This window comes from Brachypodium distachyon, chromosome 3, assembly GCF_000005505.3.
Source record: "Brachypodium distachyon strain Bd21 chromosome 3, Brachypodium_distachyon_v3.0, whole genome shotgun sequence".
Classification (NCBI taxonomy): domain Eukaryota; kingdom Viridiplantae; phylum Streptophyta; class Magnoliopsida; order Poales; family Poaceae; genus Brachypodium; species Brachypodium distachyon.
This window is the reverse complement of record NC_016133.3, coordinates 48479721-48607081: the sequence shown is the minus strand read 5'-3', so window position 1 is coordinate 48607081 and position 127361 is coordinate 48479721. Positions and strand designations below refer to the sequence as shown.

General features: G+C 45.0%; 13 protein-coding genes and 1 non-coding gene across 22 annotated transcripts; 4 read left to right on the top strand and 10 right to left on the bottom strand.

The window, feature by feature from the left end:
• Positions 1 to 6904: 6904 nt before the first annotated feature.
• LOC100844192 (phenylalanine ammonia-lyase) lies at positions 6905 to 9347 on the bottom strand. The gene has a single exon (XM_003575192.4). It carries the CDS (start codon positions 9234 to 9236, stop codon positions 7086 to 7088), a length of 2151 nt encoding a protein of 716 aa, XP_003575240.2. The 5' UTR covers positions 9237 to 9347; the 3' UTR covers positions 6905 to 7085.
• Positions 9348 to 25269: 15922 nt separating this feature from the next.
• LOC100843583 (phenylalanine ammonia-lyase) lies at positions 25270 to 27756 on the bottom strand. The gene has a single exon (XM_003575190.4). The coding sequence runs from the start codon at positions 27553 to 27555 to the stop codon at positions 25423 to 25425; it is 2133 nt and encodes a 710-aa protein (XP_003575238.1). The 5' UTR covers positions 27556 to 27756; the 3' UTR covers positions 25270 to 25422.
• A 4823-nt stretch (positions 27757 to 32579) lies between these two features.
• LOC112271992 lies at positions 32580 to 36626 on the bottom strand. 2 transcript variants are annotated; one of them, XM_024462365.1, is made up of 4 exons: positions 36267 to 36626; positions 33359 to 33640; positions 33130 to 33267; positions 32580 to 33059 (listed from the first exon to the last, which is right to left on the bottom strand). In XM_024462365.1, exons 2-4 carry the CDS (start codon positions 33419 to 33421, stop codon positions 32616 to 32618), a joined length of 645 nt encoding a protein of 214 aa, XP_024318133.1. In that variant the 5' UTR covers positions 33422 to 33640; positions 36267 to 36626; the 3' UTR covers positions 32580 to 32615. The 2 variants fall into 2 exon arrangements, with proteins under 2 accessions (XP_024318133.1, XP_024318134.1); XM_024462366.1 differs by lacking the exons at positions 33130 to 33267; positions 33359 to 33640 and having other exon boundaries at positions 36292 to 36626.
• Positions 36627 to 39608: 2982 nt separating this feature from the next.
• On the bottom strand, positions 39609 to 41436 carry LOC100843894. 2 transcript variants are annotated; one of them, XM_024462364.1, is made up of 3 exons: positions 41293 to 41436; positions 40225 to 40310; positions 39609 to 40114 (listed from the first exon to the last, which is right to left on the bottom strand). In XM_024462364.1, exons 1-3 carry the CDS (start codon positions 41400 to 41402, stop codon positions 39867 to 39869), a joined length of 444 nt encoding a protein of 147 aa, XP_024318132.1. In that variant the 5' UTR covers positions 41403 to 41436; the 3' UTR covers positions 39609 to 39866. The 2 variants fall into 2 exon arrangements, with proteins under 2 accessions (XP_024318132.1, XP_003575239.1); XM_003575191.4 differs by having other exon boundaries at positions 40225 to 40384; positions 41293 to 41430.
• On the bottom strand, positions 41022 to 56366 carry LOC100843372 (protein PHYLLO, chloroplastic). 6 transcript variants are annotated; one of them, XM_010237301.3, is made up of 27 exons: positions 55923 to 56362; positions 55479 to 55675; positions 55287 to 55404; positions 54119 to 54235; positions 53884 to 53985; positions 53314 to 53370; positions 52697 to 52765; positions 52363 to 52473; positions 52106 to 52300; positions 51792 to 51890; positions 50755 to 51321; positions 50416 to 50640; positions 49728 to 50030; positions 49071 to 49138; positions 48455 to 48613; positions 48025 to 48150; positions 47812 to 47949; positions 47633 to 47741; positions 44569 to 44721; positions 44231 to 44494; positions 43929 to 44096; positions 43615 to 43758; positions 43031 to 43492; positions 42598 to 42894; positions 42364 to 42521; positions 42107 to 42214; positions 41022 to 41900 (listed from the first exon to the last, which is right to left on the bottom strand). In XM_010237301.3, exons 1-27 carry the CDS (start codon positions 56286 to 56288, stop codon positions 41645 to 41647), a joined length of 5136 nt encoding a protein of 1711 aa, XP_010235603.1. In that variant the 5' UTR covers positions 56289 to 56362; the 3' UTR covers positions 41022 to 41644. The 6 variants fall into 6 exon arrangements, 5 of the variants coding, with proteins under 5 accessions (XP_010235603.1, XP_024318129.1, XP_024318130.1 ...); XM_024462360.1 differs by having other exon boundaries at positions 41049 to 41900; positions 53314 to 53386; positions 53834 to 53985; positions 55923 to 56363; XM_024462361.1 differs by lacking the exon at positions 55923 to 56362 and having other exon boundaries at positions 53314 to 53386; positions 53834 to 53985; positions 54119 to 54295; positions 55479 to 55499.
• Positions 56367 to 57883: 1517 nt separating this feature from the next.
• LOC100843071 (ASC1-like protein 1) lies at positions 57884 to 61575 on the top strand. Its single transcript, XM_003572609.4, has 6 exons — positions 57884 to 58239; positions 59825 to 60054; positions 60146 to 60301; positions 60410 to 60595; positions 60810 to 60991; positions 61176 to 61575. The coding sequence occupies exons 1-6, from the start codon at positions 58084 to 58086 to the stop codon at positions 61205 to 61207; spliced, it is 942 nt and encodes a 313-aa protein (XP_003572657.1). The 5' UTR covers positions 57884 to 58083; the 3' UTR covers positions 61208 to 61575.
• A 4835-nt stretch (positions 61576 to 66410) lies between these two features.
• LOC100843281 lies at positions 66411 to 67204 on the bottom strand. Its single transcript, XM_003575189.4, has one exon. The coding sequence runs from the start codon at positions 66967 to 66969 to the stop codon at positions 66715 to 66717; it is 255 nt and encodes an 84-aa protein (XP_003575237.1). The 5' UTR covers positions 66970 to 67204; the 3' UTR covers positions 66411 to 66714.
• Positions 67205 to 71208: 4004 nt separating this feature from the next.
• On the bottom strand, positions 71209 to 71940 carry LOC100842975 (photosystem II 5 kDa protein, chloroplastic). The gene has a single exon (XM_003575188.4). The coding sequence runs from the start codon at positions 71853 to 71855 to the stop codon at positions 71520 to 71522; it is 336 nt and encodes a 111-aa protein (XP_003575236.1). The 5' UTR covers positions 71856 to 71940; the 3' UTR covers positions 71209 to 71519.
• Positions 71941 to 72291: 351 nt separating this feature from the next.
• On the bottom strand, positions 72292 to 84852 carry LOC100842770 (GPI ethanolamine phosphate transferase 1). The gene is made up of 18 exons (XM_003572608.4): positions 84557 to 84852; positions 84279 to 84470; positions 83235 to 83390; positions 82449 to 82742; positions 81886 to 82103; positions 81707 to 81781; positions 81537 to 81603; positions 80865 to 81187; positions 80287 to 80520; positions 80020 to 80207; positions 79271 to 79406; positions 79074 to 79182; positions 76741 to 76843; positions 76454 to 76640; positions 75135 to 75233; positions 74990 to 75048; positions 74287 to 74392; positions 72292 to 72840 (listed from the first exon to the last, which is right to left on the bottom strand). The coding sequence occupies exons 1-18, from the start codon at positions 84765 to 84767 to the stop codon at positions 72676 to 72678; spliced, it is 2922 nt and encodes a 973-aa protein (XP_003572656.1). The 5' UTR covers positions 84768 to 84852; the 3' UTR covers positions 72292 to 72675.
• Positions 84853 to 87361: 2509 nt separating this feature from the next.
• On the bottom strand, positions 87362 to 92031 carry LOC100842667 (reactive oxygen species modulator 1). 2 transcript variants are annotated; one of them, XM_003575187.2, is made up of 3 exons: positions 91956 to 92031; positions 89271 to 89308; positions 87367 to 87791 (listed from the first exon to the last, which is right to left on the bottom strand). In XM_003575187.2, exons 1-3 carry the CDS (start codon positions 92029 to 92031, stop codon positions 87678 to 87680), a joined length of 228 nt encoding a protein of 75 aa, XP_003575235.1. In that variant the 3' UTR covers positions 87367 to 87677. The 2 variants fall into 2 exon arrangements, with proteins under 2 accessions (XP_014755748.1, XP_003575235.1); XM_014900262.2 differs by lacking the exons at positions 89271 to 89308; positions 91956 to 92031 and adding an exon at positions 88211 to 88942 and having other exon boundaries at positions 87362 to 87791.
• An 8287-nt stretch (positions 92032 to 100318) lies between these two features.
• LOC112271698 lies at positions 100319 to 110265 on the bottom strand. Its single transcript, XM_024461463.1, has 4 exons — positions 110093 to 110265; positions 109878 to 109942; positions 101847 to 102188; positions 100319 to 100578 (listed from the first exon to the last, which is right to left on the bottom strand). Exons 1-4 carry the CDS (start codon positions 110227 to 110229, stop codon positions 100319 to 100321), a joined length of 804 nt encoding a protein of 267 aa, XP_024317231.1. The 5' UTR covers positions 110230 to 110265.
• On the top strand, positions 108253 to 108498 carry MIR5281B (microRNA MIR5281b). Its single transcript, NR_127131.1, has one exon. It is a non-coding gene; the product is annotated as a microRNA MIR5281b (primary transcript).
• Positions 110266 to 110288: 23 nt separating the features above from the next.
• On the top strand, positions 110289 to 114043 carry LOC100842363 (protein NRT1/ PTR FAMILY 6.4). Its single transcript, XM_003575186.4, has 4 exons — positions 110289 to 110495; positions 110585 to 110911; positions 110990 to 111540; positions 112969 to 114043. Exons 1-4 carry the CDS (start codon positions 110493 to 110495, stop codon positions 113882 to 113884), a joined length of 1797 nt encoding a protein of 598 aa, XP_003575234.1. The 5' UTR covers positions 110289 to 110492; the 3' UTR covers positions 113885 to 114043.
• Positions 114044 to 117389: 3346 nt separating this feature from the next.
• LOC100842055 (cellulose synthase-like protein D2) lies at positions 117390 to 119318 on the top strand. The gene is made up of 3 exons (XM_003575185.4): positions 117390 to 117633; positions 117733 to 117799; positions 118158 to 119318. The coding sequence occupies exons 1-3, from the start codon at positions 117556 to 117558 to the stop codon at positions 119078 to 119080; spliced, it is 1068 nt and encodes a 355-aa protein (XP_003575233.1). The 5' UTR covers positions 117390 to 117555; the 3' UTR covers positions 119081 to 119318.
• Positions 119319 to 127361: the final 8043 nt, after the last annotated feature.

Sequence of the window (127361 nt, the reverse complement as noted above, 5' to 3'; positions counted from 1 at the left end):
GGCCGGCGACGAGGAGGAGGAGGAGTACAAGGAGTACTGCTTGGGGGACAGCGACTCCTCGGACAGGGGCACGGACGACGAGCGCCCGGACTGCATGGATGTGTTCATGCCCTACGTACAACTGGAACACTACAACAACCTTGCCTATGCCTATGTCCACCCTCCTGCCGCCTCTCCTGCCTTTTTCATCCATCGTACCTTGCTATCCAGCCAATTCCACCTTGCTGTGTCCATGCGTCCTTCCACCCAAGGTGCCGCTCTCGTTTGCTTTGGCTCCCACTATGAGCGTGAGTATGCCGTGCGCAATGGCCCCTTTGCTGGTCGCGAACACACCGTCTACTTTGTGCGCCACGACGAAACCGAAAATAGGTTCCTCTTCGATCACCACAACCTTGCTGCCTTGTCCATCGACGACTACCCTCTTGAGCACTGGTTCCCAGCACACTTCCTCACGTCCACAGCTCCGTTCGCCAATCCCTACGAAATCGACCCAATCTAAATTTCAGGCGTGGACTACTCAACGGTCCTCGTCACTGTCAAAACACGCTCCCTCACCAATATTGCTAGAACCCTAGCTGTCAACGGGTTCTCCGGTGACGGCTCTATCGCGACAATCTCCATCATCCACTCCCAACAGCTTCAACCCATCCACGATAACCCGTTCCCTCCTCGCTCCCCTCGCGGTTCCGATTCCGACGGCTACAACAGCAACGGTGGGGACGGTGACTTCCCCGTCTTCATGGACGCTGAGCTGGTTCCGCCTCCACCTCCTCCGGTCGCTCCTTCAGCCGGGACAGGCTACGACGGCCGCATCGCTGAACTCCCTGGTCGTCCTCCGATGATGGCCACCCCTGCCCCCTTTGTCCAGGCTTCTCCTCTGGACGCGAAGTCAAAAGACGTTCAGATCAAACTTTTCCCGGGGTTTTATGAACTTCTCGTCACTGGCCAGAAGGGGGAACGGGGCTTCTACCGCCTACCCATGCAGGTGGCGGGATCCTGGGGCCTGCTGGTGGCCAACCCGGCGACTTGCTCCATCGGGTTCCTGCAGAAGATCTCTTTTGTCGGCCCCTCCCGCGCTCTCATGATGTCGGTGGACGTCCTTTGCCGCGACACTGCATCCATCCGGCTCTCCTCCGAACTTCCAGTCTCTCTGGACGACGCCAACAAGATGCTGATTTCGGGGGGCCCCACCTTCTCCACAGTCACTGCTCCTCGCCGCAGCTCATGCCCGGCTGCCATCGAGCCACCGACTTACACCACCATCCTTGAGAAAGCTCCCGAGCGCAAGAAGAAGAAGATGGAAGGAGGTGCAGGGCCGAGTCGTCTTCGCAATGGGGAGCTGCCGGCGTTCAAACTCATGGAGCTGGCCGACGAAGGTAGCGGACCGCTCCCTCGTAAGGACCTCGTACGGCTCGCGGCGGCTGGCGGGGTCGGGCCGGAGGAACTGCACGTGGTGTCCGACGTGGCTTGATGTTGTGTCTCAGTTGGCACGTGTATCTTTTTGCTTATCCTTGTACTTTTCTTCTTATCGATGTCTTCTATCCGTCGTCTAGTCTTTTCGGGTCAAGTAGCGAGCCTGCTTTTAAGTCGTCTTATTCTAAGATAGGGTGGTCGGTTCAGTTAGTTTCAGAACTCCCTACGGGGTCCAGTCTTTATCTATTTCTTTTGTACGAGACTTGGTGCTTCAAGCGCTCCCATGATTAGAAAGTTTCCTATTACCTCTTGGAATGTGCGGGGTCTTGGGCGCCCCAAAAAATGTATCGATGTCCGAGCGGCCCTGGTCTCTGCTTCGATTAGCTGCCTCCAGGAAACAAAATTCACAGAAATCCCTGTCTTTAAGGCGGCTTCCTTTCTTCCTCCTGCTTGTCGTTCCTTTTTTTTTCTCTCCTTCAGACGGATCTTCGGGTGGCCTGCTAACGGCCTGGAATGATGATGACTGGGCCTGCTCAGTTTTGGCCCGTCTCCCTTTCTCCCTCTCCTGTTGTTTCTCTTCACGGGCCTTCGATTTTTCCTTCACCCTAACTAACGTGTATGGGCCGTGCGATCCCGAGGACAAGCAGGCCTTTTTAGATGAACTTGTTTCTATCAGTCAACGGATTGCCGCGCATGGGCTCTTATCGGTGACTTCAACCAGATCCTGCGGTCGGACGATCGTTCAAATCAAAACTTCAACGCTTCAGAAGCGGCGCGGTTCTCTGCTTGTCTCAACTCGCTCCACCTCATTGAGATCCCTCTTCTCGGCCGGAAATTCACTTGGACCAACCAACAGTCCTCTCCGATCCTGGTTAGGTTGGACCGCACCTTTGTTAACTTGCAGTGGAACAATCTCCTTCCTAATTCAACTCTTTCCTTCCTCCCGCGTTCGACGTCGGACCACGTTCCTATTGTCCTCTCCGTTTCCTCGGACATCCCTATTTTGTCAATCTTTCGGTTTGACAACCAGCTCCTTTGCAATTGTGCGTTCAGTCAATTGGTCCAGAGGGTTTGGCACAGTTTCGGGCCTTCTCACGCCTTTCGTGGCCAACCGAGGCTTCTTTGTCGACGGCTCAAGCGAATCAGGGAGGAAACCAAGAAGTGGTGTCGGTTCACCAGGTCGCCGGCAACGCTTGCCTTAAATTGTCAAACGGTTATTTCCTTCCTTGACAAGGTAGAAGAATCAAGGTCCCTCTCTTCCGGCGAGCTATCACTCCGCACGGCGGTCAAGCTATCCCTGCACAGGCACAATGCGCTAAAGGCTAGCTATTGGAGGCAACGCGCAAAGATCAAAGATTGCGAGCTCGGGGATGAGAATTCAGCCTACTTCCATACCTGCGCTTCCATCCGGCTACGGAAAAATCAGATCAATTCTCTTGACATCCAGGAGGAAGTCGTCTCCTCTCACGATGGTAAACAAGCTATTCTCAAAGACAATTTCTCCTCCATTTTGGGGGTCTCGGGCTCATCAGACTTCCGGTTCGACCTTCCTAATCTACTTGGTTCCTCTAGCCTCAATCTTTCGCAAGCCCAATCTTTCGTTGCTCCTTTTTCTGCTCAGGAGATTAAGGATTGCCTGCTTTCCATGGACGATCATTCCAGCCCTGGCCCCGATGGCTTCGGCCCGGCTTTTTTTTTTTTAAATTTGGCCCTTAGTCAATTCAGACCTACAATTCTTTCCTGCTTCTTCTCGCGATCGGTAGACTTAAGATGTATTAACAAGGCCTATATTGTTCTAATCCCTAAGAAGCAGGGAGCCGCATCCCTTGAAAACTTCCGTCCTGTCTCCCTACAAAATTGCTGTCTTAAAATTGCGTCCAAATGTCTAGCCATCCGGTTACGCCCCCTCATCCCCTCTCTCATTCATCTTGATAAAACCGCGTTTATCCAAAGGCGAAGCATTTCCGAAAATTTTATTTACGCTGCGGATATCGTTCAATCTTGCCACAAAAGGAAACTCCCTTCGATTGTACTCAAGTTAGACTTCCAAAAAGCGTTTGATTCTGTTTCTTGGGTAGCCCTTCAAAAATTCTTCACGCAAAGGGTTTCCCTAAAAAATGGTGCTCTTGGATAGATGACCTCAACGCTTTAAGCCAATCTGCAGTTCTTCTGAATGGGACTCCCGGGCCTTGGATTCAATGTCGGAGGGGCTTACGCCAAGGAGACCCCCTCTCCCCTTTCCTTTTCATCCTTGTCGCCGATGTTTTGCAGCGTCTCCTTCCTGCGGCCTCTGCCGATGGCCTTATCTCCCACCCCATCGACGATTCCTTACCTTGTCCGGTGCTTCAATATGCCGACGATATGTTGATTATTCTTCAGGCCTCGATCAACTTTCTCATCTTCGTGGGGTCCTAGACGATTTTTCTGCGGCCACTGGCCTGCTCATCAACTTCCACAAAAGCACCTTTGCACCTATTCATGTCGATCCGCAGGTGGCGCGATCAATGGCAGATATCTTTGGATGCCAGATCTCTAACTTCCCTCAAACTTATCTAGGGCTCCCTTTGTCTACTCACAAACTACGTCTTTCGGCCTTCCGCCCTCTCATCGATAAGGTGGACCGCCGGCTGGCTGGGTGGAAAGGGAAAATTTTGTCCATTGGGGTAGGGCAACCCTGGTTAAATCGGTGCTTAGATCCTTGCCTACCTACATGATGGGGGCCACTCTGCTTCCAATGGGCACGATCCCGGAAATCGACAAACGTTGTAGGGGCCTTCTTTTGGACCGGGGAGGAAAATGCTAACGGGAGAAACTGCAAGGTCGCTTGGGACGAAGTTTGTGCTCCAACCGACAAGGGTGGGTTAGGCTTCAGGTGCCTTCGCACCCATAATATTTGCCTTCTTCTTAAGCATCTAGAAAAAATAGGAGCGCCACCCTGGGAACAACGTTTCGCGTCGTCTTACGGTTGGTCCACTGGCCGAGATTTGGGAGATCCAAACAACCTTGATTCCTATGTTTGGAAGGACCTTGTCGCGAGTCTTGAGCTTTTTCGAAATCTTACTAAGGTTAATATCGGCAACGGACTCTCCACCTCCTTCTGGCTTGATTTGTGGTTAGGTGATGACACGCTGGCCTCCCACTTCCCTTCGCTGTTCTCACACTCTCTTCGCCCCAACATCTCAGTGGCCGTGGCTTTGCTCTCTTTTGACGGCCTCACGACTTTCCAACCATGACTTTCCCAGGCCGCGCTACGCGAATATGGCGACTTGCAAATTTTGTTGTCGACCGTGGTTTTGAATTTACAGGACAAGGACACACGTCTGGGCAGACTGGACGGCAAACCCCTCTCCACGAAATCTGCATACTCGGCTTGCTTTGAGGATAAAAGTTGCGACCCGGCGGCCTCCGCTGTCTGGGCTAACTTTGCTCCCAACCGTTGCCGGATCTTCATGTGGCTGGCTTGCAAGAACCGCCTCTACACCAATGATCGGCGTTTTCGACGGGGTTTGACCGGCTCTGACAAATGCAACTTCTGCGACCTACCAGAAACTACGGAACACATGCTCCTCTCTTGCAGCTTTATTCGACATATTTGGACGGAACTACAATCTCTTCACCCGGACGCCTCAAACTGCCATAACTTGGTCACTCTGGCCACCGATCGACGGCCTCCCGACAAGATCCACGGCACCGTTCTGTTGGCTGTTCTCTGGAATATTTGGAAACGACGGAATGCCTTGGTTTTCAATGATGTACTCGAAGATCCTTCCTTAGTCATCTCCCGGTGTGCTTCGGATGTCTCCCTTTGGTCTCACAGATGTCTTCGGAAAAAAATCTTATGAACGACTGGGCTACTATGTTGTCTCACCTTGCTACAAGGTTGTAACTCTCCATCTCCCCTTGTAAATCCCCCTTCTTTTTGTAAAGTCAGTTTTGGTTTAATAAAAGTTGTGCAGGCCGGCTAACGCCGGCTGTAGTTCGGGTCAAAAAAGATCCTATTAATGCTATCTTCTCTATGTGTCATTGGTTATCATTCTGGGGTGGACTTCAGAAGCGTGGTGACAGAGGAAAGCTGAAGTTTTCTCGAACACGCCGCCATTAAGAAGAAGACGCAAGAAGTGCAAGTACAAACAGGCAACAAAGGAGCCCCAAGGGGACTCAAAAAGAAAAAGAAAGAAAAGAACAAGGAACAAAACTATAGGGGGGGGGGGGCAAAAGAGGCAAAGTCAGGGGGGCGGGCGTGAAGAGGGAGGTGGTCAAGATGGCGCGCCCGTGGCCCGCCACAGGTCTGCCTTCACAAAATCTCCTCGACAAGACGAGCCGCACACGGAGAGGCGTCCTCGAAGATGCAAGCGTTCCGCAGCTTCCAGATTCGCCAAAGAGAGAGGTTGAAAAGTGACCGAACAGCAGGCCTCTTGACCCATTGAAAGCTGAAGTTGGTGGTTGATAAGCTTGCAATGGGTAGCTGTAGAAGTATTCCATGCTTGGTTTGGTTGGAGTCCGATGACCAAACGTCTCGGAGACGGATGAGTCGTATAACTCTGGATGTTTCAGAAGACTTTATGTTGAGCTGGGGTTGCTCTTTGAGACTGTAATAGCTAAGTAGATGTTTTTAGATCACCGCGGTTGTCAGTTGATGGAGGACTGTATTTTCTTTTCTGCTAAAAACATCTATGTTACAACTCTGGTTTCCTTAATGAAACCAGGAGCAATGCTCCTTTCATCGATTCGGGCCCGTTCGGCAGCCCTCCGGCTCCGAACTCCCCGTGCAGATCTGGTGGAGCTAGGCCGAACGGAAAAACTCCGTGGAATCGTTGTGCGGAGCGCGGTTGTCTGTAGTTCATTTTCTCGGAGCGACTGTTTTGCGGTTCCGGCTCTTGCAAAAGAAAGAGTTTGGGCTTATTTACGCGCCATTTGCCACTACGAGCGCCGAACCGTTTTTCTCTCCTATCCCCATCGTGCTGCTTCCTCCTCACCACGATGCCTCCATCTCCCACCTTGCAGCCTCCATCCCGCCCCGCCGCTAATCTGCACGAGACCTGCCAGACGCCGCCGGTATCCCGTCCGCCTCAGGCGAGGTCCTTCTCTATTCCTTCCAGGGAGTCTGCGGTCTGGGAGTCCTTAAGGAGATCGAGCAGCAGTTGGTCGACGGCGAGGTGCGCAGGCCTCAGCCACACGCCGCCGCTATCCCGCCTCCCTCCGGCTAGATCCCTCTCTATTCCGGCCAGTCATGCTCCCCGTTCCTCCACATCTCTCTTTCTTTTTTCTTCCCGCCGACGAGCAGATCCAGAGATTTGAGACCAGAGGTGGCGGCAGCTTTGAGAAACTGGAGTGGAGCAGAGAGCCGAACAAAATTGCGGAATCCAGTTTTTGATTGAGGAGTACGGAATTGAGATTTGGGAACGGATTTTTCGGATTTGAGGATCTGGAGGGTTGCCGAACGGGCGAAACACTGGAAAATCAGTTACAGAAAAAAAAAGATCCATTATGATACTTGGAAACTACAGATTGGAGCTTACTTCAGCTGCCTGATAGACAGACAGGCCATGCTCAGGAATACATAGAACTAATTTAAGAGCCTTAACATTACAAAAAAAAAAACTGATCATCTCTGTGCTTTCTAATTGATCTGATGATCTCCTCCTTAATTGTTTGGTACTAGTACTATAAGCTTAGCAAATGGGCAGGGGCTCGCCGTTCCACTCCTTGAGGCACTCGAGCAGCGGGTCGATGTGCTTGCCTTGGTTGATGGCCACCAACACCTTGTTCAGCTCCTCCCCTGGCGACCTTGTCTTCTCGCCGGTCAGATACACGGTGCCGAGCTCCTGGCGCACGAACCGGTACAGAGGGTACGAGCGGCATTCGGCGATCCTGTTGGGCGCTTCAGCCGTGCCGCTCTCCACCGCGGCACGCGCCGCCTCGACCGCCACGGGCAATGCCGCACGCAGCTCCTCCTCGAACCTGGCCACCTTGGCGAACACGGAGGTCTCCGCGTCAAATTCCGCCACGCCATTGGCCAGCGCGCGCTCCACGAGCACGCCGCGCAGCTTCTTCATCAGCGGGTAGTTGGGGTTGCACGGGTCATCGGCGTACGCGAAGACCGCCTCTCGGTCGATCTCCTGGATCAGATCCTTCTCGGAGAAGCGGGCCACGTGGAGCCCCCCAGCGGAGTTAGTGCTCAGGGTCTTCTTGGCCACCGCCCGGACGCAGCTTGTCACGGCGCTCTTGACGTTCTCCTCGATGTGTCGCAGGTCAATGGCCTGGCATAGGGCCACCAGGAACGTGGAGGTCATGAGCTTCAGGATCTCGATGGCCTCGGCGGTCTTCCTGGCGGAGATGAGGCCCAACGAGTTCACGTCCTGGTTGTGCTGCTCCGCGCTCTGGACGTGGTTGGTCACCGGGTTCCCCAGGAACTGCAGCTCAGAGCAGTAGGAGGCCATGGCGATCTCGGCGCCCTTGAAGCCGTAGTCCAAGCTCGGGTTGCGCCCGCCGGACAGGTTGGACGGCAGGCCGTTGTTGTAGAAATCATTCACGAGCTCCGAGAATTGGGCGAACATGAGCTTGCCGATGGCGGCGAGTGCCAGGCGGGTGTTGTCCATGGACACGCCGATGGGCGTACCTTGGAAGTTTCCGCCGTGGATTGCCTTGCCGCGGGAGACGTCGATGAGCGGGTTGTCGTTGACGGAGTTGATCTCGCGCTCGATGGACTTGGTGGCGGCACGGATGACCTCGATCTGGGGCCCGAGCCACTGCGGGGACGTGCGGAGCGCGTACCGGTCCTGCTTTGGCTTCATCAGTGGGTCGAGGTCGCCGAGCTTCTTTGCAAGCTTCATGTAGGAGCTTCCCTCCAGGATGTGCTCCATGATGGCGGCAGCCTCTATCTGTCCTGGATGGTGCTTCAGCTTGTGGGTCAGGTGGTCGGTGAACTCCGGCTTGCCGTTCATGACCTCACAGAACACGGCTGAGATAACCTCAGCCATGACCGCAAGAACATTTGCGTCAAAGAGGACAGTCGACGCAAGGCCAGAACCCACGGCCGTGCCGTTTACCATTGCAAGACCTTCCTTGGGCTGCAGCTCGAAGAAGCCACCATGGATGCCGGCTATCTTGAACGCCTCAGCGGCATTCACCTTGCTGCCATCAGGTGCGACCGCCACGGAGTTCTCGCGGCCGGTGACGAGGCCAGCAATGTAGGATAGCGGGACCAGGTCCCCGGATGCGGTGATCGTGCCCCGGAGCGGCAAGCACGGGGTGACATTGGCGTTGAGCAGCTTGGCGATGGCCTCGAGGATCTCGAAGCGGATCCCAGAGTATCCTTGCAGGAGGGTGTTGATGCGGACGAGCATGGCCGCACGCGTGGCACCTGCGGGCAGAACGTGGCCGTCAGAGCCGGTGCCGAATGCGCCGGCGTTGAGGAACCTGATGAGCTCCCTCTGGAGAGCGCCGCCTTCCTTGGTCCTCCGGTGGGAGGTGGCCCCGAAGCCGGTGGTGACGCCGTAGCTGTCGACGCCGTTGGCCATGCTGTCCATGACCCAGTCGCTGCTGGCCTTGACGCGCTCGCGGGCCGACTCGTCGAGCTGCACCTGCGCCTCGCCGGCCGCGGCCACCGCGGCGACCTTGGCGATGCTCAGGCTGGCGCCCTCGATCGTCACCACGGGCTGCCGGTACTCCGCCACCATCCTCTTCACCTCCTCCAGGTGGCTCCCCGTCAGCGCCTCCGCAGCCTTCCCCCAGTTAAGCGGGTCGGCGTGCTGGGACGTCGCGGGGCACAGGATGAGATAGCCGTCGGCAGAAACATGGACATTCTTGGACGCCATTGTCATCGGTGAGAAGGAGGCGCTAATTTGCTAAGCTGAAGGAGATTTGAGCACTGTGTGTGTGACGGCTTGTTAGCAGTAGCTAAGCTAGTGAAGATCGACGAGGTAGAGTGTTGCTTGCTGGAAGATTTTGGAGTGAAATGGGAGGACAGTGTGGTTTAAATAGGCAGTGCGAGCTCAAGCACTTGTGAGCTGGTCAAAGGAAATGCGACCCACGGCTGTTTCCACGTTCCGCAGAGGCACTTGTGTCGTGTGCAAATCGACGAACAACACGTTCAGACGCGTTCTCGGTTGTATATTTTTTGTGCGTAGAAAGAAATGCTGGTTGGTGCGAGCGTGCCATGGGGTTGGTGAAGACCGAGGAATGCCATTCCTCAGACTGACCATCCTGTGCTTGCTCACTCTCTTTTCATTCCTTTTTGCCAGGGCTCTTAGCCTCTTACCCTCGTTTGTGTTCTTTTTTGGTTGCCTCGCGCTTTGCAGCTTGGTAGATTACCATGATGGAAAAAATACGGTTTGATGCCACGGAGCCTATTGTTCTTCGATGAGGTCTCAATTATGTTTTGAAAACAGTTTTTATTTGCAAGATTTTTTTTCCGATAATTTTTGTAGGCCTATTTATCATTTTAGTAGAATCTTACTAACTCTCCCCTATTCCCACCGTACCATAAGACATATGAATTTCGTTAAGATAAGTTTTTGACAAAAAAAAATACTATGTAGTTTATATGACATAAAGTTTGTTTCCTAGATCAAAAGTACCTGCATATAGCTGTGATTTCATATCTTAAAAGCCACGTACTAATAGAGTAATTCTTGGTCAAAGACTTGTATATTTTTAAGCCTATGAATTAACATCCAACCATCATCATCTCATAGCGAAACAATTTTTTCAAAAAGGTGAAAAGATCCCCGGTCTCTGCATCAATCGATGCACACAGCGAAACAATGATGAATAGACAACCCAAACTCCAACCTATTCTTACTTCTTGGATGATTAGTGCAAGCGTATGTACCGCAAATTGAATAACTTGCATGTACCACAGCCATGAATCGTGGACTTGGAATTTCAAGCTCAATGTACCTTCTGAGAATAGAAAAAGGGAGGGGGTGGGGGGTGTGTATGGGAATTTTAGCTTCTCAACTGGTTGACGCTGGAGAAAAAAAATCGACACTTAACTTTCGATGGCAAATTTCCACAATCAACAAAAGATAAAAACCAGGATTGTCAGTATTAAGAAAATTAAGAAAATATTCAAATTATGGGAAAGAAAAATAAAATAAAATTAACTAGGACAAATATTAAAAAAGTCCAAAATTTAAATATAAAAATAAATTAAATATCCCCACGGTCTTGTAAAAAAATGTCGTTTTGGACAATGGCCTGTTCGCCAAGATATAACTTTGACCATTAGTTACTATTAGAATATATGAATTACCTTCATAAAAAAGCATAGGGTAATTTTAGATAAATTCACATATACAAATTTGATTATTCAATCTAAATATCTATAAACAATAGTCCAAATTTCAGAAAACAAATGGCTCTACTGTTGTCTAAAGCGATAGCCTTTGGAGGACTGTAAGGAGCATGAAAAGGATAAATAAAATAGAAGTATGATTTTTTTAATGTTTTTAGTCATGTGTGGGTTTCTTTAATTTACCCCCCACCCCACGTAAATCTTTCTAAATTTCAATTCGAAATTTCCTTTTCTTTATTTTAGAAATTTCCATATATTTCAATTTATGTTTATATAAAAATTCTTATTTCCTTGACTTTATCCCTTTTTAAAAAAGATGCTGGTTTTGTTTTCAGTTTCTCGAACTCGTTAGTTCCCCAGTTTGTTCAAAGGCATAGTCATGTTTGATATTAAAAGTCAAAGACTAAGCTTATCTAAATTAAATTCTTCGGATTCAGAAGGAAACATAATCAATTTTGCTGAACATAAACTTTTTTCATAAAACATGACTATCTCTGAATAGAGAAAAAAAAATCTAACGGTGGATGGTCTCAAAACTTTATCAGGAAGTACCCTTTCGTCCACTATCATAGACTCGATAATCTATCCGCATGGCACCTTCCAACTCAAGTACTCAACAACCGGGCCTATTGACTTTTGACCGGGCACAAAAAAAATGCTTCTTGTATCCTGCTAGCTCCGTCACAAAAATCGTGCTCCTTCAGAAGCAGTCTCTGCACTCTATTAAAAAACAGAGCATATAATTTCCTTCTCAGTTGTCGACACCTGGTGGTGTGCATGGGATCATTCAAATCATCAAATATTGCCCAATTGGCTGATCAACACAATGATTTGGTCTATGTGCTCAAATCGACTTATTACAGCACGCATGAAACCTTATATTGCATGGCATGTTCTCACTTGCTTGGTGTGAAAACATGCACAGTACTCTGTCCTCTCAGTTTCCTATCACTGTTCGGTGCTCGACTTGCTACACAGAGCACGAAACAGTCCAACGACTTAAGGGGTGATGACCATGGCCTGCGAGCCATTACGGGCTTTGGTCCTTCTACACCCGACCTTCCCTTCCTACACTTGAGCAGTCATATTTTTTGAGATGATAGACCGAGAGTTGTAACATTAAAAAAAAAGGAGACCATGTAGAAGAATGAAGGTTAGAAAAGCCATCTATCATTACTTGCGAGCTGTGACAACATTAGGAAGTCATGAAAACTTCTACTGATATATATTTGGTCGTAGAAAAGCAATCATAGGTTTTGAAGTTTTCTTTCCTTTAAGCCAACAATAGGACATATATATAGGAACATTTTCAGTCAAAATATGCAATGACCTCGAAACATGCTTACCTAAATTTTTAGTATGATGTAGAAAAATCATTGTTTTGGCTTGTTTGGTGGGTTATAGCCCGCTTTTTTTTAGGTTTCGAGCCAATTTTTAGATATCACGACACCTGGTAAACTCTTTTGGGCCGTTTTGGCGATGCAGAAAAACCAACGTTTTGGCTGTTTTCTTGGGCTATGGTCCACATCTTTCGGTTTTCGGTCGATTTTTTGATATCATGACCCCAGTTCACCCCGCGCAAAACCGAACCGGAAACCGAAAAAATCCTGAAAGGGTTTTCCCGGTCTTCTCTTTCATGTGTGGTTTTAGGAAAGAGGAACCATTTGATTTTCTATTTTTCAGTGAAGGAACTGGGAGTCAAACTCCCGACCTCTACATCTCTGCTGCACCGACGAGCCAGTTGGGCTGAACAATATTTGTTGCTCTACTAAGGAAAACAGGTTTTTAACTAGTTCATCGTCGGGTTTCCAGGCTTGGGCATATTTTCCCTTGGGCTGTTGGTATTGGGACGAGTATGCTAGTAGTAATACGTGCACTATGTTCAATTGGCAGAGTATGCTAGCCAGTAGCATTATACATGCTCATGACAACATATTGTATATTGGTGTTTGAATTTACGTGTGACCAACCGTTATTTGTTGCTCAAAAATTCGCGTCAAATTTGGTTATTACCGAAACCGAACCGTATTTTTATATGTAACCAGATTAACCGAAGTATAAAAATGGTATTAACCTAAAAACCATATAAACCAAATCGAACCGAACCGGAAAACCTAACGCACACCTTGAACCCCAATTACACGGTTTCGGTCCATTTTGGCAAAAAAAAATCGTCGTTTTTATTGATTATTGCTAATGTTATTTTTTTGTTTTGATTTTCTGATATTGTGACACTCTCTAATGGTGGCCGTTTGGGCGGATGCAGAAAAACCAAAGTTTTGACCGTTTTTATGGACAATAGCTCATTCGGCCGATTTTCCAATGTCATGACCCAGGTACACTTCATGGCTGGGGCGGGGACACACCCACTGCAAGGCACACTGTGAAATCACAGCTTCGTAAATGAATTGACATGAAAAAAGACCAAAAATGTCGTGGTGGTGTCACGGCAGATGTCATAGGATGGCTTAACTTGGTGCCGATGGACGACGGAGGATCCGGAGGAGGTAGGACGTGAAGAGAAACACGCACAAGTTGCACAATCACACATGGATTTACCCAGGTTCGGGGCCCTCTTGCCGAGGTAAGACTACTACTCCTGCTTTGTTGTATTAGGCGAGATAGAGATGCTTTGCAATGGCGCTCCTTGAGTTATATTCTTGAAGAATAAGAAGAAGAAGGAGGAGGAGGAGAAACCCTAGATGTCTAAGTGCACCCTCTCTTTCTACAGAGGGGTAAGGTTCTATTTATAGGCCGCCCATGTCACACTGACATGTGGGCCGAGTCTAACGTCATCTTCTTTGGGCCCTGTCGGGCACGCGGCTTGGTTCCCTCCGAGTGGCACCGTAGCGGACAAGACAACTTTACTTTTCCCTGGCACCCTGCAGAAAATACCGCTATCCTCTGCCGGCTTCCGTCAGAGATTCTCTTTCGGTGCTTCCTCTCAGCAGTCGCCTGGCATCGGTACGTAGGCGATGACCGCTTTTCCTGATTTGATGATGGCGCTGTTTTACTTTGCACCGCGTGGTCAAGATAAGACCGTTGAGAGATCTCGGCTATCGCCAAGATCAAGGTGCTCGTCCTTATCCTGCAAACTCATAAGACAAAATAGCCATGCCGGCTTAGTGTTAGTTTGACTTTACGATGCCGGCATATATAACTATGCCGGCCTTGCCTCCGTCACCAACTCCAGAGGCTGGTGAGCGCGTTGTCTTTCTTGCTCACTTTGAGCGCGGTTTTGCTCTTCCTGCTAGTGATTTTCTTAGGAATTTCCTAGATTTCTTTGGCCTCCAGCCGCACCACCTTCCGACGAATGCCGTTCTTACTCTCTCGGCATTCGTCACTTGCTGCGAAGGGTATCTCGGCCTTTGGCCCTCCATCGACCTGTGGTCCCGGTACTTCATGTTCCGGCCACAGGTTCTTCCTGATAAGGACAATCCCGGTGCCGCGAAACCGATGATCCAATGGCGGCGCCGCCACTGTCATTCCTCGTCGGGGTTCCGCCTTCCCCCGGATTCAGGGTCTTGAGTCATGTAAAAAATGGCTCAGGACCTTTTTCTATATTAAAAATTCCTCTGAAGCCGACAAGATCAATCTACCGGGATTTGAAGTCGGCCCCCCGGAGGAGAAGAGAAACTGGTCTTACGACCCGAAGGAGGGCCTCCCGGAGGTCAACGAGATCCACGCCGCCATCCTCGAGCTCAAGGACAACGGGATGACGGCTGACGATCTGTTGGCCACCTTTGTGTACCGGCGGCTGTGTCCACTCCAGCGCCGGGTACACAAGATGTGTTTCTATGGCGGCCAATTCGACCCGGACAGGGTGTCGACCTTCAAGCTCACCCACGCTGAAGTCCGGCACCGGGTCAAGGCGATCGCCAAGACGAACATGTCTGAGAAATGGACATGGGGTATGCCGGCATACAGCCGGGATCGCCGCGCTCCTCCGGTAAGTTTTAATTTTTACTTATCGCCTGTTCATATCCGACATATGGTTATGCCGGCCCTTATCTGACGAATACCTTTCTCGGCTCAATTTGACTTCTTTGTGCAGAGGTTCTCTCTTCAGCGACGCGAAGACGGGAATTCCCCGGACAAACGTTTCGCAGCCCCGCGCAGGTCTGTCGATGCTGAAGATCCGGATTCAAAGGACTTCATGCCGATCGCCCATGCCGGCCCTCGACGTACCGAGAGTAAGGGTCTCCGACATCCCCTTGTAATCCTTACCATACTTGTTAGCAAAGTATTTACTCTTGCTTTATCCCGTAAATAGCCGACTCGGGCGAGCCTGCTGCCGAGGCATCGGATGCAGGCGCCGCTGCGGCACCGGTCCGGGAGAGGCACGCAGTCTTGAAGCGCGCCGCCGAGAAAGATCTTCTGCAGAATGTGAAGCGGAAGAAAACTGTGGCACGTGGCCCCAAGCCTAAACCCTGACCGCCGGGTAAGGCCAATATTACCTCAACCTCTGATGTCGGTTTTCGTCTTTTCTTGTCAAGCAAGCAACTAACTTTTATTTCTGCAGGGAGGCTCTGACGGCCACGCAATCTCAGACGTGCATTGCGTCTGAGATCTCGGCGGCTCCGTTTTCCCGTGCCGAGGCTTCAAACTCAGCCACGGGTGCGACCGAAACCGCCGCGAATCCGACATCCCCCGCCCGGGACATCGGCCCGAGCGTCCATGCCACGGTCATCGGCCAGACAGAGACTCCTGCGGCCGGAGCCTCGGCAACCGAGGCCGCTCCTTCCTCGGCTGCAGTCGAGACGTCGACGGAGTCGCAAGCCTCGGAGACGCCACGGCAGCCGGCAACGGGTCCCTAGGAACCCCAAGGACCCCAGCCGACTTCGATGCTGCCTCCGTCTCCATCACAGCCGGAAGCCACCCAAGTTGTTGCCGCGCGGGCCAAGAAGGCTAAAGGCCCCGCTGCTGCGGCAGGATCGGCAGCTCCGGGTTCCACTGGTCCGCAGCCTTCCGGCAGGCATCAAGGGGTTCCCTCCGGACGACCAGCGGGCACAGCTAGCGATCACTGGGCCAGTTTGTAATGGACTGGAACAGCGCCGACAGTTACGAGGTGACCTCCAGCACCCTCCAGGCGGCTCGGCAAAGCCCGCTGGTGGGACCTCCACCCGCGGCGACTCCAGAATCGGTGGCCACCCAGATGTACCAAGCAAGGGTGGCCTTGTTTGAGGCCAACCGATCTGCCGAGGTATGAAGAATTCCTTAAAATATTTTTCTTTCAATTCCAGTATAGTACCCATACTCCTAGTCCCCGAGGTTTAGGGCGAGTAAGAATTAGTCGGCCTGATGCTTATCCCCTTAAAATTTCAAACACTCTGCAACACTTAGAAATGTCAAACACTTATTCCCCGAGACTCAGGCCGGGTTTAGAATAGTTGGCCTGAAGCTTTAGAAGCTTCAAACACTTATTCCTCGAGATTTAGGCCGGGTTTAGAATAATCGGCCTAACGCTTTAAAAGCTTTAAACACTTATTCCCCGGGATTCAGGCCGGGTTTAGAATAGTCGGCCTGAAGCTTTAGAAGCTTCAAACACTTATTCCCCGAGATTCAGGCCGGGTTTAGAATGGTCGGCCTGAAGCTTTAGAAGCTTCAAACACTTATTCCTCGAGATTCGGGCTAGGTTTAGAATAGTCGGCCTGAACCTTTAGAAGCTTTAAACACTTATTCTCCGAGATTCAGGCCGGGTTTAGAATAGTCAGCCTGAAGCTTGTAATTGCCAACTTCTTTACTGTACCAAACTTACCAGCGAATTGTTACTTTGTAGTCCTGCATGAACAAACGCACCGCTACCTTCAAGACTTTTCTTGCAAAGTACAAGAAGCTGGAGGCGGAGCACGAGGCTTTGAAGGCTGACCGCAAGAGCCAAAGTAAGTATATTTTATCGGAATAAGATCTTTGTCCGAGTATCAAGGTTCTGCAAAGACTAACACTTGTTCTTGTTCATAGCCGGGGACACCGCTCAACTGGCGGAGCTACTGAAGCGCGTTGCCGAGGTCCAAGGTAACACTTCATCCCTATTTCGGGTTTCATCCATATTAGATGTCAGCCTCTGTAATATATGTCTGCTAAACAGATGAGAAGACTCGGCTGGCCGAGCAGCATCGGTAGGAAATAACCCGGCTGCAGGCGCAGATTGCGGCGCAGGCCGAGGCGCACCAAACCGAGGTGGGTCAACTCACCTCGGCCCTCTCTTCCCAGGCCGATGAAAAGATCCGCTTGGAAAGTGAGGTGAAAAAGTGCAAGGGTCTAGTTGCCCAACTCGATACCCACGCCACTGCCACCGAGTTGGAAGATGCCGAGAAGACCCAGCTGTTCAAGGTCGTCCAGCATGAACTCATCAAAATTGAGAACATGCTGACAAGTAAGTCGCCTTGGTGCATATCTCCTCATCTGATCATTTGTCCGAGTAATAGCGATAGGGTGCCGAAACTCACTACTATTTGCCTGTCTTTGCCAGAATTCTTCCCTCAGTCCCTCGAGGGTGCCCAAGAGGCTGTGAGGACGGCACGCCGAAAGAGGGATCCGGCAGCAGCAGCAGGGGTGCCGTACGAGTATGACTTGGTGGACTACCTGGTGAGCATTGCGAGCCGGGTCAAGCCACTCAAGTCATTCGGCGTCAACATGCTGAATGCCGGCATCCGGGCCTTTCGCACGCTGTGGCCGGGAGAAGAAGCTCCGACGGACATCCCGGAGTTGGCCAAGCGCTTGCTGGAGGTCGAGTCTCGGCTGAGTGACTGGCGGGAGTCGGCCGTGCGCATCGGCGCCGACGAGGCACTGTCGTTCATACTGTCCTGGTACGACGGCATCAACCTCGACGTGCTGCAGTCGATGCGTGTCGGCTCCCCCTATCTCACTGATCCCGACTTGGTCGCCAAGCGCAAGGAGAGGGCTTACTCCTTCATCCAGTATGCCGATGTGCATACGTTTGTGGAAGGCCCGCCATCCGATGCTGAAACCAAGATGACCGACGGGGGCGAAGAAGCAGCGGACGAGGAAGCTGCTGTGGAGTCGGCCTCCACCGCGACGGATGCGCCGAGTTCCGGCGCCAACAACCCCTCCGTCTCTTCTTAGCTGAGTTAGAAAAAACTTTAGAAATATCAGATCCCCGGAATGCCGGGTGCAAATGTAGTCGGAATACTTTTGTTTGTAAGACATCTTGTTTTTAAATTAATTAAGTCTTTTGCTTATCGAATTCCCGATCGAGTCCCCGAGTTCATTTTTTCTCTTAGTGAAATTTTATGACTTCGGTTCTTTTGTCTGCCTTGCCGGCGTTCGACGTATGAATCGCAAAGTGATAAAACCACCCTTTCGAAAAAAGTGACTTTACAAATTCGCTCGGCAATAACCGAGTTAAGAAAGAAATGCCGAGTTAAGATAATGTGCATCTCGGATCACTTCATTGCTTGTTTCCGCAGTCGCTTTTCATGTGTTCGGTTATTCTGTACCCGTCTCTAGCTTGCCATGTAGCCGGGTTGCGGACAGCTGCGAAGTCATAGAGGGGATTTTCAACACCAATACACTACTAGACCGACATAAGATTACGCAACTAAGCCACGCCGACATACGAAAGATAAATGCAATTCAGCACTTAAATGATATGGAAGTCCCCGAGTTTCTTTTAAGAACTCGGTGGATAATTTCATTGTCTTAAAACATTCAGCATAAGGAAAAAAACGATACAAATACTCAGCTCTCAAGTATAGAACGGACGAAGCAAAGCTACGTTCCATGGCCTCTTGGTCTCCTCGCCTAACCGGTCCATCCTGTTCGCCTTGGGGTCTTGTGCATCTATAAGATAATAGGAATCATTGTGGAGCGCTTTGCTCAAAATGAAGGGTCATTCCCATGGAGGTGATAGTTTGTGCATGCCGGCTGTGCGTTGCACAAGTCGAAGGACAAGATCTCCTTCCCGGAAAACTCGCGGGCTGACCTTTCGGCTATGATAACGCCTTAGGTGTTGTTGATAGATGGCCGACCGAGATAAAGCCAATTCCCGTGCTTCTTCGAGCAAGTCGACATCATTTTCTTGGGCCTCTTTTACCTCGGCTTCCGTATACATGGTTACTCATGGAGAGTCATGTTCAATGTCGGCTGGTAGGACAGCTTCCGCCCCGTATACAAGGAAGAAGGGCGTGTAGCCTGTAGAGCGATTGGGAGTCGTCCTGAGACTCCATTGAACGGCCGGGAGTTCATCCAGCCAGCATCCCGGAGTACGTTCCAATGGCTCAATTAGCCGAGGTTTTATGCCGGCTAAAACCACGCGGTTTGCTCTTTCAACTTGTCCATTGGATTGAGATGTGCTACGGAAGCGACATCCAGCCGGATTTTCTTCTCCGCACAGAATCGTGCGAATGGTCCCTCCGCGAAGTTCGTTCCATTATCCGTGATGATACTGTGCGGGTACCCATATCTCAAGATGATATCCTTCAGAAATGACACCGCGGTTTTGCCGTCACACTTTTTTATCGGCTTCACCTCACTCCATTTTGTGAACTTATCGACCATAACCAGGATATGCGTCATGCCTCCTCGCGCCCGCTTGAACGGTCCCACCATATCCAAACACCAAACAGCAAACGGCCAAGTGATTGGAATAGTCTTGAGTTCGGATGCCGGCATATGAATCTTGCTGGCATATCTCTGGCAGCCGTTACATTTCCTGACTATATCTTCTGCTTCCCGCAGTGCACTCGGCCAGTAGAAACCATGTCGGAAAGCTTTGCTCACTAGCATTCTCGAAGACGCGCGATGACCACACTCCCCCGATGAATATCCCGGAGTATTTCTTGCCCTTCTTCCGGCTCGACACATCGCTGTAGGACGTTAGTGACGCTCCTCTTGTAAAGCTCGCCATTGAGGATGGTGTACGCCTTCGCCCTTCTCTGAATTCGTCTTGCTGACACTTCCTCTTCCGGGAGATTCCCATCTTTGAGGTAAGACATTATCGGTTGCGCCCAAGCCGGCACGGGACGAGTAGTGAAGATCGGCTCATCCGGTACATCTATATCCATTGGCTCAACCGCCATTGCTTCTGCCGAATTAAGGCACTCAGTCCCCGGGTTACTGGAACTGTTGCCACTGTCAATATCCATGGGGGTGCTGTCGGCCTCTGAGCTCGCCGGGATAAATATGAACTCCGATTCTGGTGATGGCTTGATGGATGGTTTGCGTAAATGCTCTAACGCCACACCAGCCGGAATAGCCTGTCGTGTGGAGCCGAGTTTCGACAATGTGTCGGCTGCCTCATTTTCCGCCCGAGGTATGTGGTGAAATTCACACGCGGGCCACTGACCTTCTGAACATGGAACCGGTATAGCGTCATGTTGGCGTCCAATGCATCCCAGCTACCGGAAGCTTGCTGGACGACCAGATCGGAATCACCAAAGCATTGAATCCGGCGGACTCCAATTTCTTTCGCCATCTTCAGTCCGTGCACAAGTGCCTCATACTCGGCAACATTGTTGGATGCTGCGAAGTGAATTTGCAATACGTACTTAAGTTGGTCGCACTTTGGAGAGGTCAGAACTATGCCCGCACCAAGCCCACTTTTCATCTGAGAGCCGCCAAAATGTATTTTCCAGTAGTTAATTTCCGGGGGCGGTGGTTCATACTCCATCTCGGCCCAATCCACCAGGAAATCCGCCAGAGCCTGAGATTTCACGGCATCCCCTCTGTCGTACTGCAACACTTCCATGATAAAGCCAGCAGCTAGAAGCCGGGATACCTCTTCCAATATGACTTTCCTTCTGTCGTCAGCGAAGCGTCGAAGGGGCTGCTTCACCGGTCTTGCGTCTGGTCTGACATGCAATGAGTGCTCAGCCAATTCCCTCGGCACACCTGACAGGTCTTGAGTTGACCATGCAAAGATATCCCGATTCTCACGGAGGAAGCTGCTGAGTTCGCCTTCCTATTTCTCTCCAAGGCCGGCACCAATGATGACGGTGCGATCCGGGAACTCGCTATCAACCTGTACATTCTTTGTCTCCTTGGCTGCCTGAAAGGCCACACTTCCATGGGGATTGGTCATAGCCGGCAGGCCAATTTGTGCCGCCTGAGCCATCGCAACAGCGTCTTGTAACTTCTTTTTCTCGCCCGCGATGACCATTGACTTGGCCAAAGCAGACCCGGCCGCTGCACATTCCATTGAGCGTTTGTAGTTGCCAGTGATAGTTATGGTACCATTTGGTCTCGGCATCTTCATCTTCAGATAACCAATGTGAGTAGTAGTCATGAACTTCGCGAGTACCGGTCTGCCAAGCAGTGCATGGTATGGACTGCTAAGGTCCACCACCTCGAACACTAAGTTTTCGGTCTGACAGTTCTCCCTGGTGCCGAATAAGACGTCCACTCGGATCTTGCCTACCGGGGCACAAGACACTCCCGGCACAATACCGTGAAAGGTAGTCCGGCTGGGCTCAAGCATGTTATCAGTAATGCCGAGCTTAAGCATCGTGTCCCGGTACAGGATATTGATGCTGCTCCCATTATCAATGAGAACCCAAGTGAACTTGACGTTAATGTCGGGCCCGATGAGTGTCGGGTCAACCACCAAGGCATATCCGTCAGGGCTGGGCATAACCTTGGGATGGTTTGCCCGGTTCCAGTTGATCTCCTACTCCGACAAATACATGAATTTTGGAACAGCCGGCATAACAGCATTGACCTCCATCTCTCGTTGCGCTGACTTTGCTTATCAGTGGGCTCAGTGATGAAAATCATGTAGCTCTGGTGTTGCTCCTTGTACTCATTTCTCCCGGCATACCCCAGGATTTCTTGTTCTTCCACCTGGTTGACTGCATTGTTTGCCTAAGGGGGTCCCTGGATCTGTGTGTTTGCGCCTGTGAGCGGCGGAGGAGGGGGTAACCGACTTGCTTCGCCCTTCTCGGCCCGCTGCATCCAGCTGCATTGCCGCGTTGTGTGGTTCGCCGGCTTATTGGGGTTAGTCGTGTGAAAACGACAAGGCTGATCTAACATCACCTCGAACGTATACTTCGGCTTATCCTGTCAAGGCTTCTTTTGTTCTCCCTTCTTGACCCATTGCTGATTTCCTGTTTTCTGACGCTGGCTGGAGCCAGCATCAAATTGATCCTGAATTGCGGCGACATGGGCTGGCCCGAACCGATAATCCGGCCTATCATCTCTTCTCTTGTTGCGATGATCTTGATGATCGCTCCTCCGGAATGTCCCGGCAAGATTGTATGTCGGCTGCTCCCTTTGTGGTTCTGCCGGCATCAGCGATGGCTGAGTCGGATCGCCAAGCGCATACATGTCAACGATTCTGATCATCTCAGATAGAGTGGCCGGCATCTCTCTTTGCAGCTTCTGCCACAGCATGCTGCCGTGTCGGTATCCTTGGGCAAACAACGCTAGGGCTTGCGATTCCACTATCCCTTCGCAGGAATTGCGGAGATTGTTCCACCTGGTCAGGTAATCCCGGTCAGTCTCGTTGTCTCTTTGCTTGCACCTGGACAACTGTTGAGGACGATTTGGCCTCTTGTAAGTGCTAGTGAAATTGCTGACAAAAGCTTCCTCGAAGTCTATCCAACAATTGATGCTACCTTCCCGCAAGTTGTTCAGCCATATCCTTGCCGGTCCTACTAGCATTTGGGGTACATAACGTACAGCCCATCTGTGGTTGCCGCCTGCCACGCTCACCGCCGTGACATAGTCTTCCAGCCAATCTTCCGGCTTAGTGCTACCGTCATACGTTCTCGTACCGCTGGGCAGCTGGAAACCCGGGGCTGGTCTCTCCCTCATGATCCGATGCGCAAAGCAACGCGGCCCCGGAGGGCCTTGCTCCTCTAGAAGCTCGGACAAATAAATTTTGTCAAGCCGATGTCGGGCATCCAGAGGTGATACTTGTCTATTCCCAACTCGGGCTCCGAGCGGGCCGAGATTGTCACGCTCTCGTCTGATATAACCCTCGTCGCCCATAGCCGAGTACCCGTCATTGTAACGATCATACCAGCGATCTTCACCTCGATAGGGGGGGTTGCGCCCGACACCTTGCTGTCCTGCAACAGTATTGGGTGCAAGACCCCGAGGTCGGTGTCCATGATCAAACGAGTAACATTCTTGCTGGTCTCGGCGATTGTCGCCGGGACGCAGGCCAATTTGGCTGTCATCAACCCTTCTGACTATCTGTTTCTCTGAGAGCCGGGTCATAACGCTCCAGCTGCTTATTCGGCCAGAGTTTACGCTTTTGTCCCATTTGCAACCAGGTGAGGACGCTTGCTTGTCAACGCGGCCACCGGCATCTGCAGTCGAGTGAATAACCTGAGACGCGTCGGGTTTGCTGTGCATTCTCATATACGCCTCATTCTGCTCGTTAGCTGTTTGGAGCAGCTCTTTCACGCGTAGCTGCTGCTGCCGAAGTGCCTCTCCCGTAAGATTCGGCAACTCCTCAGCCGCAGCCTCGGTAGCAAAACTTGCCGACGCTGCTGGTGCACCCCTGCCATCTCTTGTCATCTCGACATTCAAGTTCTTACCACGATTACGCACCTCCCCAACTCGGTTAGGGTTATTAAACGCAGTAGAACTAAGACCATGGGCTTTGTTATACTCACGGAGCGAGATGTCGAGCTGTTGTCGAGCGTGAGCGACATCGATTGCTTCCTTCAGTAGCTTCTGTCTCTCCAACTCCAACTCTGCCTGCAGCTGGGCCTGGTTAGCGTTCGACGCTACCGGTGCGGTCAGCCGTTCGATGGAGGCCTGGACCTGAGTTGGCTTGAGCGGCGATGTTCTCCGGCTTCTCCAAGGGGAGCTTCGCCGTTTTGCCGGACTTGGTTGGGACCGCGCCGCTTCTTGCAGCGTCCCTTCCTGCATCGACACCATGAGCCGTCACCATGACCTCCACACGATCAGCGGGGCAGATGGCAGGGAGATCTTCGGCCATCGCCACCTGCTCTGGGTACCTGCATGCCGAAGTTGATGAAGCGGCCTGCACAGGGAAGCGATGCGCCGTTGAAGCAGCCCGCGTTGTTGTCGATGAAGCTCAGAGAGCCGAATCTCTGGAGCAAACCGGAGACCATGCGCTCCCCGGGATGAGGAAGCTTCCCGTCCGGATGAAAACTCCAGCCAGGTTCGGAGCCCTCTTGCCGAGGTAAGACTCCTACTCCTGCTTTGTTGTATTAGGCGAGATAGAGAAGCTCTGCAATGGCGCTCCTTGAGCTGTATTCTTGAAGAAGGAGGAGAAACCCTAGATGTCTAAGTGCACCCTCTCTTTCTACAGAGGGGTAAGTTTCTATTTATAGGCCGCCCATGTCACACTGAGATGTGGGCCGAGTCTAACGTCATCTTCTTTGGACCCCGTCGGGCACGTGGTTTGGTTCCCTCCGGGTGGCACCGTAAGGAACAAGACAACTTTACTTTTCCCTGGCACCCTGCAGAAAGTACCGCTATCCTCTGCCGGCTTCCGTCAGAGATTCTCTTTCGGTGCTTCCTCTCTGCAGTCACCTGGCATCGGTACGTAGGCGCTGACCGTTTTTCCTGAGATGATGATGGCGCTGCTTTACTTTGCACCGCGTGGTCAGGATAAGACCGTTGAGAGATCTCGGCTATCGCCGAGATCAAGGTGCTCGTCCTTATCCTGCAAACTCATAAGACAAAATTGATATGTATCTCATTGATGTATCCAAGATTTATTCAGTTCGAATTAAATTTCAAATATATATCATTGATGTATCGTTTGTTTTGTTCCATACTAAGCAAATTTCAAACAAATCTTATCGACATGTCAAAGAAATTTCATAGATGCACCGTTAGAATCCAAACATATCATCTTTCATTGATACATCATTTTGAAATTTATGTGTATATTGTTGGACTTCCATTGATATATCAGTGAAATTTCCTTAGCTTAAGTCATTTAAATGATATAGTAATTAAATCATTTTTTAAATAAAAATTATAATTGACATTCAGGTGATTCGGTAAAATTATTGCCAGTGCTGTATCAATGGGATAATGTGCTTCAATGAAATAGTAGCAATGAGCACGTGGGTGAGACCTAGCTGTTAAAATATACAACGAAGCTAGTCATGGGGTGCAGCTGAACTCAATTAGGTGGCAGAGCGTGATTGGAGAACCGGGCCCGGTAGGTAGCCCGCCCGGTAAATAACACTTTGCCCTGACAGGTAGGATTATACAATTCGACGAAAGAGTACGGAGAAGATTGTTAGTTTGCCATTTTGTTAAACTTCAGGCGCGGTGCTTGGTAACAACGAGCCCTGATGGATACCAAGTCAGCCAATGTGGTGCGACCAAACTTGTTCCTCTCTCCGTCCCATACCAAGTGACTCACATTTGTTCAAATATGAATGTATCTATGCTTAAAAACGTTTAGATACATGTAATAGAAAACCAATTAATATGGAACAGAGAAAGTACTAATTTATTGGTTTCTGTTCTGTCAAGTAAGTTAAATCTGACCATTCTCCTCCTATCTAAAATGTAGTTTTTACACGTTTAACACATCTAGGCTTTGCATAACTACAACAGTGTTAATTTGCTGTCCCGAATACTGGAAAGTAAGATACAGAAAATTAAAATAAAAATTGTGAACTCTTCATGATACTTGGAAACTTACAATTGGCGGTATACATAGAACTAAGAACCTTAGCATTAGAAGAAAAAAATTGATCATCTCTTTGATTTCTAATTGATCTCCTTAATTGTTTGGTACTAGTACTATGAGCTTAGCAAATGGGCAGGGGCTCGCCGTTCCACTCCTTGAGGCACTCGAGCAGCGGGTCGATGTGCTTGCCTTGGTTGATGGCCACCAACACCTTGTTCAGCTCCTCCCCTGGCGACCTTGTCTTCTCGCCGGTCAGATACACGGTGCCGAGCTCCTGGCGCACGAACCGGTACAGAGGGTACGAGCGGCATTCGGCGATCCTGTTGGGCGCTTCAGCCGTGCCGCTCTCCACCGCGGCACGCGCCGCCTCGACCGCCACGGGCAATGCCGCACGCAGCTCCTCCTCGAACCTGGCCACCTTGGCGAACACGGAGGTCTCCGCGTCAAATTCCGCCACGCCATTGGCCAGCGCGCGCTCCACGAGCACGCCGCGCAGCTTCTTCATCAGCGGGTAGTTGGGGTTGCACGGGTCATCGGCGTACGCGAAGACCGCCTCTCGGTCGATCTCCTGGATCAGATCCTTCTCGGAGAAGCGGGCCACGTGGAGCCCCCCAGCGGAGTTAGTGCTCAGGGTCTTCTTGGCCACCGCCCGGACGCAGCTTGTCACGGCGCTCTTGACGTTCTCCTCGATGTGTCGCAGGTCAATGGCCTGGCATAGGGCCACCAGGAACGTGGAGGTCATGAGCTTCAGGATCTCGATGGCCTCGGCGGTCTTCCTGGCGGAGATGAGGCCCAACGAGTTCACGTCCTGGTTGTGCTGCTCCGCGCTCTGGACGTGGTTGGTCACCGGGTTCCCCAGGAACTGCAGCTCAGAGCAGTAGGAGGCCATGGCGATCTCGGCGCCCTTGAAGCCGTAGTCCAAGCTCGGGTTGCGCCCGCCGGACAGGTTGGACGGCAGGCCGTTGTTGTAGAAATCATTCACGAGCTCCGAGAATTGGGCGAACATGAGCTTGCCGATGGCGGCGAGTGCCAGGCGGGTGTTGTCCATGGACACGCCGATGGGCGTACCTTGGAAGTTTCCGCCGTGGATTGCCTTGCCGCGGGAGACGTCGATGAGCGGGTTGTCGTTGACGGAGTTGATCTCGCGCTCGATGGACTTGGTGGCGGCACGGATGACCTCGATCTGGGGCCCGAGCCACTGCGGGGACGTGCGGAGCGCGTACCGGTCCTGCTTTGGCTTCATCAGTGGGTCGAGGTCGCCGAGCTTCTTTGCAAGCTTCATGTAGGAGCTTCCCTCCAGGATGTGCTCCATGATGGCGGCAGCCTCTATCTGTCCTGGATGGTGCTTCAGCTTGTGGGTCAGGTGGTCGGTGAACTCCGGCTTGCCGTTCATGACCTCACAGAACACGGCTGAGATAACCTCAGCCATGACCGCAAGAACATTTGCGTCAAAGAGGACAGTCGACGCAAGGCCAGAACCCACGGCCGTGCCGTTTACCATTGCAAGACCTTCCTTGGGCTGCAGCTCGAAGAAGCCACCATGGATGCCGGCTATCTTGAACGCCTCAGCGGCATTCACCTTGCTGCCATCAGGTGCGACCGCCACGGAGTTCTCGCGGCCGGTGACGAGGCCAGCAATGTAGGATAGCGGGACCAGGTCCCCGGATGCGGTGATCGTGCCCCGGAGCGGCAAGCACGGGGTGACATTGGCGTTGAGCAGCTTGGCGATGGCCTCGAGGATCTCGAAGCGGATCCCAGAGTATCCTTGCAGGAGGGTGTTGATGCGGACGAGCATGGCCGCACGCGTGGCACCTGCGGGCAGAACGTGGCCGTCAGAGCCGGTGCCGAATGCGCCGGCGTTGAGGAACCTGATGAGCTCCCTCTGGAGAGCGCCGCCTTCCTTGGTCCTCCGGTGGGAGGTGGCCCCGAAGCCGGTGGTGACGCCGTAGCTGTCGACGCCGTTGGCCATGCTGTCCATGACCCAGTCGCTGCTGGCCTTGACGCGCTCGCGGGCCGACTCGTCGAGCTGCACCTGCGCCTCGCCGGCCGCGGCCACCGCGGCGACCTTGGCGATGCTCAGGCTGGCGCCCTCGATCGTCACCACGGGCTGCCGGTACTCCGCCACCATCCTCTTCACCTCCTCCAGGTGGCTCCCCGTCAGCGCCTCCGCAGCCTTCCCCCAGTTAAGCGGGTCGGCGTGCTGGATCGCCGTGCAAATGCCATTGGCGGCAACCTGGCCATTCTCGCACGCCATTGCAGCTTTGCAGGAGCAGAGAACTAATTGGCGCCTCTAATTAACCAGGCTGTGTATGTGAGATGATTAGAGAGAAGTGTGTGATGGCGCTTCTGCTAGCTGGAGTGAAGATTTGGAAATGTTGATCGCTTGTCGCTGGAAGGCTAATTAATTTGCAGTGGCTACTGGCTAGTGAAGATCGACGAGGTAGAATGGCTCGGTGGATGATCTTGGAGTGAAATGGGAGGAGAGGCGGGGTTTAAATAGGCAGGGGCAGTGCGAGCTCAAGCATGCTGGTCAAAGGCGACCGAGGGCGGTTTCCACGCTCCGCAGATGCACTTTTGTGCAAATTGACCAACAAACGAACAACACGTTCAGACGCGTTCGTGTGGTAGTGTATTAGTATTTTTTTCGTGCAGCACTCGAGGATCTTTGAAGTCATTCGGGCTGCGCGCTGTTGCCTGGTTGGTGCGAGCGCCCCACGGGGTTGGTGAAGCTGAAGACTGGGAAATGCCATGCCTCCACTGACCACCGTGCTTGCTCTTATTTACTCTCTTTCTCTTTCCTTTTTAGTGAGGACTGGTTTGTGTTCTTTTTTGGCTGCATTTCTCTTTCAAGCATGGTAGGTTACCATGACCGGAAGAATACGGTTTGATACCATGGAGTCTGAATTATGCTTGGAGCACAGTTTTAGTTGCAAGAGTTTCTTTTCGATGATTATTGTTGCTGGCTATTTATCATTTCTAAGACTTTGAATTAACCTCTAACCATCATCATCTCCAAGTCAAACAATGATGAATAGACAACCCAAATTCTTAAAACTTCCTTCAAGTAAATTTCTTTGTTTCTATGACAACTATGATACCACCTACTCCCTCCGTCCGGGTTTATAAAACCTGTACGGAATTTTATGCCGAACTTTGACTAAAAATTACATTGGTAATACGAGTTTATTTTGGCACAACAAAGATATCATTGGATTCATATTGGGAAACTCTTTCTAATGATATAACTTTCATGTACATATATCAAATATTATTCGTATAATTGTTGGTCAAAGTTCGGCACGAAATTCAATAAAGGCCTTATAAACCCGGACGGAGGTAGTATTCCTTAAAGTAAATTCCTATATTTGTCATGTGTTGCAATCAAATTACTTCGGTTACACAGTCATGTATTTTGATCCACCCTATTCTCACTTCTTGGATGATTAATGTATGCAGGTAAGTGTATATAAAGCGGATAAGTATGTGTTTTTTTTTGTGAGAAGCGAATGACTTGCATGTACCATAGCCATGAACGCGGACTTTGGATTTCATACTCAATGTACCTTCCAACATAAAAAAAGGGAGGGAAGTCTATTTGTAGCCTCGGAACTATTGGCTCAGTTTAGTTTTGATCCTTTTAAATAAAACATTGAGCATTGACGGATCTAGAGACAAAAGTATGTGGTTAAATGCCTTAGACACATCTAAAAAATTCAATTTTTGAGTTCATATGAACTCCCCCCCCCCCCCCCCCAGTCAACATAAAATTTAAAAACAATTAAGGGGGGGGGGGGCGTAAAAAAATAATTGAAAATATGAAAATAGGAGAAATGTCTTAAAATTCAAGTTTTAAAATATAAAATGACATTACTCCCCTCTGTCTTGTAAAGGTTGCCGTTTTGGACATTGGCCTGTTCTACATGATATAGCTTTCACAATTAGTTTACACAAGAATCAGTGGTAGAGATAGGAAAGAAATTTAGCTACAGTGGAGTTTACGTAAGAAGAAAACCTTGTATAATGCGTATAATGCGAGCTCACTGAAATTGTAGATATGTATTATTTTGGGTTCAACAAGTTCAGTAAAAGTCCCGGCAAAAATTATACTCTTTTCTTTTCACAAAGGTTGGTGTATTTGGTTTCGTTAACACAAGATTTTGACCAAGAATTACTCTATTCATATGTATCTGGTTGCGACTTGCTCCGGTGTGAGGTGCGGGACTTTCCGTGCACTTACTTAGGTCTACCCTTGGGCCTTCGAAAGCAAACGACTTGCCAGCTTAGGCCTTTGGTGGACAAAGTCGAGGGCTGCCTCGCCTCGTGGAACTCTCCTCTTCTCTCCAAGGGTGACAAACTTGTGCTTGTTAAGTCGACCTTAATGGCAATTCCGGTCTACTCGATGATGTCCCTTGATCTCCCTGATAAGACCATTAAGGGGATTGAGAGGATCTGTCGTGGTTTCCTTTGGCGGGGTCAGGAAGAGGCCAATGGTGGACATTGCCTTGTGGCTTGTTCTTCCAAACCCTTCGGCGGCCTCAGCATCCCCAGCATTCAACTTCTCAACATGGCTTTGAGGGTCCGCTGGAGATGGATTGAGCGCGTGGATGACGCGAAGCCTTGGCGGGGCTTTGCGCTGGAGACTCCGAAGGATGTTGGCGCCATTTTTGAGTCAGCCACATCCTCACGGTTGGGTGATGGGCAGAGTACGTTCTTCTGGACTGATCGATGGCTCCACAGTGTTCGCTTCAAGGACGCATTTCCAGCGCTTGTGGCTTGTGTTAGGCCCAAGTATGTGAAGACGCGTACGGTGCGGGAGGCGTTGGATGGCGCGTGGATTGCCTACGTGGGCCCCGATCTATGGGGTGAGGCTCTCCAGGAGTTCTTCATCCTTTGAAATTGGACGCGTGGACTCCGCCTTGACGATTCAGTGCCCGACTCCTTGACGTGGCATTGGTCCAAAGACGGCTGCTACACGGCCAAATCGGCATACCTTAACCTCTTCGTTGGGCATGCCGGTGACCCGCTGGCGAAGGAGGTGTGGGGCTTGCGGGCCCCAGAGAAGTGTCGTTTGTTTGCTTGGCTTGCGGCAAGGGACCGATGTTGGACGGTGGACCGGCTTGCGAGGCGTGGTCTTCAGCACCCCCCTAGATGCCCACTCTGTGATCAGGAGATGGAGACAATATCCCATTTGCTCTTGGGTTGTGTCGTGGCAAGACATTTGTGGACAAGCCTGCTTTCTTCTTGGGGGCATGCGGATTGGATCCCTGAGCCGGATTCGAGGCTTCGCGATTGGTGGCCTCTCTTCCCCTCCCCTGGCAGACCCGCAAGAACTTTTGGACAGCGATCATCCTTGTCCTCTGGACCATTTGGCGCCATCGGAATGATGTGGTGTTCAATGTTGTCTCTTCTTCGGTGGTGCGGATCCTGCAGTGCGTACGGGAGGAGCTTGTGCGTTGCGAACTCAATCAATTTTATGGAACATAAACTTCTTCCATAAAACAAAAATATCTATGAATGGACAAATTCTACTACCTTCTCTCTGGTATACAAGACACATCTTCTAAATCAATGTAATCAAGAAGGGCCTAATAAAGCCGTAAAAAAAAGAAGGGCCTAATAAATGAGAAAATTACTTAAAACCATCACATTTGGGGCACGTGTCTAGGAAAACCACCTTTTTTTTAAATTTTTTGCAAATTACCACCACTTTCTCCGTTAGTTGTACTCCTGCGTACTGATTCTGCCCCTGATCGTGTTTTGACACGAAAACTAACAAGAGGGCCCACATGTCAGGTCCACGTAGGCTCCACACTGGCCCAGGGCGTCCACCGTGTCCGGACCCGACTGAGCCCGAGCCGGACCGAACCCGACCGAACCCGACCTAACCCTAGCCCCTTAGAACAACCCGAGCCCGACCCTGCCCTCGGCCTGGAACCCTAGATCTCGTCCCTGTCCCCGTCCCTCTCTGGTTGGCGACGGTGGAAGCGATGGCGACCTCCAAGGTCATTGATGATGGTGGCGGAGGCGGTGACACCGGCGCCGGCGCCGGCGGCGGTGAGGGAGGCAACGAGTTCGCAGCGCTCCTGACCCAGGCAAGCGTGGCGGAGGCAAGCGGCGGAGGTGGGTCGTTGCCGTCAGTTCCGCCTGTGCCGGCGGCGTCGAGCAACAGCCCGCACTGGACCGACTACATCGACTTTACACAGTGAGTTCTTATATATTTTTCATCTCAATGTGCTTGATTTGGGGGATGGGGTTGCTTCAGTTCTAGGGTTCATCTCAATGTGCTCAATTTGGGGGATGGGGTTGCTCGATTCCATCGATGTAGGAAGTAACCTGAGTTCTTTTGCTGAGTTTTGTCGATTTTGCAATTATGTGTAGGTTGGATGACGAGATATGGCGGGTTAGAATGAAATTTGAGAGCGAGCGTACAATAGAGAGGTACATGTGTAGGTTAGATGTGACTTATCTCAATCTTGTTGGTTTGATGGAGAGTGGTGGGTTTGGAAAGGATTATTACATGCATTATGTTAAGGAGGAAGGGGTTGGTTTGGGAGGACTAGTTCTGATTGATGGAAATGACAAGGTCAATGAGATGATGAAGATTTATCAGTCCTCTAAGCTGCTCCAGCTCCTGCTCCAAGAAGGTCACCAAGGCAAGCTGCAAGGACTACTTTCTCAGCTCCAAGGCCATCAGGTGCAGAACATGAAGAGCAGGCTGGAGCAAGTAGACCCAGGAAGAAGAGAAATAGAATTATGGAATACTTCACTGCTAGTAATGGCATATGGGAGTGATTGTTGTTGATGTGATGTAAGACACAATTATTTTGTGAAGCCCACTCTGATGTGATGTACTGTGATGTGTAGTGGTGCTTGTGAACTAGTCAGTAAGCTTAATTGTCTGTAAGCTAACTAATTTGATGAACTTGTTCTGTAATGCCTGATGTAGGCTGAAACTTATGCTATAATGCTTCATGCATGTAAGCTTTAAGGCTGATGAAACTAGCTGATGTGCCTGCCTAATGTGAACTAGCAGATGTGAACAGCTATTTTGTTGAATTTAATGGTCTGTAAGATGAAGTTGTGCTGCTATTATGTGCTTTGTCCTGTATGGTCTGTAAGCTTTAATATGTTGAATTTAATGTCTCATGTAAGATTCAAACAGAAATAGATAGCATACACACCATGACATGACATTATTCACCGGTTCAAACTGAGATAAGAGCTTCAAAGCAACGACATCATTCACTAGTTCAACAGAGAGATATCTTCAACACACAACATTACTACAGGCTCTTACTACATATTCTGTCATCACTACACATAATTCTTCTCTACTACCACAGCTAGGACAAAACCTAGTAAAAGCAAGACTACACCACCAACATACATTAGGCATCGTTCCTTCTGTAGTACCAGTTGTCTCAGCCATTTAACTTTCAGTTTTGATTCAGTTTCAATGTCAGCAAGCTGGAGCTCTAGCTGCATCTTCATCTCCTCTGCCTTCTTTCTTTCTTCTTCTGCTTTTCTCAGTGCAAATTCAGCTATGTTCTTGTCTTCAACAGCTTTGAAAAACAGTTGTTCTGCCTTCATCTTCTCTTCCATTGCCTTCCTCCTTTCAGCATCCATCATACCAGCCTTCTCAATCTCTCTCTGGCAATTCTGCCCCATTTCATGATTGCTCCACAGGTGAAGCAGCCTCTTCTTCATTGGGTTTGGCCACTCCGGATCAACCCAGTGCACAAAACCACAGTCCTGAATCTACACATGAAGAATAAGAATCAATCGCTAAGCTAATCATACAGAATTCCAACTACAATCACAGGCTTACAATGTTCGAGCAACCAATGTAGCGTCTGCCTGTATGCTCGCCGCCTCTGGCCACTCGCCTTGATCCGCGAAGCCCATGATGGCAACGGATCTCTTCCTCCTCTCCAGGGAAATCGGAATCATACAACCAGTCCGGACACTAAGTCCATTCCAACGATAGAAAATAGCAAAATCAAAGAACTAAACCCCCAAATCGGCAAACCCTAACCCTAGAACTCGGGGATACTTACCACGTCTGAATAGTCACGCGGGAGCGAGTTGTCGCTTGAGGAATCTTCACTCCAGGACACCATCTTCTACGCACGTGGCTGCTTCGGCTACGGCGGCGGCGCAGTAAGAGGAACTCGTCGCTGCTCGGATGTGGCTACGGCTCGGGGTCTGATCCAGCCAAGTAAGAGCAACTCGGACTCGGTCCGGTCGAACCAGCTCGGGCTCGGTCTGGTCGAACCAGCTCAGGGGGGTCGGGTCCGGACACGGTGGACGACCTGGGCCAGCGTGGAGCCTATGTGGACCTGACGTGTGGGCCCTCTTGTCAGTTTTCGTGTCAAAACGCGATCAGGGACAAAATCAGTGCACAGGAGTACAACTAATGGAGAAAGTGGTGGTAATTTGTAAAAAATTAAAAAAAGGTGGTTTTCCTAGACACGTGCCCCAAATGTGGTGGTTTTAAGTAATTTTCTCATTTATTAGGCCCTTCTTTTTTTTACAGCTTTATTAGGCCCTTCTTGATTACATTGATTTAGAAGATGTGTCTTGTATACCAGAGAGGAGGTAGTAGAATTTGTCCATTCATAGATAGTTTTGTTTTATGGAAGAAGTTTATGTTCCATAAAATTGATTGAGTTCGCAATGCACAAGCTCCTCCCGTACGCACTGCAGGATCCGCACCACCGAAGAAGAGACAACATTGAACACCACATTATTTCGATAGCACCAAATGGTCCAGAGGACAAGGATGATCGATGTCCAAAAGTGGTGGTAATTTGTAAAAAATTAAAAAAAAGGTGGTTTTCCTAGACACGTGCCCCAAATGTGGTGGTTTTAAGTAATTTTCTCCCTAATAAATTATTGAATCATGCATTAAATCTCATGTATTGACTACCTATTTTCTTCATGCACTGGCTAGTAAAAAGTCATAGCAGTACATGTATCGTGTGGTTTGTACTTGATTTCTGGCTTCCTTTTTTTTTTCTTTTAACTCTCGAGTTTTATTTATTTTTGAATTTTTCAAGATATTTCAACATATGTTTCTATAAATAATTCTGATTTCCTTGACTTCATCCCTTTTTATTTTAAGAATCTGGTTTCGTTTTTAGTTTCTCAATAACTCATTACTCCCTCCGTCTGGGTTTATAAGGCCTACGTGAAATTTCATGCCGAACTTTGATGCAAAATTACATTAGCAATATGAGATTATTTGGCACATAAAAGATATTGTTGGATTCGTATTGAAAAACTCTTTATGATGGTATAATTTCTATATACATACATTAAATATTATTTGTATAATTGTTGGTCAAAGTTTGGCAGAGTAAATTGCACAGAACCACCATATTTCGGACAATTGTTACGGAAACCACCGTTTTTGCTAATTTTCGCGCAGAACCACTGGTTTTCAGTGAAGTTGTTGCATATAGCACTGATTCTATCGATTGCACCGAATAAGCACGTTTCTGACCGACCGGGCCCACATGTCAGGTTGACCAGCGTTAGAGGTGTCCGTTAGCGCCGCTTTGACCGTTTCATTTTCCTTTGCTTCGCTTCCTTTCACAAGTGCGGCCACCATTTCAGAACATGGGGATGGCCGCCTAAGCCGGGCAAGCCGGCAAGGCCCAGCGTCACCGGCGGTGGAGCACGGCGTGGGCGTTGGAGTCATGGGCCTTGAGGCCGAGAAGGGACAGCACGTGCACGCGCACACACACGTCTCTGTCTGCTAGGCCGCCGGACTTTGAGGAGATGGCGGCGGGTCCAGTGCTTCGGGGCACGGGGAGACAGATGGCGGCGGATTCGTGGGAGATCCGGCGCTGGAGACGCCCAGCGACGCGAGGTTGTGGCTGCCGGCGATGGTCCGCGAGGCGGGGCAGCTAGGGCTCGCAGGTCTCCAAATCAAGGGCGGGGCGCAGAGCATGGGCGGCGCGCGGGGCTGTAGGAGCCAGCGCGCGGAGCAGGGACGGCATGCGGTGCTGCAGCAGCCAGCACGTGGAGCAGGGCGGCGTGCGGGGCTGCAGGCATCAGCGCGCAGGAGCAGGGCTGCAGCGGAGGCGCTCATGGTGGTCGAGCAGCAGTGGGGCGCGGGACAGCAGGCCCCAGCACGGGCGGCGGCAGCGGAGCCGGGCACGCGCGGCAACGGAGCAGCAGCGGCGCGCCGGCCTGCGGGCGTCATCGCGGCACGCGCGGCGGCGCGCGGCCTTAGGGGCGGCGGGTGAGTTAGAAACGTGCTTATTCGTTGCAATCGACAGAATCAGTGCTATATGCAACAACTTCATTGAAAATCGGTGGTTCTACGCGAAAATTAGTAAAAGCGGTGGTTTCCGTAACAATTGTCCGAAATGTGGTGGTTCTGTGCAATTTACTCAAGTTTGGCATGAATTTCAATAGAGACCTTATAAACCCGGACGGAGGTAGTAGTTCTCACATTTGTTCGAAAGCATAGTCATTTTTGGTATTAGAAGTCAATGACCAAGCTTATCTAATTTTAATTTTCAGGACTCGAAAGCAAACTCAGCCAGTTTGAAGGAACATAAACTTTTTCCATAAAACAAAACTATCTATGAATAGATAAATTCTAGTACACCTCTTTTCTGGTATACAAAACACATCTTCAGAATCACTGTAACCAAGAAGTGCCTGATAAAGTATTGATCAAACTTTAAATCTCTTGTATTAACTACCTATTTTCTTAATGCATTGGCTAGTAAAAAAAGATAACATCATATGCATTTTGTCGTTTGAGATTAGAGTTGGTGGAAAGAGAGAATGCCCACTTTTGTTCTTTCTAGAATGCAACCAAGCATGTGCATCATCAACAAAAAGAAGGAAGTCAGAAGGCAAGTAAAACGCCGCATGGTGGCTACAACAGCATCAAGTTAGGCGGAACACTGAACACACACCATATGTTGTGGAAGGCAACCTACTCACCCTTATGGTCGACAAGAAACTCTACCTCTAAGGAGACCAGCCGGCCGTACGCTCCCATCGGATGTCCTCCTCTTGAATAACTTGAAGCACCCCCGGAGAGGAGGAGAGGCGTCATTGAAGACCACGTTGTCGTCGTGGTGTGTCCAGAGACTCCAAAAAACCAAGGTGGTGGTTGTCCAGAGGTATCTCGAAACACGGCGGGCACAGAGAGGGAGAGCCAGTGAGCCACCACTCAAGCAAAGTAGAGTCAAGATCAGGACTCCATCCACCGGAGCCTCCCACACCTGCCGAGCAACCACACACCCGAGTAGAAGGTGAGAAAGCGTCTCCTGCTTCTGATTGCATCGCAGAGCGGGCACCGGAGAGGATGCGGCAGTCCATGTCTCTGAAGCCTGTCAACCATCCAACGTTATTATTATTATTTTGCAGAAAAGGAAGATTTATGCCGTCCAAAATTATTCACCACACGCCAAGCGAATAACCAACACTTGTATATTGAGATTTTAGGATTTTTAAGATATATTTCAGATTAGAGCTTGTGGAAATAAAATAGTACGGTGGGTGGCCTCAAAACTTTATACAAGCGCCCTTTCATCCATTATCATAGACTAGATCACTAGATAGTCTATCCGCATGGCACCTCCCAGCTCAACAACCGGGCCTATTGACCTTTGACCGGCACGAAAAAAAAATGTTTATTGTATCCTGCTAGCTCCATCAAAAAAAGCGTGCTCCTTCAGAAGCAGTCTTTGCACTCTATTAAAAAAAGAGTAGTATCAGTTTACGCATATCATTTCCTTCTCAGTTCTCAACACTTGATGTGCGTGGTATCATTCAAAATTGCCTGATCAACACATTGATATGGTAGGCTGCGAGAGCAGAGAGTCTCTTTGTTTCTTTTGTGGTATTGTGGTGTGTCTCTTTCTTGTAATTGTGGTTGGCGTTTCCTCGCCCCCTTCTTAATGAAAATAGGCCTGTATTTTTGCACGGTTCCTAAAAACACACACATTGATCTGGTCCATGTCCTCAAAATATCGAGCTAGTGCAGCACGCATGAAACCGTATATATATTGCATTGTATATTCACACTCGCGTCGTGTGAAAACTCGCATCTCGGTCTCAATCCTGAGTCCTGGCCGGTTTCCTATCACTGTCAGTGTTCGACCTGCTACACTGCTGCACCCGACACAGTACAACGACTTAACGGGTAGTGATGACCATGGCCTGCGAGGCATTCTGCTCTTCGGTCACTCTACATTCGGTCTTCCCTTTTTTCAATTGGTTTTTATTCTTAATTTACAATACAAGATGCAAGAAATCAAGGTAGTTTATGTAACATTCAGAAGAAAAAAAATGCGACCAAGTATAAGAATGAAAACCGAATGAAGATTAGAAAAACCATCTACTTGTGATTATTTTACTTGTGAGAACATTAGGAAGTATAGGGAAAATGGTACTGATATAAATTGATTCGTAGAAAAGCAATCATTAGGATTTTTTATGCTCTTTTTCCTTTAAACCAAAAGGAAAATCTCAAAAGATAAAGACATCTATATAGGAAAAATTGCTAGAGATTGGATTGGTATCCTGTAATTTGTTTTCAGAAAATCTTTCAATTCGAAGAGGCCCTAAAAGGTGTCGGGGTTTGCTGGTATCAGGCCCATTTGGAGAAGTGGCCGCTAACCTAGCTAAACGTTGTGTCCAAGCTATAGAAAAAGATGTGTATTAGGCTTACGTGACAATGCTAAAGGAAAATGGGCAGGCCTTAGCCCAGTCCGTTCCTTCTCCCCGCCAGCCAAACACTGGGCTGCAGCCCATAGCTAGCCATGAGGGGAACAAAAAAAAAAACCTTTAACTGACTGCTACTTTTGCTCTCAAAAAAAAAGACTGCTACTTTTCTCTCAAAAATATAATTTGAGGGCTACTTTTGAGCTAATGGCTTTTGGTGGCATCCTGCGTATTTATTCTATACGGATGGCAACGGCTCATTATTGTTGTTTTGACGGTGACAAGGTTGCAATGGCTGCTCATCCGCCAACAAATTCCATCTCTCCCCGGCTCCCCCCTTTGTGGGGAGCTCGGATGAGTTACAGGTCCTTACAAGTAGCGAAAGCTTCTGCTTCCGTAAATCAGCCGACGCCTGAATTTTGTGTTATCGAGCTGGAGCGAGAGGCAAAGCGAGCAAGACTCATGGTGATCCGCAACTTATTTCCGCAACAACATCATATCGGGTTCTCGCATGAAGCCGTAATCCCTCCTCCCACCCCTCCAAAAAAAGTGAGCGCCACTCTCTAGAGGCTAGTCGTTCCCATCCCCAGTTCCCCACCTCCTCCTAAATTACACACCTAAAGAGATGTATACAGCAAAACAAAAATCTTGGCCGCCACGTTGCGATCTCTATTTGTTTCCTTGGTCGAATATCAAATTTATTTGGGACCGGGGTTGTAGAATCATGGATTAACCTCTGGCCTACAATTTTGTTACTACCTTCTTTCACTACTACAAAGGTCATTACTAATTGTTCTCGTTCGGCCAGCTCTGACACTTTTCGAGCTCGTCACTAATAAATTGTAACCAGTGACTCAATATATATTTCACTGAAGGGCAACGGCAGGGCAAGTCACAATTGCAGCAGTAACAAATTGATAATCTCTTCTGAGTTAGTTCACTGCTCATCGTCACACTACTGTCGGTGATCGGTAGAATTGCGATCTGAAAACCATCAGCCGAACGACATGGCAAGAGTACACACCATGTCGACAAAATAATCAGGTCACCAGAGTTTCAGATAACCATGTCAAAAAAGATAACCATGTCAAAGCCCGCTGTTCCATCTTGTTCATGAAATGAACCGTCCAACAGAGATAGCACCGTCTATCCGCGAACAGGGGGTAGTCAATGCACTACAGGTGGAGAGGTAGAATTCAAGTTGCTCCGAGCCCTCTCAGTCTCAGGTCGAACTTCAACAACCTAGCTACCATATTGGCAAGTTCAGCGCATGCCACAGTTTAGATGGCATGGCACACATGACACATCTTCTGTTCACCGTCAAGATAACAGTATCCAGACATTGGGACTGGATCGACAACTGTCAAGGTTATGGAGTGGGGCACTGTGAAAACTTAGCATTCGACAAAATGAGACTCCGAATCTGAGACACCGGAGAAATGTCAAGAATTGGAGGGGACACCGCCAACTTCTTCCGAGCTTGATTGATTCTTAGTTTCTCACGATTGGCAACACACTATGTATGAGTGAGTGAGTGAGTGAGTGAGTGAGTGAGTGAGTGAGTGAGTGAGTGAGTGATGAACTCTAAACAAGAGCACTCAAACATCAGTGCTATTCATCACGGAGAATAAAGTGTGTGCACTATATAGGAAAGTTGAAACTAATTTGTCAACAAGCAGCTATTAGCCTAATACACTATGCTCAGTGTGGAGTCTGATCTCTGTTTCCTAGCTAAATTAGTTTCACCAAGAGACTACAGAGATGGAGAGGTAGAACACAAAAAGGAAAACAAAACTACTCTAAATCAGATAATAAATACAACAAGATCAACTTAATAAGTCGCTAGCTTTGTATCTATCTATCTACTCATACTTAGTTGTGTTTTTTCGGGTGCGGCACGGGACCTCCACCACGGCGAGCAACCACGACCATCTTAGCAGACTCAACACCAGACCTCCCTCCATTGCGAAAGCTTGAACCGAAAGATGCTTGTCCCTTCGATGCCTTCACTCCCACGTTTTCAACTTGCTTGGTCTTCCCCACATCGAGCTTCCTGCTCCATTGCTGTAGTCCTTCATTCGTAGACGAGGAATCACCGGTCGGTATGGTCGACTCTTTCACTGCGAGAGTAGGCAACATATGAGATCAAACTAATACCTCGAAAAGATCAATGGCACTTCTGGTAGAACTTCAAATGTGGAATGCAAAGTGGAACAAATCAAAAACTCACCGTGGAGAGCATGAACGACGGGGTGGTCAAGTGCAAGCAGGGAGATGAACAGGGCAACTGTAAGAAGAGTTGAAGCAGTAGTGCTTCTGCAGTTCATGGTGAACTTTTAACTACGTCAACCTTGTCTACCGGACCTCTTATATCTCAGTTAATCAGCTAGCTGGTGAAGGCAAGAAGATGAAGAGAGGAGCAAGGCTGAGGCCTGTTTGGGTTCTACTCCGTATTATAGAAGGAAGGCAATGCTAGCTTCTGAATTACTTCATAGTTAAATAAATTTAAACACAGGCTTGTCAGGTATAGATCGATGACTAGCTATAGCCAGACGGTCAAAGCTCTGAGATTTCTTACAAACAGTTATATACAAGTATAAAACATCTGCCCGGGCCGTACTCCTGTTCGAGTGTTCTTTAACGAACCCTAGGTCGACCGTAAGCTTTCTTTCCTTTATTACTACAAGCTTGGTCAGAGACCTGTGAGTACACAGGCCACGCAGCGTGACCGGCACGTGTGGCTTCTGAACGTAGGAAGTGGCTGCCTTTTGGGATCTGAGCTCCCTGTTGGAAGCCGGCCACAGGCGAGAAGGTGATGACTGTGCGCGCCTTCCCACGTGCCGCGTGTGCTCCTGCACGGCGCCCAGTTTGTAAAGCCAGTTTCACATCGCTTCTGCCGGGCTACTTGATAGATTCCGTTCAAGACCAAGATCCTATGCTCCTAGGCAACTCGCAAACCTCAAAAAGGAGATTTTAAACATAATAAAGCCAGTTGATTTTGCGATCGGGCGGTTTCGAATCCCAGCGGAAAAAACAAAGGGACGGCAAATTTTGTAGCCACTGAAGTTGCAAATGTCGTGATAGGTTATTTTGATCACACAGGAGATCAGCATTCCAATTAAAAATAAGACAACTTGATGCAACCAATTCTAAATGGATGCAACTGCCCGAGTCGTTACTTTGACTAACCAGATGCCATCTTTACAGCATCTGAGAAAAAATAAATCTAACATAAGCAGAGATTTACGCGCCCCAAGAGTGCGCATTAACTCGAGATCCAGGAATTGCAGAATGTTACCTGCTCCATCCACAGTAAGTTAATCCGGAGTGACAGGATAGCACCATAGTACTCCAGTAATTCAAAAATTTCGCCTTACTTAATCCCTCCATTCTGTCTGGCTGGTACATCAAAAAGATCCAGACTCCGAGAACAACTCCATCGTAGATCTGTCATTCTGTAATCTGCCGATACTACCAAAGCCCCCTTTTGTCAGCTACTAGAGCAGCTTATAGGGCCCAGAAAGCAGAAACCCAAAAGAATAGATAGCTTCTTCCCGGCTTATTCTTTAAGCTAGCCCCAACCCACAGTTGGTTGTGAGGCAGCTTCCCGAGCTTATCGTTCAGCCCCCAAAAGAAGTTAGCTAGAGGCGTTAGAGTAGCTTCAGCAAGAACTTCCTCACGGCTCTAACTAGATAAAGAGGGTTCTCAACGTGCACGGCATGGCCACTTTCCGGAACAATGATCATTTCACATAGCTCCTGCCTGTTACCACAATCAGCTTCACATTCCTCACACATTCTGATTTCCCTGCACATTTGCCCCGCGATCTCTTTGAATTTTAGGTCCTTCTCACCTGCAACGATGAGGAGAGGCCTCTCCATGTGTTTCAGGTCTTCCCACAGGGACCTGGTACATTGAAAATTGCATGAGATAGAATTTATATCATGCAAACAGTAATGAAATGCACCTATCAAACTGCTTGCCACCTACATTATCAGTACCATGGTTTACCAATTTATTGACATCACTTGTACTGATAGACCGGATAGGACATGATTACATGAATATTGCTAAATGAAAATCTTACTGAGAAGCGCAGAAGGTAATCTTACTTTTGTATCCCTATGCTTGAGTCAGCAAGAACTTTAGATAGATCTTTGATGTTACCGTGTTTTCTTCGTGTCCTCACTAGGGAATCAAATTGTGGGTGTTCTCTTAGACTGGAAGTTTGGTCCAACCAACAGGAAAGTTCCAAAAAGGAAAAAGTAAAAAAAAAGTTAAATACATGTTATGTAAACAAATGTACAAATTCTTCATCTTGTAAAGTCAAGAAATCACAAATAATTTAATTCCGCCACCAGGTTATTACCTGGCCCACATTTTTCCGGAGTACCATGTCTCGAGAAAACATTCCAGTCCATAAGACAGCAGGAGTTGAGCTCTTGATTTATCAATAGCAGCACGGCGTCTTCTACTTACTTCATGTCTCAATCCAGGATTTCCCGATATCAAAACAGCTCCACTAACCTGTCTTGGCATGAGTATGTTAGGATCATGAAGATAAAGAATGAAACAAAGAAGCTACAACAGTTTACAAAGTTACCTTATTATTTTGATTTAGTGCCATGTGGAGCGCAATCCTTGCACCCATTGAGTAGCCAACAACAACCACCTCTCCATCAGTTATCCTGCATATCAACTTCAACAACAAATCTGCAACTGATTGAATTGTAAAAGACAATTGACTGGAATTTACACCATCATGCTGCAGAATTTGGGACCTCCCATGCCCAGGAAGATCAACAGAAATGACCCGTGCACTGGGAGAGAGCGCTTTCATCATGGGAGTCCAGTCTTCACTTGTGCCAAGAAATCCATGAAGAAAAAGAACAATCTTATCCTACATTGGTTAAATCATGGCACTTGTTACTGTAGCGGCACTATCTTATCTCCTAGGGGAAAAACCTACAACAGTATACCTTCTGCAACAAGGTGAGCAAAAAATAACATATTTTCAAACAAGCAGGAATACTTACATTTGTACAATCGCCAGCCTCTTGAAGCCTAACTACATAAGAAAAATCATCCCCATCGACTCGGATAGAATATGACCTTAGTTTTTCTTCACTATATGTTCTTTCTATCTTCTGATTGTTTATACTTAAGTGCTGGAGATAGCCATTGGCATCTTGTACAGAAGCTCTCATTCCATCACCAATCGGGGAAATGTGGATTTTTAACTTTTGTTCTGATACATCTTCTCTTAACCATTGATATGTTCCAAGCCCATGAGCCACACTTCCACATGAATCACTTTTCTTTATTCTGGAGACTAGGTCATTTTGTCTGTCGACATAGTATGCGAACTGTATATAGGTTGCCAAACCTACAGAACTCTCGTACGCACTACTGATGACAGCCATCTTATCATGCATGTGAGCCCATTTTGCTATATGAGCTGCACTCTCAAAGCCGCCAACAATACTAGGTTTTATAACCTGAGCATCAAGATGAAAACAAGGTCAAATAGAGAAATTGAGGCAGAAGCTTGAAGTTTAGAGAGCTGGTAAAAATTGATGAAGCTTGAAACTGGTTCCTGTCAAGTAAAGTTTGTACTTACAACAGCAACTATTCCTGGATGTACAAATTGATGAAGCTTATGGATTGGATCCCCCTTAAGGCCGTCAATACTCTCATCTAAGGCAACAGGTAAGCCACTGGTTTCACAGAACGCGATGAGATCATTTACAGAGCTCACTGGTTCCTGTCAAGTGAGAAACATGAAGATTCCCAAGAAAGAACAAGATGGATGTCTCTTGGGAAATGAAAGGATCTGTGACGAACAAGTAGCACTATAATAACAAGGTGCCGCAGAAGGCAAGTTTCCAGGGTTTGTAAGACATGGCAATGGCAGATGCATAAAAGGTAGATTACCTCAATATATTGCAAACAAAGGCTTTTAACCCTGGATCCAAATTCAATTGCTTGTTCATATGTCCATTTCCGATTTGCATCAGCACGAATATTGATATTGTACCCTACAACTTCTCTTATTTTTTGAATAACAGCTGCATCTTCGGTGGGACTTTCACGACGCCCAACCTTAGCAAGAGATTTTTTAGAACACTCTTCATATTGCACAATTAGCAAATATATATATATATATATATATATATATATATATATAGAAGAAAAAGAAGTTCAGATCTTAGAATTACTGACAGCAAAAGCATTACCTTCAGTTTCACTGTCGTAAAGCCTTCAGCGACAAGTTTGGCCACAGCAAGTGCTACCTCCATTGGAGTATCATTGGAGTCTAAGAGTGCACAGATTTGTATGCTTTCAGAGCTGTTCCGATTATATTCCACCAAACTTTGATCTCTTAGTAAGGGGTTCGGACCAGTAAGAATTTCAGATAATCTGCACTTCTGCCGAGACGCGAGCAAATTAAGAATGGCCATCTCCAGGCCACACTTAACACTTGGAAATACCGAAGAAGGCTGAGAAGAAAAAGAGAAGTTTAATCCCTTGAGATGTCAAGTAATTCATAATTAAGTTTTGCAAGTTATCTTACAGGAATCCCAAGGCTTTCCCATATCCAATTGGAGAAGGACCCTCTCAACAAAGGGACAATATTTAGATCGCAATCTTTCACTTTGTGAAAGAGAAACCTAAGTTGCTCCTCAACATCTATCATCTCTTCCTCATGAATTTCAATTGGTGCAACCTGTTATATGAAATGGATAAAAAAACTTGCAAAATAGTCTCAAGTAAAATAAGGCTGAAAATGCATTGTGCATGTCTAATGAAAACTAACTCAAATAACCGTATTATGTAAGATGTAAAATAGGAAGCTCTAGAATAGGAAGATGCAAAATAGAGAATGTACAAAAGCTCTGCAAATCGAGTCAAGATGCAAGAACTTAAAACATGAAATACTTTCTAACCCAAAGGAAAGAAAAAGACCCAGACAAAACTAGTAAACGCATTACTCTAAGTTAGTCCTCGGGGGGTGGGACAGTGGGAGGGGGGTCACGAAAGACTTAGGCAATGGACGCGAGGTCATGGTTTCCTCATTGGAAGACTACAATTCCTTTCATGCCAAGTGGATCAGATGAGGAGGATCAGCGTGGAGTCAAAATCCTTGTCCCGAGGCTACAAGATGTGCTTGAGCCTGGAGAGCCACCAGTCCCTGCAGGGAATCCTTTTGAGAAGAGTGTTGCTGCCATGACTAGATCAGTGAAGGACGATCAACCAACGCTTGTGGGTTCAAAGAGCAAAAGCATACATATATGTCCGGCCTTCACAGGCTCCAGGGAGCAGAGGACAAGCAAGCTGCTCAGGCAGCTGTCGAGTGCCAACGCTCAAGGTTGTTTGCCGTGCAAACTTCGACGCTAGCCACAGAAAGAGCGACAATTTACTGGAGATTTTTTCTTCGAAAGGGATTTGTGGCAAGAGAACAAGGACTTTTTTCCAAGGGAGGTAGCGTTGTAGGCCGACTGTGACAAGTAGACAAGATCCCCGAGTCCAACACCAAGAGACAGAGTCTTCCTACAGGACATCGAAAGATTTGTAGGTCCCAGAGCGAGAGATATTCCAGCAATCCTGGGGGCGGCCCTCCATATGTTCCGGAACAACTTGTTTTCACTAAGGCCCAGAGCATGAAAGCACATCTACAATCCCTAGTGGGTTTTGATTTATTAATGACAATGTGATCAAGGGATTAACTATGCTACTAAGTGTTTATGTTTGAAGTTAGTCCTAAGAAAGGATGGGGAGAATGGCTGAAGACCCCTAAAAAGATTGAAAAGGAAAGGCACAACTAATGACACTTTATAGCTTTGTGATCGTTTATCACTTTGAGTCATAGGGATGTCGTACTATAAATGGGGGAACGTGCCAATAGTTTGGGAAAAGCTTCAGGCTAAGTGCTCAACGAAAATCCATTTCCACACATCTTTCCTTCTATTGCCCTTCAGTACTACCGAGTGACCGAGGTCCCATACTCCCGAGTCGTCTAGAAAACCATCTTTGCACCAAGTGTTTGATAGGTACCACTGAGCTGAGTTGCTACCTCTGTTAGAGTTCAGTACCACCGAGCTAGTCGCATCGCAGTTAGTACTGCCGAAGCAATACCGAAGCTGGTGCTTCAAGGTTGTATGAGTCAATATTACCGAGCTGTTGTAAATTGCTACTTGCTACTACCGAAAGCTTTGCTCGAAGGACAAGCCAGTTTGGTACCAACAACTGGTGTGGAGTCAGTACCTGCAGGTTGTGGCTGTGTGTCGTTCTTTCTAGGTTCTATATTAGCGAGTGAGTTTCCCCCGGTACTATCGAAGCTAGTCGGTACAGCCGACTGCCGGTTCCAAAAGGTGCTGAGTGATTGATTTTGAAACTCAGTACCTCTCACCTGTGTGGGTTCGGTAGTAGTGAACATTACGTTTTGACAGTAACGAACAGATTCTGGAGGCCGCCTATAAATACCCCCACCCCTCCCTTGGGGCTGGGCAACTTCCACTGTGCATACTATCCATTTGAGAGCTCTCATCTTGTGTGTTCTTGGTGATTTCTTGAGAGTCTCTTGGAGATCGGATTGGATTTTCTTGGAGCATTCAAGGAAGGGATCTTCACCAAGATAAGGCCGATCTTGTTACTCATGGAGGGTGGGGGCCTTTTAGCCAGCTAGAGGCCTTGGGAGTTGGGAGTCATCAAGTTGTGAAGAAATTAAGGAGTTTGCGAGGTTTGGGGATTTCCCTAAAATCCATCTCGAGTGGCTGAGCATGGACTTCATGTCAGATAAAGAAGATGAAGGCGAGAAATTTGTGTCTGTGCATGCGTGCGCGCGTGTGTGTGGTTAGCGGCTCTAACCGAGTATATGCATATATGCATTGGTACTCATTCGGTGCAACTAGTGAAGGTTTAAGAAAAAAAGTGCTTTAAAACAAAAGGAAAGTGTTGTAAGGGAAAAAAGATTATGCCCATCCAGAGGCGGAGGTTGAGTGAAATCAAAGGAGGGACCATCAAGTGTGAAAATGGGGTCAAAGTGCAGCACTTTTGCGGTTTACTTGTAACTTAGAGCCAATATAAAAGAAACAAATTTGCTGGAGGAACCGCAACCCATACTGACCCTAGTGATCCATGTCTATCTAAATTCGCCAAACATTCTGGCAGCAGAACTAATATGTACTCGCTCCGTCCCATATTAAGTGCCGAAATATTACATTTATCTAGACGCTATTTAAGTATAGATACATCCATATTTGGGAAAATTTGAGTCACTTAATATGGGACGGAGGGAGTAAATCATATATTCCTCCATCCAACAAAGGATGTCTCAAATTTGACTAAATTTGAATGCTACACTAAGTCATGTCTAGATACATCCAATTTTTGACAAACTTGAGACATCTTTTGTTGGACGGAGGGAGTAGAACATATTCAGCTAGAAAACTTGTACTGATGGAGAACAAATGTTGAAGATCTTCCTTTATTGCAAAATTATTATTATTTCAAATATTAACAAATGTATATAGCCAACAAACATATCATTTGAGAAATACACAGTAATTCAAGAATGGCAACTTAAGGTCAGCGTAAATTAGAGAAGCCACACAAATATAGTAGTTATAAAGACAAACCTCACCAAATCCAATAATGCTGTCATCCATACATAACTTCAGAATAAAGCCTTCATGGAAAAAACTGCTATCTGAAATCCCTGAAGTACGAGGTGCAGAAAGCTGGATTCTGTGCAAAAGAAGGTTCGATGGTAATTCCTGGAATAGGAATGGAGGGCATATTAACTGGTTACACATACCTGTACAACATGTATTCCATTGCATGAATTTTGTTGATATGCATGTCATCTAAATCACTCGAAGTCCAGGAATATGGATCTCTGAGAAGATAATCCAGATAGTGGGTTGCAGTATTGTCTGCAAACATACTTATAATTCTGCAGAAAGAGAAGATACATATAAACTCTCCATGTCAACTGAAATTATTAAATAAAACAAGTTCGAATGTAAACCTATGGAAGTTGGCATTTTCATCAATGCAGTTCTCTACTTCCACCACACAATCAACATGTTCTGCACGGGTCTTCACCAAGGTATCATGAAGTTCTGCTTTTGTTTGAACTAAAAAATGGTTCACCCTGCAACATAACCGGTGAGAATGGTGGGACACAAAACTTCACAGTCCACACTAGAAAATACTTTATGATATACACAGGTGACTCCTCCATAACCAATAATGTAACAGGCAGAAGTCTTGACAGACAACATTTATCAACTTTCAGAATCAGACATGTTATATATCCTATGTAGCTTCAGGAGCAACTACTGATTCAATGTAGTTGAAAAATAAAATTTCAGTTATAAATGAGAAAAGTGCTAAAAATCCCTTTCGTTACATCCATTATGGAGTATGTAAACACAACTAAAATCACTTGATTTTACCTGTGTGCAGCACAGAGTTTGGAAATCGATATGTCATGTGAGGTGTAAAAGAATTTCTGCAAAATTTCGGGGGAAGTAGTTTTTGCAACTGGTAGAAGGCTGAAGATTGCACCACCGTGGTTGTTGATTACAATTACAGTCATGGGTTTCCTCTGGGCCCTTCAGTAATGTCAAAAGCATTGTCAAAAATAAATCTATCTTTACGCCGACCCATATTACTTGTCTCAAATTTGCCCAAATATGGATGTATCTATGTTTTAAAAGCGTCTAGATACATGTAATATTTCGACAAGTAATATGGGTCGGAGGGAGTACATAATACTCCCTCCGTTCCATAATTCTTGTTGAAATATTACATGTATCTAGACGCTTTTTATGAATTGATACATCCATTTTGGGGCAAATTTGAGACAAGAATTATGGAACGGAGGGAGTAATACATAAGTAGATCTGGCTACAGGGAGTACCAATAGTCAATAATTATCTATGATGTTGGCTAAATGATCAAGTGAATATGAATGCTGACGTGGAAAATAAATTGAGGAAATGACATTGGCTGAGCTATAAATTATGGGTTGGACACGAGCTACTGCCAAGAAGGGTTCAAAATGCAAACCTTTGGTTGAGAAGTGACAATCCATTCGTATCATGAAGAAAAGATATGTCACCAACCACACAGAATACCTGAAAATAGTGCCGCAGTAGTAAAATTAATGCGAAAAGCCTAAAATGGTATTTGGTATTTCTCTGGTAGGGTTCAGCATAAATGTATTGGCAACTTTGTTTGAGTGAATGTGAATGCTACAGTTTGCTCACAATTAGTATGATAACTGGCAAGTACTTTTAACATTTAAGCCAGGCTTATGTCAAAGTTGACTAGAATTCACAAGAAACTATTATCGGCTAATCGGAATAGTTTGCAAACTGCTGCCGAGTGCTAACTAAGTGTCTACTCCCTCCGTCCCATATTAAGTGACGAAATATTACATGTATCTAGACGCTTTTTGGGTATAGATACATTCATATTTAGGCAAATTTGAGTCACTTAATATGGGACAGAGGGAGTATTATAGGAATTTTTTTCTTCTTCTTTCTGGGATATGACTAAGAATATCATCTCTGGAGCATCAAGTTTTCATTCACTCTTCATCCCTCATCCCTAGGTTAGTACAGCAAACGCATTTCCACGTTTCATGTTTCATAGAACCAATTCCATCACATATGATGTCCATGGAGTCTCCATGCTGCTTCGTGAGCTGGACAAATGACTTACATGCTTGTTTGATCCAACAGCAAATCCAATTGCTGTGCTAAGCAAACCGTCGATACCACTTGCTCCTCTGTTCCCAGCCACCGTTGCACCAACAAAGTCTGGAAAATTATGCATCATCGCATTACCACCGTTGGTGGTGTGGTCAAGCCAGCTCTTCCCGAACATGTTCAAGTCCCGAATGACCATGCTATTCCCAATAAACATGATAGCATCACCATAAAGTGCCTCTCCGATTACATGAGCAACATATGGTTCTGTAAGTGAGAACTCTGAATGTACATGAAACATAATCTCCTGTGAAACCTGGAATAAGCAGCAATTGTCAGAACAAAAGGCAATCAGAAGTTATCAGTTATTTCAACAGAGATGGAGCTCCAGGAAAAGCTCTGCTCAATATATGCTTGCACAATTACATGTTCCTATTGTTAGGTTTCCACATGCACAAATAAAGTAATTTCAACAAGAAAATAAAGAACAAAATAAGTATCAATACTGTTTTTGAGCTGCAGTAAGTGGTGAACTCTTTACCCATTGTTATAGCCTAGATGTAAAATAACAAAGGTTGCAACAAATGATGAAGTTCTTAAAGGACTGATTCTACATACGGAGAATTTATGTTCATCCTATCCATTTAACATAATTGTTGTACTGTTTCTTCTCAAGATAGTTACCATGTTCTGGCTCATACCACTGAATTCAGGACCATCAAAATATCCTGCCATCTGCTTGTCTTCCTTTGTAAATTAAATTGGCACAAACTAGCAGCAAATTCAGCTACACTAGTCTGGATTCTATGAGTGACAACATGTGAAGGATCATGGCGGCACGGATGTGTATCAATCAAGATGTAAGAAGATGGGAAGCAAGACTCAAGGAACATTTCCACGCGCTTGCTAGTAATGCGACTTCCAATCTGGCAATTTGAACAATACCAAGCTTCAGAAAGTTACAACATAAAAGTTCACACTTATAAAGAAATACAAAGATAAGGTAAGTGATGCAGAGCATAGAATAATGAGGAACTAACCTGCAAGATAACATCTGGATTTAACCAGCTTTTGACAGAATCTGACAGTAGAATTTGGTCTATGTGATCTATAAACAAAATTCTCTTAGCAAGTCCTGGAAATGAATTTAGTACTTTCCTCATTCGCAGTCCAGAAAGAATGTCAGCGGCAACTGGCCAGGAGAGGTGCCTAGCTAGTAAAGCCACAGCCCACATGTCATCTTCTGTATGAATAGCTCCAACCAACAGAAGCCCTTGCTTTGCCTTCTTTATAATATCTAGAACCTCTACTACAGAACTAGAATAATTACCAAATGCAGAGACCATTTTCATTCCTAGGTATCTAGTATATGGTTCATCATTTCTAAACCACCTGTCCAACCCTCTTAAACAATCAAAACTCCAATTTTGACTGCTGTGGTCTAGTGGTTCTCTGAAAGCACAGTTTATATGCACTGGACCTTGTGGTGCTTGTGTTGCATTGTACGCTGCTGAATCAACTGTTGTAAGAACCATTCTGGCATAAATCTGATCACCAGGTGGAGGGAGATTAAAAAAATATCTTACAAAGTTACCAAAATGATTGACCTGCAAAATGAAGGGGGGAAGTTATGATGGGTTGTCCACAAGAATTAAGAATTACTGACGGACACAACTGTAACATGACTTTATGTGCAAACAGAATGGCCACAAAACAAAGAAAGAGAGAAAGTTAAATGAAGTTAAAATGCAACGGCAATCCCGATATCCAAGAGTCAAGATCACGCTGTGTGTGGGATATATAGGGTGCTACTTGCGTGAGATAAGACGGACCCTGTGGCAAGAACTTAAGTCCTATAATCCTCCAGAAATATAAAATGCATTGACATTACAATATTGTGAAGGAAATAGCATTACCTATCATTCTGTTATTTATAAAACTTAAGTAATTTAAGGCTTTCAAAAGGTAGCAAAAATTCCAAAGTAACCATGCAACTGCCAAGCATTTTTAAAACAGGAACAAATGTCACATGAAATTTGTATTCATAATATTAATTCAGTTATAAACTTATAAGCACCTGATTAATTGCTTGGTTGGCTCCAGCATCATGCAGCTCAGGAGGACGATCAGCCGTGAGTAATAGAATGGGTATGAAATCTTGACTTGCCTCCACCACCTGCATGTGCAACTGAATATTACAGTAGTATACTACAGATATTTTGTTTTCTCTTTGATACATGTACATGTCATCATGTATTAGTACAGACAGATAATATGTTTGGCCATCATAAGCCCATATGTACACATGCAATTCTAGCCACGAGACTTCTGAAAGCTGGCAGCAGTGCAATAAGAAAAGAACATTTTAAACAAAAGAGAATATGCACTCACCGAAGGGAGAAGATTCGATACAGCAGTTCCTGATGATGTAATTACTACTGCGGGCTTTCTAGAACCTCTCCCATAGCCAAGAGCATGAAATCCAAGTGAACGTTCGTCATAACATGATATGCAAGTTGTCAAAGGATGGCCTGTGGCAGAAAGTGCAAGTGGGGATGACCTTGACCCTGGAGCTATACAGAAGTACTAAAAAAAAGCAGATCAGAGGATGCTAGACATGACAAAACTATCTAGTTGGTTAAGCTTACCGTGAGACCAAGCCTGACACATTCTTCAACTATAAGAGATGCCCATGCTGAATTGATATTAGAGCCGCTCCTAATGAAAGATTCGGTTTTGTACATTTGTGAACGTAGGTCCTACAGGACATAACAGAGCAGTATACATCAGTTAAAGAGAGATTGAAACATTCGAACTTCTGTAGCTAAATGTCCGGTTATTTTGTTGTATATTTGTATGATTATGTTTGGTATTCTTTTTCAGAACCGGGCAGTGCTGCAAAAAGATATACTGCCCCAAAGCTATGTTTCCAAATAATACATTGTTGGTAGTTTGTCGCAAGTGAATAAGGTAGAATTGTACCACGTTTGCAGAAAATAGGAATTCTGATGAAAAGCAAATAAATGACTTCTCGGAGGTCAGAAATTTCTCCTACAAAAGTAAATGCCAGATCAGATCAGGGATATAATTCAAAGGTACAAAAATGTTTAAAAGGAAGGTAAATGTTTAAAAGGAAGGTAAATTACTAAATTGTGTTCAGGAAATAAAGGAAAATTAATTCAGAAATTATATTTGCCCTCCAACTTTGCTGTGAGATCCAACTTTAGCTGTAAATTTATCAACTTTACCTTATTGATCTGCCAGTTTAAGGAATAGGTCTAAACAAGCATTTAGAGTTACTGACTGTGGGCCAAGCTACTAATTGGTCCCACCTCAGTAACTCAAACTATATAAATTTGGCGGATCTTTTATCTGATGGCTTATTTTGAAAGCATATCCAAAGTCTAGGGAACAGAACCTAATCCCAAATTAATATTGCAAAATTGTGAGATATGTTTCCCAACAAATTTCCATAAACCACAACAAAAGAAGCATGATAATATTTTACAAGATAAAAGCTCACTTTGAAACCACAAAATTGACCCAAATGCAAAAGCAAGAAACAGTTAGCTTGAAACTTACCAAAGTTAAGAGGATACCTTTTGCATGCTAGTTTTGGCATCTACTTTGGCAAGGACTTCGGTATCCAAGTATACCTGGAAAGTTGACCAACTAAATTTAAATTTAGCACTCAGATGTTAGATAACAACATGAATATCGAGGTACTGTTGAAAACAATGACCACTGCACAAATTTGTCTTTGGCCACACTAGCAGTATCCCATATTTCAGACTGGTTTAAGATGAATAGCCAAAACTTTGCTTAGTATATGAGCGACCAATCTCCTGCCTAGATCATAGCTAATTATTGAGGCCAACCTGTTATATCTCTCGCTTAAATTGCAGAAGTTACATTTTCTAAGAAAAAATACGTGGAAAGGAAGGTACTTCTGATAATTTGTTCCAAAGAATGGATGACAGAGATGGCTTCAGACATAGAGTCTCAAAAGTGAGCACATTTGAGTAGTGAAAATATGAATGTTGGTATTTAGATTTCATAGAACTGCGGCGTAATGACAGTAGTTTTAACGTGGGAAAAAAAAAGGACAAGAGTATGTACTTGAGATGAATATCGTCACCAAAGTAGTTAAGATATGCAGAAAGATTTACCAACTGAGCATTTCCAGTCTCTAATAAATATGAGTCTCCAATGTAACTTGTCATCATATTGTCGTAACAGATGCTAGCTGAAGAATCGTAGCTACCACATACCTTACAAGGTAAAGGTCCACAAAAACATAATGAATAAGTGGCAAATTAGATACATGCAACAATATATGATTTTAACATAACGTTAAGCAACCCAGAAGATGTGTTATTAACGTAATTTATTAGTTTGACATACCTGATTAAAACAAGATTCAAATAAACAAACTGAATCCTCAAATGTATGAGATACAGAATGATCCCAAATGATTGTTGATGATAGCACAGAATAGCCATCATATTCACTCAACTCAACCTGTAAATTCAATTTTTCTGAGCATCATGAATGCTACAAGATCAAATATCTATGTGATGCCTGCACAGTAACCAAAGGAAGTACGTAAATTCTTATAGCCTGTTATATGGCTTGTTTGAGGAAAAGAAATACAGAGCAAACAGGTCAATAGATTTTACACATTCCACATCTGAGTTGGTTTCCACTTTTAGCGCTTCAGATGTACTACAAAATAAAGGGGCAAAAATTACAGGACAAGAGAATTTTGCAAGTTAAGTAATAGGATTGCTTGTTGACTTTAATACTCAGCCAGACATTCCAATCGCATCCATGGTGAGGTGACAAGCGACCAAACCACTGAGTTATGCTCCCCAAGCTCCACGCTTGGTAACCTATAGGAACATAGTTGCTCACAAACACAAAGCATGTGTTTCTTTGGTACAAACAGTATTTAGGATATTTTACATGTTTGCTTAACAAACTACTACCTCCGATCCATATTACTTGTTGAAATATTACATGTATCTAGACGCTTTTTAAACATAGATACATTCATATTTGAGCAAATTTGAGACAAGTAATATGGATCGGAGGGAGTATGTCCTTTTTTAGATGCAATTGCACTAGTCTTTGCATGTGAGAGTAGTACTACTTGAGCAAGGAACCGCCTTGCACTAACAGATTACTTTGAGGGCTAGCAAAACCCTACAGGCTGAAAAGAAAAAACCTCAAGTGTTTCAGCTTCGTGTCCCTGTAGTGATCAAGATCAAGTGAGATATTGAGGACCGCCTCTTTGTAGGGTGGTCAAGATGTGGGTGTATGAGTCAACCAACAAGGGTTCAAGGTACTCATCTTCCGCACACGTAGAGTGCACCTTAGCGAATTTGCACCTGACATATGTCAATTTTTAGGTTTGTGCTTAAGGGGACACGCTCGTGCATGAGTATGCATAACCATCTACCTTTGGATCATGGAAAAAAGATCAAGAACTGCCACATAAGTCACACATACACATAACTTGTCGAGATTCTGCTAGCTAGAGTGCATGCCACAGAAAACTAAATTTTATTACCTGAGGAATGAAAAAGTAAAATGAACCAGATTTTTCCTCTATTGACAATATTTCCTTGTCATACTTCATGCCTACTGCTCCATAAGCTCTTATCAAGTCTGAATCAAATGAAAGGTATCTGCAGCGAAATAGAGGTCCAATTTGGTTTAAAATAGCATTACTTCATGCAAGCAAGCACACAGAGAGAGGCACCTTGATATTAAATCACATCCATTTTTCACTTCAGAGGAACCATGCAAGCAAAGTGCAGAACCAACGCCACATATTTGAAGTTCAATGGGTGGATCGGAGCTCAGCTTCCTTGATAGATAGAACTGAGGGAACAATGATGATCCCCTAAACTGAGAACACAACCACTTGAGTGCCTTCGTACCAGGTGGAACAAGTACCTGCAGCACCATTGTGTGTTGAATTAATCATCTTCCGTTAGGTCTATGGCATCACGGGTTCATGGTAGTGCAAGCAAATTGATCATATTCTACAATGTTGGTAAATGTTTCTAGCGAGAATGTCACGGTCTCCCCACTGTTGCACCTTCCCTAACATCATCATCAAACGAAACGCAGCGCCTCTCTTGAGTCTTGACCGAATCAGCTAAATTTCCAAAATACAAACGCACGAACGCGTCCCGCTCACCTCGAACCGGATCACGCCGCTCCCGACAGCAGGCGGGCTGGCCTTCACCTCCTGGGCGGCCCGGCGCAGCGTGGCAATGCCGTCCGCTAGGGTGAGCGCCGGCGGGAGCCTCCGGACGAATGATATGTCCACGGGGAGGTCCCGGTCGCCGACATCGTCCACCCTGTCGACGTCGATCACGATGCCCGTGGGTCGCCTGGCGACGGCGCAGAGATGCCGGAGGGGTAGGCCGCCGCCGCGGCATTGGCGGCGCAAGCGGTGTCTGTAGAGGCAGTAGCGGCGGAGGTGGTAGGCGATAGGAGGGCGGGGGTTCGGGACGGGGAGGAATGGAAGGGGGAAGCGGGGAGAGCCGGAGACGGCGAGCATTTCGGCGACGAGGAGAAAGCGAGTAGCCGTCGCGTGGCCGTGCGACCGTGGGAGTGCGGCGTTTGAAGTTTCAGTACCCCTACGAGAAGGGGATAAGGTTATGGGCCCACTCTCGTTCGATGGGCTGGGCTAGACAGGGTAGGTGGCCCGAAGAAAAGAAGGCATGCTCCGTGTTCCTGGCAGCTGGAAACGGACAGCGGCCTTTTTACTACTCATGCAGTCACGCGGCACTCTCACATGGCATCCACGGTCTTTAGAGGTAACAGTATCTTTAAGTTGAGATCCACCTCTTGCCTCTAACCTTATCATCAAATGCTGCAGTCTTTAGAATCAATTTCATTTCTAAGATGTACCCCACGTATCAATACAAAGTACTATTATGCTCTCACATGATCTTTTTTCTTGCTTATTGTATTGGACTTCTATAGCATAGAGGCTGCCTCCAAAGAAAGAGACATTTCTCATCTCAGATTCTTAGAGGTTGGAGATTGCAATGCTTAGAGGTTGCCTCTAATGGTTAGATTCATATAGAGAGATAGAAAAGCTAAAGATTGTGGATGCTCTTATTGATATATGGAATGGAAAAACATGTGGGTCCGGGTGACGGGCTGCATGCACGGCAAGGTGGCGGAGCCGGTCAAAATGACTTCCGCGGTGGAAAAGTCGTTAAAAGTGGACCGGATATACATCGTCAAGCTAGTTATTCCAAGGTTTTGTAGATTTGTTTTGGTCTTCTTTCTAGTCAATTCGCGCCACTAACCACAATGCATTCGACGATATTATGCTTTGTTTTTCTCTCAAAATTCCAAAATAGATCAGGTTATGTTGTTTCGGAAGACAATCGTAGTAAATTTTAATTACTTTCTAATTTCACTTTGTATATCCATGATAAAAACACCTTTACATATTTTTCGACTAGATGTTTCATACTTCTTTGCCTCACGTTGTGCAAAATTTCCGAGCATTGTTTAACATCAAATTGTCTGATGATTGGCTTATGCTTATTTTAACATAAAAGTTCCTTTGTAGTATTATGCTTATTTTGAAAAGTGCTAGCTTTTCCTGAAAAACATGGCGTTTTATCTATAGTTTTCCTAAAAAGCATGAACGATTGCACGCTTTTGTAATGCGTTTTACTCATGGTATAACTGAAATTGTTCAAAAATTCAGTAAGGAACATTAAATCCAAAAGAGCGCTAATAACATGGCACGGCCTCCCAAGTTTTTCCGATAATTTCCAAGACTTTTCATAACCAAAGCTGTAAGCTCCTGATAAATTCTAAGTTATGTTTATTCGACGGAGCAAACGTGCAACACTATGCGTTTGTCCCGGTACGTTCGTTGGTCGTTGCACGGTCGCACCGTGTAGCGTACCCCCATCCCCAACGAATTATTAAGGGATGCATAATTTAGGCATCTTGGCCGCTTGCTACAAAACTCCAAACGTTTCGAAAATTTTGAGGCTACCGTACCGTGCTTTGCATGTATGCGCGCACAGGGAAATTAAAAAGGTAAAAACCAATAAAGGAGTGGTTGAGATGGCCAGATGGGAGAAAGTTTTGAGTGCAAGTCGTAAAAAACGAGGCGACGAGTTTGCGAATCGCGAGACGGCGAGAGAACCCCCGGAGTCGCGGGAGCAGTCCAAAGTCCAAACCCCACCTAGTGGTTGAGCGGGAGTCCTCTACTCCTCTCCAATCCCGTCGGCGGCGTGCTGCCTCCAACAACCAGTCAACCACACCGATCTTGAGGTTGAGGAGCTTCTCCTCGGCCTCGAGTTCTGGCCTCGGCGACGGCGATGGCGGCGGGGCTCGAGGCGGTGGCGGGGCGTCTCCTGGCGGCGGTGGACTGGGAGCGCGAGGCCTACCCGGCGTACGATGACTTCCTTGTGCTCCCCTTGTTCGCCCTCTTCTTCCCGACGGCACGCTTCCTCCTCGATCGCTTCGTCTTCGAGGTGCGTCACGTTTCAATCCTGGCATCCCAAAGGTTCGCGGCTGGCTTGGCTTGTTGGTGACGGAAGCACCGAGTTTTGGAAGTCCGCCTCTCTTGCTGGTTTGACCCAACCTCGGTTTGCGTCAAAATCCAGCTAATCCGATAACATGGGCTAACTGGAAAAAGGCACCTGTATTTTTTAGTGGCCTAATCATTTGCTTGCTGGGCTGACTTGGTATGCGGTTAATTAGCTTTTCCCTGGAATGATTGCGGGGAAGGTCGATCGCTTAGATTTTCTGCAAATATCTAAATCATACCATTGTTGTCTTGGAGTCTTCTTATCATGAGTACTAAGTACTGTAATTCGGTTGTTCTGAAGTCCAATATTTGCCATAGTGGCCACTGAAATATTCCCTTTAGTAAAAGAGAAGAAGAAATATATATGCCCTTTTCTGTTAAGTTAGAACTTAGAAGGTAAGGATTTTTTTTTTTGGCAAATTGGTGGTCCCTGAGTCCTTACTCACATCAATGCTAAATTGCTAATTTAGATAGTCCGCAGCTTCGAGAGGGAAGGTAATCACATCTAGTGATCACGAGAGCTTGCCAGAATGGGAGCTCTGCCCCTAATACTAATTGCTAATTTAGACAGTCTGCAGCTTTGAGATGAAAGGTAACTGAATCTGGTGTCGGCCAGAGCTCGCAGAATGGGAACTCTGCCCTGATGCTAATTGCTAATTTAGATAGTCTGAGGCTTCAAGATAAAAGGTAATCAAATCCAGCTTTGAAGAAAGATGCATGAGTGCATATTCCGAACGAAGTTGCCAGTTAATAGGTCAATAACTTGGCACTCCATGTGCCTGGAAGCGAAGTACTTGTCTTTCCGAGTGAATGGTGGCAGGATCAACTTACCCAGCATATAGTGTCGCAGCAATGCAAAATTTTGGTATTTGTATACAATGCAAAATTTGAGTGGTATATTTGGAACCAGGAAATTTTGAGTGGCATTTGGGCATATGGGCAAAATTTGGATGGTAAATATGGAATTCTCTCTATACTTTTCTGCCGAGCTATCCTCACAACTTTCTGGGATCAGGACAATTCATTGGATTGCAATAGTCTGTGTGCTTTCTTAAAATGCTGCTGGTATTACTTGATTAAATGGTCAGTATGTCAATGGAATTCATATTCTGATTGTTTTGTGTGATATAAATAGTGATTCGTTCAAGTCAGGAGGACATTGGATTGAGCATGGACACACGTATTAATTTCCTCATTTGGTGGAACTTGAAGACCTAAGACACAACAAGATATGCTTTTTTTTTATAAAGATCACATGCTGATGCTTATTTGTCTGCTGAGGTCTCTTCATTACTCAGAAAATTTAGCCAGTCATTATACTTTTGACTTACGTATCTGCAAAATGGTTGAGTGAACAGGTTGTCTAATGCCTTTCAACAACTAATTTGATGCTTCCATAGTTACATTGATTTCTCCAATTCTTATACTTCTTTTGTTTGGAATTTGTTTTTAAGCTCTAACCATGCTAAGTCTGCTGCTAACAGTGTAGTAAATGTTAATTTATTCCTTTCCTTATGTATTTGTCTCAGAGGGTTGCAAGGAAACTGATGTTTGGGAAGGGACATGAAAAGGCTGATCAAGAAGTAGATCAGACAAGAAAGAAGATGAGAAAATTCAAGGAGTCGGCTTGGAAGTGCATTTATTTCCTATCTGGAGAGCTTTTATCTTTATCAGTCACATGTAATGAGCCTTGGTTCACAAACACCAAGTATTTTTGGATTGGACCTGGAGAACATGTCTGGCCTGATCAAAAGATAAAGTAATCTGAATCTTTACACACTACTTTCTTATACAAATTTATTTCGGTCCTCACCCTGGTCTTAATCTAATGGACGTGCCCCTTTCCACAGATTGAAACTTAAGGCTGTCTATATGTATGCTGCTGGATTCTACACATATTCAATATTTGCACTTATGTTCTGGGAAACAAGGCGTGCAGATTTTGGCGTGTCAATGTCGCATCATGTTGCAACAGTTGTGCTGATAATTTTATCTTATGTATTCAGGTTTGTTTCCTATCTAGCATAGGCATTGGTGTTTCATGAATTTGCATTGTCGCACCACTAACTTTAGTTTTTCTGCTCATTTTGTTCACTTATTTATTAATCACACAGGTTTGCTAGAGTTGGTGCAATAGTATTGGCAATTCATGACGCGAGCGACGTGTTCTTAGAAATAGGGAAGATGTCCAAGTATAGCCATTGTGACTGGCTTGCTAATGTGGCATTTCTTCTTTTTGTTGTTTCGTGGGTTGTTCTCCGCCTCACATATTTTCCGTTCTGGATTCTCAGAAGTACGAGGTAAATTGTTCTCTACTGAGAAATTAAATCTCTCAGGCCCTTGCTTGCCGAGAAAAAAAATGTTGTCCCATGAAAATGCCAACATATTGAGTTCTGGTAAATTACCAGATCAAGTTTGTAATTTACATTAGATGCAAACGGACACAAGGTGTTTGAATGCTTTACATTTTTTCATCAGAAGCTACCTGACCTAACTAAAATCCTTTTGTTTCAGCTATGAAGTTTTGTTAACTCTGGATAAGAAGAAGCACAATTTTGAAGGGCCTATATATTACTATGTGTTCAATTCTCTTTTGTTTGCACTACTTGTTCTTCACATATATTGGTGGGTTCTAATATATCGGATGCTTGTGAGACAAATTAAGACAAGGAATGTTGGAGATGATGTTCGATCTGGTAAGCTCCGCCACTGCGAAGTTACACGCTCTGAATACGTGAGCATGAAAATCTGAAGATGCTTGGATTACTTTCCGTTCCGTTTGCCCATGGAGATAAAGTTCTACTTATTCCAACTGCTGCTTTGCACGAGAATAAAAATGTCTGAATTTTCTATCATTTGACACTTCTGCTTTGCATGCAGACTCTGAAGACGAAGACGGGCATGAAGATTGACTGTTGTAACATGTTGTTTGGATGTTGCCCTGATGATATAGGAGAACATCAACACCAACATGGCAACATCCCAGCTTAATCATGTAGTATTCTTTTTCCTGAATTGTGGGAATATGTGCAGATTGTTGGAGGATTGAGCCTCATGAGATATGTTTAGAGCCGAACGGTGATCTGTTCCGTGTTGGTAGCCCATTTGTGTCTTCATGTAACCTGCACTTCAAACCTACACTTTAGCTGACATGATCACAGAAGCTGTTCTTCGACCGCTCGGTCTGTAGATTTTAAAATGTGCAACGGAAGTGTTGTACTGTCAATTATGTAAAGAACTTTTTGAATCAGTCAAATGGAAATTTGGATCATACGGAGTACCGTAGTACTGTTGTGACCATTGCATGGATTTTTGTTCTAGTACTGTGAACCACCTAATTAACGCCCACTGTATGTTCGTCAGGCGTGCACTATGTGTCCATGTTTCATGTTTGAATCTGGTGTAGTCTGTAGATGGTTGTAAAATGTGTCCATGTGCACTATGCTGCGACAGGTGTTTACTGTATCATAGAGTTCAAATCTGAATTCGATCCACCGTATGATTATCAAACAATGTTGAATTGGCTGTGTCTAATAGGTATTTCAAACTAGGTTGTAGATTCGTACCATCACCACTTGAGCACTAAATTTGTTTTATTTTCTTTATTCCCGTTACCCGAGCTGTAGTCTGTAGATGAGATTTAAATTTCAACTTTTTGTGGCACGATTGGAAACATCGTATCTATGTGCTTAACTCTTTTAGATTTTGCAAAACGTGGGAGCACGGAGAGCATCTCGATCTCTCATGACATTAGCACGATGCTACGGCCATTTTACAACCATGAATTCATGGTGTTTGATTTGATGGAGGAACCGTATGCCCAAGGACAGCGGTTTGCCATCAGTATCAAACGGCAAGCGCATTTAGCTCCGGTTGGCGTTAGGTCGATCTAACTAAGTTCACGGAGGTTTGTTGGAGCAATTAAGCTACTACTCCATTTAGGCGGTTTTAAGAATTAGTTGGCGGCACTTTGTGTTGGGCTCACAGTTATTGATCCGCGACCCCTTTACGCTACCTACGTACGTTACCTGCATATGCGTGCCATGTCCTCTCTTCCCTTTATTCCGCGTCGTGTTGAAAGTTCGTCGACAAAGGGCCGATAGAGGACTACGAACGGTACGTGTACTGCCGTAGATTCCCTCGGGTTAATTCGGGAAGCGACCGGGCCTGGTCTCGTCACCGGCAGTTCGGCACGCATGCCTAGCAGGGATGCATGCAGCCCGGCATTTAGTCACGGAAATCCATGTGAGACCATGTGACGTCCACAGGCTCGGTCGAGAAAAATACTCGAGCTAGCCAAAGATTCGGCCGTGCCACGAATCCACCATAGATGGTTACTTATTTTATTTTATTTTACTTTCTATTCGCCTTTTGACGCTTCTTTCCGGGCTCTACGTGCAGCCGAAGCTTATTAGCCCAGAAATCGACGTTTACAGGATGCTCTACGAGATTCTTCCAGACATCAAGACATCGATTTGTTCAGTTGTTGCTTTCAGCCTTTCTTCCTTGTCCGGATCGATCCTGCAGCTCGCGAGGAAAGGAGCGGCCAAAACGGCAAAATCAATACTCCATCCGTCTCATATTATCTGACTTTTTATTATATGTATCTAAACGTATTTTAGTATATAGATACGTACATATTAAGATAAATTTGATTAATTTAATATGGGACAGAGGGGGTATAAGAAAAAGTTTTAACATGTCTGAAAGTTCAACAAAACTAACTCTATTTGAAAACCCTGGATTTTGCATGGACATTCGCTCAATATTTGGATACGCAGTTCTTAGCACAAAAGGGTCGATTTCAGGGTCACATACTTCTCTGTTTACCAACAAACCATTTGAGAGTGCTTCATTTCAGATCAAAGAAGAACACCAAAAGCAAAGAGGTTAGAGTGAGTTTTGAATCAAACCAATCAAACTTTCTTCCCTTTTTCAAGCTCTTCATCGTGCTTCTTAATCTTGGAGTTTAGGGAATCTACTACACGACGTGCCAGATGTGGAGACAATCAAATTGCCAGCAAAAAGTGACCTACGATGGCAGTTGGGGTGCCCTCAATATATTTCCCCGCGGTCCAGTTTTCCCCGCAGTTAAATTGCCTCCTTAAGTCGACTTTTGCTGGCAGTTTTGGGCCACTAAATGTGGGACGTTGTGTGGTGATCCTAGACGATTGGAATCACTCGAGAGCATCCAAACTTGTGGATCGATTTGCCGATGGAGTATGTGAAGGTCGGATTCCACCTCCAAAAGAAAAGTAATAGCTTTAGGGAATGAGGTCCCACACCTCGGAGGTGAGTGGCTTGGAAGAGACCCTAGCATCCCAAATTGATTTTATTGGTGTGCCACCTCACGAAAACGTAGAATTCCCCAAGGATTCGAACTCCAAGATCATCCTCATCTATGGCGCCCGATTTGGTTTACTCTTTCTATTCTATAATTATCGCAAGCTTACTTTGTGCTGTAAGCATCTCTGTGATTGTGGTAGTGTTACTCGTATAGGATTGTTCACCTAGCTAGTTGCTTTATAGAGAATCTTGTAATTTCACTTAACTTAAAAAAATGTCTAGCTTGGTTTAAAATTTGTAGGCAACCTATTCACCCCCTTTAGGTTGGCTTCTTCCTTTTAAGTGGCACGTCACGTCGTCACCAAAAACGACTATGCTAACTTCCACCCACCCCATCAGCCAACTAAAACCATTTGGCCACTCACCGACCTTGCTGAACACTCAAACCCCACCAGGCCCCAAACACTGTAGCTAGCTATAGCAGACATATCTGGACCAATTTGGGGCAATGGATCTCGTCGGCCACCGAAGGGACCCACACTTGCCTAGTTTAGATTGAGTACCAAGGTGGATATGGTCAACATGGAATCACATGCACAAACATGAAGGACATGAGAGGTCGCCTCGAGCCCCAACAACGCCACAACCGATGGGAGATCCTACACATATAAGAGATGCCCTGCCGCCTCTGATTCTGTTGGGCAACACACGGATGTGGGGGATGTGCCAGGAGAAGTATGGGGAGAGGCGTGAGTAGGGGCAAGCTCGCGATAAGCTCCATTGCTGGCAACCAGCCGGTTGTGAGGGAGGTGGAGGCTAGAGGTGGGGGGTGTTGAGTAGGGTTTTGGTCGCTCGAGTCGCTCCCTAGCTAGCGAGAGGGATGTGGAGTGATATGCAACCCTCTAGGGTTCTATTGTCGGTTTATCCATATTGGTTGTCGTTTATTAGTTTCTATAAAAGACACTAGTTTTGGATCTTCATTCATGAAGGAATTTCACAAAAAAAAATTAGAAATTTTTAATGCTACTATTTTAGAAAAGCCACAACTAAAATTTAGAACAAATCACACAACTTTTTCGATAAATGGAGCTTTTATTAAACTTAAAAGTCGCATCAAGAAAATACATCAAACAAATTTGGACCCGGCCTCTGCATAACAAGATGCTCACAAGCCAGCAAAACCAAACAACGAGAAAAGTAAAGTCTTAATACAACCAACAAATCACACAACTCTTAACAAAAGTGCAAAAAGTATTTTTGAAAGGTCCAGCAACTGCTGGCTTTCCATATATTAGCAGGTAGAGAGATTTACAAGAACTGCACTAGGCAGAAAAGAGAAAAAAGAGGAAAAAGAAAAGAAGAAAGGAGGGCTGGAAAATAAGAAAATCAAGGGGGCTCCCACAGAAGCTTTCTAAGAGCTTTCGCTCCAGCAAATGCCCACGCTTGGGTTTCGTCTTTGATGAAGCAGGAGAGCTGTCCGACTGGAAGAGCCTTGTCTTGGAAAATCCGGGAGTTACGCTCACGCCAAACGGAGTGACAAACTAGAATGAATTGGAAGCTGATTCCCTTCCTGTGCTCGGGGGGACAGACCTCCAAAAGGTGCTCGCGGAAGGAAATGATGGAGGCCGCCTCGCGGATGGCCACGGCAATGCTGCCGCAGTTGTTCCAGAGGGCCACGGAGCACTAGAGCTGGCTGAAGAAGGGGCACTCGACGAAGAGATGCAGGGAGGTCTCGAGGTTGCGACGGCATAAGGGACAGAAGTAGCAATTGGGTCATCCCAAACGTGCCAGACGGCCTGCGGCATAGGAGAGGACAGCCGGCCTAAGAAGTGCAGCATGTAAGCGTTGATCCATTTTACCCGCAGGCCGGCAAGCCATGCCCGGGCACGAAAAGTGCAAAAAGTAGGCGTAGCTTTACAGTGGTTCCTTGGAACACTAGGAGACTAGGAGATTGTGTCGATCATGCATGCAATGCTTGGTGTGTGGGCTGTGAAAGAGGACTTCCGTATAGCAGAATATTTGTATAAATAATTAAAAGATGCTTGAGTTACAAAGAAGAACAAAGCATATCGTTCTGCCTAATTAAATGCTGTACTTTAAAATTGATGAAAACAGCATCCGTCCTCAATCTTCGTCATCGATTCCTACCAGTTCTTTTCTCTCTTCGTGACGGGCTTGCATTTAATTTAGTAATTTTAGCTCGGATTTGTACTTAGTTTGATTCCTCTGGATATGGAGTTTGTGGAGTTCCGTAACAGAGACAATATATACCAGGCTTCCAGCTAGCAAGAGAACTGTTTAGCCGCCTCATGCATAAATAATAAGCAGGACCGCGGACGAGAGCGCGCTGAGATCGACCTCGAGCATGCATGGCCAAGTTGACAAGGAGCGTGATGTCGCGCTAGAGCTCAGCTCTCGCTCGAGCTTTTGCTCGCGAAAAGCTCGGTAACACAAAAATTGGTGTTCACGCACATGACATGCATAAAAGTAGAGCAAGCTCGACTATCTGGACTTAGATGATCTAGTCTCGAGCTGATCGGCCCTGATGACAAAGTGACGGTGTGTTATATGGAAAAATTAATCTTCACTATAGATTTAGTTCGGGAAGGCTAGCTGGAATAGACTAGGGAATTCAACTCGATAGAATTGTGATGATATACATGGAAATACATGCATATCCAAAGAAGCTTTGCATGTCAAGCTGCTCGATAGTCTGGCAAGCTAGAGAGGAGAGCTAAAAACGCTCGATCGAGCTCGAGCTTTCACAGCAAAAAATATAAAAGGACTGCAAATGTTAATCAAAATCAAACAGTATATACTGCCACTGTATGGAAGGGAAACACGTCATACGTACATTCATCATCGAACCCTTGGGTGACAACAACAAATACATCTGTGAGACATCCATCCATGCATCTAATTACCCACACACTACATGCATGCATGCGTGGAGAGATCTAGCTAGCTATCAGCTAGCTGGATCGTCCTCCCAGAGCACCAATTATTCTCCCTATAATTAAATCAACACAACATAGTACCGTATATAACAACATGCATGATGGCAGAAGATTAACAAGAAGAATGAAGCTTCGGTGGCCTGGATCTGTATCGATCGTCATATATAGCTAGCTAGCTAGGCGGAGACCTGCTGCTTCCTCTGGTGGAAGTCGTTGATGTAGTCAGCGGCCTTGCGGTCGACGTCGCGCTCGCCGACCCACCAGCCGTAGTCCTCGTCGCTGGACCGCACCTTGCTCCCGTACCTCGCCGGCCGGTTGTACTCCCAGTCGCTCGTGTAGTCGCCGTCTTCGTCGTACCTCCTCGATGAGCTCGACCTCGACAGGAAGCTGAACATCGGGCAGAAGAAGGAGAAGGCCGACTTCCCTCCCATATGCCTAGCTAGCTAGAACTTGCAGCTTAATTAGTACCAAGAGCTAGCTAGCTTGGAACTTACTGGCCGAGAGACTAATGTGGTTACAAGGTTAAGTGGGTGTGTTGGGTGTGTACTTAGACTGAAGGAGAAGGACAGGAGAGGACACCTCAATTTATAGGGAGGGCGCCATGGGAGATGTAAGCTATAAGCGCTAGGGATATGATCGATGTACGGCGCGCGCTGCAGGGCAGGGCGCTGGTGGACGGCCGATCGAGATTCGGGCGATATGAAAGGATGCTAAAGCGGATGTGCACATATATAATGCATGTTCTAATACAGTATATCAATTGCATTGTCAGAGCAAGATGATTGATGGGCTAGAGATGAGGCGGGCGCTAGGTGCAGAGAAGAAATTAGCAAAGCGTGCGTACGTGGTCTCCGGTTCCAGGAAGAGGCCTTTGCTCTGCTTTAGGCTGTGTATAGCCTAGAGAGGAAGAACGAAGAAGGAATACATGCATGCATATGGACCGGCCGTTTGTTTTCTCTCTCTATAGATATTCCTCTCTCCGGTGATGCTGAACAGTACATTGTGCAAATGCAGCTTGATGATCATTGCTCGCATATCGATCGCTGTCTCTCACAAGAGCTTTCTAGAGCACTATGCCAAAGGGCACCACAAAGTATATATCCAACCAAACAAAAATATCTTATGTCTCTTCTCGCTGTCATGGGTCTCTTGTGCACGTACGGAGTGCCCTTGACACATTTCAAATCTTTTTGAACAGGACTAAGCATAGCGTTCGCTCCGTAGCCTTATTTGGCGAACATTGTGCAGGCCCCTGTCGGTTCATTAGAACAACATCCATTAAATCTATGCGGTTATTATTTTCGTCTTTTGGTTCTCGTTCGAGGACCCTTGTTTTCTCAAACAAAAAAGAAGAAGATCCTAGAGTTAATCTATTTTTGCTAGTTGAATGGGAATAGCGCGACCATCTTATCTCTTATCCCTCTATTCTTCTCTACCTTACTCCCTTGGTGGAGTCTCTTTGAAGATGTCTCTTATACATCCACCACCGACATCTCGGATCGATCATGCAATCCATACATCCAGTCATCGATGAACTCCCTTCTGCTCTTTCCTCCTATGCTCCGCCTTGTTCCTCCACCTATGTGACCACCGTTCGTTTTCTATGTCTAATATGTAGATTTTTTGATCCATGAGTTTTGCATATTTTTAATGTAAATTTCCACACATGGTATTTTTATTACAAAAAAAATATGTGGGGTCAATTTTGTTGTGGCTATAATGTACACCATTGAGTCCGATGACAGGGCGGACACGGTAAGATGACAGTTTGTTGTGACGGCGCGATCAAGAGCAGAGAGGCAATGTCACAGTGGGGGTCATCAGTTCAGTCGAGGGGAGGTGGCACAAGGATTGGGAATGGTGCAAAATGAGCGGTCAAACGCCGGTTGGAGAAAAATTGAGAACAGAGGGGATCTTTTTTAGATAATGAAAGAAAGGGGGTCCGAGGATATGAAAGAGTAGATATGATGAGCCATAGAGATGCATCAATCTTGGGAGCTATAACAAACATGAATTAATGACACGGACTGATATGGCAAGTTGGCAACTGTCTCCTTTCGACAATTTTATATATACAACGAAGGGAATGTATCACATGTGTAAACCTTTTTTCCGTGAAAACTTGGAAAGTTAATTTTAATCATAGCTATTAGATCCCAAATAAAAGGATGAGATGAAAGGTGAAATCTCTAATCATGAAAAAAACCCAGATCTTCTAATAATGTAGCTAGGGTTTTTAATAAAATGCATTAAAGTGATTAGAAGTTCCATCTTCTATCTCATCCGCTTATTTAGCATCTACTCCTTCCGATCCTTCGGAGGGAGTAATAACTAGCTAGGATTAAAAAAATAAGTGCACTTAATGAAGATTTTCACAATCGCCATTGTTGACCGGACACTGTTGGACATGACAATTATAGACTCTCTCCTAAATTCCACCCGAGGCCCCCAGCCCATAGAAAAGAAAAATAGCACAGATTTCAAAGCATGCCTGGAGCCCTGGACGGTTGGATAGAGCAAGCGTGTACTTGTGCAGGCATAAAATCCGGACTTTTACATATATCGGCTGCTGCAACTTGCAGCAATTAACATGGCAACAGTCCAACAGATGTCCATTTTTTTTACAAGATTACAACGTACGACAGGCTCTGAGTTCAGTTTTTGTGGGCGAAAAGCCTTTTTGTTTTCCTAGCTGTATACGTGCTACTGAACCAGCGGCACCTCATGCATGCATGCTCCGAACGAAAGTGCGTGGTTGCTTTCCCCCTGTGGCATCTTGTGATTAATTTAGCCATTAACTTTGTTGGAAAGGAAAAGCAGTACAAATTCGATCGACCTTTCAAACAAAAACCAAAGTTCCAGAAGTTCAAATTAACAAGTTTGCTTTATTAGTTCGTAGAATTTGTTAGTCTCGATTGCAGCTAGACTTAATTGTTCAAGGTCCACTGCAAGCTGGTCTGAATGCTTTGGCAGCTAGCTGCCTCTTGAATGAGCTAAATTGTTCTCCGTGGTTCTGGTCAAGGTGGGGTTAGGAGTACTATATATGCAATTCGATTACCACTTCAGGCTTCGAGCAATTGAGTCACTGGGACGTGATCGATCAGACAGACTAAGAATAAGCTTCATTCCCTCTGCTTTCCACCCTCATTAACGGGGGACTAATGATAATTTCGATCCATTTAGGCAACTTAGCAACGTACGTCCGTATATACGCATCAGAAAATTCAGAATTGGGCAGAGGTCATTGCCGTCGATAATATATATAAACTTACATATATATCGGAATGTTAGATCGATCAGGTCGATCTCAATTGCATATGCTATCGTAGTATCGTGTTAATGAAGCTACTCAATTCTTATTTGGAACAGAAGCTAGCAAGATCAGCTAGTTTAGTGCAACTTGCCGATCGAGATATCCTTAATTTTATGTATCGACATTAGACAGTGAGTGGATTCCTGCTACTGATTTGTTTTGCCCCACAAATAAAGCACTCTAGCCCAACGGCGGGCGACCTAGCTCATCTCTCCGTGGGCGAGTTGGCGGAAAGAAACAAGCTATAGCTAGGGCAACCTTTCGCCCGATCGGACACGAAACCACTAGGAACAAGAAGAAACATACTGTATAATTTACAGAACAATCTTTTCTAATCTTTCTGCGGAGCACGTCCCATATTCCCAAACCACGTACTCAAAGCCTCAGAAGAGGACCAGGAGCATGCTCGATCACAGATCACACCGATTAATTAATTCCTCCATGTTCTAGCTACCGTACGTGTACGCTTTTCTGTATCAGGATTTAGGACACATCTACAGATGCCTTGCATGTACTCCTATGTGTGTTGTGTATTTATGTTTATGGCAGAACGTGATGTGCTCCTGCTAGCTGCTAACTGCTGATGCGCTTGCGTGCGTGCATGCATAATATGGCATCGCAGCATAAAGCGGTCTAATCAAAGGCGTATCTTCTCTTTTGGGGCTTGGCTTGATTAGGTGCATTGTCTCTGTCATCTGTTCTGCGCGCCATTCGTCAATTTCGGTTTGCATAAATGAGGCTAGCATATATAATTGTAAGGCAATTAATCACGATCAGAATTTCCATCTTAAGTTCTTAATTACTACTGGGAAAAATATCTGGCGAAAACCATCTGTATGGTGCAAACTGTGAAAACTCCATCAAAAAGAGTTCAAAAAATTCTCAAAAAAATTTACATATGTTAGAGAAGTGATGTTTTATATATGTGTAAAATTTTAAGTCCAAACTCAATGGCATTTGATAGGAGCGAAAAAAAAAATTCAATATGAGTAGTGGGCCCTTAGTGTTTGGCACTATTCATTTGTATTTTTTTCTTTTTAATTTTTTTCAAATACACTTGATTTTCAACTTGAAATTTCGTACGATCGTAGAAACACGACGGTTCTTCTCTTTTCCAACTGCCAAGATTTCTCTTTCCGGGCAAAGCAGAAATGTGCAGTCCAGTACACCTCCTCCGCCCACTTGGACCAGCCCCTTAAGGCTAGCATGGGCTTCTCATTTCTTTTTTCCTTTTTATGTTTTTCTTTCCTTTGAGGCTTTTCCCTTCTTCTTTTTTACTTGTTGTTTCAAATGGGTTTTAATAATGGGGTGTATGTTTCTTAGTCGATTTATAAATAGTTAGAAATCCGCTCAAAACTAGAAATTGTCAGAAATAATTATTTCTCGGTCCACGATAATAGCATTCGATTACAAGCTAGCTGGTGTAATGAAACAAGCCAGGCCGGCCGGTTAACGTACGTTTGTTTCACCTCGAATTTGCAATGGATCAATATTACAACAACTTGTGAGAGCGTCGACCATGGCGAGACATCCGCCCAGCCGCGGCCCCATCGATTGATCTAAGCTCTTTGACAAGAGATAAAAACCCGTACAATATTTACCACCGCCCACGCACGCACAACCATCCGCGCGTACGTCGCAACACACGATCGAGCGACGGCTTGATCATCAGTTGTGGCAGACCTTGGCGGTGGGCATGGTGACGCAGATGGTGGCGTACTTCTTCTTGGCCTCGGGGCTCCCGCGCTTCACGTCCGGCTCGGCGACCGCTGCCCTGCCCATGGCCGACACGGCGGCCGCGGCCGCGGCGAACACCACGGCGCGGCGGCCCTCGGCGCCGCCCCTGGTGCTGTTGGTGGACTCCACCGCCAGCTTGGCCGCCGCCGGCTCCTCCTTGGCGGCCCTGGCCACAACGAGCCCCCCGCGGCGCGGGGCGGACGACACGCGCCGGTCGACCGCCACGGCCGCCGCGGAGAGGGACGCCATCATGGTGAGCGACGCCATCGATAGGGATCTGACTGAGCTCTTCCTTGGCTGCTGCTGTGGCGTGTGTGTTGCTGCTTAGTGGGGGTGTGTTTTGGTGCGGGGCTGTTTGGTTATGAAGGGCAGGGCCAAGGCGAGGCGAGCCTTATCCCTCGTGTGGACGACGCGGCCAGTGGCGAGGAGCCAGGTGGCAGCCACGGGCCGACGTGGCGCGGGGGCTGGATAACGGGAGGATGTGGTGGATAACGAACGGGCGGACCGGATGGAGGTGGTAGGATTTGGCGTTCGATCAGGGCCGGATCGCTACATGCGACTGCGATCGTGCATCGAGTGTGGACCTTCCTGTGCTGGCCTACACTACAGCGTCGGCCTGGGTTTCTATCTCCCCTGAGATAAACAAACGCATCTCGTCCCATCAGAAAGAACGGGTGAAAACAATCCCTCAAAAACACGAAAGGGTGATAACATTCCCTCAAATGTTTTGCAATGGTTTAAAGAAGGTTTACACATGCAAGTAATATAACAACCTCAGAACCTCTAATCCTCTATCTAGTTGATAGTTGCACCTACAAAAATAAAATGTCTGCACCAAAATTTCGGCCATGTTATTTCTCTTCAAGAAGCACAGATGTCCAAGAAACAAAAAAGAAAAAGTTTAAAGCTAGTAAGACCACCCAGTACAAAGATAATCTATAAGCTAAACGAGTCAAGTTCCAAAACTTGGCCGACGAACAAAAGCTAAGCCCGAAAGTTAGTTCTACAACAATAAATGGGTATACTCTACATTCTACAACAATAAATGGGTATATGCTACAGAATCTGTAAAAACTGTCGGATCTATCTACATAACTTTCCGAGAGGTTAGTTGCCGAGATGAGACTTCGATATCTTTTGTGTATATGTTTGTGAGAGCAAAAAGCAGCAACACAAAGACTACTTGCGCGCTCACGATTCCAAAATGGCTAATGCTGTTGCCTATCTCCATCCAACTCCCCGTGTTTTGAACCTGCAGGCGAAAGAAACAAGAATCTTCAGCATACTATCTGCTATGGAAATAAGAATTGCACTTTGAGTTGATGTAACCACATAAACAAAAGCCTATCTCCATGTGGGAATCGTCTTTGAAACACAGGAAATTTTTCCGGTTCATGTGGGAATTGAACTACGTCCTGTGTGATTCATGTAAATCCCTGCATTGCAAGGGTGTCCTAAACATAGCAGTCAGCATGATAAAGTCAACCTATGTCGAGCATGATCAGCAAAGTGTTAAACACGAACATCTGGATTCAGGTCACTTTTTAAAGGAAAAGAAGACTTTTGGTCCTGGGTGCATTGCAGACTTCACAACCGAGCTCTTTTACGGTACCCCGGATTTATTATTAACCGTTTATTTGTCCCAATCCAATGGTCGGTATTATCTGGTACTCCATCTTTAATCCCATGGAGTTCCGAGTCGAAAACAATTGGAGTACCACGAGTTGAAGGGCAAAACTGTAATCACATTGTGCTAAACTGGAGTAGAAAAATATCACGTGAGGGCTCTTGGGCCGACGAGCGGATCGGCAGGGGGCGGCTAACGGCGGAGCTTCGCCTCTCGACTGGAACAACGGCGGCCCAGCTGGGCAGCGATGCGCCTCGATTGACGGCCGCCGCTAGAATTGAAGCAGCGATGGGCCTATTGGAAAGCGGCGGGGTTCCACGGCACCTCAACTGGAACGGCAGCGGGGTCGCTCTCCAATGCGCAGAGGAGAGCCGGTCCGTCAGGCAAGGCGGACGATGACGGGACAATCGATCTGTACCGCGGTGCTGCTACTCGAGATTGGGATAGTTGCTAGGAAAATTATACGGAGTACTCTGGAATCCAGATCCTTTCCACGGTCGATTCATCCGGTGCTGAGAAAACTGATCGAAATTCATGAAAGCATCGAATGATCCGATAATGATGTCGATATAATTTAGGCTTTAGATGAATTCTATGGATCGAATGCCAATGAATCGGGAATCGTGCCTCTTGATTGATAATCAATCCATCACATCTCGTTGCGGCGGTTGATAAGCTGGGCAGGCTTAGGTCAAGCAAATCACCATTATTAATTATTAAAATACAAAAAAGTCCATAATACCCTTTGATATCAACGGTTAGGTTTAGACGGTACTCCATACCACTCTAGAGGAGTACCAGGGTACTGTAAAATTTGCCTCACAATTTTGAATTTTCACAAACAGACCTTGAGGCCTTGTACTACGAAGCTTCAAATCTTAAGACAGTAGTTTCAAGAACAATATGTTTACCAACAGTATATACAATTTTGATGCAAAACCATATTGCAAAGTTTTAACATGAGAATGTCAATAGCATGACGAAATGACCAAATTGTAGAATAATGAAATAGAACAAGCTAAAAGTGTTGATAGCAACAAAAAGAAAAATACATGCGAGAAGAACACATACCAGGAAGAAGAAATGAATTGTCATCACATCTGAAAGCAGTATTACGAGAAAATAACAACCGAGCCGTGGGATTCGTACAATCTTGGTCACGGCACTAAATGTACATCTGCATGCAGTAAGTTCATACTAGATAAGCTTAATCACAAATAGCATCCAGTTGAACATGAATAACAAGTATTCTTAAATTTATCTAGGTTCCATATGTAAGGTCCAAAGCCCAAACAATTGAAAATTATGCTGTCATTTTTCAATATGCTACAGAGTGGAGAGTAAAAAGTGCACTCTGCAATGTAAAAGGTGGCATACGGAAGATACCAAGTTTTTGTTTCTTTCCTTTTTTTTTGGGGGGGGGGGGGGGGGGGGCAATATACTAGAGACAGATTAAAGAGGCTAAACAGAATAAAAATAAATCCCAAAACCACTCAAGTGGAAACTAATTAGAACATTACAACTCAGACACAAAATAAATGGTGTTACAAGGGGATGGTAGATAAGGATACACATTTCTGTTTCATCTTTGATTTGTGTAGCATAACTTATTTTGTAACAGGAACTTTCACTCATATCAAATTTTGTAAATAGAGTGTACACTGTACATAAGAACAAAATAATTGGACCGTGAAACTTTGGGCAGCACAGCAACATTGACTTAATGTATTGGTCACCAACATAAAATACAATAAAAAAAAGACAGAAGACTTACATGACAAGCATAAATGGAATGAACAATTTGAAAATAAGAAGTGCCGCCATAAGAAATGGCTGCCAGAGACACAAAAGAGAAATGTTCAGTAACTGGAATAAAAAAATGGTATTATAAAGAAAAATGATATAACTCAAGCACTTACACTAAATATTGTGATGAATCGGTACACAGATGAGATCTCAAAGCTTGCAATACTTGCAAAATTTCCGGTTCCAAAGAAAGCAACATTAAATAAGATTATCTGCAAAGCAGAAAGATAAAGTGCTTATGGAATGCTGTTTTGCATTAAAATTATATTAAATAGTGTGCAGTCCTACTAAAGTATAATATGAATGGATCTACAAAGATAGCATGATATCTTTCTTCAGAGAACAAATGTTCAGCACCAAATCAATGTTTCAGGTTTCTTCTGTGTAGATTTTGGGGATATTACTGATTACCAGCTCACGGTTTATGCACCTACAACTCTATTTATTTTCTTTCTCGGTATTCAACTCCATCCAACACATAGGACACATACGTTTAAAAGTTTGACATGTTATATTCTACTATTATACTGTTTCCTGGATCTTATAAGAGAGTAACTCATGTTAATGGCCTTTCGTTAAAACAGTAAATTAGCTCTCATTCATTCAACAAGAGGAACTTGGTACCACACAAATAAGTTCTATATATAGAATTGAACTATTGAAGAAAAGAACAAGCACAAGTTGCTGGGGCAGCCAGCAAGGATAGAGAACAGGTTGGAGTGTTGAATGACCCGTAATAAGACTGCATTAATCAAGAAAGGCCGTCATACAACGAATGGCCATCATGAGTCTGAACAAGTTCGTGGATTAAGTGCAAGTGAGGAACCTCAAGGTACTTAACTAAAACTAAGTGTGCTGGTTTCAGTTCATTGAAACCAGTGCTGGTGCCAGGACTCTAACCCTGTGATGTCAAATACATTATATGTATAACCTTTATCCAGTTTTCTGTTTTTTCACATGAATTTATGATTGTATTTGATAACTTTGCTAAAAAGCTGTGAGGTCAGTTGACCACACAACTTGAAAATGGCTTCCCCACTGATTGAAACCATACAGTCCCTTTTAACAACTTGACATCGAAACCCTCCAGTTCTCAGACTTTGTTACTATCAATTCCCTTATCCTCTCCACTGAGACTTTCTTGCTACCAATTTTATGTGGCACAACCATTGATTTCACATAGGTTTCATGGCTATCCCTATTGAAAAGAATTTTGCATCTCTGGCTGCAGTTAATACATCTTAAGCCTAGAGGACGACCTGTACCCATATAGCATATACTCTTAATTCCCTATTACTCTATGTGAAACTTGTATCATGAACAGCTTTCTCAGTTTTGTTATGCACCACAACCGCAACCATGGAGTTCAGATCATATTACCGAGAAAGTATACTGCAATCCATAACACAAAATGGAAAAAGAGCAGACTTACAAATAACAGAGGGATTCGTAAATCAGATAGCTGTAAGCATCTTTCGTCATAGCCAAGAGCAGAGCCATCCACAAGGCCATTATGACATGCAATATCATTTTCTTCTGAGCAACAGAGGTTGGCAGATTCAAGATATATCCACCCCATGAGAACCATCGCAAAAGCACTATAGAATACTGCTTCATAGCTGCAAAGGCCAAAAATTTCAAACAATTATATTCATGTACATGGTATCCTTGGGTACATCAATAATATTTATGATGTAACAGCATAAGTTGACAGTGTACCCAATAGAGAGCAGCAGAAATGGAGGTGCAAAACCCAAGAAGATAGATGTAAGACGAGATAGAACACTACGTGGTGAAAAAAGGGGTAGCACCATAGCGAAACCTGCCAAAAGCATGGTAAGTTAGTATAACATCCAAAAGTCTTGGAAGTTCAGCAAGAGCAATTGACCAGAGAACTAGATTTCATGCGGTAGAAGCTTTGTGAGTTCGTGCGGTAATGTTAAAATTAAAGTTTGCACTCTTCAGACAGGATGAGCTTTTTCCCGATGTCCAGGACAAATTGTATATTCTTCATTAAAATCTACAGTTTGGCTTAACATGCTCCAGTGCAGTTCACCTCTATTGTTTACGCAGAAAAAACTAGCCAATAAATGTGATTTTTAGATCCTATGATATAATCATCCTAACCGATGGATTGTTGGTTTGTGTATTTTTACTATAATAATAGCAGTAAATTTTGTATAAGGTTGATAGTCGTCAATGCCTATGACCAAACTGTGGCCCCCTTCTTTTTGGCTGTAGCTTCTCTAGAAGACAGCTTCAGCTGAATTTCAGAGGGAAGCTGCTGCCATAGGAAGCCCAGGGAATCTAACCTGGCCCCTTCTTTCAGTTTCTAGGATTACATCTAGTTTCCTGTTTTGAGCAGGAAAAGTCTGTAATGCCCTTAGACTTTAATTGTCTCATGTTCCACTGATAACACTACTATTTTAGACTGTCTTACCAAATAATTGAAAAAATAAGATGAATGTCAAACATAATAAAGTGATGTGTTGCAATAAATATAGGGATAAATATATGATGTCAATGTTTACTTCATTACAACTCTAACAAAAGAAAGGACTTAATTTGGTCCAAGTGAAAGGATTGGTATATAAAAGTGAATGACATCGGAGTTTCTACTACAGATGTAAACCACAGTTGCAAGTGAAAAGCCACCAAGAGTATCGAAATATCTTCAAAATGTACCATGTAAATGCTCGTCTGTGGCCTGAACCAAATCAAGGAATGCAGCAAGAACGTATAGATATTGTCCCAAACCAGCTATTATAATCATTTTGCTATCTTCTAGGATTGGTTGGTGTGTTGGGATTCCGCTCTTTCATTGGAAGGATTCCAAAAACAGGGGAATAAGAAATATGCAGTATTGCAATGTCATGCCTACTTGATTCCTACAGGATTGAATTTGTGACAACGTTTGTTTTATTGTACCACAGGAAAAACAAAGGATTGTTAGAGTCAACAAAAAAAATTCTATAAATGTATGGCAGGATTCCAAAAACGACAGCTTGCAATGTCATGCCCACAGGACTGCATTTGCACCCTAGTTTGTTTGCTTGCACAACAGAGACACAAAGGAATATTTCCAAGGGAATGGAGTGAATGGAAAATTTGATATGAAATGTAGCACAAATGAATACTTTGGAAAAAAATAAATCCTATGTTACTCAATTCTACAAATCAAGCAACTCAAATAGGGGACATTCCTAAGGATTCCAGTGCTCCAAATTTCAGAGGCCCCAACCCCGGCGAAGCTTTCCTTGACTGGTAGCTCAAAGTGAAGCGCACGACTCTGAAAGAGCGCCACAAAGGGCTTGGCAGCACTGCGCTCCTCACATCTTGGATGCTTTGGAAGCACCAGAACACTTGCACCCTCGGCAACGCGCATATGGACCACCCTGCTCTTCTGAGCGATATAATCAATGAGGACTGCGACTGGGTTCGCACGGGCACTGCCGGCCAGAAGGCTGGGATATCCACTGCTTCCTCTCTGCTTTGTCCCCCCCCTGGCCCCCTATTTTTCTTCTGTTTTATTTCTTGTTCCTATCTCTTAATACACCGAGATGCAAAGCTCTTGTGTTTTCTCGAAGAATAAAAATGCTCCAGATTTTTTATGGAAACCACTTTGCTGGACCACTATATGTAGAGACCCTCTTTAAGGAATCAATCAAAAGAGAATCATCATGCCAGTCTCTTTCCTCTAATCACTGCTAACCCGCCCGAACCATCCCATACCGATTATCTTTTGTGTGGTATTTTTCTGTCCTCACCATAGTTCATGACACATGTAGTAAGTGTTGATCATGCGTGCTAGAAAATTGAGATACTAAGAAAAGAAAGGCTAAATTCGTAACAGATATTTTGACAGTTATTGGCGACAAGATAAAAAGGAAAACTATTAGTGCTAGTAAGGTTCAAAGTTCAGACCCGTAAAACAGTATTAACAGCAAAGCAGGCATAGCCATGAAAAACTGAAGGAACACAGGGATTTGAGCCAAATTGAAGAAATTAACAGCACCATTTGCAGCATTATATGGTCATTGCTTATGGCTTACCAGCTAGCCACCAGTTGATCAACTGGTGCAGTGGGTGCAGTTCTTTGTTCTGAGACCGATGAGATGTAGTTAACCATACCATTATTGAAGATATTGCAACCAAAATAACCTAGAGGACAGTAACAGCTGTCACCATTGTCTCGAATTCAATTTTCACGAAATAAGTGCCAAAAATAATCAATGTTTGCCTTTCATACCTGAACAAAAAATAACTTAGAAGATTTAGGTCCTCGTTTGTTTGCTCGATTAAGATAAAGCCAAAAGCTGGTACTATTGGTGGTCGTCCATCTCGAAGCCATTGAGATCAGTACTATCAGCACCCCACTAAATATTCTGCACACATAGGATTAAGCAACAAGAAAAAGAGAGTAAACACAAAAGAAAAACTAAAATATGGTGACAATTAAATATACATCAATCTTACTAACTTCACAAATCATAAATTCCAGCTAACAGTGTATATATAACTTTGAGACTGGTCTCAGCCAATACTCCATTCCCTAAAGGAGGGCATATTAGTTTTGTCCTAAGTCAAACTTTTTTACTTTTTTAAGTTTGACCAGGTTTATAAATGAAAAAAATGGTTTATAGAAGGAAACAAATATTAACATATACTATACCAAACCAATATCAATAGATCTATACCATGAAATATGTTTTCATACTGTGTTTATTTGGTACTCCTTCCGTTCCGTAATTCTTGTCTCAAATTTGCCCAAAAATGGATGTATCTATTCCTAAAAAGTGTCTAGATACATATAATATTTCGACAAGAATTATGGAACGGAGGAAGTATAGTATATGTTGAAATTTTCATCAATAAACAAGGCCAAGCTTTTAAAAAGTTGACTTAGGACAAAACTGACATGCCCCTTTAGGGAATGGAAGGAGTATTAACAAAATAAAAGAAAAACATGTATTTATTCTTTCAGCCAAAGAAGCATACACTAAGTTGTTGTTTTCTGGAATTTCAGCTGGCATTAATGTGAATACAGACAGGAACCAGCATGCAAGCCATGTGTACATTGCAACAGCAGGACTAGCTTGAATAAATATGGCAACACAAATTGAAGAAAGCATCCCAAGGGCCAAAAAGCACCAGGTATACAGCTTCCTATCAAAGAAGCTCATGACCTGAAAAAGTAGAGAATTCCATGTCAAATCTCATGCTGCCTTAACTGTTTGGGGTGTCAATAACAGGTTGTGTACACACCAGAAACTCCAATATGAACAACGCAGCAACTGAGCAGCTCAGCAGGTTCATAATGTACTTGAATGGCATATTTGATAGTTCTCTCCATGCTGACTTCATGAATTCAAAGTTTTGCACAATTCTTGTCCAAAGGAAAATTGTCATAAATACATAAGCATGGTAAAGAAGTGGAGATTTCTCTAGAAGTAGTATAATGGATGACAAACCCATAAACAAGCATCCACCTATGTATACCTGCAACCAGAAGAGGTAACATTAGAACAGTATAAAAACACACATCAGTCAACTAACAGAAAAGATGTTCCAATAAATGATACAGTTGTATAATTTGAGTAAGTACCAAGCCCATAGATTCTGAATATAATTCTATGCAAATGCAAATTTCACAATATGCTGGATTTCATTAGAAAAAAAAAAAGAGTTTCTAGGGGAAAGGGAATAGACATACATAATGAGGTAGATCAAAAAATTATTGGTGACAATCCAGATTGAGCAAAATGGAAAGTATAGCACCAGGAGCATGCTTTCATATAATCTTGACAAAAAACCATAAATAAAGACTGGAAAACTGGTCTTACTTTCATGGAGGTATTATTGGGATACAGTTGAGTCCTCTTTGGAAGATTAGCAGGAAATGTTGTGTAAGACTGTAGCACATGTAGGACAAGGTTCGCCATCCATCCAATATATCCAAGGGTAATTGTTGTCATTAACATAAACCAATCATATGTTTGAAAATAATGGAGACCACCAAGAGCCATACTGCGGAGTTCCTCAGACTGTTTCACGGCATTTTCATAGTCCCTTGCAGATATAAGATCTTCAATTTGATCGAGGACAGAAGTGTAGTTTACCAATGGTTTAAAAGGCTTGAAATAGAGTGAGCTGGATTCCTTCTGCTCTGAGATTGGTAAGGGAAGCCAAGTATGAAGTAAGAATATTATCTACTATATTCAGCTTGGACGTGATATATTTATATAAAGTACTCCCTCCGTCCCATATTAAATGACTTTCTATTACATGTATCTAGACCCTTTTTAGGCACAGATACATCCATATGTGGACAAATTTGAGTCAGTTAATATGGGACGGAGGGATTGACATGACAGATTCATAGCCTACAGTTTCGGATGATCTGTGAACCATGGAACACTTCCATGTCTTCAATACAATTAAATACAATAGCCTATAAGCTTAGCAGAATGGAGCAAGCAAAACTTGTAGTCCAAGACATTTTCCTCAAAGAATACCTGACTTTCGGAGAAACTGGTTAAGAATCTGCTTTGTGTTGGCCAAAACTGCTTCAACTTCATCAGCCTGTATAATGACAGAGAAATAATGAGGAAATAAACATAAATAAAATGTGTGCAGGCCAAGACAAACAAATTTTTACATAGAATTGCAGTATTTATTGGCTGACCTCGCTTAGTTTCAAATAGTGAGAAGGTAAGTTCCCCACAGAATTCATCGGGCATGGCAAACCCACAAGTGTAGCCTGAAAATTTTATGAACTGAGAAATGCAATACTTTATTTACGAAATGTAGATAATGCTCAAGAAGAAAGGAAAATAAGGCTTCCTATTAAAACTTGTAAACAACCATTAGAGGAGCTATATCAGCTTGGTTGACATCCACTCTTTCAAAGCCTTCAAGAGCCCAATTTTGTGGTGTGGGCATATCGTGTTTGTGGTCATCAACAAACCGAAAGCCATCATCAGGTTTGTCTGTGTAGGTCATGAACTTTGGGCTCCTGATTCCAGCACCCCATGCTACAAGAGGAGTATCGGTGTTCGATGGGTGTCCGTCTCCATGGCTTCCTATCAGAAGAAATGCCTAATTATATTGGCATCATAAAAATGCATCATGTCTTGTACCAACTGCCAACCATATTACACAATACAAAGTTAACCAACAAAACATAAGCCTCTGCTATTAGCAACAGGTCAGTGATACATTAAGAAGTCCTTGCGAAGCACCCCGTGGCAATGTCATGCAAGGTTAGACCAAAATAAGTACATTACAAAGTAGAATACTAAGACGTCATGCCCTGAGTTGCCAAACCCTGTCAATCCAGAAGTTTATAGGGATCCCTAGCTCTAATATTCAAATAAAAGCAGGGAAGTTGATCGTTGGTAACCTTATGCAAATAATATTTATCATACCTTTGTCACTCATTCCATGATCTGCAGTAAAAACATAAGCTGTTTGGTTGTCATTGAAGTAGCTTTCCATAAGATTGTACATTTTCTCAGCTATTTCGTCAACAACCTTGACATTGTTCAGATAGATGCTTGAATAGGGACGATGTGCATGACCATTAGTATCACAGCCCAGTAAGTGCAGAAATATAACCAACTTGTCCTGTAGGAGCAATTGCCTCAATTTAGCATCGTCAAGAGACCTGTTGAGAAGACCTTCAAACTGGTCAAACGACCAATGATCCAGAAATGATGCATCTGCAATCAAGGTCCCTAACAAGTAAATACATGACTTCGTAACAAAACAAAGTAGAAAAGTATAGGATTGGTGCCTTAGATTTCATCATGGTTTTTCCCTTCCAGAAAGTAAAATCCCTCATTTATACATAGAATTAACATATTTATTTACATAATAAACTTTGAACCCATCGCACAGAAGGTTATTAGTCCAACAGTAATAGTTGTCATTTCAGAGAGAGAGGGGGAAGGGGGCATAATTATAAATTAAGACCAAAATTCAGAAAGCAGTTCCGGAACAATATTTCACATCAGCATTATCAACTGAAGACTGCAAATGAACTTTGAGAGTGTAGGAGTATTCAGTACAATGGGCTTGCACTATAAGTAAGCACAAAGCTATCTAAATATGTTGATAAAAGCACAACATGATTTTCTGATCGTCATACAGATCAGGGGCGAGAAAATGCTGATGATGATCACATAGTAACATGCGCTAGCAATAAATCTGACCTGTTGCAAAGTCTTCATATTCATGGGGATATGTATCCCAGGTACTGTGAGGTAGGCTGCTGCAGAATATAGGAACAATATCTGGACTGCCAAACGAGATAGTGTGTCGACTTTGATTAAATACAGAATCGAACTCAACTGGATTGGCCTTCCATCCTGTACTACAGCAAAAACAAGATTTGTGAGCATCGCTGAAGCAAAAAAAATAAAGATCGGTGCAGTTTGAACGAGCCATCACTTCCTAAATTTATCTATCAAGTGCATTACACCTAAAATTTCCACTACAAGCCATAGCAGGTCATCAGGGGATAGTACAATATTCGATGTTTGTTAATTCTTGTTAATCAAGTGCATGTTGTAAATCCTACACTCCTACCATTTAAAGCATACTCTCATGGAAGTCACTAGCACGTGGTCCAGTACATGTATGTGGCCCTTACGTCAGTGGATTGCGCGAAGTGGGAACAAGTACCACCCAGACTCTGTGCAATAGTAATATACATTTTTCTAAGCAACAATGTAACATTCTAGCACAATGTTTTCTAACACATTGTATGTGCGGGAACAAGTACCATCCACACTAGTCAAGCAACCGCACCCTGATGCACACATATCACTCCAAAGTTCTGTTAGCTGGCAAGGAACCCCTTGTTGGATTTAGCATACAGAAACCAAATCCAGTATTCTAGAATATTACATGTCCATGTTAGATTTTGTTTTAATACAAGGTATCATCATGGTACTTAATCTGTTCTTGCCCCTATCCAGAAACATCCATAATTGAACACTAGCTATAACCAAAATGCTCAGAGAACTTCTACAGCTAAGGAAAATAACCAAGATTAGCAACAAACAGAATCACAATATATAGATTGCAAGCGAAGTGCGAGTATTCGGGTTATGTAGTTGGCAGTAACCCGAACTAACTGAAGGGATTCAGGTCGGAGGTAAGCACCAACGACCATTCAACCAATATCGTAGCTGAACATGAAGAATACTAAGAGCCAGTAGAGGTACACTAGAATTAGAACTGAGACATCGCACCTTTTGTGACGGCACTTGGATCCTCGTAGAAACCCGCGATGATGGCGACGTGGCCAGGCCTGGACTCGGTGGGCGGCCGCGCGTGGCTGACCCCCCACCGGCCCTTCTCCTGGATCACCCCGCGCAGGAACGGTGCCCTGTACCTCCCCCGCTCGTCCGGCTCGAAGAACTTGTCCGCCCTGAGCCCGTCCGCTGCAGGCACCAAAAGTTCAAAACCCTCGCAAAATCACACCGAAACAACACGGGCGAACACCACCAAATCGAGTGAGTCGACGAACCTACAAGGAGGACGAGGCGCTTGGCGGGAGGAGCGGAGAGGCGGGGCGGCACGGGGGGCATGCCGTGGACGATTGGGGACTTGAAGTAGATGTCGAATATGCTCAGCATGTAGACGGCGTGGAGGGCGATGCCGAGGACGACCAGCCACCGCTCGCGCCGCCGCACGGAGGCCGACGACGAGTGCGGCAGCGGGCGAGGACCGACGGCCATTGCGCAGTGGGCACCGGCCGAGCAGGAGCTTGGGCGGATCTAGGACTGGAGAAACTGGAAGACGTCGGACTGGGCGACTGGCACGACTAGACTACACACCAAGCCAACACGTCTAGTACAGTAGTACTAGTCTAGAAGAGTACACCCACCCTCTTTTGCAGGCAAAATTCCCAATACCAAGGCAGAGCGCCAACGAAGTTGAACTAAACTATGAGTTTCAAACTGGACACCACGCTTTTCCTGAAAATAAACGGTTTTGCTATTTCTCGCTCGACCCAAAAATAACTATTTCTGAATTGACGATAACAACATTTCGATTCAATCATTGGGATTCATGTAACATTAATGTAGGTCCGATGGCTACATTGTCGACCGAGAAATAACTATTTCTTATGATAGACACTCCGAAGAAAAAAATTAGACACCAAATGTGTTCGCTTTCTGCGAGCTTCTACTCGTTGGAAAACGGCGCAGATCTTGCTAATCACGCTAGGCGTCACCCGAGAAACGCACGATTAATGAGTGTATTTTTTTCTTCCAAAAAACAATGATCGTCCTTAAACAACTTTAGGAGAAATCTCCGACTTCTTTCACCTGCCATGAGTCCATGACGGGGCGCGCTTGCTATTGCCGCTACAGAGCCGGTTTAATATTGTTGTATGTGGATGGAAAGTCACTAACAGCTCGTTTGGCAACCAAGAATTCATTTCATTTGATCAAAATGAAATGAAATGAAATTTTTGATAGGATTTCATTTGGTTGAATTTGAATTCCGGATTAAAAAATCATGTTTGTCTACCACATGGAATTGAAGAGTGAGAGACAATTATAGAGAAATGATGGCTTTAAGAGAGGAATTTGAGGCTAGTTATAGTGTGATTCCATGGAATTTGAGATTGAATTCCTGTGGCTAATTCCGTGCCAACCAAACAAGTTGTTTATAGAATTCAAAATGAATTCTATAATTCTATGCCCAAATGATGGGTGCCAAACGAGCTGTAAGACTAAGGTCTACGAAGCCAACGTCACGGAAAAGAAGTCGTTGTCCAAAATGAAACCATCGATCCATTTGTCGGCCGTGGACAAGAAACCCACATGCCATCTACGATCCTCCTATATTTGCATTCACGTTGGAGAGAGTGCCACCGGGATGAGGTTGAAGCACAAGAAACAAAAACCCAAAATTGTGCTGTCACCGCTGACACCTTTTCGACACAATCGAGAGAAACTTGACCTCCCTGTCTCGAGATGGGGTGGCAGATCTCGACACATTTATTAATCTTGAGCACAATTATAGTGAATTGTCCTTCATGAAAAGGAACAATTCAATGACCGTAGATGGCAACCAAACACTAGGGTGACCTCGACACATTTATTAAACTTGCATGCACGTTTTTTTCCATAAGATGGTAGACAATACACTTGCGTTTTTTCAAATTCAAGGCATCTCCGATGGTGGTTGATACTAAATTTCTTCTTTTCTTCTTTCAATATGTCTTCTTTTTTTTCTTAACAGACCCATATGTCATCTTCTTTGTTGTCTTGGTATCCGTGTAGTACATGTTACTTTTTCAAGTAACCACTGCTTAGTTGTGGTATTCACCTCTCCTCTACACTGGCCACTACCTTTTTGGTACCCGTGTAGTACATTTTGTTGAAAATGCCCTGAGGTCAGAGTTTCTTGTGCGGAAAATTCTAGTGTTTTTTTTACAGCACTTCCTCTTCAGTCTGGCGGTGGCTCTGAGGTGTTGAGAACTTGAGAGAACACCTGTTATAGACGGATCTGAATCTGATGTTCCCATGTTGTTCACTGTGAATCTGTGATTAGAGCATGGATGTTTGCTGGAATTTAAATGTAAATGACACAAAGGGGAGACATGAAACCTTGGTTGGAGTTGCGCTCTTCTACTGCCCAATTCTGATCTTTGTGGCATTTGGAAACATGTGTTTCTTTCCCTAAATCTTACAGATCTTCAAATATGCTGAGACAATGGTATTTGGCATATGAACATTGCAACTTTACTTTTGCATGAGGTTTGACCTTATTACCGTGTTTTATTAGGATTTATGTGTGTTTTCTATTCTTACGACATTAAAGTATATAAATTTATGTATTTTTCATTCCTTAGTTTTATAAATGCAAAATATCGTGTGCATCAATCTCTAAAACAATCGTCTGCATCAAAGAGACCCTTGTTAGCTCCATGCTCTGAGGTTGCCAAAGGCATAACGACCCGTGCACCTGTAGTGAACCACTATTTACATATTGTTGTCAAGTTGTTGCATGGATTGCTTTTATTTCATTCTTGTAGTCTGGAAAATGCATTATGATAATGCTCTGCCGCCATGAATGTTCCAACCCAGGCCCATATATAATCTTTGCAATTTCATCCTATAAGTTTCACATTTGTATGCTTTGGTCCCTCTAATAAATCATCCCTTTTATTCTGGCCCTCTTGTCATGCTGCTCATCAGATAAAGAAAGACTTTCCCTTGATTATCTGGTTCAGCAAGGTGGCGAATCTACACATTTAATTTGATCTTCCTATAGAATTGTTATCTTGAAGCGTTAGAGCAAATATACACAACACTAATTACCTCATCAAGAAAGCATCAGCTGGCCCTCTTTCTATTTGATGTCACAAAAAAAGGTTGTCTTGATACAACTTAAAGGAGTAAAGCTTACAACAGACTAGTTTTTCACGGTGCTGCTTTCACCACCTACATTTTCATACAGATGAGCATATATTTTATTTCCATGCCAGAAGTATGGCAAGCACACCAAAGATTCTAGACTTGAGTAAATAGTACCAGTAGACATCTGTTCTTTAAACATCAAACAGATTTTTACTTCAGAAGATCCCTTGAGTACGAAAAACCAGATCTAGTGTCTAAAACTTAGAATGTGAACTAATAATTTTTTCCACAGTGTATCAAGCTCCCAGCTCCCAAGAAAACCCCGAATATTGCAGCGCTGCCAATTGTAGTTTGTCCAATGTGTCTGATCTTCAGCAACCCAGGAACCTGAAACAAAATCACACTGTTGAGCACTCACAAATCATGTCATGTACTCATGTTTGCTTGCTAATTAGAAACCAGCTAAATCCATGCAATATTATTAAGTGATGAGGTTCAGCATCACACATCAAATTATGACCTCGCAAACTTAATATTATCTCTTCCCGGATATACCCTTTTCCAGGATTATGATGTTCCGTCCTTTCAGTATTTATGTGTTTGAAAAGGAGCATGTATTTAATTAAAGAAAACTTCAAAATTTTCATACAGAGCTAACTGGTGATGTGCCCAGACAGATTGAAGTTAATCACGTAACGAGGATATCAGGATGCCGATGGGGAGGGTATGGCCAGACCCGATCTTTACCCTCCCCATACCCATTCAGCTCTTCACCCATTCTTTAACCTCCCCAAATTTTCCATTACCTAAATTACCCAAACCCAATGGATAATTGGGTAATATGGGCAAACTGCCGTCGTGACTGCAGGAGGAGGTGGGCATCGCAGAGGCAGCGGCGATCGGAACGGTGACACCAGACACCACGATGGTTGTCCTGACCATCATCCACATAGTCTTCTCCACGCTCTCCTTCGTCAAGCTGCTCCTCGTCACCCACTCTTCTGCTGTCTTCTCCTCACCGGCGCGCCCCCTCCGCTTGCCCTGGGCGGACGACGGCAGCCCCGGAACCGGCACCGCCAAGGAGTTCGTACTGCTCCGTTCCGTCGTTGCCGCGCGCCGTGCAGGCTGCTCGTGTTCGGCCTCTCGCTTGTGGCCCGGGACATCGTGCCGTTCCAGTACCGGAAGAGGCCTTGGAGACAGGGCGGCACGACGGCACAATTTTGAGCGACAACAGGCGCTGGACGAGATCCTGGCGCTGTCCTCCACCTCGAGCCTCATCTAGTCGTCTCCCACTTCTGCAGCAAGGGGTCGGGTTGGAGGCGGACGGTGGCACGGCTCACGATGGAGGCGGCCGGCGGCGTGCATCGGGATGGAGGCATATGGCAGCGCGGCTCGGGATCTGGAGGAAGGATGGAGGAGGCGGCCGGTGTTCGCGTTGGAGATTCGGAGGAGACGAGAGAGAGGAGGAGAGCCAGCATGCGAGGAAGAGAAAGGAGAAAAGAAATTGGGGAATTTGGGTTACCCATTTAATCTTCTGATCTTTATTGGTATTATCCATACCCTACCCATAGTTGTACGGGTAAGAAAATCTCTACCCATTACCTGCCCCGTTTCCCTGGGTAAGGGGAGGGGAATGGGTATGGGTCACCCATCGGCATCCTGACGAGGATATGAGTACTATGTCATGGTTAAAAGACAAATCATTTATATAATGCTGAAAATACAAATACTTTAGCATTCCGATTTATTTACCGACTTTGAGCACTGTGTTAATCTCTAAATTCTAGCACATCAAGTATGACATAAAAAACGAAGATTAAAAGAAGTGGCAGAGTGCTGCCACAAAGTAGTTTGGGTATTACTTACCCTAAGTCTGACAGCTTCGTAAGTCCCATAGACAGCACCTGCACAAAAAGAAGGAAAAGCATGTCCAATTGTTTGGGCTCGTTGCACAGTAAACAAAAAATTTCCTACGAGAAGTGCGGAAGAAAACCCAAGAATATATATACTAGATGTATGTAACGAGAGGGATCATGAACACCATACCCTCGTAGACCGCTAAGCGTTACGATCACGAGATCGTTGTTGGTGTAGTGGAACTTTCAATGAGATCAATCTCAGTGCCGAACGGATAGCACCTCCTTGGTATCCACACGTTCAGCTTCACGTTGTCTCCTCCTTCCTCGATCCAGCAAGCGAGATGGAGAGGTAGACGAGATCCCGGCAGCACGACGGCGTGGTGACTATGGTGAATATTCTCACGGGCAGGGCTACGCCGTGCGCGTGAGAAGAGGAGGAGAGGAGGGCTCAGGGGAGAGAGATCCAACTGAGAGCTTGGGGTGTCTCTCTCCCTTGGCCTCCCTTGGCCCCCCTTCTATTTATATAGGGGTAGAGGAGGCGTGGCCGGCCAGGACTTTCCGGCGGCCAGGACTCTCATGCGGCCAGGACTCTCCCACGGCCAGGACTCTCCTCCTGGCGGCATGGGCCCTGTGGGCTAGCCCCTCGGCCCATTAAGGCCAGGGTGCTCCCTCACAGGCCCATTTAGCCCAGGGATAGGTGGGCCTCAAGGTGGAACCCTCCGGATCCCTCCGGAACCTTCTAGAAGCTTCCCGGTCAAAACCGGGAAATATTCCAAACTTTCCAGAACCCTGAAAACAACTTTCCATATATAAATCTTTATCTCCGGAACATTCCGGAGCTCCTCGTTGCGTCTAGGATCCCATCCAAGACTCCGAATCATAATTCGATATCATCATCATTTATCTCATCTAACCCAAGCAACATGAAACGTTAAGTGTGTGACCCTACGGGTTCGAGAACATGTGGACATGATCAAATATCAATAACCAATAGCGGGACCTGGATGTCCATAATAGTTCCCACATATTCCACGAAGATCTCATCGGTTGAACCACTATGTCAAGGATTCAATTAATCCAGTATCCAATTCTCTTTGTCTCGCGATATATTACTTGCCCGAGATTTGATCGTCGGTATCGCCATACCTAGTTTAATCTCGTTACAGGCAAGTTCTCTTTACTCGTTCCGTAATATAATACCCCCGCAACTAAACACATTAGTCGCATGCTTGCAAACTCATTAGGATATTATATTACCGAGAGGGCCCAGAGATATCTCTCCGTCACAAGGAGTGACAAATCCCAGTCTTAATCCATACAACCCAACAAGCACCTTCTGAGATACCTGAAAAACACGTTTATGATCACCCAGTTACGAGATGACGGTTGATGCCCACAAAGTATTCTTCCGGTACTAGGGAGTGGCATGATCTCATGGTCTAAAGAAATAATACTTGACATAATAAAACATAAGCAACTTAAACTTAAGTGACACGATCAAAAGCTATGTTTAGGTTTGGGTCTGTCCATCACATCATTCTCCTAATGATATGACCTCGTTATTAAATGACAACACATGTCTATGGTTAGAAAACCTTAACCATCTTTATTCAACGAGCTAATCTAGTAGAGGCGTATTAGGGACACGGTATTTGTTTATTTATCCACACATGTATTTGAGTTTCCAATCAATACAATTATAGCATGGGTAATAAACATTTATCAAGAACAATGAAATATGATAATAACAAATTTATTATTACCTCTAGGGCATATTTCCAACATCATTCATATCCTAAGCTAGCCTTAATTCAGATATTAAGATTACTACAAAAAAAAATCAAGACCAACAATAAGAAGCTCCATCGGACTTGCATTATGAGATTGTGAATAGTTCTAGAGTTGCTACGGCGAAGGAGCAAAATAACTATGAATATTACAGAAACATCCATGAAACTACTGATCATCTAGCACAAAATAGCAGAAACAATGAGTATATCTCCAAGTCAAAAACTAAGGAGTAAGTATGCCTACCTTGGGATGTCATGTTTTCAAAAGCATTAAACACCACAAAGTATGTCTCCAAGTCAAAAACTAAGGAGTAAGTATTACTTGTCAACATCCATTGCCAAGATACACGGTACAGATAACATCAAAATTCTTAAATTTCGTTCCTAAGTCCAATCTAACTAAAAGGCAAAAACTTAATATTCTAATCTGCAACTCAATCCACATTAGCATAAAGCATCCCACTTACATTACTGGTAAACAGCCAAAAGGAACACGGAAATATTATCTTTTCACACACTCCTGGTCCTAATTTACAACCACCAACAGATGAAACAACGCCTATCACACCAAACCAGCATTGACCCGCACTTGGGCCAACAAGCAGGTTGTTCAGCATCTAGTCGCCACAGACGTGCCGTCTGATTCTACCCTCAGAAGCTCCTACGTAGTACACGAGAATTCCTAACAAAGCAACCAAATAAGCACAACCCATACCCCCACAATATACAGCCCTAACCTACTAGATGGAAGCAACAGATCAGCAGCTAACCGGAGTAGATCCCCGAATCAATCCAATCCCCAGACGCTTTAGCCAATGTCTAAACGCGAAATCGAACCAGTACCAGGCGGGTTGGTTACAAGAGTAGCTAGGGTTTAGGGTTTTAGGGAGAGGGGAGGTTACCGACGGCACCGCCGACCGCGCCGCCGATTGCGACTCCGGCGCCGACGCGCACCAAGCAACTGTCGCCTCTCGCCATCCCCTCTCTTCTCGTAGCCACGGGCGGAGGACCCAGTAGGGCAAGGTAGGGCCCGCCCTACCTTGATTTTTGCCTCAGTTACGAATTGGGGAAGATTATGAAACAGGGATCTAAAGGGCGGAATCCGTTCGTGGGGTGATGGGAGGAGAAACGGTCGGGAGCGAGAGAATCGAAGGGGAGATACCTGCGGTGGAGGCGCTCGAGCGAGGAGGAAAACGAGCTAGGGGGCTCGGGCGCTCGGCAGCGGGATGAGTGGCGGCGCTCGCGCGAGGAGGAGACGGGGAGAGGGGGTAGAGCTTTTCTTTTTGGTTTAATTGGATCTGTATATTTCACCTGTAGATATATTTCATTAAAAAAACTTGACTCGGATAAATGCCACTCTAACTTTGTTATACCTCAATCAATATCATTCTATCCACTTAAGACCAATAACTGTTCATAAAATACATGTATTTCAGCGTGTACAACAGTATTTACCTAATACCCCTATTTACAACGTTCAACAGTACGTTTGAGTTTTCCAAGGTCCATAAATGTTCAAAAAGTTATATGCCTATGTCTATACGTATTTAAACAATATCCGTTCAACAATACAATTGGGGACGTGATATGAGGAGCGCGTGGGGATAAGAAGAATAGAACTGTTTGACTTGGGATTGGGAAAAAAACTGTTCGTATAGAGCTATGTCTGTACGTATTTAGCTGGGATTGGACAAAATGGCATTGATAGAGGTATAAGAAAGTTAGAGTGGCATTTCTTCAAGTCAAGTTTTGTAATGGCATATCTCCAACTAGTGGAATAGAGAGTATCATAGATCCAATTAACCCTTTCTTTTTCTTAGAGTAGGAGAGGGGGTATAGCTATAGGTGGCCATGAGGCCGGGCCGCCCTGGCACCGTCCGGCCTAAGGTTAAACGGCCTGTCCCGGTGAAGCCCAACTCCTCCAGGCACGGCACCGTATAGCTGGGCCAAATATACAAGGAGTAAATGAGAATAACACGATTACTCGTAATGTTTAAGAATACATGGATGAAAAATTTGACAACCTCATGTTAGGTCGCTAAGTATGAAGATATCTTTGAAAGCAAAATATAACTATAGTTTTACCCTTATAAAGATTTGAGTTGTTGATCGTCTCCTCACCCCACCGAAGAACTGTTTGCAAATTATTATAATTGTCATATATTATATGTTATAGATATTTATTACAATCTTTAGATTATGGTTGACATATAGTACGATGAAAATTAATATTTAACATAAATATCACCAGACAATATATCATAAGATGTACCAACCAAAAAAATGAAACCTAAAAAATTCCAAAAAAACAAATTTATTGAAATATATTTTGCAAACCTAGAAAAATATTAACGCTGAATCTCTTTCTTGCGCGTGCACCTGTCGTCTACTCTGTCCGATGTATCGGGCAGTTTGCGGTTCTCTATATCCCTCTCCAGCTCCGTTTTGTCCGTTTATGGTTGTGGTGGGGCCCACGTGTTGGATTGTTAGAATTTGGGAGTCGCGCTGGTCCAAAAAACCTCTCATTTCTCCTCCCCACCGCTTTCTTCCTCATCCCGGAGCCCGAAAATGTTACATGTGGATGATATATGTGGTTTGCTTCATTGCTGCAACATCGGAGTTAGAGTTAGTCCAAAATGTTACCCATCATTGTTGGCTACTTCTGAGATATCAACGCTTAATTGGTGTAGATTTGCAATGAATGTTCTCATTAAGACCGCAAATGCCAAAAATAAGAAAAACATTTTATACATTTATTAGAACAATGGAATCTATGGACAGGAACTACATTTTAAAATAAAAGAATGTAACCCCCAGTGTAAAAAATACATTTATTTGAACAATGGAAGCTATGGATACAGGAGTTACATTTGAAAAACAAAAGAATTTAACTCCCAGGATAAAAAAATACATTTATTGGAATAATGGAAGCTATGGATACAAAATTACACTTCAGAAAAAAAAGAATGTAACTCCCAGAATGAATATTACATTTGTTGAAACAGTGAAAGTAACTGTAAGATACTTTATACTTTGCTTCTGCAGTTTGGAATGACAGAAAAGAAAAAAAAAGTCCTTAGATCAAGAAAGCATACTTGGCTATTGCAGTTCGGTGGTGTGTGAGCTGCTAAGAAAGATTCAAGTTTCATTGGGTCAACGAAATAAAAATCACTAGCTGCAGATGCAAAGTGGGTCACATTAGACCCACTCCTGAAGATTGGCTTCAACTGCAAGTTACAGAAACAAGAAGACATGTAAGCATGCTTCAAGGTGAAAATCTGACAAGCCTAAAAATGTTGTACAGAAAAGAAAAAAGACATATGGGTAATTTCCTAAAAATCCATCATCATTTTTGTCCTGTGAAATTGCTGCCTTAACCATCTTGTTCGTCAAAACACAAATACGAGTACCCTCATCTTCAACATGAATGCCCTTGGTGACCAAAGAATCAACATACTTGATCTATGAAATCACATAAGTCAATGGTCGTATAAGTTGTTCGCAACAGAAAATAAAAATTAATAGACTTGAAAGCAATCAACATTAAGTGAAGCAGGGTGTATTACCATTAACAACGGCATGCAAGCCTTTTTTACACTGGGAGTTGTATTCTTTTATTTTGAAATGTAGTTCCTGTATCCATAGCTTCCATTGTTCTAATAAATGTATTTTTTACCCTAGTAGTTACATTTTTCTTTTTTTTAAATGTAATTCATGTATCCATTGTTACTTCCTCAATTTTGCAAATGCTTCTACTTTACTTACATCGCTTTCAGTAATTATGAAAATTGTAGGACTGCACATTTGATGTGTCTATTGTGCACTTGCATAGCTTTTATATGGTCATGATGTAGTTTTTCCTCTATAATCAAGTACTTTGTAGTGGCTTACATATCTTGAGTTCATATCCCCAAACTGCAGTTGTTTTTGCAACTAAATATTGTCGTTCTCTTTTCTATATTAGTTGTCATCATCTTTTAGGTCTTAACTGTTTAATGGCGAAATATCCGGTGAAAACCACATCTACGGTGCAAACTGTGAAAACTCCATCGAAAAAAGTTCAAAAAATTCTCGAAAAAATTACTTATGTTAGAAAAGTGGTGTTTTATATATGTGTAAAATTTCAAGTCCAAACTCAATGACGTTTGGTAGCAGTGAAAAAAACAAATTCTGCATGAATAGTGATCTTTCAATGTTTGACAGTATTCACTGTAAATTTCTCTTTTTAATTTCTTCCAAATGATTTTGACTTTGAACTGAAATTTTTCAGGTGTGTAGAACATCACACTCCCAACATATGGTATTTTTTTAGAATTTTTTTGAAACTTTTAAACATGGTTTTTATGAAGTTTGCACGGTTTGCACTGAATGAGGGTTTTCACCGGATAAGTCCCCCTGTTTAATTTGAAGTAGAACTGAATGTGTTTTAAGTTTTGTTCCACTACATAATTTGTCGGAACGGTCAAGGTACAGATTAACAGCATATGAGATGATTAAGGGTTTTTAGATGTCACTTGCCAAGGTTATGGATACATTTTCTTATGAAGCAAAAAATGTTGATGATGTGTCAAATTCAAAACCAAAATCATCTCGTGCACGCCATACGAGAGCGAACAAGAAAATTGCAACTCTTAGGGGTCAGGGGAAGCATATTTCATCTTCAAAATATACATCAGACACGGATTTTGCTGGTGATAGTGTTGATGAACCGTCAAACTCTGGTAGTGACAGTGGAACTGAGCTTGATGATGATGATTTTGTTAACATTTTGCCTCAACAAAAGAAGAGAAAATATGAGAAGGGTACCAAGGCAGTGCATCCACCTTTGGTTCTGAACGAGAGGAAAGATTCTGAAGTGTTGGTTCAAGAAAGAAAGCGTGCCAGAATCAAACAACAATTGAATGAATTAGATAAGAAGAAGAGTCATGTGTCTAAGGAAACTGAGGATCTTGTTGACATGCAGATTCAGGAGGAAGTAAAAACTAGGGGACAACAAGCTTCAATTAAATATGATTCTTTGGTTAAAGTAAGAAAGCCTAGGAAAATCAAAGTTCCACTGAATGAATCAAAGGAGCAGAATGGTACTGTGTCCATGCAAACTGAGGAGGATTATGTTGGCTTGCAGATTCAGGAGCAAGTGAAAACTCATGGACAGCAAACTTCAATCAAGGATGTTACTTTGGTTAAAGTAAGAAATCCTAGGAAAACCACAGTAGCAGAGAATGAATGAAATGAGCAGAACCGTGATGCATCCAAGCAAACTGAGGAGGACGATGTTGGTTTGAAGATTCAGGGGCAAGTGAAAACCCGTGGACAGCAAGCTTTAATCAAGGATGATTCGTTGGTTAAAGTTAGAAAGCCTAGAAAAACAACAGTACCATAGAATGAATCAAAGCAAACTGAGGAGGACGGTGATGGCTTGTAGATTTAGGGGCAAGCCAAAGTTTCAACCAAAGATGATGGCAAGGATAAAAAAAAGGTTACGAAATCACGTAATGTCAGAGCAAAGGTTGCAGCATCTTTAAAGATTGATCATGTAGATACCGACAGATTTTCTGGTCCAGATGAGCATCTGCTGAGAAGAGGAGAACCCATGCAAAGTCGTCTACAGGACATCTTCCAGCGATCGTTGAATCGCTCAACAAAGATTTTGCACCTCAAGGTGTAATATCAGGTACCCAATTGGGAACTAATGAAGTGCCATCTCGTTCTGACGAGGGAGTTGAAGTTAGTAGCAAAAATGGCCACGTTGTGCCAGTGTTCAATGAAGCATTAGCAAATCTTACAATCTATGATACCGATTCTGCATGCAGCAGAGATGTCATGAATAAATCTGAACCAATCTATCATACAATGTTGATTATTCTATTCTTCCGAGTCATAGGCTTTTCTTCCTGGTCATACCGAGAACTCACAAAGTTCAAACTTGACGAACATCTAAGTCAACTGATTTCAGCTCGACGTGCATCCGAGCCGAGCAAACTGGTTGGGCTCAACACACTGTCGAGTCGATAGCTTCTGATTCTTGAGTCCCTACTCGAGTCTACGACTCAAATAGGCACTCAGGGGCTAACTGACGAGGGAATGCCCATCGGGTCCTCACCTTCGGTGTACCTGCTATGGCCCAACAGGAGGTCCACTCGGAGGCCCACTATAATCTGTGAAGCCCAACTACCTCGGCTTGCGGCTCAAGACAAGAACATATAAGTAAACCAAATCAGGGTTTATCTCTAATTGTAACCGACCCGGACTCTAGACCCAAGACCTAGCCTCCTATATAAAGTACTAGGAGGGGGAGCCGGGGAGGACGGATTCTTTCTCTACAGAACCTCTCTTTCTAGACAGATCCCATCTCTCATACACGCCTCCATGGCAACCTTGTTATCTCTCCATCAATACATATCAGACAAGCAGGACGTAGGGGTATTAACTTCCGAGGGCCCTGAACTTGGGTAAATGGTGTCCCTTGTGTCCTTGTTAGCCGACGGAATCGCCAACACACTCGTGCTCTTCCTATTCGAAAGCCCTCTAGTTTGGGTATTGCCGAGGTAACCCCTCGTCACCCACCACCAAAGAAGTATCTGCAATTATGCCATTCAATCCAATAGGAAGGGTTGATTCTGCAGCCCAAGCAGCAACAACAATTACACCTTTTGACTCAAACATTCAGGATCCTTGTATGGTTGATGACAAACTTGCAGATTCAATTTTGAAGAACAACATGTGTAGGGTGTTGAACTTTGACAGTGTTGCATCCGGTCATCCTGCGAAGCGTCAAGAATTGATTGACTTCATACCTTTCGACATGGGGTTTGATGATGAACCATGCTTACATAGCACTAATGTGCAAGATGTTCCTCCAGGTCCTTCATCTATTATACAGGGAAATCAAAAAAGATGTTTTACATGAGGTTGGTACTTGTTTTGATGAACCTGTGATAGTTACATCAAGTATTGAAGATCAAGCACCAGGGGAATCCAATGTTGAGGTTCATGTTCCTGTCATTTCAGAAGAACAAATACACATTAATCCTTCAATCCATTGTCCTACATCAGCAAATTTGCAAAGTACCACCACATCAGATGAGACTTATCAAGGCTGGCAAAGCTAAGAAATCTCCATATGAAGATTTGGATACTTAGATTGTGGTTCCCAGGGCCATTGTAGCATTGTATAACAAAATTGTTCGTCATGGTGCTAAATCAAAATCAAATCTCATGATGGAGAAAATTATTGTGATAGATAACAGCTACATCTACCTTTATGACCTTGCTGATTTGGTCAGGGTAGCTCGTGAGTTAAGCAATTCAATTTATGAGATTGCGCTTCAAGTTTTTGCAAAGGTAATGGCGCCTTTGAAGAAACTAGTATTCCCATTGCGCGTATCAGTCAGTGCACAACTTGATTTCGATCTTTTCTTCAGTTTATCCTTGTGCTTCCAACTGCTATTATCCAGATGTAGTTTCAATGCTGGTTGTTACTTCTACAATCTAATAACATGTAGTTTCTATAGTTGAAGTTACTTTTAAGTGCATCTATAAAAGTAACTGCAATGTTAGAATTACATTCTACTCTACTTAGAAGTAATTTAAATGTTCATAGTTACTTCCTGTACATTTCAACCTTCTTGGAGTTTCTTATCTCTTTCATTTTGGATTTAAAATGCAGTATTACCTGAGGGTGAACATGTTTAAGCATAAGGAGTTGAATAGACTGTTCAGTGATCGACTTGATCACAAAAAAACAAGTGAGTTTTTTATGGACAATTCTTTATTTCTAGTTACTGCCAATACCTTGTTTTCTATGATTGAACACTGAACCAAACCTTCTTGTGATTTTATCGATTCAGATAATGTTCCCAACTCTTCGGAAGCTATCAAAAGATAGAGAGCACAAGTCAGCACACTATTTCCTCATTAACCTCAATCTCAAGGCCGAGAGATTTGAAGTTATGTATTCTTTGAGATCCGAAGGATATGCAAAGTTAATGAAAGCTGTGAATGGTCTTGTGTCGTCGGTTAAGTATATGTGGGGTCAAGCATGCAAGGACTCACGCATAAATGTAATGTCGTACCCTATTGTACATGTAGCTACTCTAATGGAAGAGAACCTGTAAGTTCTTGCTTACTTGGCAATTCATTCTTTCTGACTTGTTTAGTTTGGGTTATATTTCATTAAGGTATAAACTTCATTAAGTAACATCCATTTTTTTGTTCTCAAACTACACAGCCATGATTGTGGCTACTTCATGCTCCAATTCATTGAATCCTGGGATGGTCGCAAGATGCTCAATTTCAGACAGCAAGATACGTACAAAATAAGGATGCTTTTTTTGAAGAAGTGGCTCGAATGTCCTGAGAACAAGATAAAGTGGCAAAGCTACAAGTTTTAAATCTGACCAGAACAACATAAAGGTAACTTCTCAACAAAAACAAGTCATGTTGTCCACTTTAGAATTTCAAAACTACAGAAATTTGAGCACCATGTCCAAGGTAGATAGTTACTTCGACTAAAGGTAGAAAATACAACCAATCATTCACACGATCTCAATTTCTTTCCATGCATCTACACATGATGAGGAATATGGTCCTTCTCTTTCTCTTGAAGTAGCTTCAGTCAGCACTTTGCTGAAGTATGTTCTCGTGAACCAACACATGTTGCATTCATTAGGGCATGTGACTGTTATCCCTAGGCCCGACTTTTTTGTTCTTGAAACCGGTCTTCCTTTCGTTACTGTGCTGGGTGGGTCTAGAACCTTCTCATCTTGTGTTTGTTGTTCATCAACGGCCTCTGCAGCTTGATTTTCCGCACTTGTAGGAGCAGAATTTTGTGTCTCCTTCTTTTTCTTGCTTGCAGTAGCAGCAGCTTTTCTTGCGGCATTTACATCTAACTCCATTGTAGCCATGTGTTTCTTAGCGATAGCTGTTATCTTGTCTGAAGTTGATGCGTTTGCTGCAATCTTTGTGAATCCTTGACACAGATTGCCATATCTAATCAGTCTCATGTCTTTTCTGGACAACTTGCCTGGTATTTCATCCGTCAGACCCATGTTTGTTAGAACATTGTACACATGACAGCATAGCATCCCGTCTCTTTTTATTTCGAGCACTCGCAATTGTATGTCTTCTCAACCATGTTTGCTTCCACTGTATATGACCTCTCACCATACCCAAAAACATACCCTCTTATTGGCACAACCTCATACATATATCCACCTACGTGCTGCACGTTGTAGGATGTAATTTTCCTTAGCTCCGCTCTAAATCACAAGTAAATGGGTCTAGTGTACACAGCCAAAGCTTGTTCCTCCATTGGATAATCTGACCAAGGCCTTAGAATCTTGTCCTCTCCTTCAAATTCTTGTTCATCTTCTGCTACCTCGATACTTTCCTGTAGTTTCTTGTACTGAAGAAAGAACTGGAAGATGCTATTGTGAGGATTCACGTACTTTTTAAGAACAACATTGAAGCCTTCGATGCGGGCAGTTGTTTGGAGGAACGGGAAGAAGTGGTCTTTGAAGTAGGCTGGAACAAAGCACTCTCTCATATGAGAGTTCAACCAAATGAGTGTTTTCTGCAACATCATATTTTGCTGTCATTTCTGCCCACCTCTGTTCAAATTCATTGGGTGTCGTGTTGCAGTCAAGAACACTGTTGAATTCCTTGCGAAGTTGTTCCCTTTTAGTCCTGAAATTCCCCAACTTTTTCTGCGCTTTTTTCATGATGTGCCATCTACAATTTCTGTGGACTATTGTAGGGAACACTTATGCAATTGCACTCTTCATAGCTATGTCTTGATCCGTGATGATGTTTTGGGCTGCAAAAATTCCATTGCTCCCAAGAACACTTGGAACAACCAAACAAAGTTGTCGATGCGCTCGTTTCTAAGGAACCCACAACCAAGTTGAATAGATTGCCCGTATCTATTGATTCCAATGAAGGGAGCACAGGGCATGTTATACATATTGGTCAGGTATGTTGTGTCGAAGGATAAGCAGTCATTGTACACTTCGTAGGCCGTCCTAGCTGCGCCATCCACCCAAAACAAACTCTCAACGCGGTGGTGATGATCAAGATTCAGTTTGTAGAAGAAAGCCGGATCTTCCTTTTTCATTTCATCAAAGTGATTTAGCAGCTGTCCCATATCCCCAACGTGCTCCAATTCATTGAATGTTGCCTTCAGGTTAGAAACATCTTTTGTATTGTAAGGCACATTCTTTCGTGATCCATATATTTCAGACATGAAATGCATTATTTTTCCAGAAGATAGGTTAACTCCATGGAGCAACTTAATGAAATCTCTCTCTTCCTTTGAGATGTTCCCATGTGACCTCAGGAATTTCTTCAGAGAAAACTTCTTTATCAACTCGTGTGTGTGCGCTTCTCTTCAAAAAAAGTTACTTCCCACTTGGTACCCATCCTCTTTACTCGAAGCCTAACCTTGCAATCTGTCCGTTTTGTTCTACTGCGGGTTTTTTTCTTCACCAAGGGGGCTTCTTTGATCTTTTTGTTGTTCCTGTCATTTTTATTGCACACAAAGAGATATTTGTCCTTCTCGTTGTCTAAAGCTGATTTCCTAGAAGTGATGCATTTTATTGAGAAACCAACATGTTTGGCATACTTGTTGTAATGAAACTTAGCCTCCTGCTAAGAATCAAAAGTCATTGAAGGGAAAGGAGTTTGTGGGGAATTCTGCCTGCTTGGTGTCGAATTCACTTCGTCATCACTAGAAGGTTCATTGCTTGAGTTTGTTTTCCACGAGTTCGTTTCAGGCATCGATATCGTGTTGTTACTTCTGTGGGATGGACCATCTGCATCCAAACTTGGTCCACTTGGATGTGCAGTAGCAGCAGTTGCAATGTTTTTCTCAACTTCATGCAAACTTGCATCACTTGGTTGTGCAGTAGCAACAGCTTTCATGTTCAACTCAACTTCATGCAAAATTGGTCCACTGGGTTGTGCGTTATCAGTAGCAGTAGCAGTAGCATAGCCTTTCATGTTGAACTGAACTTCATGCATAATTGGTTCACTGGGTTGTGCAGTACAAGTACCTGCCATGGTAACCTGGTTTGCATGCATCCAAACTTCGCCTTCTTCCTCATCAAAACCTTCAGGAGGAAGATTCAAATCCATATCTGCATGTTCAACAAAAATTACATCAAATGGAGTTTCTGAGTTTCTGATGTAGTTTGGAATCTGTAAATTCTAGTGAATTGTCATGTAATGGTAGTTCTAATGGAGCTGTGACCTGCTAGTTACTTTTGGATCAAGATCAAGTTTCTTCGCTTATTGACGGTGGATCTGTAAATTTACATGATGTATGTTAGACATAATTTGTTTCAACCCAATGGTTTTTGAATCTAGCAGCTTATGAAAAGTCATGGCAGATTCTACTTCCTTGGTCATGGAAATTCACATGATGTAGTCATATTTTCTTCCTTCTGGTTGTAATTTCTGCTAGCTTTGTCACTGACCTGAGATCTGTCTTTTTTTTACAGGAAAGGTTTCCTGTTCAGAATATGAATTTGCGCAATGTTTATACTGAAAGGCTAACCGGAGTTTGGAATCAGTAAGTTCTAGTGACAAGTCATGTACTGGGAGTTCTAATGGAGTTGTGACCTGCTTCTTGCTCCTGCTACTTACTTTTTGATCAAGATCAAGTTACTTTTCTTATTGATGTTGGATCAAGATCAAGTTACGTTGCTTAGAACCTAGCTTATGAAAAACATGGCAGATTATAATTCCTTGGTGAAGGAGATTCACATGTTGTAGCCATACTTGCTTCTGGTTGTAATTGATGGTAGTTTTGAAACTGACCTGTGATCTTGTACGTAGTAACTTCTACTGGATTCTCTTCCTGTTCACCCCCCTTCCTGTTTGTTGCTTTTTTATCGTTCATATTGATCTGCCATCGTTGAATCGAAAAAGTAGATCTGAGATCATGGGGGACTGGGGGGATGGGGGCGATGGGGAACCCGATGGGGAAAGGTAAAAGGGAGGAAGAAGGGCCACGGTACCTGAGGGCAAACCCTGGTTTGCTATTGTGGTCCACGTAACCCTAGCCTAGTTTATTCTCAAGGGAGCCAGCGCGGCAGATCGCGGGAGCGCGTGCGGTAGCGACCCAGGAACGAGCGCAGTTGATCACGGGAGCGCGCGCGCGGAGTTTCCTTTCTAGGCTCGTGGGTTGATTCCTTATCGGGAGCGGGCGGCACCTGGTCGGGACGCACTCCCTATGCCAGATGGTGTGCGCGAGCACTCCCTAGCCAGACCCAAATATTAAATGTGATATATATATCAACTCATAGTGTTAGGATAATAATTCGTCCTACCTCACAATTTTTCTGTCCTCCACCAATGCAAATGCAATCTAACACACAGAAGATCTGATTCTGGAGAGGAAAGCACACGATTCTTTTATCTAGCAGGTGGAGACCCATACATGCACCAACCAAAAGATGTGTGCCACGTACCCCTCAATATAGCTTCAGCCATGTTTGACTCTAATATATGCGTGAATGCGTTGATGGCAGCTGATGAGTGGGTATCATATTATTCCCAAATTAGACATGCTTATCGGCATGTGCCGACCTGATCTGAATAGGTAATGTGTCCGTTTTTGGAATATTCAAGAACACATCATGATTAGGCCTCCTCCTTTAGGATAACCTCCAAGAAGGGAATAAAATTCGGTTTTGCTATTTCTAAGTCGACTGAGAAATAACTTTTCTAAGTCGACCCTAACAACCATCCGATCAAATCACTGAGATTCGTGCAAAATTCATATAGTATAAAATGATGAGAAAAGAGAAATAGATGCCCCCAATAAAAATAGAGAAATTTTACAGTACCCTGGTACTCCCATAGCGGAGTCGGGAGTACCTCAGAGATCTAGCCGTCCATTTTCAGGGGTAATTTAGACCTTTTTATCTTGATTGATTTTGTCTTTCCTTAATTCCGGATAGACTTGACGGATAGCCGAGGCCGTCGCCGGCCCGCCGCCATTGTTGCGCTCGCTCCTCACCTTGGCTCGGCCACTCGCCAGTTAATTAGGCACAAGTTCCACGTGATTCTATGCTCGCCGGCGATCGCAGCGCACTTTGGTTCCTGCCTGCTCCCGATTATTGAGTCACAGCATAGTGGTGGAGCCTATCAATGGTTATCTACAATTAAATTTAGGAGATTAATTAGGGTTACTATGGATTGGAATTGTAACCTGTATTCATACACTGATACACAGACGATCAATACTTACAGGCCGATTCTTCTTCTCCGCAAGCCAAATTATAAAGTGTTATTTTTATTTTGTTTAATTTGAGCACGCATAGATTGACAGGAATAAGTATAAATTGACGTTGTAATTACTGTTCTACCCCTGATATCAAGGTACTCCCTGGTTTTTTAAAATGGTACTTCCTAAACTCTAGGATAGAGTACCATGCAAGATCAACCGTTAAATTAGAAAAAATGGATGGGTCATATTCATCCCGGGGTACCGTAAAAGAACTCTAAAAATACTGTGAAGAGAATTGAGACACGTGAGATATGGGGAGCGAAGGAGCGATTTGATGTCCGGAGCACCAAAGCCCTCTTGGGATATCAATTTTCCAGCATAGGAGCGATTTGATGTTGGGAGCTAAGGAACGATTTACTAAGAAGAAAATAAAAACAAAGATGTGAACATAAGAAAACTTGTGCGAAATTATGATAAGCATGCCTTGATGCACACTGCAAACAAATAAACAATTTTTCGTCTGGTTTTATGGAGTAGCATGTTCGGCACAGATACACAAACTAGCAAGATGCAATGCACGCACCCATGCATGTGTACAAAGTCCACTACTCAACGGCTTATGCAGTCATAGTACAATAGTGGTAGCGCACTGAAACAGACATTTTTCTATCCGCCGCGCTGTCTCACTAGAAAAAAGAGAAAAAAGAGAGGAGAAACACTAACAACCGGGTTCTTATCATGGACCGGAGAAGACTAGTCATGAAGCTATGTCACCTCGATCCAGATATCCTTTTGGCCCCAGATGCGCGAGAGAAAATCCCACGTACGAGTAATTCTTTCCGCGGCGTCGCATCCTCACAAGTCGTCTCTCGTATATCTTCCGACCGAAACAGATTACTCAGGACTGGCAGAAGCATGGCACGTTGACGTTGGCCTGGCTACGCTTGACACTGGATGGAATCCTAGAGCATGACGTTTGTGGATTTATTTTTTCCTTTGTCGATAATATCTGAGAACGCCCATGAACACACATCACAGATACTTTGCAGGTGCGAAAACAAAATAGGCTGTCGAAAAGACATACGAATAGCTTTGGAACATTCCAAAAAGAATTCAAGACATAGACACTATACAGACATATCATGTTGAGGCCGGGGTTATCCTCCTTTTCGGAAAGAAAAAAAAACATACGTATCATGCCAAAATTTCAAACCCAAATTCGATCCACAACTTTGTTTTTTTAGGGGAATCCACAGCTTTGTTAGATAAACAGAAAAATCGCTTTATGAATAGCTCCAAATTTAAACATTTAATTGTGAGTATTTTTTTTTCATTTTTGTTATTGAGTTGTGAATTGAATTTGGGTATGAAAATTTGAGGCATACTAAATGCACGGCGTATGCGTCATGATTCTCTTTTCCAGAATTTGTGAAAACTTTCCGTATGCCTTTTGCAGCAGCGTAGCGTACCCAACATGTCCCCTTTGGAAATGGATAGTTTCTGTAAAGTTGCCTTTTTTTGGATAAGTAAATTTCTGAAACTTTTAGCAAGTAACAACTTTATAAATATGGATATTAGGTACTAGCTTAAAATTCTATGTGCGTGCAAGTTGGTCTTGAAAAGTTATTTGACACAATATACAATTTATTTTGGGTCTTGTAAATTTCGTAGTGTAGTTAATAGTGAGAGTTGTATTTTCAAGACACATGTGTGCAAAAGTGTGAGATTTTATAGAATCGGGGAGTATGTTTTAGGATGCAAAAGTGGGTAAGATGTTCTAACTTTGTCATAAGTCCAATTTGTTAAAATTTGATCAAATTTATGGAACAATCTACAACTCGCATGCTACTCCCTATGCTCCTACGGAGGAGAAGAAACCTCTCATTACCGTTTGAAAGAAAAATACCTTCTCACACAGGCGTAGAAAATCACCGAACCTCGTGCCCCACTCATACACAGCGGCACCGCGGTGCCACGTGAGATCAAAACTGATCTTAGACCTGTGCTTTGGTATATAACAATCAAACGGACTTTTTTTAACATTCCTACCTGAAATTTGCTCCCAACTGGAGTCAACTCACGACAAAAAGAAGGTGCTACTGGAGGACCTTCTTCGCGTCAAACAAGAAAAGTTAACAAGCGATCTACTAGCTTCCAAGCGAACACACGAAAAAGGTAAGTCAATTGTACTACTACTAGATCGGGTGAATCCGGCGCTCCGAGTTTGAGCATTAGACTTTGCATGACGCTGACGCCTAGGACAGCGGCTAGCTTCGAGCCTTTGAGGCTTTGACACACGCGTGTGGCACATCCGCACATGTGGTTGCCAATCGACACATGGGCTTCTTCATTCATGCAGAGAAACAGTGAACCACACGGAAGGCAAAAGAGGAATTCGTGATCCTCGCGCGTGGCTGACAGTCTGCCACACAAGAAATTGTCTTTTATTTCGTTTTCTTTTTGTAAATGGTCTGTTTGTGGTTAACGACAACACTCGGTTTGTCTTTTGTGGTTAACGAAAAATTTTAGTTAACATAAAAAGTATTACGAATTGAAAACGTATAATAAAATTGTACATTCTTTACTTAGTGGGAATAACTCGATAAAAGTAACATGCGTGCATGTGCAAAAGTATGAGTTTTCCTTTAAATAGGTGTGAACAAATTAATTATGTAATGATGTGACATTCTTGCATGTTTAGAGAAATCAACTTGTGGGTTGCTTATACTTAGACATGGAAGATAGAAGATTTGATCCGGCTTTTGCCCACTGTACGTAATTCATTTCTAAATCACGTGGCTTGGCTGCCAAATAAAACCAGTAAAGCTTCTCAATCCTAATCATGATTAGCTACATAGTGTCACACAGTTTGAGCGTCGTAGACTTCTCAATCCTAAACATGATTGGCTAGTGAAGCTTTCTTGCAGACAATTTGTGTGAAAACAACATTGTACTCATACTGCTAAAACAAAATCATTTTCAGTTATGCTGCACATGAACAATGGCTAGACGTTATATATATAATAGTGATATTCCTTTTTTCCTTTCGAGAAAGTATAGTTATATTCTTGATCCATACCGAAATATATACCGGCCTAATGGCTTTTGTCTACTGAAAGGAGCTGCTATATGTGCATCTTTCTGACGCTTCTCCTGCGTCTAATTAGTGCCACCGTGACATTAAGGTAAAGCAGCCAAAACCTTGCAATGTGGTATAGAAAAAAAGAAGACACAACACCTCAAGAGATGGAACCAAAAAGCTAGAGAAAAAGACCGCAGTGTTGTGCCAAAAATGGATCACAACCGGATCCATGAGAAGCCAAGATTGCTTCACCTCAAAAAAGAAACCAAGGTTGCGAAAATACGCTGCCACGCAAACTGGAACCGGGACGCACGTGTTTGGTCGTTGGCTTCCTTGCTGCGATTCACTAGCGCCACATCCAGCATCGAAACTCCATGGCCTACAACTACATGCATGGCCAGCCGGGTCTCTCCAACTGGTACTCCATCGGCGGGTGGAGCTCGTCGCTTCGCACATTTGCAGCCGCGCAGGAGGAACCGTATGTCCACGTCGGCCCACGCCGGCCAGTCCAAACTTGACACGTCGGCGTCAACGGCGGCCTTAGTTCTGGAGCCACCTGGCAGCCATAGTCTTGCTTTTTTGCGTGTGGGCCGGCGGCGCTGTGCATCCACGCGGTCGCGCGCACACGTCGACGACGGCCTCCCCGCGGTGGCCACAACGTGTGCCCGTGCGCCGTTGAGACGTCCAGTTGATGTCTTTGTCTTCTGGCGCACATCACCAGCAGCGTCTTCCCCATCTGTGTCCTACAGATCATTAATTCTGATCTTTTTGTGCTTTGTTTTACCTCTCCGTATCATCTACTCAAGTGTTAACAATGGCAAAAAAAAAAGCTTTAAATATCTGGAGCATCTCATTCGACCCCCTTTACAAAAAATACAGGGTAAATACTACTCTCTTCCTTAGTTTTATAAGATGTTCTGGCTTTGTCATATACCAAGCTCTACAAACCTTGACCAAGATAATAGTAAATCGACCGACATCTACAACTTTATACCAAGCTTTATTAAATCTATTGCAATAGATATCTTATATTTATTTGAGAAGTTGCTGATATTAGTATAAACTTTGAGAGGTTTGACTTAATATAAAACTCAAAACTATAACATCTTATAAATAGGAACGGAGGTAGTAGCAACAAAGCCCAACACTCATAACTCAAACTCGTTATCTGAAACCCATGACTCTAATGCATGTGAGGAAAGATGTTTTTAGAAAGATTTTATAAGTCACTCCCGACTACGTTCAATTTTGCAGTCGCCCCATTGCGTTCGGGTTTGCTTCTTCTTCTCACCATTTCATGGTGCACAGAATCACATGACTAGTCAGGGTCAGGAGGAGAACATGGCAGGGAGCGGCAACGAGCCAGGTAGGCGACCATTGGCGGGGTACTTAGTGTCCCAAGACAACGACAATGGAGCCGAGAGAGGCGACAAAGCCCAAATGGTTGAGAGTAGTGGAATCGTTGGAGGTTAAGGGAGATCTCATGCTTCCGAGCATATATGAATGACTGGGATAGAGCCAACACCGATGACGGCATCTCTTGAGCGAGTGGGGAAGATAGATGTCGATTAGAATTGAACGGAGGTCACTAGGTAAGAGAGGCAGTGGCGGCAGTGTGAGAGACAGTGACAATGACATGAGTGCTACTACACGCATAAGAGTATGCATGGGAAGGGGTGGAAGAACTGGAGGGGTTCAGAAGAATAATATGGAGGTGGAGAAGAGATATGATTCGAAGAGCGAGCTTCGCCCATGGCGCTCACCGGCGTCAACGCGGGAAGTAGGAGCGAGGTGGAGAAGACTACACCCTCTCCATCTATTAGCACACACATCTATCAAAGTGACTTAGGGCAAAGCTACAAACATAATATAAATAGGAAGGAGTAATAGCGAAGCCTAGCATTGATAACCCAAGCTCGTTATCCAAAACCCACGACTCTACTGGCCGTGAAGAGAGGCATTTTTAGAAAGATTTTATAACCACTCACGACTGCATTCGATTTTGCAGTCGTCCGATTGCGTTCGGATTTGCTTGCTTCTTCTCACCATGCTGCGGTGCACAAAATCTACCGAGTAGTCAGGGTCAGGAGGGGACGATTGTTCACGAAGTGGGAGAGTGACGACGAGCCAAGTAGACGAACTTGGAGGGGTAGTTAGTGTGGCAAGACAACGACAATGGAGTCGAGGGAGGCGACAAAACCCAAGTGGTTAAGAGTAGTGGAATCGGTGGAGGTTAAGGGAGATCCTGTGCTTCCGAACATATATGAATGATCAGGATGAAGCCAACACTGATGATGGCGTGTCTTGAGGCGGGCAACAAAGATAGATGGTGGGTAGAATCGAAGGACGGGTCACTAGGTAAGCGAGGCCGTGGCAGCACCGTGAGAGGCAACGCCAACTACGTGCATGCATGCTACTAGAAGCATAGGAGTATGGGGTGGAAGAATTCGAAGGGTTCAAATGAGTAGTTTGGAGACGGAGAATAGATAAAATCGAGAGAGCGAGCTTTACCCGGCTGCAACCGTGGGAATAAGGGGCGACGTGGAAAAGAGTAGTCTCCGGCGCTCTCTGTCCATCTATGAGCACACACATGTATCAAAATGGCATCCTACAATTGTTTGACTTCTGCCTATGTGTTAAGGTTGGGTAAAGAATGGAAATATTGCTTCTCAATAGACTTATTTTGAAACGGCTTCTCGCCAAGTTGAAGATTGCGTTGCTCTTACCTGCCTAAACGAGCATAAAGCGGAGGATCATCCTCCTTCACCCACAGATGTGCCAAGCCACCTTCCCCACACCACACCACAAAACCTGCCAGGTCACCGTCTACTTGTCCACTCGCGGCCAAAGGCGTGGGCAGCATATATACATCCTCCAGACTCCAGTCTCTGCCTGCCTCTTGTCCTGATCATCTCACCCTACCAAGAAATCGTGAGTAAAGGGGATAATAATGTGCAAAAGTAATGAGAGAAAAAAAATCTCAAAACCAATCTCTCGACCCCGAGCCCTATAAAGCACTCTCCCCTCGTCCTCTCAGCTAGCCTTGCTCATAAGTCATAACAGACAAACGTTCCTCCCTCTCAGTTCTCATTCTTACACGAGAAGCAGCTTCGAGCAGCACCAACAATGGTAAGTGCATAGTGCCGGTGCATGGACAGACACAATCGGGCGGTCGCTCACTTTGCTAATCTGTTGTATACGCAAAAATAAATATGCAGGTATCTGCCGGCGGCCATATCGACAACGGCGACGACGCCGTGGACTTCCGCGGCAACCCGGTGGACAAGTCCAAGACCGGCGGGTGGCTGGGGGCCGGGCTGATCCTGGGGACGGAGCTGGCGGAGCGGGTGTGCGTGATGGGCATCTCCATGAACCTGGTGACGTACCTGGTGGGCGAGCTGCACCTCTCCAACGCCAAGTCCGCCAACATCGTCACCAACTTCATGGGCACCCTCAACCTCCTCGCCATCGTCGGCGGCTTCCTCGCCGACGCCAAGCTCGGCCGCTACCTCACCATCGCCATCTCCGCCACCATCGCCGCCTTGGTAATAACAGCGTTCCCTTCTGCAACCGATGAATGGTTCTTGAACATGTAAATTGATACGGAAAGTCTGAAACTGCAGGGCGTGAGCTTGCTGACGGTGGACACGACGGTGCCGGGCATGCGCCCGCCGCCGTGCGGGGACCCGCGGCAGAGCACGCAGCAGGAGTGCGTCCCCGCGAGCAGCGGGCAGCTGGCGCTGCTCTACGCGGCCCTGTACACGACCGCGGCGGGGGCCGGGGGGCTGAAGGCGAACGTGTCCGGGTTCGGTTCCGACCAGTTCGACGGGCGTGACCCGAGGGAGGAGCGGGCCATGGTGTTCTTCTTCAACCGCTTCTACTTCTGCATCAGCCTGGGCTCCCTCTTCGCCGTCACCGTGCTGGTGTACGTGCAGGACAACGTTGGCCGCGGCGTGGGCTACGGCGTGTCCGCCGCCGCCATGGCGCTCGGCGTCGCCGTGCTCCTCGCGGGCACCGCCAAGTACCGGTACCGGCGGCCCCAGGGGAGCCCGCTCACGGTGATCGGCTGGGTGCTGTGGGCGGCCTGGAAGAAGCGCAAGCTCCCGCTCCCCGCCGACGCCGGCGACCTCAACGGGTTCCACACCGCCAAGGTGGCCTACACTGACAGGCTCAGGTATGTCATAGCAACTGGAGTAGTAGTAGTAACTGATCCCCCGTTTAATTGCAACGAGGCGTGAGTTGGCTGGCTTGTCTTGACGCACGACGCAAGCCTCTGAACCTGTGACGATAAGTGATCCCCCGTTTAGTCGTCGCATCTGAATCTCTTCGACGATGCGGCGCTGAACCTGTGATGCATGATGCATCCGCATGAGGGACAGTACAATAAATCTCGAATTTAGAGAGACAACTGAGTAAATAATTTGCGGTGATGCAGTGAGAATTGTACGTGGTGCTGTCCAGAAAATAGCTGGAAGGTTAAAATAATCTTCTGGTTGTGGTGACGCATCACAATATATATGTGTAGTACAAATCTTAGCGCGCGGTACACACAAGGACAATGATAATACGTACTGGACAGGCCATTTTCTCGAAGTGCCGGAGGCCGAAGATATGCTGCGAAGATATGCTACTATAGCCAGTACCAGTACTGCTGTTCGAGTAGGATCATAATGTCCTCGAAAAAAAAAAGGATCATCTGCATGTGGCTGCTGATCGATACTATCGTTGTTTCGGTCATCATTTTCTTTGGAAGATATATATTGTTGCCTTCAAAAACATGAAATAGGATATTGCTCGCATCGGTCTTAGCCACATAAATTTCCCATGGTTAGCACGGACAGCTGGGTCTATTTGAGAACGAGTTCAGCACAAGTCTATTGCTAGCACGAGCGCGCCACGTGCTTGTGGCCGTGTCATGTCGGGGGCCGAGGCTGAGATTGACGTATGAGAGAAGCGACAACTAAAAAGAGCTGCCAGTGCCCGGTTCCTTTCGTTGTGCAATCGTAACAACACGCAAGATTAAGCAAATCATGCCGGAGAAGGAAATAAAGCCCGCGCGCGGTGAGGTGATGGGCGCGACGGGACTCCCGAGCTGCCAAATCTCAAAGGTAGCAAACATCTCATGGGTGTATCCGAAATTGGCATCAAGCGAGGCCACATTTACGGATGTCGGGTTGGTGCGAATTAAATTCCGGCAGCTCGAGTCTTCAGACTTCAGAGGGCGGCTTGGCTATGTATGTCCTGGCCTCCTGGCCTAGGGCAGATGAAATCAGAAGTTTTTTTCTTTTCTTTCCGAAAATATGCGTGACTACAGCTTTGCATGTATGATTTCCTGAACGAACAGAGCTTCGTGCCAGTCACACCCTGGAACTGGAATCATAATCAATCACTAATTCCACTTGCCAACACGTAAACATATAGACAGTGACCCGGCCCGGGCCCTCGATTAGTGCTTCTTCGCTCTGTATGATGTTCATCCAATCTCTGTACACTAAACTGGTTCAAGAAAAATGAACACTTATATCTGTCTTTATTTTGTGGCATCGTTGTGCGTGAGAAATTGGTGGACTTATTTTGACCATATACGCACTGAACAATGCAGGTGCCTTGACAAAGCGGCGGTGGTGGACGAGGCCGACCAGCTGGGCGCGCCACCTCCAAGCAAGCAGCAGCCGGAGCAGACGACGACGTCGACGGCGACGGTGACGCAAGTGGAGGAGGTGAAGATGGTGGTGAAGCTGCTGCCCGTCTGGTCCACCTGCATCCTCTTCTGGACTGTCTACTCCCAGATGACCACCTTCTCCGTGGAGCAGGCGACCCGCATGGACCGGCGCCTGGGCTCATTCGTCGTCCCGGCCGGCTCCCTCTCCGTTTTCCTCTTCCTCTCCATCCTCCTCTTCACCTCCCTCAACGAGCGTCTCCTGGTGCCGCTCGCCCGCCGCCTCACGCGCCGCCCGCAGGGGCTCACCTCGCTCCAGCGGGTCGGCACGGGCCTCGCGCTCTCCACCGCCGCCATGGCCGTCGCCGCGCTCGTCGAGAAGATGCGCCGCCACGCCGCCGTGAAAGACCACGCCTCTCCACCAGTCAGCGCGTTCTGGCTGGTGCCGCAGTTCTTCCTGGTGGGCGCGGGCGAGGCGTTCGCGTACGTTGGGCAGCTGGAGTTCTTCATCCGGGAGGCGCCCGAGCGAATGAAGTCCATGAGCACGGGCCTGTTCCTCGTCACGCTCTCCATGGGCTTCTTCCTCAGCAGCTTCCTCGTCTTCGTCGTGGACGCCGTCACGAGGGGCGCTTGGTTGCCCAACGACCTGGACGCCGGCAGGCTTGATCTCTTCTACTGGATGCTGGCATTGCTCGGGGTGGTCAACTTCGTCGTGTTCCTGGTGATCGCTAGGGGCCACGAGTACAAGCCTAGCACGTCGGCCGTGGTGGCGCCTGCAGGGGAGGACAGCGGCAGCAGCGGAAAGGAGATGGACGACATGATCGTGGTCAAGGAGAACGTTGAAGGGATGGATGTGTAGAGACTAGCTAGAGAGTGAAAGTCGTAGAATTAATATGCATAAATGAGCGGTTTGTATATACGTATATCTTGTATATACCTCTGGTTGTTGGTACCGCATGACATTTTTATCACCCCATGTTTGCCCGGCGATCTGTTGCTTCGGTTATTCTGTCTGCTAGCCGAAGTGTTCAGGACTTTGGGTGCTAAGGAATTTGTTTGAGTTCAGGTGAGTCTGGGGCCGGCCCTGGGCCAGGACAAGAAGGGCGAAGGCCCGGGACCCGCCCAATCCAGTGGATCAAAATTATCATCACTCCGTTTCATATTAAATGACTTTCTATTACATGTATCTAGACACTTTTTAGGCATGCACAGATACATCCGTTTTAGGCAAATTTGAGTCAACCGTCCAACAAAAGATGTTTCAAGTTTGTCAAAATTTTGATGAATTTAGACATGACTCAGTGTATAGATGATGCATTCAAATTTAGTTAAAGTTGAAACATCCTTTGTTAGACCAAGTTACATAAACGGAAAAAAAAAATCATGCGAAAGCCTCCTGGCCCAAGTCGAATTCCCTTTCCCTCCTGGGGCCTGACGACCTGGCCCAAAACTCTCCCAAAACTGATGAGAGAAGTCAAATTTAAGTTAAAGTTGAAACATATTTTGTTAGACCGAGGTACATAAACGAAAATAAATAAATCATGCGAAAGCCTCCTGGCCGAAGCCGAATTCCCTTTCACTCCTGGGGCCTGACGACCTGGCCCAAAACTCTCCCGAAACTGATGAGAGAAGGCATGATCCATCCAACAGTAACGTAAATCCTTTCTCTGCCATAAAGTTGTTGAATCAAAACAACAGAAGTTGGAAGATAACTCTTGGGTTTGCTGCCACCAAGGCATGCAGGCACTTGGTTTTACTTGGATGTATGTACTGCAAGCAATAAAGCATTCGTACACCAACAATATCTGTTTCCACGTCCAAGCTCTTCTGCCTCCTTTTCCGAAAAACTTCACACTGAAAATGCACCCAGACAAAACCATATTGATGGTTACACGCAAAGTGTGACTACTATTTGGTAGCAAAAATATATATGCTACTGATAAAAAGTTATTAATTTTCTCCTCACTCTTTTGCCCCCGATGGTTTCTTTTTAAGGCTCTAAGGCTTTAGGACCAGCTTCTCCCAGAAGCTGCCCTCGTCTAACTTCCTGGAGCAGCCGCATTTCTGATTTAGCTTGGCATCTAAAGTAGTTTAGACCAAACTAATTTTGTAGCCTAATCAAATTTAGGTGGCGGCTTCTTCAGGAAACTAGGGGAGGACAGCTTCTCGGAGAAGCTGGTCTAGTAAGTCGAAAAAAATTGGCCCTAAGTATCTAGCCTGGAAGGCAGCTCACTCAAAATTCACAAGGCAGAATTCTTACCTAGTAGAGAGATGTCAGTCTTATCACCACCACCAACATTGTTGGTGCCACCGCCAGGCTCTGGTGTTGGATCGACTCCGGACGATTCTTCCGGGCCGCTGTTCATGGTACTCACCTTCATTGTGTTCATCACGGTCGCATCCATGGCCATCGCACGCAGAACGTGCGTCAACTGCTGCTCATGCTTCGCTGGCGCTGGAGATGGTATGAGATCTCTCATGGAGAAATGTTGTGGCATATCCATTGGCGAGGGCACCACTGATGTCGTCTATCCCGTGAGGAGGGACGAAGGGATCGATGTCGAGGATGGTGGAGCCAGAGCCACCGTTAATGGTTGATCCACAGAGGAACGAAGGAGTTCTAATAATCCATGTTTATGTTGTTTGATGTCTTGAAAAGTTTATGAATAAGTTGATGTCACTGGTTGGATCAAAGGATTTGGATAAATAGACGGCATCCATGTCTTATCTTGTTTTGTCGTACATATGAATCATCTTTCTTCTCTTGTTTATGATTTGTTGTGTTTCTTGAATTTTGACGATGTAGGGTTTATGTCATACAGTTTTAGATCTTTCACGTCATTTCTTTACATGTAACGTGCTGTCTAAGAAAGACTTGAATGGCCAAATAAACGCGGGAAGGAAGTTTGAATACCATATGCACGGAAAGGCTAAATAAATGTGGGAAGGATGTTTGAACCATCCATGCACGGAATAACTAAATAAATGCACAAGATGGAAGTTTGAACCGTCCATGCATGCAATAAACGAGGGCAGGAAGTTTGAAATCCATGCCCTCACAATTATGACATTTCCTCCTCAAGGAATGTTGATTTAGCATTCACAACTATGACATGTCCTCCTCAAGGAATGTTGATTTAGCACTCATAATTATGACATCTTATACTCATCATTTTGTTTCCTTCCATATCCTGTCAGTACATATATGATAGATACAACACTTCTTCATTTTCTTCCATACCCGTACGGTGGTATTAAATACATTTATTTATGCAATTGCAAACACTGAAACACTCATATTTCTTGTTAGGAGTACTTGACTGATACGAGCTCTTCTACGGCACCCCAAAATTAATTTGGACCATTCATTCTTTTTAATCTAAGGGCTCAGATTAGTTACTACTCTTTAATACTCTCTCTGTCCAACAAAATATGTTTCAGATTTGTCAAAATATGGATGTATCTAGACATGACTTAGTGTATAGATGCGTTCAAATTTAGTCAAAATTAAGACATCCTTTGTTGGATGGAGGAAGTACTCCAATTTAGATGTATGAAGTATCATCTCTAAACAAAATGGAGTATCAACAAACAAGGATAAAGACGTAGAGGTGGGTCTCTTATCCGGCGGAGCCGAAGACGATGTGGCTGGCCTTGCCGTGGAGGCTCCGGAAGGGTGGGACACTGACGATGGCACACCATGGCTTGCAGACGCAACAAGATTGAGCGGGCGAGGTCCCTCGTCGGCAGCCTCTGCTTACTTATCAACTTGTTGGACTAAAATGCTCTCTTTTCTCATGTTGTTGGGCTACGGGTACGATTACCTCTAATTTTTAAATTGAGTGTTTCACCTGAAATCAGTGACGGATCAACTTGTAAGTAAAAGAGGTCAGATGAACCCACAAAAAATATTAAAAACACCCTTATACCTATCAGTGTTTGCAGAAACACTTATATGAGTTTTAGATAATTTGAAGGTATTGCACCCACATAAATCTTGTTTTTGGATCCACCACAGCCCGGAGTCATTTCGGGCTGGCATGGTCTTCTCTCTTTTTCGTTAGAACCACACTGTCTCTCCCTTGCCACCGTGACATAATTTTTCTTGGACAAAAACAAACGTATCTTTGCTGCCCCGTGTGGTGGTGTAGTGCGTTGTAAACGCGGCGCCGCTCACGGCTGCATGAACGGCACCGATCGTATAAGCTCGACGGCCCAGATCTGCTCTCATCTTCCCAAACTAACCCCGATATTCCAACTACCTCTCTCCCCAATCCGGAGGGCAGTTTCGTAATCTCGTTTCCCTTCCTTCGTCCTCCGGCTGTCGTTAAAACACCAGAAAACATTTCCCTTTGCTTCATTAACTCATTTTCTTCCGCGTCGATATTATCCGCACCCGTTTCCGCTCCGTCGCTTCCGTCGCCTCATCTAGGGTTTACTTCTTCTCTTGGCGCCGCGTCACCGGCGAGGTTGTGCGAGTCTCCGGCGAGCAAGGTGGTGTGCTGCACCAGCGAATCGAGCATCAGAGAGATGGGACACGACGCCATGGCCAGCGATGCGTCCTCCCCAGCCTACGCGGCAGTGGCGCGCGACCCGAAGAAGAAGCGGGTAAGGGGGGCCGATACCTGTGATTCGATCTGGATTAGGGTGTTTCCGATTGTGTGGTGTGGCGTGCTGATCCGTTGGTCCGGGTGGTGTTATCCGCAGGGGAACCGGTCGGCGAAGCTGAAGCAGAGCAAGCTCGACGTGCGCCGGGAGCAGTGGCTGTCGCAAGGTCTGATCTCGCACTCTTCCCTGTATTTGATTCTCTTATCTCCGTTCAACAATTATTGTTCGATTCAGATGATCTGGCTGGAATAGTTGGGATCTTGGTTTGAAGTTGATTCCGAATTTGTTTTACTGTGCTGCCCTTGATGGTTTCTGCTTACGGATTAGTTAGGCGATGTTTTTTTACCAATTTTGTCTTGTCGTGTGAAAACCTGCAATCTTTATTTGTGATTGATTCAGCATGTATGATCTTATCGCCCCCTTTCATGTGTTTCATTGTGTTTGGGAACTGGGGTGGGAAAATCCAATCATGTGTTGACCATTCACTCGGAATCTGATCAATCTGCTGTTTGGATTTTGTCTAGTGAAGGATGCGAAGGAGGTGAAGGCCGTGTCTTCCCCAGCAGCAGCAGGGGCCAACTCTGGGTCACCGATCCTTGCCTCTCCACACCCTCCCCTTCCTCGCCGGCGCGCAGAGACACAGACCCGGACAGAGGAGCCAGAGCAGAACAAGGAGGAAGCTGATGTTGCTAACCAGGAGGCTGGTAGTAGTGATGCTGACTCCCCGATGCACAGCCCTGTTTTCTACAACTCCACTGGTCGTTGCATGCAGCAGAAGCATTGCTCTGGAAGTGGTGGCATCCATAGCCTCAGCAGTGGTAGCAGTGCATGGTCCAGCTCTCGGAGTGTGAGTGACGCGGAAGATGAGGGAACTGGTGGTGGCACTAAGGAGAAGGAGGAGGAGGAGGATGTTCTAGATGATTGGGAGGCAGTTGCGGATGCCCTATCATTTGATAACAACAACAATCACCAGGATTTAGGTCCAGAGGCACCACCAGCTGCACCTGTGGTTTCCCCGGAGCCTGCTCGTGCATCAACAAGGCCAGAATCAATCAAGAGCCAGACAAGAGCTTGGAGCCCAGATGATGTTTTCCGCCCACATACTTTGCCCAGTCTCTCTAAGCAGGTCAGCTTCCCATCTAGCATGGGCAACTGCTGGGTTGGAATGGGGATAGGGGCCGCACAGAAGAGTATCATCTCATTCCAGATGTCCTGCCCTATATGCTATGAGGACCTTGATCCAACGGATTCTAGTTTCCTCCCGTGCCCCTGTGGATTTCATCTCTGTCTATTCTGCCACAAGAGGATTCTTGAGGCGGATGCACGTTGCCCTGGGTGCAGGAATCAGTACAAGTCAACGCCCTTAGGTGGAGAAGCTGGACGAGAGATAGAGAATTTAGTGCAGATGCGCCTGTCCCGTTCTTGTAGTATGGGGCCACGCTACTAGATCTGCAGATTATGGCCTAGTTAAGTGTCAATAGTTCCTTCTCTTTGCATGGTACTGTTGTGTATGCTACTTATGTTGTTTGGTTTTCTCATATAAAGAAATGTGAATATCAGCATAGGTGTTGAATCTCAATAGAATGTTTTCTAGATATGATGCATATTTTACTGAGAGGACACCTGTTGTTTATGTTTTGGGAGTTCAATACAGCTAAATAAGGTGTTTGCCGTTTTACTTCTTACATTCTCAATTCTGATGCTGCTATTCAATTGTATCTACCAGTAGCAAGTGTTTAATCAGTACTAAATCGTAAATCTGTCTGGTAGTATGAAAACTAGGAACAAATGTCTCTATTTGTGGATTAGTTGAGCTTAAATGCTTAGTTGCAATTCTGTTTTTTCGTGGTATTTTCTACAAGATATCTTTGAGCTAATGTTTCAGGTTGCTCAAAATACAGCAGTAACTTTTCCTGATCATGTTCAAGAGTCAAGACAACATGAGTCTTGACAGCAAAGGGGCCAAGTATCTGTTATAGCATGTGAGTATGGTGCCTTTCTCTTTTTTCTCCTATTATTCAGTTCTTCATAGAAGTAGAGGACATTGAAACTCTATTGGATAACAGTGACATGTGATGTTAGTATGTAACCAACCACAAGCCTTGCATGTTTAAATCCATAATGCTTGTTATCAGACCAGCTTTGATTGAAAGTTGGAAAAGCTTTATTTTTGTCAATAATATTTATTTAGATGAGATGGGGTGTATACTTTTCACTCCTATAAAGATTCCAATCAGTGGTGGCGGTCTGTCCACTGTGTTTTGTTATTTTACTTTTTACACGTGGAACCATCTCAAAGAAATGTAGAACTTTGAAAGACATGACACAGAAGCGTGGCAACAGTAGCGAGCCGGTAGGGTGGTCAATTTATTTATTCGTAACAACACATGGTATTTAGCTAGTATTGGTGCAAGCCTGCTATTATTTTTGTAGCCCTTAGCTCTTTGTCTTTGTCTGGACTCTAAAAAGAAAGCTTTTATTACCACAACCATATGTTATACCTAGATTTGAGATTAGTAGGCGATAAGGTGTAGTCCGTTTTCATTTGGTTAGCCATTAGTTGGTATAGCAGCCACATCAATTTGCCTCTAAAATATACCTCCTTGTCAAGACATGACATAGAAGCGCGACAACAGTAGCGAGCCATGTTGGGGTAGTCAATTTATTTATTCCTAACAATACATGGTATTTAGCTAGTATGGGTGCTAGCCTGCTAGTGTATACTTGTGGTTTATTTTTGTAGCCCTTAGCTCTTTGTCTTGGTCTGGACTTATTACCACATTGAACCATACTCCATCCGTCCACAAACAAGTGTACATCTAGGTTTCTCCTAAGTCAAAGATAAACTTTGACCAACTTTTTTGGAAAGCGTATCAACATTTATGACACTAAATTAGTATCATTAGATCCGTTTTGAAATGTAGTTTCATAATATACCGATTTGATGTCATATATGTTGCTACTCTTTTCAACAATGTTGGTCAAACGTAGAAAAGTTTGACTTAAGACAAACCTAGAAGTACACTTATTTGTGGACGGAGGGAGTATGTTATAGTACCTAGATTTGATATTAGTGTGCGATAAGATGTCGGCCATTTTCATTTGGTTAGCCATTAATTGGTATAGCAACCACATCAATTTGCCTCTAAAATATACCTCAATCAAAATACTCCCTCCGTCCAACAAAAGATGTCTCAAGTTTGTCAAAATTTGGATGTATATGACTTAGTGTATAGATGCATTCAAATTTAGCCAAAGTTGAGACATCCTTTGTCGGATGGAGGAAGTATGTACTTTTCGTAGCATATTTATTGTCCAATTAGTTCCATTCAGCCAATATAACTATTTTTCTCTGCTAGGAACTACCACACTGCTGGGCCGTGCATGTGCAGGCAACATCTTACATCCTTAATGCTTTGAAAGTATCTGAAAATACTTTGTGTTTTCATAGATAATCATGTCATGTGATTGGAAATGGTACGATTATATAGGCACATTACATGTTATCATAAAAGAGAATAACATCTTGGCAGGGCAAAATTAAGTCATACTTGTGTACTAACGATCATTAATGTCATTTGCAAAAACATCATATCAATGACCACATGTGGGGGACTATATTTATTCATTTTTTTACTGAAAGTTTGATGTTCAATTTGTACATAGAATTAAAGTTTATATCTCAAGCTAGCTGATAGTTTGTATATGCGGTATGAGATCAGTACATGGTTATTGTTAAATGTACATATATGATCTGTTCATGATTATGGTCCACCGGAGCGTTGGCGGCCAGATGAACTTTAGGTATAGTTATGAAGATTGTATGAGATCAGTACATAGTTATTGTTAAATGTACATACCTGATCTGTTCGTGATTAGGGTCCACCAGAGCATTGGCGGCCAGACGAACTTTAGGTATGGTTAGTTATATGAAGATCTCTCAATTGCATCAAATCCATGTCTACGAGTACTGAGAAATATTAGTTTGGACCATCAGAATATAAAAAGGACATATGAATCGTTGGATACTGTTTAGATACAATTACAAAGATCCTTTGGTTGCACGGTTTTACCTGATTAATGGCGTGGTATTTTGATTTATTTTGAGGATTTTTATTTATTTATTTAGATGTATCTAATCGGGAGAAACTTGAGGAAAAAACATGAACTTAGAAAGAAGTACTCCGTATGTGATAAGCAGTGTTTCCTCTGATCCTAAAAAGTGTCGTGCACTCGGCATAAAATTTGTACCAACATAGTATAAAATGGGCGACATTTTTTATGAATCGAAGCGAGTACTCTTTTCATAAAGACTGGCACAGTTTTGAATTCGAGCTAGTTCAAAGCGGCGCCGGAGTACTAGTTAACTGCAATCCATAGCTGTATTAAATCATAAAGCTTATATACATGAAGGCACATCTAGGAAGACTAGCTGCACAAACAAATTATGCCATTGAAGTAAAAAGTTTGAAATATTGATTTGGAAGTTCACCTCACCGAAATCCGTAGCTGCCCATTTACTTCCAATATATCGTCCTATAAAGTATCTGGGGCTCTGGTAGTAGAATATCAAATGATGCCCCTCGCCAATTATTTGAGCTGCATCGGGAAATCAAATCGATTGTTTCAATTGCCATTCCTATTTCCAATACTCCTGTCAAGAAAGTGTATCTGTAATAAAAACAACTGAAAAAGGAAATAATTTATCGAAGCGCAACAGATTATAACTCAATCTGGTATCTCTGTTTTCACGTTAACATCTGCAAAATTCCTCTGCGACCTTCGACGGTAGCAGCGGTCAGTTGGGCCGCTGTCAAAACGCCTAGAACATTCCTTGGAACAACTCATCACCAGCTACCGAAAATGGCACGGACTAAACCACTTCTAAATTCTAACCACCAAGAAAAGGCTCACGGTTTTTTTCATGTCCCCCCAAGTCCAAAACACACGTCTTTTTCTTTGGAACGGAGGCAAAATCTTTTGTCTCACCAAAAGAAGTTTCAGTTCCTGATTTATTGAGGGAAAACCGGGCAAAAACCGTTACGCCACATCCGGATGCTGTTCCGGAACATGACCGCAACAAGACAACATTGGACAACTTGGCTCAACTTGTACTCCGCACACACTACCGAAGTGAAGACCACCGTCGAGGTTGCCCGCAAGAATTATCGTCGTCACACATCACTACTCGAGTTGGCGACTTCAACTTCACCGCAGGCGGCCACCAACGAATCCCTCGCCGTGACAACGATACAAAGCCAATGTCGGTCTATGGCAAACAATCGACCCAAGACGGCACGGACAAGTCAGACGATTATGAAGACCAACCGAAAATCGCCGCACATTGAAACCACCTGTCACAACGAATCATCACTCCCTCAATGAAGGGGCATTCCTCGCACACGACACGATGTCATCGTCACTGACAACAGTCCCTCTTTCACCGGCGACTCCGACTTCACCACAAAACATACACCGAAAAACCCCTTAACTACCGCAGCTCCAAGAACACCGTTACATGGCAACATCCCCTTGCACACATCCTCTGATGTCAGCACCTCTACAAAAATGTTGCCGAAGCAATCGCCAACTCCCAGGTACTCGCCAACCTCGTGCGAGCATCCACACGTCAACCTTCACAACCATCACAACGCCGCACCATAGCCGCCAGCCAGCTTTGCGATTCCGGCAATGACACAAAGCACTGCCACCTCCTTGCTACTCGACACAAAGAACACCAAAGACACCTCAGGCCCGCCTAGATCAACCCGAACCAGCAGCCACTGAGCTCCCTCGGAGCCGCCAGTCTGCAGCCGTCGCACGCCAAGCTCCAGCCGCCGCACATAGTGGCCCGAGGCGTCGCATCGCTCCCCACCGCCATGGCCAGCGACAGCCTCCCCGAGCCCAGATCTAGCCCACCTACCAGAACCGCTCAAATCCGTCGCCTCCGAGCCAATCGAGCGCCCCCAAAGCCGCCACCAGCTACATGATGCGAATCTATTCTTACGCTCCAAATACTAAAGGGGGGCTGAAAACTCCAAGACGAAGCAAATCGTCCTAGCACACATCATGGACATCAGAAAAGACATGACGAACAAGGCCATGACCACTTCCCTGGGAGTTGGCAGCCGTCGAAGTTTCTTTGGTTTTCCCAACGACAATTGCCTCGCTCTAGCCTCCAATGCCCTGACAAACCCAGCTAACAATGAAACTAACACGTCGGTTAGCTGAAAAGAGCCTACCTTTTGTGCCTGGACGTCAGGCTTCGCCAGCGCCAGGGTCTCGATCGGCCTTGGAATCGATGTTGCATGCCAGACCCAGAAGCCCTTGTGCCAGCCGACGATCTCAGTTTGCAAACCTGCACGTCTCATCCGAATCCTACCCAGCAGCTACCATCGTCTCCATGATGTGCCAGTATGACGGCTTGCAGGCTTGTAAAAAAATTGAATGGGCTAGCTAGGAGAAACTAGCCAACCTTTAAATAAGCAGTGTGAGAAGTCGAACCTAGGCCTGTAGACAATTAGCTAGGAGTTCCTTGGCTTGCGGAGTTGTGATCCATCATTCAACTCTTCTTCTAGCTAGAGAGCCCCTTCATAACATGCAAGAACAAGAAGAAGAAGGCAGTGTGAGAAGTCGAACCCAGGCCGGTAGGCCCTTAGGGGTTCTTCCGCTTGCGGACTTATGATCCATCATTCAAGTCTTCTTCTAAGAGCCCCTTCATAACAGCCAATTAAGTACAGCATCAATTGTTTAGGCATATGTTGTCCGCGGGTGGCAAAGAGATGGTCCTAAAGTCGGTTGTCTAGGCTATCCCCTCTCATCCGGTGTCATTTTTCTAAGATTTGAAAGCTTGTCTGTAACATAATCTCTGATGGTATGTTGCGTTATTGATGGGTGACTTTACATAGCGAAAGATGTGCGTACCCTATGCAAAAGATAGGATGGGTTCCCATGATATCCATTGTTTCAATTAGGCGATGCTAGCTAAGCAAGCTTGGAGATTAATTAATGATCCTGAATCTATTTGTGCTTCTAGCTATCCTACGACCTCCCCAATGGTGATCTTATGTCTTATCTATGCCGAACTCAAGAAGGGTATCATTGCTAGTTTGAATACTCTCAAGCTAGGCTTTATTTGGAGAGTGCGTGAGGGTGAGAAGATAAAATATTGGGAGGACGTCGCATGGCTACCTCATACCCCTTCTAGGAAAGTCACCACAAGGCGAGGTCTGCACCTCCTTAACTGTGTCAGCGATCTCATTGACCCGGTATCGGGCGAGTGGGATGAACAGCTAATCTAACAAACTCTCTGCCTTGTCGATGCCCAACGGATCGTGACGATCCTTCTATCATCGCATGTGGAGGAGGCCTTTGTGGCTTGGAATCTGACTAAATCAGGAACTTTCTCGGTCAAATCAACATATCATGTCAAGTGGTTCTCGCAACATGGCAAGAAACTTCAGCGTAGATGTATCATGGGAATCATTGTCACAACATTTGGGATATACCCCAACTGTTTCGGTGCGATCAGGCGAAAGAGGTCCGGAAGCTTCATCAATGAGTGGCAGTAATATGCATACGCACCTTGAATTCTTGTTGCGGTCCTCCAGCCTTTAGATTTGGGAGCAACACCAGCAGGTTTTCGTGAAATAGTGGCAGTAATATGCATACCTTTTGTGGGAACGCGGAAAATTTGTCAATGGGGACTCTCTTCAATGTACCAACCGTTCAACATTTGCTATTCGTGCACTAGTGTCAAAATTTATAGCAGCGGCCCTGGCCAAAGCAAAGATCAAGAAGCAGCGCAAGCCTCTCGCGGAATGGGTAAAACTTAATGTTGGTGCCTCATTTGATGCGTACTCCCTGCGGGGGTATGGCCCGGGACACATTTTTCGCTGAACAAGGAACTTATTAACCCTATAGCTAGAGTGGCTGATTCCAGTGGTGATACATCGGTCCTGGGTCCGATCTTTCTCATGTCGCTAGCTGGGAAGGGAAGTTATTAATCTATCTCCATTTCGATCTCTCACCAAATCCTAACCTTAAAAATATAGACCCAATCATTAATATGTAATGTTCATAGGAGGATATTAATTGTACTTTCAGTATATATAATAAAAAGAATAAGTATTGCAAAAGGCACTCTTCATTACCAAAAGAATCTTGTAGGTATATATACTTAAGTTAGTTAATTATGCATGCTAGATTTTGCTACTGAAGCCCATGCTTTAATAAGAGTAGCATGTGATGTAAAATAAGGCACCTGGAAACTGTTTTAGGGCACCCGTTTTTGGATTTTAGGGCACCTTACCAGATGATTTAAAATAGGGCAATAACCATATTTTAGACGATGTAAAATATGCCACCACACGTAGAACCCACCTGTCCGTGAGTAAAATATATTTTTCCTTTTCTTATTCCTCTCGTATCCTCATTTCTGCCCTCTTCAATGTCATCCATGCCCGAGAACCGCCGCCGCCCCGACGAAGAACCGTTCCCACGTGGTTAGAGCCGCTGCGCCGCCCGACACTCATGGTCAGTGCCACCGCGCCGGTCAGAGCGCTGCACCGCCTGGCGCTCGCGGAAAGAGTCAGCATGCTGGTCAGAGCACATTTTGTTGCAATGCCTCCTGACGCCCTCTGCGCCGGCTCTCAAGGTCGGTTCTGCCCAAATCAGCCACGATTGTCGAATCCGCGCTGCCACTATCAAATTCGCCCAAAATGAGGTCACATCCGACTGGGAAAGAAGTCATTGTGGGGCAGGGAGATCGTAGCGAGGTCTTCCGTGGCCGGAGGCAGCCAGACGTATCGTCTGCGGTTCGACGACGGCAAAAGTCTCAGTTGTGGCCGTTATTTTACAACCAGTGTTTTTATTTTGTTTGGGGCAGCTGTTCGGTGCCCCAAATTTCCATCATTTGAGCCAAAATTTGGGGCGCCCCAAAAAAATTGCATCACCAAATAGATATAGGGCATTTGCTGGAGCACTGTTATTTTGCGTCCCGTGCCCTAAAAAGCAGTTTTTGTGGCACCAATTTTGTTTTTCATCATCCATTGGAGATGCTCTAAACTCTATTGGATATATGTGTAGTTTGTTATTTTATAATTGCATGGACAAAGTAAAACTTTATGATCAAAGTGGGGTGTACAAATGTGATTACATGGACAGGAAGATTCTTAGACCATGTTTTTTTTAATAAGAGGGCTGGTATTTAGTTCAATTTTTGCAGTTCTGCCGAACTAAATACCAACTACCACGAAAATACAACAATCCAAGCTGGCTCAGTAGGTTGGCTGGCTTATGGGTTAAAACACGTTGAAGTGCACTCTCTCCGATCCATATTAATTGTCTCAAATTTGTTTAAATATGGATGTATCTATGCCTAAAAAACATCTAAATACATGTAATATTTCGACAACTAATATAGATCGGATGGAGTAATATTTAGAAACAACAATGGAATCTACTCCCTGGACCTGATTGGAGTCGCCTCTAGACATAATCCTTTTGTTTTGAAAACTAGTGTGGTATGCCATTCTTTCCATTATGGGCCAGTTGGAACTTTCTGCCTATGCTTTAACTTCCAATGTGAGCATCCTGAAGGGCTATACAGGGGTAAGCCCGTGGCTTTGCAAGATGTTCTAACATGGATTCTCTTGGATCTAAAAGGGGTGTTGTATGGAGGCTAGTTAACTAGCCCCTCCGTTTTTTAAAGAATGGCATATTAGTTT

What these genes read in the sequence shown, in the direction of transcription:
- LOC100842055 (XM_003575185.4), top strand. Translation starts at nt 117,556, where the DNA reads ATGGGACACGACGCCATGGCCAGCGATGCGTCCTCCCCAGCCTACGCG. An exon ending in GCGACCCGAAGAAGAAGCGG is followed by an intron (nt 117,634 to 117,732) that starts GTAAGGGGGGCC and finishes TGTTATCCGCAG; the next exon opens with GGGAACCGGTCGGCGAAGCT. An exon ending in GGAGCAGTGGCTGTCGCAAG is followed by an intron (nt 117,800 to 118,157) that starts GTCTGATCTCGC and finishes GATTTTGTCTAG; the next exon opens with TGAAGGATGCGAAGGAGGTG.
- LOC100842975 (XM_003575188.4), bottom strand. Translation starts at nt 71,855, where the DNA reads ATGGCGTCGCTCACCATGATGGCGTCCCTCTCCGCGGCGGCCGTGGCG.
- LOC100842770 (XM_003572608.4), bottom strand. Translation starts at nt 84,767, where the DNA reads ATGGCCGTCGGTCCTCGCCCGCTGCCGCACTCGTCGTCGGCCTCCGTG. An exon ending in TCCAAGTGCCGTCACAAAAG is followed by an intron (nt 83,391 to 84,278) that starts GTGCGATGTCTC and finishes GCTGTAGTACAG; the next exon opens with GATGGAAGGCCAATCCAGTT. An exon ending in CAATTCATTTCTTCTTCCTG is followed by an intron (nt 72,841 to 74,286) that starts GTATGTGTTCTT and finishes TTTCGCCTGCAG; the next exon opens with GTTCAAAACACGGGGAGTTG.
- LOC100842667 (XM_014900262.2), bottom strand. Translation starts at nt 88,682, where the DNA reads ATGAGGCTCGAGGTGGAGGACAGCGCCAGGATCTCGTCCAGCGCCTGT. An exon ending in ATTGGGTTTGGGTAATTTAG is followed by an intron (nt 87,792 to 88,210) that starts GTAATGGAAAAT and finishes ATTTTGTTTCAG; the next exon opens with GTTCCTGGGTTGCTGAAGAT.
- LOC100843071 (XM_003572609.4), top strand. Translation starts at nt 58,084, where the DNA reads ATGGCGGCGGGGCTCGAGGCGGTGGCGGGGCGTCTCCTGGCGGCGGTG. An exon ending in TGGCCTGATCAAAAGATAAA is followed by an intron (nt 60,055 to 60,145) that starts GTAATCTGAATC and finishes CCCTTTCCACAG; the next exon opens with ATTGAAACTTAAGGCTGTCT. An exon ending in TGGAGATGATGTTCGATCTG is followed by an intron (nt 60,992 to 61,175) that starts GTAAGCTCCGCC and finishes CTTTGCATGCAG; the next exon opens with ACTCTGAAGACGAAGACGGG.
- LOC100843281 (XM_003575189.4), bottom strand. Translation starts at nt 66,969, where the DNA reads ATGGGAGGGAAGTCGGCCTTCTCCTTCTTCTGCCCGATGTTCAGCTTC.
- LOC100843583 (XM_003575190.4), bottom strand. Translation starts at nt 27,555, where the DNA reads ATGGCGTGCGAGAATGGCCAGGTTGCCGCCAATGGCATTTGCACGGCG.
- LOC100843372 (XM_024462360.1), bottom strand. Translation starts at nt 56,288, where the DNA reads ATGCTCGCCGTCTCCGGCTCTCCCCGCTTCCCCCTTCCATTCCTCCCC. An exon ending in GTGTCAGGCTTGGTCTCACG is followed by an intron (nt 52,301 to 52,362) that starts GTAAGCTTAACC and finishes GCTTTTTTTTAG; the next exon opens with TACTTCTGTATAGCTCCAGG. An exon ending in CCAACCAAGCAATTAATCAG is followed by an intron (nt 51,322 to 51,791) that starts GTGCTTATAAGT and finishes TTCATTTTGCAG; the next exon opens with GTCAATCATTTTGGTAACTT.
- LOC100842363 (XM_003575186.4), top strand. An exon ending in CCGCCACCATCGCCGCCTTG is followed by an intron (nt 110,912 to 110,989) that starts GTAATAACAGCG and finishes CTGAAACTGCAG; the next exon opens with GGCGTGAGCTTGCTGACGGT. An exon ending in GCCTACACTGACAGGCTCAG is followed by an intron (nt 111,541 to 112,968) that starts GTATGTCATAGC and finishes TGAACAATGCAG; the next exon opens with GTGCCTTGACAAAGCGGCGG.
- LOC100843894 (XM_024462364.1), bottom strand. Translation starts at nt 41,402, where the DNA reads ATGTACCAGCCAGACAGAATGGAGGGATTAAGTAAGGCGAAATTTTTG. An exon ending in ACTTACTGTGGATGGAGCAG is followed by an intron (nt 40,311 to 41,292) that starts GTAACATTCTGC and finishes CATGAACTGCAG; the next exon opens with AAGCACTACTGCTTCAACTC. An exon ending in CGTCGTTCATGCTCTCCACG is followed by an intron (nt 40,115 to 40,224) that starts GTGAGTTTTTGA and finishes CTACTCTCGCAG; the next exon opens with TGAAAGAGTCGACCATACCG.
- LOC112271698 (XM_024461463.1), bottom strand. Translation starts at nt 110,229, where the DNA reads ATGCTGCCCACGCCTTTGGCCGCGAGTGGACAAGTAGACGGTGACCTG. An exon ending in CTTTATGCTCGTTTAGGCAG is followed by an intron (nt 109,943 to 110,092) that starts GTAAGAGCAACG and finishes GTGTGCTCATAG; the next exon opens with ATGGACAGAGAGCGCCGGAG. An exon ending in ATTCCCACGGTTGCAGCCGG is followed by an intron (nt 102,189 to 109,877) that starts GTAAAGCTCGCT and finishes TTGAACATGCAG; the next exon opens with ATATGGATTTGAATCTTCCT.
- LOC112271992 (XM_024462365.1), bottom strand. Translation starts at nt 33,421, where the DNA reads ATGGTGTCCTGGAGTGAAGATTCCTCAAGCGACAACTCGCTCCCGCGT. An exon ending in CGCGTGACTATTCAGACGTG is followed by an intron (nt 33,268 to 33,358) that starts GTAAGTATCCCC and finishes GAATGGACTTAG; the next exon opens with TGTCCGGACTGGTTGTATGA. An exon ending in ACATTGGTTGCTCGAACATT is followed by an intron (nt 33,060 to 33,129) that starts GTAAGCCTGTGA and finishes CTTCATGTGTAG; the next exon opens with ATTCAGGACTGTGGTTTTGT.
- LOC100844192 (XM_003575192.4), bottom strand. Translation starts at nt 9,236, where the DNA reads ATGACAATGGCGTCCAAGAATGTCCATGTTTCTGCCGACGGCTATCTC.